The sequence below is a fragment of the Chiloscyllium plagiosum genome, unplaced genomic scaffold (genome assembly GCF_037043375.1).
Source record: "Chiloscyllium plagiosum isolate Xiang-an unplaced genomic scaffold, Cpla_swu_hap1 HiC_scaffold_43, whole genome shotgun sequence".
NCBI classification, from domain to species: domain Eukaryota; kingdom Metazoa; phylum Chordata; class Chondrichthyes; order Orectolobiformes; family Hemiscylliidae; genus Chiloscyllium; species Chiloscyllium plagiosum.
In genome coordinates this window covers 23,888,790-24,010,996 of record NW_028270181.1, presented here as the reverse complement: position 1 = coordinate 24,010,996, position 122,207 = coordinate 23,888,790, and the positions used below count along the sequence as shown (strand labels likewise).

At 44.1% G+C, this 122,207-nt stretch overlaps 1 protein-coding gene across 3 annotated transcripts; it reads right to left on the bottom strand.

The window, feature by feature from the left end:
• Window positions 1-1,526: 1,526 nt before the first annotated feature.
• Window positions 1,527-111,480, bottom strand: LOC122541791 (microsomal triglyceride transfer protein-like). 3 transcript variants are annotated; one of them, XM_043678772.2, is made up of 18 exons: window positions 110,611-111,478; window positions 106,500-106,690; window positions 104,794-104,937; window positions 102,706-102,813; window positions 96,073-96,189; window positions 81,497-81,636; window positions 77,929-78,076; window positions 48,970-49,127; window positions 45,880-46,048; window positions 37,505-37,612; window positions 29,514-29,726; window positions 24,082-24,296; window positions 21,556-21,653; window positions 21,323-21,444; window positions 18,131-18,361; window positions 13,673-13,797; window positions 6,530-6,700; window positions 1,527-4,958 (listed from the first exon to the last, which is right to left on the bottom strand). In XM_043678772.2, exons 1-18 carry the CDS (start codon window positions 110,678-110,680, stop codon window positions 4,811-4,813), a joined length of 2,676 nt encoding a protein of 891 aa, XP_043534707.2. In that variant the 5' UTR covers window positions 110,681-111,478; the 3' UTR covers window positions 1,527-4,810. The 3 variants fall into 3 exon arrangements, with proteins under 3 accessions (XP_043534707.2, XP_087838626.1, XP_043534708.2); XM_087982500.1 differs by lacking the exon at window positions 18,131-18,361 and having other exon boundaries at window positions 110,611-111,480; XM_043678773.2 differs by lacking the exon at window positions 102,706-102,813.
• Window positions 111,481-122,207: the final 10,727 nt, after the last annotated feature.

The window sequence follows — 122,207 nt, the reverse complement described above, 5'->3', positions numbered from 1 at the left end:
TGTTCATGCTAAGTTTAACTTTGTTTAGACTGATCTCCTCTCAGAATGCAGTGACCTCCTCTCCAGCGTTGGCAAGTGAAGAGCTCAGGTTTTTGTTGGGAGAAACGTAATCGATCCAGCACTTCATATTGCAGAATGATAAAGCGCAGGCCATTTGGCCTATATTTACCTGCTGGCACTCCAAATGATTGATTCAGTTCGTCCTACTTTCCCCATTGCCGTGTAAATCTCTCCTTTACAAGATTTACCTGGTTCTCTTTTGAGATTTACTAGTGAATCTGCTTCCACCATCCTTTCGGGCAGTGCATCCCAGACCACAGCAAATCACCATGTCAAAAAACAAATCCTACCTTTGCGCTGGAGCTTTAAATTTATATCCATCACCTACTGACATTGCTATCAATGGAACCAACTCTCAGCTCCCTACATTACCAAATCCTTCTTCATTTTGAACAGAGCTATGGAGTCTACCCTTGACCATCTTTGTCCCAGGGCCAACCATCCCAGTTTCTCTGGTTTCTCCATGGACCTGAAGTCCCACAATTCAGGCATCATTTCAGACTCTTGTCAAGTTTTCATTTTCCTGGATTATGGTGCTCAGAATCGGACTCTTCTAAGCAAAACAAAGAGATTAAAATCAGACACGATTATTGAGGGAACAGTGATTATGGGGCTTCCAAGATTAGCAAACAGAGAAGATCCCATTCTTTCAGTTCAGTTCCAAAGCCAATGCACAACGTTACCTCCTGAGCTACCTTAATATGTTACTTTTGTCTAAAGACTAGCAGTTATCTTTTGGAATTTCTCCTGGGGAATTAATGGATGCCCCAGAGAAACCAAGCCACAATTGGCCAACATTAATGGTAGGTGATTAGAATACCCTAGAGTAATTCAGGAACTCTGTACTTCCCTCATATGAAATGTTTCATTCACACACCCCCTACAGGCACCAAAGGTTTCGTTCACACGTCATAAGTCATTTTGTGGAGGTTATACCACCTTCTAAAACATTGCCGGTGTTCCTCAGGGTGTCTGAGGGAAAGTCACCAGTGTTTTTCCTGACTGCATTGAGTGGCTTTGGACAGCTGATGTTGAAGATTCTGTCTTCAGGGAGAAAGCTGAATGAACCTATTTCCACCTTTATTTGTATGTAAACCCATTGATGGTAACAATCTTCCTGTGCTAACACTTCATATAAACATTGACAACTCTTTAAAACAGAATGTTCACTTTGGTAGGAAACAGGAAAGTTTGTCTTTCAATTTCTCTGCCTCCATGAAGTGTTTGGCAGTAGCCAATGGTCTGAAAGATGACTTGAAAACAAAATAAAGTCCACCCCACACACTTTAGACCAGTCAGCTAGTCACGTGATACCACAACAGAGTTTCTGAATAATTAAAGCAACCAATTGCCCTGCTCAGTTGTTCTGTGCTCGATTACGAGTGCTGACTGAAGCACTGTGATTGATTAGCTAAGCCTGAGGGTAGTCTTCGAGAAAAGTAAATAAAGAACGGAGCCAGAGCAGGTGCATGGAATAGACATTTTATCAACATGTCTACAACAGACCCAAATATAAGGCACAAATAATCCCGAATGAGAAATAATTGTAAGAACTAAAGTACCTCAATCCTCTTAAAAATGCAACATTTACCAACTATGTCACATCTCAGATGAATCATTTAATAAATGACGAAGTAATATTTTCTTGGAGTCCCTGTCATTTCATTGAAATATTTCTAATCATAACTCATTATTTTTGCACATTCCCTTATGCAGCAAATAGCCTGAGGTCAGGTATAAAATAATTTACATATATGGACTTTTTTTAGATTACAGATTAGATTACTTACAATGTGGAAACAGGCCCTTCGGCCCAACAAGTCCACACCGCCCCGCCAAAGCGCAACCCACCCATACCCCTACCCCTACATTTACATTTACCCCTTACCTAACACTACGGGCAATTTAGCATGGCCAATTCACCTGACCCTGCACATCTTTGTGACTGTGGGAGGAAACCGGAGCACCCGGAGGAAACCCACGCAGACACGGGGAGAACGTGCAAACTCCACACAGTCAGTCGCCTGAGGCGGGTATTGAACCCGGGTCTCTGGCGCTGTGAGGCAGCAGTGCTAACCACTGTGCCACCGTGCCGCCTTTAGTGTTATTTAAAAGGGAAAATAATGTCAGGCTTGGCCCATTGGCCTCAATGTCCAAATTTGCAACATGTTCTCCCATCCACCATGTTTAGCACTAAAATCACATAGGACCCCATTTACTTTTGCAACCCCAAACAATGCTCCCACACCCTCAGCTTGTACAATCATTCCCTCCTTATCAAAGGCTTTTTCTTCCCTTCCATTTCTCACACTAGCCCTCTCTTGAGCACGAATGAATGATTTATTGTCGCATCCATCTTGAAGATACAGTATTGCCACAATCCGGCGCCATTTTTAGCTATAGTTAGTTTAAAAAGAAATTACTTAAGTAAAAGTTCATCTTCAGTTCGAATTGGGGTCTCAGGCCCGAGCTTCAGGGCTTCTGCAAGGTGGGCCTCAAAAATTGAGGTACTGGGAACAGCAACGATGATGCTGATTCCCCAGGAGACTCTGGCTCTGCTGCTCCCACCATCGCCACGAGTCCAGGCTTCGGGCCTACTGTTGCCAGGAGTCCAGGCCTACCACCGCCAGGAGTCCAGGCTCCAGGACCACTGCCACTAGGAGTCTAGGCTCCGGGAGTATAGCCACCACAAGTCCAGGTTCTGGGCCAACCACTGCCAGGAGTTCAGGCTCCAGGCCTACCACCATCAGGAGTCCTGACTCGGGCCTACCACCGTCAGGAGTCCAAGCTCTGGGCCATTGCTGCCAGGAGTCCAGGATTCAAGTCCACTCTTGCCAAGACTCCAAGCTCTGGGCCTATTGCCACAAGGAGTTCAGGCTTCGGGCCTATTGTTGCTACGAGTCCAGGTTCTGGGCCTACTGCAGCCAGGAGTCCAGGCTCTGGGCCTAGTGCTCCCAGGAGTCCAGCTCTGGGTCTATTGCTACCATGAGTCCAGCCTCTGGGCCTACTGCTGCCAGGAGTCCAGGCTCCAGGCCCACTGTCCCCAGCAGTCCAGGCTCTAGACCTACCACTAGCAGGAGTCCAGTCTCATCAGATGCTGCCTGATCTGCTGTGGTTTTCTAGCACCACTCAAATCTTGACTCTGATCTCCAGCATCTGCAGTCCTCACTTTCACCTAGAGATACACAGGACCCTGGCGTCCTGCAGGAGGAAGCCCCAGGGCAACCAGAATGAGAAAAAAACGTGACTGTGCTGGAAAGATAGAGCCGTGTGGATGCGGCAGAACCCATTGCAAGAGCCATGAGTGGCTGAGGCCCGTGCTCAGGAGCCAAATGCTGCTGACCCTGCTGCTGCCATCTTGGAAGTCAGTCAGGCTTCCTTGAATGGCCCTCAGTACCAACATACAGAGAGAAGAACTGGCCTGAAAGTTCCACAGGAACTAGATCCAGAAAATCGTTGCCTGCCAACTTTGGTTGGGGAACACAATCACTCCTCACTCCATTGAACTGGCTACAGATACCCACAGCTCAGGGCTCAACACACTTAGAAGGATCACTTGGATAAGTGTTCTAGCAGCCAATCAGCTTCCAGGGAATGCAGCAGAGAGAGAAATAAAACAATAGAATTGTATATAAAGCCCCTTAACAGAGTGAAACATACCAAAGTGAAGCATTTCAAACACATCATATCACTGAGCCTCAGTTAAGAGACATTAAGGTCAAAAGTAATGCTCAGTTAAAAGTGTAGCTTTTGGAGAGTGTCTTAACTGAGGACAGAGCAAGGAACAGAGAGAGAGAGATTCAGAGTCTAGGACTTAGATAGCTAAATGTGTAGCTGTTAATTGAAAGGACTGGAGAATGTATAAGAGGTCAGAGTCGCAGGAACACAGAGTTTGCAGACTGCGATAGGGCTACCGAATCCTGCGGAGAGATGGAGCAAGGCTCTGTGGAGACAAATAATAACTCTGATTGCTCAGAGCGACAGCAAGATTGTTTTTATACCGAAGTGATTTCAACTTTAAACTCTGGCACCTTCTTTCCAAATGAAAAATATGCAAATTTTACTGAAACCCTACGTTCAGGGAGGTCAACTCTCAATGCACTAAATTCAACTTTGTAAATGAGAACCAAATCAATCAATCTTTTTTTGTGTGGATTACATTTTGAAAGTCCAACCCTTCTGTTCCCAGCTGTTTCTCATCTCAGTAAGAGGTGCTTTTAACTTCAACCTCACCACAACTTCCCCAACCTCTAAAAGGCTTGGCAGAAATAGGCAGCTGAGTCAAAGCCCGTTGCTTTGACCTTGTGGTTGATAAAGTGATTGGAAGTGGGAACAGAGAAAAAACTGGGTAAAAGGTGAAACATAAATACCATAGCAGAGCTTAGGGAAATGGGTGATAGCTTTGTACGAAACACTGATGTGTTTGCAACATGGGGTATACTGCAAAATGGACAAGCGGTTTTGAAAACCACAGAGCTGCTCCAAGAGATATGCTGCTATGTACCTATGGCTTTTACTGATTTTTGCAATTTGCTTTATGAATTTTACCACCTCAAGTATTGCATTTGAAAGACACTGGTCAACACTAATTTGCCTGGCAACAGGTATACCAAGGCTGGGAGTTTTTTTCGGAGTGGCCTGTCGATGGGCGTTACGATGCATTTGCAGTGATGTTACAGCCGGGAGCAACTGCGATGAAATTCCCAGTCGTGCTAACAGCATCGAACAAGTTCACCACCCAGGCTGGAACCTATACCTCCTCTGAGAGCATCTTCTTACACATTTCGGAGTTTGCTCGATGCAACGGTAACTCCATGCCTTGAACTCGCAATGTTCTCGCCCTCTTGATGAGAAATGGATCCTCCTTTCGCAAGGACTGATAGATCATAACCGTCTCTCTGAAGTCAGAAAGGAAGAGAGAATTTAGGGCTCAACTTGCTTTACATTCTGTGATGAACAGCAACTTTCAAAATACTTTCTTTGAATTCATTTGGGGGTTCTGGGCATCGCTGGCTTGACCAGCATTGATTATCCAACCTTAATTGCCCTTGAGAAGGTGGTGGTGAGCTGCCTTCTTGAACTGCTGCAGTCCATGTGCTGTAGGTTGACTCACAATGCCAATAGAGAGGGAATTCCAGGATTTTGACCCAGTGACAGTCAAGGAATACCAATATATTTACAAGTCAAGATGGTGAGTGGCTTGGAGGGGAACTGTTGGTGTTCCCATGTATCTGCTGCCCTGTCCTTCTAGATGGAAGTGTCCGTCTGTTTGGAAGGTGCAGTCTCAGGATCTTTGGAGAATTTCTGCATCCAGTTCTTGTCACCACACTTCAGAGCACATGGGAACACCGAGAGAGTGCAGAGAGGATTTGCCAGAACATTTCCGAGAATGTTAAGTTGGAAAACGTGGAATTGTTCTCTTTGGAGTAAAGGGAGTCTGATGGGGGTGTACAAAATTTTAGTTGATACAAGGAGTAAGGCCTCACAGACAGATGGTCCTGGGCAATGCATTATGGGAGACTGTGAAGGAACCTTTTGTTATGAGATGAATGGCCATGATCTGAAATCACTGCCCAGGAGGGGATGGAAACAGAAACAGTTACTGATTTTAAACGGAATTAGATTGACATTTGAAGGAAGTGAACTTACAGGGCTTCAGGAATTCGGGTGGAGGGAAGTGGGATTTGTTAGATTGCTTCACAGTACAGAACCAATGGGTCAAATGGCCTCATACTTAGATATAAATGACTCTATAGATCTAATCTTGCAGGACATTAATCGTGCAGCTATCAGTGAGGCTCCTGTGTCACCTCTCTTTGTGAAGGTTCACCACATTTAGTGGCCTCTCAGGCCTAGGTCTTTCCCCTGCGATCAAGCCGCCCATTGGCAGAAAGCCCACCTGCCAAACTCAGCCAATCAGACACCTTCAGCCCTCTGCAACACCTCTATGGAGGTGGTGGCCACTGCTGGTACTGCACCCAACCAGGCTCCGGGAACGATGGTGGGAGGGCAAGGAGTCAGCTGTAAGAGGGGATAGGGGATGTTAGCTCTCAGCAGATTCCTCCTTTATCAGATCTGGTCCCTCAAGTAGACAGTAAGTGTCTTTGAACACAAGAGGCTGCAGGCAAATATGCCTGAGTTAGCTTGTCACACGCCCAGCTTACAAGCTTCATGTCAACTGCTGGGTTAATAACAATGGCAGATGCATGTGATCTCTGAAGGCCATTAATTACTTGGGGCTACAATTTGCGGTCAGGTGTGGAGGCCCATCTTAACTCAGGTGGGGGAATGAGGAAGGCAGGTTCCCTATGACCCACTCTCCCACCCAATGAAATTCCCCACCCACTTCCCAACGTCAAACCTGGCATGGGAGAGGCCACTAAATTCTGCTCCGTGACTCTAAGAATGCAGCAAGAATAGCAGGTTGCCATTGGATTTGCGATAACTAACATTTATGGTGGTCTTTTACCTGTATGGGAATGGTTTCTTCAGCAACTGTAGGCAGATCAGGATAGGGGATTCCAAAAATTTCACAGTACTGACAAAATCCAAAGAAGCTCCAGCCTCCGAACTGCAGTTCACACCCACTCGCAGAAAGGGAGTATCAACCTTCGTAACTGAATTGAACACCAATGATCCCCTGTCAACCAATGGAAAAGATATTCATTATATCTCTGATGTGGAGAACCCAGTGTTAACACTGGGGTGGACAAAGTCAGAAATAACATAGCACCAGGCTATAGTCCAACAGGTTTATTTATCACTTCACCTGACAAAGGAGCAGCGCTCCGAAAGCTTGTGATTTCAAATAAACCTGTTGCACTATAACCTGGTGTCACGTGACTTCATTATATTGTATGGTGTAGCAGTAATGTCTCAGCTTATGCTCTATGATCATAGGTTTAAATTTCACCATAGCAGATTTAAATTAAATCCAATGTAAAATGCCTGTCTTAAAATGGTGACTATAAAACTACCACAGATTGTTGTAAACTTTCACGTGTTTGACTGATGTCCATTTAGGGAAGGAAATCAGTCTGGTCTCACTCCAGACTCACAGTGGACCCGTAACTATCCTCTGGGATATGCAAGTGGGCCATTCAGTTCAAGGGCAATTCGGGATGAGAATCCCTACACCGTGGAAGCAGGCCATTCAGCCCATTGAGTCCTCACCATCCCTCTGAACAGCATCCCACCCAGACCTACTCCACTACCCTGTAACTCTGTATTTCCCATGGCTAATCCACCCAACCTACACATCCCCTGCACACTATGGGTAAAAACAAACACAACATAGTATGACTACAGCACTGCTCTCTCTCTCTTTCATTACAGAGAGAACTCATGGCAGTTTAACCTGAGTGTTCCCACAACTCAGGCGAAGGGAGAGGTTGAGTAAGAGAGTCCTTCACAGTAACTCTCAGCTGGTGCAGGAAATGAACTGTGCTATTGGAATCACCCTGCATGGTAAACCAGCCACCCAACCAATAAATGCTGGCCTTGCCAGTGACATGCATATCCCGTGGAAAAACAAAGAGAATAAATTCAACTCTCAAATCAGGAATAGACCATCCAGCCGTGTGAGGAGAAAGTGAGGACTGCAGATGCTGGAGATCAGAGTCGAGAGTGTAGTGCTGGAAAAGCGCAGCAGGTCAGGCAGCATCCGAGGAGCAGGAGAATCGATGTTTCGGGCCACAGCCCCTGTGAGCCTGGGTTGAGACTGTAACCTCTGACCCTCATTCCTGTCAACCCCTGATGACCTTTCACCCCTTTGCTTAATAAGAATATTCCAGGACTCTGCTTCCACCAACCTTTTCAGGAAGAGAGTTCTGAAGACTAAAGACCCTCAGAGAGAAATTAAAAGCCACATTTGGGTTAAATAAATGATATGTGATTTTTAAATAGTGACCCCAAGTTTTGGATTCTCCCACAGAAGAGCACATCCCATCCACACCAACTCTGTCAACGTCCCTCACATTCTTCTATGTTTCAATCAGGTCGCTTCTGATTTGTCTAAATTCCAGCAGATGCAAGCCTAACTGTTAACGGTAGGGTCCTTGGTGAATGTTGTTGAGCAGAGACCTAGTGGTGCGGGTACATAGTTCCTTGAAAGTGGCATCACAGGTAGACACTGTATTGAAGAAGGCACTTGGTATGTTTGCCTTCATAGCACCGAATATAAGAGCTGGCACATTATGTTGAGGCTGTACAGAATGTTGGTGAGACCACTTTCAGAGTACTGTGCCTGGTTTTGCAATAGGAAGGAGATTATTAAATTGGAAAGGGCACAGAAAAGATTTACCAGGATGTTACCAGGACTGGAATGAGAGTTTGGATAGGCTGGGACTCTTTTCACTGGAGAATCAGAGGTCAAAGGGTGACCTTATAGGGGTTTACAAAATCAAGAGGGGCTTAGATAAGGCGAATTGTCAAGGTCTTTTTCCCTAGGCTGGGGGAGTTCGAAACTACAGGGCATAATTTTAAGGTGAGAAGAGGAAGATTTAACAGGAACCTGAAGGGCAACCTTTCACACAGAGGGTGGTTGATATGTGGAACGAGCTGCTGAAGGAAGTGGTAGATGCAGGTACAGTGACAACATTTAAAAGACATTTGGGTGGGTACACAAAAAGGAAGGGTTTAGAGGGATATGGGGCAAATGCCAGCATGGGACTAGTTTAGTTTGGGAAACTTGATCAGCATGGACATGTTGGACTGAAGGGGTTGCTTCCATGCTGTGTGACTCTGACTCGATGACCTTTCTTCATAAATCAACTCGCCCATTCCACATGTTGGTCTAGGAAACTTTCTCTGAACTGCTTCCAGTACATTTACACCTTTTCTTACATAAAGAGACCAATACTATGTATCTTACTCCAGATGCTCTCCCACCAGTACCCTGTACAACTGAAGCATAATTTTCCCACTTGTGTATTCTATTCCTCACAATTTATATGTTAACATTCGATGAGCTTTGCTAATTACTTGCTACATCTGTACACTAACTTTTTACAATTCATGCACTAGGACATCCAGATCACAGTGCAACTCAAAGCTCTGCAATCTCTTACTATTTAGATTAATACACTTCTTGGTTATTCTTCTTGCCAAGTACTCCATTTCCTATATCTCTGCCCACTCATTTAACCTATTCTCACAAAGCTAGTCTCTTTCTTTTCTAAAAGCTGTTCCTTGGCTCAAGGAGACTTTTTAAAGTTTGTGAGAAGATTTGTAGCTCGGGTGCTCGTTGTTGTGGTTGTGTTCGCCGAGCTGGGAATTTGTGTTACAGAGGTTTCGTCCCCTGTCTAGGTGACATCCTCAGTGCTTGGGATCCTCCTGTGAAGCGCTTCTGTGGTTTCCTCTGGCATTTATATTCCTCACTATAAATGCCGGAGGAAACATCACAGAAGCGCTTCACAGGAACATTCCAAGCACTGAGGATGTCACCTACACAGGGGGCGAAACGTCTGCAACACAAATTCCCAGCTCGGCGAACACAACCACATCAAGGAGACTCTGTCCTTGATTTTTTTCAGAGGGGTAGTAAACCAGGCCGGGCTCCAATCAGTCTGGTTTGGTACAGAGATGAAAACGATTTTGAGAGGCGTTTGTTTATATGTAAACAGATGAGACTTCAGGCCAAAGTGGTCATGTTTTAGAGGTGACCTGTATAATGAAAGGGGAGTAGTCAGCTCTCTAGCTGAGCAGTTTAGTTCAGTGCTGAACTGGTGGGGAGTTCAATAGTGAGCTGTATGGAAACTCTCTCTCTCTCTCTTTCTGTCCTTCAACTTCAACCTGTGTTCCATTTATACATGTGTTCCGTTTATACTGGTTTTTAAAGGGAATATGCTTATTGAGACTGTTGTGTATATTTGGAACAATATAATTAAGTTTAGTTTGGATAGACTGAGATCTTTAGGGGTTCTTTATTCTGTTTTGTGTGTTTCATTGTGTAATTTTGTGAATAAACTTTTGTCTGCTTTAAAGTCTAGTAGTCAACCTCACTAACGTACTCCGGGTAATTTTCATTGTACACTTACTGAAACAAGTTGCAAAGTTATGATCTGGGCTGCCTGCTTAAGAATGCTTTGAATGGTCTGGCCTAGTCCATAACACTATCTATTTCTTTTTGTAACCTCCTTGTGCCCTCTTTAAGACTTACTTTCCTACCTATCTTTGCATCATCAACAAATTTGGCAATCACACCATCTGTTGCCACTTGTATATTTTGCAAACAGTTGAGGTGCCAACACTGACCCCTGTTGCACAGCACCCATTACACCTTGCCAAACTGAAAATAGATCAATTTCTGCCTAAACTCAGCCAATCTACTAGCTATGCCAATATGGTAGCTCCTAAACTATGCAGTAACTATTCCCCTTTATCACAGTCCAACGTGGGAAGAGTGCGTGGTGGCAGAGGTCTCCTGTTATCTGTGGCAGTGGTGTCAAGAACAGACATCTGAGGTCTCCCAGAGAGTGAGCTAAGTGGAGGACTCATCAAAAGCTGCTGAACTTTTAGCACAATTCCTTTACTTTTCTAGTTTTTATTAAGAAGGATTTGAATGTTAACTATTACCTTATTTCTTTATTTTTCTACTTATTCTATGAAGGTAATGCTTAACATTTTTAACTTTGTTTCTTTTGCTATTTTGTACCTAAGTCTTTGCACCTAGGTACCTCTGAACCTAAGATGGCACTTTTCACTGTACTCCTATACTTCTGTACTAGAGTACACATGACAATAAAATCTAAATCTAAATCTTAAAAAGGCCTTCTGGAAATCCATCCAGGATTTTAACCCAGCAACACTGAAGGAACTGCGATTTATTTCTAAGGCAGGATGGTGAGTGACTTGCATGTGGTGGTGTGCCCATGTATCTATTGCCCTTGTCCTTCTAGATGGAAGTGGTCGTGGGTTTAGAAGGTGCTATCTAAGGAACTTGGTGAATTTCTGCAGTGTATTTCACAGCTAGTACACACTGCTGCGACTCAGCGTCAGTGGGGGAGCTTGTGATTGTGGTGCCAATCAAGCGGGCTGGACGGTGTTAGGCTTCTTTAGTGTTGGTGGAGCTGCCCCCATCCAGGCAAGTGAGAGTATTCCAACACACTCCTCAAATCTGCCTTGTAGATGGTAAATAGGTTTGGTGAGTCAGGATGTGAGTAACCCATTCCTGGCCTCTGATCTGTTCTTGTAGCCACTGTATTTAAATGGTTAGGAAAGTTCACTTTCTGATCAATGCTGAACCTCCAGGATGTTGATCGTGGAGGATTCAGTGATGGTAATGCCTTTGAATGTCACGTGGCAATGGTTAGATCCTCTCTTGTTGGAGATGGTCACTGGCTGGTACACATATATTGTAAATTTTATTTATAACTTGTCAGCCCAAACATTTGCTTGATTAGTTTGAAAACTAAACTCTGGGTTGCAGGGACATGTGATCTGCCTATTCTACACCTCTGATTGTCTTTGCTGTGCCAAAGGCCATTTAGCTATTTTGTCTGAAAATTCTACAATAACCTCTCTAAATCTCTCTGACGTTATGTCTCTCTGCTCCTTTCAATATCTCCTTTAATACTAATCTCTTCGACTATGTTTTTAGTCACCTGTCCTAATAGCTCTTTATGTTGCTCAATGTTGAATTTTGTTTGATAGTGATTGTGAGATGTGTTACTCAGTTAAAGGCTATACTAATGCAAATGATTGTTGTTGCTGTTGTGTGCAGTCCAATCCCCTGAGGGAGCTTCCATGTGGAGCATCAAATGGCATTTGCTGTTAGTGAAAATGTGTATCAGTACATTTCAGTTCAAAGATATAGAAATAAACAATACCACTCAGCCAACATCATTGAAGCTGAAAACCCACTCATTGTTCCGTGTCTGTTTATGGGATCTTGCTGTGTACATGTGGACAGCTTGTTTAAGAATTTGAGGACTATCAGACCATTCAGCCCATCCAACCTTATCTTTTATTCAACACCCATCTGTCTTGACTGCAATATGGTGATAGTGGGCCTTAGTGGGTCAATATCTGGAGGACTGTGTGTAATTTTGGTCTCCCCACCCAAGGAAGGAGGTACAGCAGTGTTTCACAAGACTGATACCAGGGGAGGGGTGTGTGTGTGTGTGCAGCAGGACTATTCCATGGGGAGAGATTGGTTCGACTGGTCTGTATTCAACAGAATTCAGAAGGGTGAGCAGTGATTGGATTGTAATGTTCAGCTTTCTAACCGTGCTGGACAGACCAGATTTGGTTGTGGGGAACATCTAGATCTGGGGGATACATTCTCAGGACACTGGGTAAATCATTTAAATCAAAGATGAGGAAAAATATCTTCACTCAACGGGTGGGCTTTCAATGCAGAATGACAGCAACAGTACAGGTTCAATTCTCACACCTGCTGAGGTTAGGTACAATAAAGGTTTCTCCTTCTTAAACTCTCCCCTCACCTGAGGTGTGGTAACCCTCAGATTAAACCACCGCCAGTCACCTCTCTATTCAATGACAGAGCAGCCTTACAATCTCATTAGACTATGGCGATTTTAGTGAACCTATGGGATTCTCTACCACAGAGGGAAATGGACGCTAAGTCACTGAATATATTCAAGAAAGAGTCAGTAAATGTTTAGATTTTTGAGGGCATCCAGGGGCATGAGAAGAAAATGTGAATATAGCATTGAGACAGGGTGTTGGCCATAGTCATTCTGAATAGCAGAACAGGCTTGAAGGACTGAATAGCTTACTCCTGCTTCAATGACAGCCACTTCATAATCCAGCTCCAGAGCAGCATCTAGTGGCTGGAGTCTGCAACTCCACTGTGACAGTTGACATTGAAGAATTGTAGGTGAAAGTCAGGACTGCAGATGCTGGAGATTAGAGTCGAAAGTGTGGTGCTGGAAAAGCATAGCCAGTCAGGCAGCATCTGAGGAGCAGGAGAATCGACATTTTGGGCTAAAGCCCTTCATCAAGAATTGTAGTCAGTCCTCATGTGGGAGCCCAGTTTGCCGGTAGCTCATTGGCTGTTCAGTAAAGGCAGAAGACTCATAGGTGGGGCAACTAAATCAATGGAATGGAAATGGTGAATTCTGGGAAGGATGGCTAATTGACTGATAGATTAGCAGGTGGCTAAAGATGAAAATCTATTTCTCAATATATAGGCGCAGGAATGAAAATAAGTGTCTGGCTGCCTAAAGCACAAACATTGGGTGAACCTTGCAAAAATCCAATTCTCTCTAATACACCAAACTCTGCCAAGGGGTGTTTAATCAACCAAAATTTGACATTGAGTGACAGAAAGAAAAGCTTTTCAAAACCAGTTATTCTTTGATGGGACGTGGGTGTCACTGATCACTTCTAACTGCCTCTGAACTGAATGGAATCCTGGGCCTTTTACAAGAGTCAAGCACATTTTGCGATATGTAGGCCAGACCCAGTAAGAATGGCAGATTGCCTTCCTAAAAAGGATGTGTTTTGACACCAAAAGCAGTGAATCTAATCAGAGGCAAATTAAACCGGTGCACCTGAGCAGCTTAGTAAAGGCTAAGTTGTTACTTCAATAGAAACTGACAATGAGATTTGGACTTCTTGGCTATCTTTAATATTTTTATTTACGTACCGATTCCTGATGTTAGTTGTCGATTGTTGACTCCACAAGCTGAGTGCGATGGTGCCTGAAATGTCAATCCCAAGCCCTCCTTGGAACTCGGTGCTGGCTTGAATTCCTGACTGTAGTCGGATTGCCTAAGGGCAGAGAGAAAATTGAATACATTGGATTTGTGCAGCAATAATAAGTGTTTTCAATCTGCGTGGAGTGCAATGGGGAGATGCATTTCTATTAAATTCAGTGCAGTTTTAAATTCCCCAAGCTTCCTGAATAGAAAGACACTAATCTGTTATTGCACAGGGAGATAATTGACTTCTACAATTTGTACAGTTTCAAACCTCTTTTAAATTTTCACCTTTGCTCCTTGCTTCCCACGTCTTTTCGATTTCTTCACACCTTGAATTTTCTCAGCAATTTAAAGGCCTATTGCTGTTTGTCACTTGACCGAGGTGATTTTAACATTACTTCATTCATGGTTCCTCCCTGTTTCATACAGGATTCTTTTGATTCTGATCTTATGAACACAGCAGTTCGTCTCTTTTAGCTTTGAATATGGGGCTTGCACCTTACACACAAATCTATCTGTTCTGTCCCAACATACGGACTAACTGAGGTGGTCTTGCCCCCTCAATGGGGAGCATGCTCAGCTCTGGGTTCACGTCCCTTCTCAAGATTCAATGATTGTGGAAACCTGCCGTAAAGCAGCCAAGCCAGGATGATTGTATCTGTGCAGCAATAATAAGTGTTTTTAATCTGCGCGGAGTGCACTGGGGAAATGAACAATTTCTATTAAATTCAGTTCAGTTCTAAACTCCCCAAGCTCATAGAGTCCATACATCCATTGAGTTGTACAGCACGGAAACAGACCCCCTTCGGTCCCAAGCCCTCTTTGTCTGTGCTGACCAGGTATCCGAAATTAATCTAGTCCCATTTGCCAGCATTTGGCCCATATTCCCCTAAATCCTACAAGTCCCCATCCAGCTGCCTTCCAATGGCAGGTGGTAAACGTGGGAGAGTTTCCAGGTCAGTCAGAAGAGGGTGCTATAAAACAACAGCCTCGTTGTGTTAAATTACAGTAGAAACAGTCTTCTGCCATGAGTGAGGGCTCCTTCACTCTAAAGGACCAGCACTCAAACTAACCTATTGTGTCTCTAGAACTTGCTCCTTTTGTTTTTCTATCCAGCCATTTGAATTCTTTGGTACTATGCTGCAAGTAGCTAACAACTGCACATAGTCGAGAGTGTGGTGCTGGAAAAGCACAGCAGGTCAGGCAGCACCCGAGGAGCAGAAGAATTGACGTTTCGGGCATAAGCCCTTCATCAGGAATGACATTAATAGACTCAAGTCTTCACATTCGCCTGACTGTTGCAATGAGGGATTGCTGTATTGTCAGATCTAGGATAGACAGTAGGAGGCTGGAAGATCACAGCAAGCCAGACAGCGTCAAGAGGTGGAGAAGTCAACATTTTGGGTACAACCCTTCTTCAGGACTGTGGGTAGGGGTAAGGGGAGCTGCAGATAAAGGTGGGGTCGGTACGGGGTGGGGGGGAGGTCGGAGATGGTTTTGGGTGGGGAGGGGGTGGAATGGTGAGGTAGTGATAAGTGAGCACAGGTAGAGGGTACAACCTGGTTAGTTGATGGGAGGAATGAATCTGATTGGTAGCAAGGAGGAAGTGGAATGGTAGGGGGTAAGTGGGTCTGGAAAGGAAATTGGGGCATGGAATGGGAAGTTATTTGAAATTAGAGAACTCAATGTTGAGTCCTCCAAGCTGTAGGCTGCCCAGGTGGAAGATGAGGTGTGGTTCCTCCAATTTGCAGTCTGATTCACTGTGGCAATGAAGGAGGCCAAGGATGGTCATGTCAGAAAGGGAGTGAGAAGGGGAATTATAATGGGTGGTGACTGGGAAGTCAAGTCGGCCGCTATGGGGCCAGCTATGATGCTCGGCAAAACGTGCTGTTTGGTCTCATGACATCAAGATTACATTGGGAGCACCGGATACTGTTAACTAGGTTGGAGGATAGGCAGATGAACCTCTGTCTCAACTGGAAGGAGGTGAGGGGATAGTTTGCCAGCAGGTTTTGCATCTTTTCCAGTTGCTGGGTGTGTGAGGGAGTTGGTAGAGAGATTAGTGTGAACCAAGGTTTGGCGAAGGGAACGGTCCTTGCGGAAGGCAGAGAGGGGTGGGGAGGGAAGATGTCCTTGGTGGTGGGGTCTAGTTGGAGTTGGTAGAAGGGTTTAAGGATGATGTTACTACTGTTGGATGCGGTGACTGGTGGGGTGGAAGGTCAGGTCAAGGAGATCTCTGTCTTTACTGTGTTGGTGGGGGCGGGGTGGGTAGGTTAGAGCAGTGGAGGGCTGTCTGGATGACAGAATGAGAAAAAGCACATCATTCAAGATAGGTGGATATCTGAGATGCTTGGGAATGGAATGTCTCCTTGTCCGAGCAAATGCGATGGAGGTGGAGGAATTGGGAAAACGGAATGGAGCTCTTGCAGGATACTGGGTGGGAGGAGGTGTAGTCCAGGTAGTTACTGGAGTCTGTGGGTTTAAAGTAAACGTCCGTCTCGAGACTGTCGCAGGAGACAGAAATGAAGAGGTCAAGAAAGAGGAGGGAGGTGTCCGAGATGGATCAAGTGAATTTGAGGGCGGGGTTGAAGTTGTGGGCAAAGTCGATGAACTACTCCAGTTTAGCCTGGGTGCAAGATGCTGCACTGATGCAGTCATCAATATAATGGTGGAAGAGTTGGGGTACAGGGCCTGTGTAGTTACTGAAGAGGGACTGTTCAACATGTCCAAAGAGGCAGGCATAGATGGGGCCCATCCAAGTGGCAATAGCCACCCCATGGATTTGGAGGAAATTGGAAGAGTTGAAGGAAAAGTTATTGAGGGTGAGGACTAGTTTGGCAAGGCAGAGGAGGGTACTGGTGGAGGGGAACTGGATGGGGTTATTGTAGAGGAAGAAGCGGAGGGCCTGAGGGCCTTCCTTGTGGGGTATGGACGTTTATAAGGACTGCACATCCATAGTGAAGATAAAGCACAAGTTTATGAATTGCAAGTTACTGAAGAGATGGAGGGCATGGTTAGTGTCATGGATGTAGGTGGAAAGGAGAACCAAGGGGAAGAGGATGGAGTTGAGATAGGAAGAAATACGTTGGGTGAGACCGGAACATTCAGAGTCGATGGGTTGTCCAGGGTAGTTGTGTTTGTGGATCTTGGGCAGGTAGAAGTGGGCAGTCAGGGGCTGGGGGACTATGAGGTTGGAATCATTGGAGGGGAGATCACTGGAGGGCAAAGAGGGCACAGACAGTGAGAGTGGTTTTGGCTTGATGGGCCATGGTGGGGTCATGGTCAAGCTTTAGTATTGTCAGGTATGCCAAAACTCAAGTCGGATATAAATTTGCCTCCCCAGGGATACGTATAAGATTCTCCAAACTGCTGGAAAAGAAGTAAAGAATTGTTCCCTAAGTTAATGCCTCTGAAACTACTCGTCGATTTGATATTGTTGTATATACAAATTGGCTCCCATATTTATCTTCTGAAATTTATTAAAATACAGTTCTGAGATGTAAAGAAATTCTGGGAACTAAAATGTATCATAGATAATTGTTCTTCCTTTTCACAATCTTAAATTGGTTCTCCTTGGAATTTTAAAAGATGATGATTATTTAAAACAGGGAACTAAAGTTAAACCAGAATAAGGAATCTTTCAGAAAGGTATGTCACAAGATCAAAACTAAACTGGAATAATAATCTTATTTTGGATGTCAATTATGTTTTACATATTTGGCATTTACAAAAGCTATATTTCAATTTGATTTTATTTATGATCGTCACATGTGCCAAAGTATAGTGAAACATTTTGTTTTACTCGCAGTAAAACATGCCTTTAAAAAAAAGCAATTTTTTTGGCCAAGGTTTTGTTATTGTCTTGGCTTAATTCAGTTTTGTAACACACCGTTCCTACATTAAAATTGTTATAAATGCAAGTTTGTACTGACTAGATAAACAATAATTTTGATTGCAATAATCTTATTTGTCACTCTTGACAACTACAGATCAAAGGAAACATTTATTATGAGTGTGTTTAAAAGAAAAATGTGCAGTGTTTTTAATTACAAGTCTCAAAGCAATTTACATCACTGCAAGATTTTTCTGAAATATAATCATTTGTTAAATTAAGAAGCACCAATTTTCACAAAGAAAGCTCCTATTAACAGTAATGATCAGATAATTTCTTTTTTGGAATGTTGACTGAAATATAACTATTAGCTACAATAATCAGGATATCACCCCTACTCTTCTGTGAAAGGATGTCACAGGATTCATCCAAGCAGACATCTCAATACTGCAGCATTCTCAGAGGAGAACCTTTTGACTCAAGGGTAACAGTTTTACCATGTAAGCCAAAACTCACTGTGGTTTATAGCACTTTAGTTTGTAATAAGAAGGTTACAATTGGGCTTTGATACCTGTAGATGGTCAATAAGTAAGATGGATCCTTTGATTATGCTTGTGGGTTCTTCAGTGATGGACCAGAGCTTTTCCATTAAGTCACTATATCCTTGGAAAAACACAACAGGAGGGAGCTGGACATCAAAGAGGATCACTGACATACCGGCCATGGCTTCACCATCGTCACCCTCAACTTCCTTCGAGCTTTCTTTAAAAAATGAGTCGAGACCTTGTGCTACGATTGATACCTGTTCCAAGTGTGAAGAGATGTATGTAGTAATTGAGAGTGCCAATTTAAACAGAGTAGCTGCATCTTCTCAAATCTGGGATCAACTGAAAATAACAAATGCTGGAGATCACAGTGGGTCAGACAGCCTCCATTGAAAGACAGTAAACTAACATTTCGAGTCTCGATGACTCTTCGTTCAACATTTTTTGTTTTGAGTACAGATTCTAGCATCAGCAGTAATTTGCTCTTACTATGAAGTCAGATCAAGTTTCTGGAAAGCCAAACATGATATATGTTTGTTTAAGGAAAAACATGCTGAACACAATATGAAGCTGTTGTCTGTATGTACTAAGTGAAATTGTTACTATTCAAGGCTTGTACACATTCAGTATGACAGAAAGAGAGTGTAATATCACATTCTTGAGTACTGTGTCTAGCTCTGGTCGCCCAGTTATAGGTAGGATATTATGAAGCTGGAGAGGGTTCAGAAGAGACTTACCAGGATGTTGCTGGGAATGGAAGGTTTGAGTTTTGAGGGAAGGCTGGGACGTTTTTCACTGGAGCCGAGAAGGTTGAGAGGTGACCTGATATAAGTTTATAAAATAAAAACAGGTAGAGGTAGAAATAGAGTTGATGATAGTTGTCGTGTCCCTAAGATGGGGGTTTCAAGACTAGGGGGCATATTTTTAAGGTGAGAGAAGAGAGATTTAAAAGAGACATGAGGTAATTTTTTTTATACAGAGATGGCTCATATGTGGAAAGAACTTCCTGAGGAAGTGGTGGACGTGCCTACAATTACAACATTTAAAAGACATTTGGATAAGTACATGAATGGGAAAGGTTTGGAGGGTTATGAGTCAGGAGCAGGCAGGTGGGACTAGTTTGGTTTGGGATTATATTTGGCGTGGTCTGGTTAGACCAAAGGGTCTGTTTTCATGCTGTATGACTCTGAGATAAGTAGGATGTTTATGTTGTGCGTAGTTGCTCTAGACGTTGTGAGCGCAGTGATGAGTGTGCTGTTTGAGCAGGGTCATTGCCACAATGATGTAGGTAATGGAGCATTAATTCCTGTGGCATTCCCCCAGTTGTCCTACAAAAGTACCGCAGGCAGGATTTGTGTGATTGTTGGCCAAAGACGAAGGGTTATAGTTACGCACTGGATGGGTAAATTCTGACTGACAGTTATCTTTATCAAATACATGTTGCCTTGCAGAAAAACTCGAACAGAAACTTGTAAAATTGGTTAATATACATATGACATAAAAGAAATAATTTGACAGGAATACTGGCTCAGTTACTCCATTATGAGGTTATTCTGAAACTGTCAAAATCTGCTCAATAGGTGGGCTGACTGTATTACAATAACGGCTGTGTAAAACACCAAGATTTATCCACGCAGTCATTACAAACCTAATAGTGAGAAACATTAGATAATTGACAGAATAAAGCACTATCATCATCAATCAAGTGTTTGGTATGCTTGCCTGTTTTGGTCAGTGCATTGAGTATAGTAGTTGGCAGCTCATGTTGTGGCTGTACAGGACATTGGTTAGGCCACTTCTGGAAACAGTGTGCGCAACTCTGGTCTCCCTGCTATAGGAAGGGCGTTGTGAAACTTGAAAGGGTTCAGAGAAGATTTACAAGGATGTTGCCAGGGTTGGAGGATTTGAGCTACAGGGAGAGGCTGAATAGACTGGGGCTGTTTTCCCTGGAGCGTCAAAGGCTGAGGGGTGACCTCATAGAGGTTTATAAAATCATGAGGGGCATAGATAGGATAAATAGACAAGTTCTTTTCCCCACCCTGGGGAAGTCCAAAACTAGAGGGCACAGGCTTAAGGTGAGACTGGAAAGATTTAAACTGGACCAAAGGGGCAACGTTTTCACACAGAGGGTGGTGTGTGTACAGAATGAGCTGCCAGGCGAAGTGGTGGAGGCTGGTACAATTACAACATTTAAAAGGTATGGGCATATGAATAGGAAGGGGGATGTGGGCCAAATGCTGGCAAATGGGACTAGATTAATTTAGAATATCTGGTCGGGATGGACTCAATGGTCTGTTTCCGTGCTGTACATCTCTAAGACTCAACAACATGTTCTCTTTTATACTTCTTATCACATCTACTGACAGGCATTTTATTGACTCAAATTTCAACTCCTTTTTCTTTAAGCTCATGGATGTGCATAAAAATAAGGTTGATGCCAAAAAGCTGTATTACAATCTGCAGGCTCCCTGGTACAAGAGGTAGAGGATTCGTGCCAAATAAACACGCACTTGTGCATTGGCAATATGATTCAGAGACTGGAGGCTACCCTCAATGCACTCATCAGTGTCAGAAAGTTTATTAAACATTTACAAGCTCTAAAGCAAAAAAAAAACCTGTCCTTTTTACTCAAGTGAACATTTTGGTTATGAGTTTTATAAAACAATATTAGAACAATCAGACCGTAAACAGACACCATCAGAAGTCACATGACACTAGGCTAGAGTACAACAGGTTTATTTGAAATCACAAGCTTTTGGAGCACACCATAGTATCCCTACAGTGTGGAAACAAGCCCTTCAGCCCAACAAGTTCACACTGACTCTCCAAAGAGTAACCTACCCAGACCCATTCCCCTGTTACTCCATATTTCCCCCGAATGATGCACCTAGCCTACATATCCATCAACACTATTGTCAATTTAGCATGGCCAATCCACCCTAACCTGCTCATCTTTGGACTCTAGGGGAAACCAGTGCACCTGGAGGAAACCAATGCAGACACGGGGAGAATGTGCAAACTCCACACAGACAGTCACCAGTGGCTGGAGTCGAACCCGGGTCCCTGGTGCTGTGAGGCAGCAGTGCTAACCACTGAGCCACCGTACCGCCCTTAACCTGCTGTCGTGTGACTTCTGACTTTGTCCAGCCCAGTCCAACACTGGCATTTCCACATCACGGTTAAACTGACACCAACTTGGGATAAGCAAGTGAACATACCTGGCTTGCATGAAGTTTATTTTTCCCCGTAGACACAAAGAAATCAGAGTAACTCTGCTGTAAGATACCACTGTCTCCAAAGAGTAAATCCATGTTGTATGAGGTCACCATATCTTTAGTAACTTATAAAGAAAGAAATTACATGGAAATAGGGTTCTTAGAACAACTATGTTGCATACAGAAAAAATGGAATCGAATACATCCACTTTATATGTTAATTGCCATCCTTTTACCTGCTAAATATCCTGAGGAGGATGACGAACTCCCAGTTCTGGATAGTCGGTGGTAATTATGTATCATTGGATCTTTCAGGGCTTTGCGAATTAATTTGCTACAAAAAGCAAAAGAGTTTCATCAAGGTCAAAGTTTCAGGAATGTATACAGAATATAGAACTGCATCCAATTGGAAAAGTAACACAGAAAAATGGAACTATGAGATTCTATCATTGTATAACAGTAATGAAATGGAATTATCTTTCTTTATGGTCTTAAGTGGCAGTCTAAGTACAACTCATGTGTGAAAATCTCCAGACAGTACACTTGACAGGTTTGATTAGAAGTCACAAGGAGAGCTCAAGTGGAAAGTAGAAAGTTCAAATTGTTTCAAACATTTTTCTTCCAGAGTTTGACTCTGTGACTACATGTCGAGGCCAAGTAGTGAAGACATTTTAGCTTCTGAATTCTGATAGATAAGTTTTACACATTCGAGAGCAAGGGGAAAAGGACTGACATCACTATGCCAACCCTGGCCAAAGACCTTTTTGTAGATACTGCTGGGATACTAAATCCTGTTTCCTGACCATCAAAAAGCAGCTATTCGAATGAATTCCCCTTGTGTTATGAGGTGAATTCAGTTGTCCAGGGTCATGAGGAGGAAATCACGTCTATTTTGCCTTAAGCAAAAGGAATTGTTTGGAATTCCATGAGAAGCAGATAGTTTACCATATGGTTTGCCTCTGCAATAAGGCAAAGATCTTTAGCACCTTCCAAACCCACGACCATTTCCATCGAGAAGGACAAGGACAGCAGTTACACAGGAACACCACCACCTGCAAGTTCCCCTCCAAGCCATTCACCATCTTGACTTGGAAATATATCGAATTCCCTCCCTCAGGGCATTGCGAGTTAACCTACAGCGCACGTACTACAGCGGTTCAAGAAGGCAGCTCACCACCACCTTCTCAGGGGCAACTAGAGACAGGGAATAAATGCTGGGCCCAGCCAGCGACACCCACATCCCACAAGTGAATCTCCTGAATCACCTCCATTTTCCAAGTCAGAGGAGCATGTAACCATAGTGCAGCTGTAGACAGAGAAGGTCAATGTGTGCCTGGACTGTCTCACCAACAGTCTCACTGTCTGCTGGGTGCCTTTTGACTGCACCCAGTCTATAGTGCAATCATGAGATATTAATGCCTTGAAAATATCAATCTGAAATTAGTGGCAGTCCAATAATAAAGATTAATTCTTAATGCTTATCAAGGACCCTATGATCTCAACCTCTGAATGGTGCCCTAAAACAATGGGTGGAACCTTATAGTGGTCTGAGTGATGTGGGTGACAGTGGGCTGCCGAGTAATAATCTCACCACGCTGCTTGTAAAAGCATAAAAGATGGCATGAGTTTCTCTTGGTGTAGATGGACCTCTCCACACTTGTCACACATTACTCAGGGTCCTATGAGATTCCACCCATAGCTACTTTAGTGAAGGGATAAAAGGGAATATTTCACAAAGGTGATAGCAGCTGGGCCACACGATGAGATGTTTAAAAAATATGGGATTTGAGCGGATAGTTTGCTGGGGGGAGGTAAAGCGTTCCAAACATTGGGACCCTAAATACAAGGATAGTCACCAAAAATCCAATTGAAAATTCAGGAGAAATGTCTGTTCCCCAGAGTGGGGCAAGACTTCGGAACTGGCTGCCACGTGATGTGGTTGAGGTGCTAAGGGTAAACTTGGTGATGATGCGGGGAAGAATATTCCATGGGGTGAGATAAACCTGGGTTTATGTGGGGCACAGTCATTATCAAGGGTTGGCTGATTGGCCCTGTTCTTACATCAATGAGATGTTCAACTGGGTCCCACATTCTGCTCACCTGGCGCAGTAGGTTGCGTCCTTACCTCTGAGCCAAAAGCTTGGGGTTCATACCCCACTCCAGCCCTGGATGGGCGACAATGATGCCAACATACCATGGCCAAGTGGGTTGGTTGACTGTAAATCTTTCCAATACATGGGAAGGATTCCCGGTCAGCCATGGGATAGGAAAATAACTGAAGCCTTTGACCACCCATAGATCCAGGCTACATGTAAAGGTGTACATTGCCATAGTAACTCAGATTCGCTGTTTGGCTTGACAGCAATGTGAGTCAGTTTGCATGGGTTGGATCCCTATTCCAAATGGGTTGGATTTGGGATCTGCCTCCTTCCCCTACCCAGTCGCAGTGCCAAGGCTCAATCCTGCAGCGATCACAAGAGAAAGAAAATGTCGCCTCTGAACGGTTTCAGCACAGCCCTACCCATCAATGAGCAGACAGTTTGTTGGGGGAAGGTCGGGCATTCCAAACATCAGGACCCTAAATCTAAGGAGAGTCACCAATAATCGAATTGGAAATTCAGGAGAAACATGCTGGGGAGGCAGTTCCAACACTTTAGCTGCCAGTGTGTGTACAGCCACTGGGGAGCCTGCTCCTAAAAGCTCTTAGCTTCTGACTGTGAGAGGAACAGGAATTTCCATAGGACTGTCCACCCAGCTCTTACCTTGCTGGATGATGGTCAGAGCGCAGAATATTCTGCAGTTTTGCTACGATAAACTTAGACAGTTCCGATTCAATTTCTCCGACGGACAGCAAGATATTTTTCATCTCCATGGCTGAGGGATGGTTATTGAGAATCACGTCAAACGCAGCCAGTCGCACAGGTACCCCATACTGATTCACGCTCTGGTGAAAAATCATGTTCATCTGTTTCTTCACCTAATTGTAAATATAAGTCAAATCTTTATTCATCCAACAGGTCATCAGCAGCAAGCCACCAACTTTCCCAGACGATTGTTAAGTGCTGACACTGAGCAATGCTGAGTCTAGCCCCTGCCCTTCCTTCCATGATCCTCTCCATCCATCCTCCCATTTCCTGCTCCTGCTTTATTCTTTTCTGATGGTTTTGGTCTGAGGTTTGGCAGGGCCTGTTCATTAGCATTCTTATCTGAATGGCTGATACAGTCCAAATCAGCTTTGGTTTGTCAATACGTAAACATTGCAAAGGTGCAAATGAATGGAGAGTGAATGTAATGTTTAGAGGCATCAGCGTATGAGCGGGCACTCCCAGAGGGGAGCACATGGCACAGGATCAGGTTGGCACACTTATTTCACCTGGTTGGTAGAGATTCTGCTGCACCTTCTTGAATTTCCCTGTGGGTGACCATCCCTATGGGTGACACTCCCAGTGGGTGACCTTTCCTCTGGGTGACCCTTCCTCTGGGTGACCCTCTCTGTGGGTGGCCCTCCCTGTGGGTGGCCCTCCCTGTGGGTGGCCCTTCCTCTGGGTGACCTTTCCTCTGGGTGACCCTCCCTGTGGGTGACCTTTCCTCTGGGTGACCCTTCCTCTGGGTGGCTCTCCCTGTGGGTGACCCTCTCTGTGGGTGGCCCTCCCTGTGGGTGGCCCTCCCTGTGGGTGGCCATTCCTCTGGGTGACCTTTCCTCTGGGTGACCCTTCCTCTGGGTGACCCTTCCTCTGGGTGACCCTCCCTCTGGGTGACCCTCCCTCTGGGTGGCCCTCCCTCTGGGTGGCCCTCCCTGTGGGTGGCCCTCCCTCTGGATGATCCTCTCTGTGGGTGACTCTCCCTGTGGGTGACCCTCTCTGTGGGTGGCCCTCCCTCTGGATGATCCTCTCTGTGGGTGGCTCTCCCTGTGGGTGACCCTCTCTGTGGTTTGACACTTTTTATATAGAATGAGGAATTTACTTTTTATATGCGGTCCTCAAAACATCAATTGAATGAACACCAGTTTCTATTCACATTGCATGCACCCTCCCATTAGACGCCCAATCCCAGAGTCACTGGGTGGCCACCATCACAGAAACAACAACTTGCACTTCTGCAGCACCTTTAACCCAGTAAAGTTAGACAAAGGCACACTGGAGTTCTTTCTAAAAAGCCCAAAGGGATATTAGAACAAGTAACAGAAGATTGGCCAAAGAAACAGAATTAATGACTGGTTTGAGACAGGAGAAATGTAGAGAGGTGGAAAGAATGAGGGGTTTGAGTGTATTCCAGAGCTTAGGGCTTATACAGATGGAGACATAGGTGTCAAATTGGAGAAATCCCCAGAGGGGGCAGAACTGGAGAAAGGCAGGCTTCCCAGAAGGGTGAAGGGCTTGAAACATGAATGAGAAGGTCGAGGGATTTGAGGAAAAAAGATGTGAATTTTTAAACTGGGATGAGCAGCGAGGGTGAAAAGGACTTGGTATTTGTTAGGATACAAGGTGAAGCTTACAGAGGGTGAAGGGTAGTGCTCGGAATCATAATACTAGTTATAATATCCATTTTCACTACATTAGATCTAATTGACATCCCATTTATTTGCTGAGAGGCTGGGAATAGCTTTATTACTATAGACCTGGGGAATTAAATAGAAACTTGTGCTATCAATGGCCTTTAATCTTTCTCTGCCTGAAAACCCATTCATCCTTTGCAAGCTTTCTCAGGATAATATAACAACATTTAATACGTACTATTAATGTTATAAAATTGAGAATTGTGGTAGTAATTAAGAATAGATCGTATCGAGAGCGGGGATGAGTATGAATCAAAGGCAGACAATGCCAGACGTGAATACGAGAGTAAAATACTGCAGAGACTAGAATTCTGAAATAAAACAGAAAGTGCTGGAAATGCTGATGACTGTTAAGAGTTGATCGTATTGATAAGATTCTGAGAGGGGGAAAGCTGAAAGGATTTTGCACCTGGTGGGAAAGTCCAGAACTAAGGGATAGAGAAGGGGTTATCCCAGATATGGAGTGGCAGAGATTTGTGGGAACTTAAGAACAGGGGTACATCACCCTTGAGTAGCACTGTGAATCTCTGGAACTCACTTCCCAGAGTCACAGCATATTTTTCCAGGAATGGTAGACAGGTTCTTAACTAACACGGGAGTCAAAGCTTATCAAGGAGAGGTCGGTGTTATGTATATAGTTGAGTGTGTATGGCCCCTTTAAGAGAGAGGGTCAGGTGACTTAGGTTGAGAGTTAGGGGAGGCAGTCTAAAACTGACAGTTGACCTGAGAGGATGCACAATAAAGCATTCTCTGTTCAAGTTACTATCCATCTACCTCGTGTTGTATTTATGATTCTAGCGAAATACTAATACAATAGGCAGTAACTTGTGAATTGAGGTCAGGGTGAGATTAGCCATGATCATACTGACTGGCGGAGCAGACTCAAGGGGCTGAATGGCCTCCTGCTGTTCTGTATACACATTCATGTGAAACCCTATTATTAAAGGAAATGTTATTAAGTTCCTCAACAATGTCATAGAACACACGTGACTGTGAATTATCAGGACCTAGCTTCTCGAATGATCTCATTTGATTTATTTTACAGTTTTTGCACATGGAATTAAAAAAACACTTGATGGAAAGCCAGGAAAATGTTTTCACTTCCGAGAAATGATATAACTGGGACAAGCACTTTTTTTTTTAGGTCACTGAGTTGCTTAGAAACCAGCCTTGCAGATTCTTCACTGATTGTGTAGCAATACATTCAGACAGTTTGAGAGATTTGTCAGGGGATATCCCATGCTTCCATGTTTCTTGACACAAATTTAAAAATTAAAATACAATTACATTAAATCAAAATACAATTAAATCATTTGTGTTCATTTAACAAAAGGGCTAATCACCATTTTTGAGCCTTTGGGTTCGTTGTTGTCTACTATTAATAATCTCCAAATGAAGTTGACTGCCCTGTTGCTATTAGTGATGATAATCTGTTGCCATCTTGAATGGACCCGACTATCAGATATCCAGAATGTCAGAGTTTCTGACTTGCTCTTAATAAGGAACCCTGGGTCCTCTAATGTAGATAACGTGGCCATTTTATGCGAGACTTCACACCCAGTAGTTCTTCTGGTGATGCTGGCAAGATGAACAACTGTTGGGGAATACACTAAAGGGCACAATGTTGACACTGGGGGCTGATGGTGCTGCTAAACCTGTCAAAGAAACAGAATGTAGGAGCAGGAATAGGCCTTTCAGCCCCTCGAGCCTGCGCCACCATTCATTATGGTCACGGTTGATCATTGAGCTGAATACCCTAACCCTGCCCTCCACCATATCCCTTGATCCTCAAGAGCTATATCTACCTCCTTCTTGAAAACCTCAACCACTTTCTGTGGTTGTGAATTCCACAGGCTCAATATTCTCTCGGTGAAGACCCTTCTCCTCATCTTAGTCCTCCAAGTTTTACCCATCATCCTTAAAACCATGACCCCTGGTTCTGGACTCCCCCACCATTGGAAACATCCTTCCTGCACCTAACCTGCATAGCCCTATTAGAATTTTCTAGGTTTCTATGAGATTTCCCCCTCATTATTCTAAACTCCAGTGAATATAATCCTAACCGACTCAATCTCTCCTCATACGTCAGGCATCTGTAAAACCAGACAATCAAAAAATAGGGGACATGGCCCAGCCTGGGATGTGGGAAAACTGCTGCAAGTATGTGAAAGCCCTGGAAAATCCAAGCGGAATGTTTCTTCCAGCTCCACTCCAAGAATGTGGACCCCTGCTGTCCTCGGGCCTTCATCTACTGCCCCCACCTCCAAAGGGTTAACCTTACCTGGGGTAAAACAGCCCAATATGAAGTTTCAACAATAACAACTTTGTATTTATGTAGCATCTACAATGCATTAATACATCCTACGACCCTTCATGGGAGGGTGAGACTAAACAAAATTTGACATCAAGCCAGATTATAGGATTATCCCAAGAGATATTAGGATAGTTTTTTTTTCATTCATTCACAGGACGAAGGTGTCACTGGATAGGCCAAAATTTATTGCTTACCCCTGATGGCCCAGAGGGCAGTTGTGAGTCACATGTATGCCAGATCAGGTAAGGACAACTGTTTCCTTCTATAAAAGGACATTGTTGAACCAGATGGGTTTTCCCCCCAGCAATCGACTATCATCATTAGAATCTTAATTCCAGATTTTTACTGAATTCAAATTCCACCATCTGCTGCGCTAGGATTCAAAGCTGGGTCCCCAGAACGTTGCTGGGTCTCTGGTTTAATCATTTAGTGATAATGCCACTAGGCCATCACCTCCCCCAAAGTGACCAAAAGCTTGACTAAAGACGTAGAATTTAAGGAACACCTTATAATGGTTACTCATTAACCATTCAGACAAATAGACATCAAAGACAAAGGCCTTTTTGGAAGTGGACCAAATGGATGACGATTTCGGGCCCTTTGGAATAAGTCTTTACTTGGCTGAACAGATGCAAACCTAAAAGTGATGAGTTTTTTTCCCCAGAATTCAGCATGTTTGCAAGTCTGTTCAGAGCCCACTGGTTAACGAACTTTGTTTTTAGGTCCACTTGAGTTCAGTTAAGTTATTTTCCAGAGGGCCTGTACGGACTATAGTGGATCCACAAACAGAAAATATCATTCACCTGAAAACCAGTTGGTCCCAAGGATTTCAGATAAAGGATTCCCAGCCTATAGTAGGAGAGAGATACAGGAAAGTGGAGAGCTTTTAGGGAGACAATTACAGAGCTTAGTGTGTGGACATTAGAGATCAAGTGATTAAAATTTGGTGAAACCAAAGCTCAGTTTGAGCAGAAATTAGGGAGAGTGATGGGCCCAGAGGAAGCTTTGGAGATGAAGGAGCAAGGGTGAGAATTTTTTAATTGAGACAGGAACCAATGTGGGTCACGAAGCACAGTGGGTAATGGGGGAATGGGACTTGGTGCAAGGCAGCAGCATTTGTTTTGGATCACCTCCAGTTCATGGAGGGCAGCATGTGGAAATGTTAATCACATTGGAACAGTCAAGTCTGAAAGTGAACAAGGCATGGACAAGGACTTCAGCAGTGGATGAGCTGAGGCAGGACAGGAAGTGGGTTCGATCTGGCAAGCTGCATCGAGAGGCTGACAATTAGTTACCCAAAAGTGAAGGAAGATGTGTAACTTTACCTCCTGGGTGATATAGATGTTTGGAAATCTCTGCAGTACAGTCACAGCGATAGCTGCCACTGAGCTCGTCTTCCACTCTGTATATTTTAACAGGAGTGGGATTGTTTCTGGAAGGAGTGCATTCTTAAGGGCCAGGAGGTACATCTTTACATCCGCCTCTTCTGTGGCTGCGTTCAGCCCCTCCAAGATCGCTTTCTTTCCAGTCTCAACTTCCTGTGAACAAAGAGCAACAGCGAGGGAGTTATGGAGCGGTCTAACACTGTAACTGCTTAGCTTCATACTCTTACTACTTCCACCTCGCTCTCCCCCTGCCAGCTCCCACTCCAATATAAGCCAGTTCCCTGAGGGGTGCCACCCTCCAGGGCCTTTACATGTGATCACTCTGCCTGGGTGAACCTGGACTGGGAATGTTGGCAGATTAGTTGAATGTTGCAGCATTACGGCTGAGGTGTGAATCTTTGATGCTTCAAGTCGCTATCTCCCAGCAGAAGTTACTTGATAGTGTTCAGGAATAGGATTATTATATTTTAACAGGAGTTAAAATATAACTTCGATGTTGTGGCTATTACGGAGACATGGATAGAACAGGGATAGAGGGGCAGCCGGGACCCGGAAGCAGATAGAGCGTAAGCTTACCTGGGTAAGTTTTTTTTCCCTTTAAAAGCACGCAGGAGAAGAACCCGAGGCACTACAGAGGTAGTGTCTCCCACCCGCCCTCCTCCTCTAACCTAAATAATAAGACCCGTTGTGGTAAGTAGGTAAGTGGTGCAATTTGCTTGTTGTATTCTTTAGACCAGTTTTTTTTTAAAAAGGTTACTTTCAGAGGGATGGCAGTGAAGGCAGTGCAATGTTCCTCTTGCAACATGTTTGAGGTGAGGGATGTCATGGTCGTCCCTGCTGATTACACTTGCAGGAAGTGCACCCATCTCCAGCTCCTCCAAGACCGTGATAGGGAACTGGAGCTGGAGTTAGATGAACTTAGGATCATTCAGGAGGCAGAGGGGGTCATAGATCGGAGCTTTAGGGAAGTAGTAACTCCAAAGATGGCAGATAGATGGGTGACAGTGAGGGGGACTGGGAGGAAGCAGCCAGTGCAGGGACCCCCTGCGGCCGTTCCCCTCAAGAACAAGTATACCGTTTTGGATACTTGTGGGGGGGACGACATACCAGGGGTAAGTAACGGGGCTCAGGCCTCTGGCACGGAGCCTGTCCCTGTTACTCAGAAGGGAAGGGTGGAGAAGAGCAGAGCAATAGTTATTGGGGACTCGATAGTTCGGGGCACAGATAGGCGGTTTTGTGGGAACGAGAGAGACTCACGTTTGGTATGTTGCCTCCCAGTTGCAAGGGTACGTGACGTCTCTGATCGTGTTTTCCGGGTCCTTAAGGGGGAGGGAGAGCAGCCCGAAGTCGTGGTCCACGTTGGCACCAATGACATAGGTAGGAGGAGGGTTGAGGATGTTAGGCAGGCTTTCAGGGAGCTAGGTTGGAAGCTCAGAGTTAGAGCGAACAGAGTTGTTGTCTCTGGTTTGTTACTGGTGCCACGTGATAGAGAGTCGAGGAATAGGGAGAGACAACAGTTAAATGCGTGGCTACAGGGATGGTGCAGGAGGGAGGGATTCCGGTATTTGGATAACTGGGGTTCTTTCTGGGGAAGGTGGGACCTCTATAAATAGGATGGTCTGCACCTGAACCTGAGGGGCACCAGTATCCTTGGTGGGAGGTTTGCTAGTGCTCTTGGGGGGGGGGGTTTAAACTAACTCTGCAGGGGCATGGGAACCGAGACTGTAGCTTTAGGGTGCAGGTCCTGGAGTGTAGGGAGGTTAGGAATATGGCATCAATTTCAAAGGAGGGTGCCTGTAAACAGGAAAGAGGCTTGTAGTGTGTATACTTCAATGAAAGAAGTATACGAAATAAGGTAGGTGAATTTGCAGCGTGGGTTGGTACCTGGGACTTTGATGTTGTGGCTATTACGGAGACATGGGTAGAATAGGGACAGGATTGGCTGTTGCAGGTCCCAGGGTTTAAATGTTTTAGTAGGGTCAGAGGTGGGGGTAAAAGAGGGGGAGGTGTGGCATTGCTTGTCAAAGATAGTATTACATGGTGGAAAGGACGATGGATGAAGATTCGCCATCTGAGGTAGTTTGGGCTGAGGTTAGGAATAGGAAAGGTGAGCTCACCCTGTTAGTCTTTTACAGGCCTCCTAATAGTCCAAGAATCGTAGAAGAAAGGATTGCGAGGATGATTCAAAAGAAGAGTGAAAGTAATACGGTGTTTGTTATGGGGGACTTTAACTTTCCTGATATTGATTGGTAAAGCTATAGCTCAAGTTCGTTAGATGGGTCAGTGTTTGTCCAATGTGTGCAGGAGGGTTTCCTGACACAATATGTAGACAGGCCAACAAGAGGTGAGGCCATACTGGATTTGGTTCTGGGTAACGAACCAGGCCAGGTGTTAGAATTAGAGGTAGGTGAGCACTTTGGGGACAGTGACCACAATTCGGTGACTTTTACTCTAGTGATGGAGAGGGATAAGTGTGCACTACAGGGCAAGAGTTATAGCTGGGGTCAGAGAAATTATGATGCAGTGAGGCATGACTTAGGATGTGTGGCTTGGAAAAGTAAGCTTCAAGGCAAGGGCGTAATTGATATGTGGAGCTTGTTCAAGGAGCAACTATTGAGTTTCCTTGATAAGTATGTACCCGTCAGGCAGGGAGGAAAGGGTCGTGTGAGGGAGCCGTGGTTTAATAAGGAATTGGAATCCCTTGTTAAAGGGAAGAGGGCGGCCTATGTAAAGATGAGGCGTGAAGGTTCAATTGGGGCGATTGAGAGTTATAAGGTAGCCAGGAAGGACCTGAAGAGAGAGCTAAGAGCAGCAAGGAGGGGACATGAAAGGTCCTTAGTTGGTAGGATTAGGGAAAACCCTAAGGCTTTCTATAGGTATGTCAGGGATAAAAGAATGACTAGGGTAGGAATAGGTCCAGTCAAGGATCGTAGTGGGAAGTTGCATGTGGAGGCTGAAGAGATTGGGGAGACACTGAATGAATACATTTCGTCAGTATTCACTCAGGAACAGGACATTGTTGTCGATGTGAATATTGAGTCACAATTAATTAGAATGGACTGCTTTGAGGTATGTAGGGAAGAGGTGTTGGAAATTCTGGAAAGGGTGAAAATAGATAGGTCCCCTGGGCCTGATGGCATTTATCCTAGGATTCTCTGGGAAGCAAGGAGATTGCAGAGCCATTGGCCTTGATTTTTATGTCCTCGTTATCTACAGGAGTAGTGCCAGAAGATTGGAGGATAGCAAATGTGGTTCCCTTGTTCAAGAAGGGGAGTAGGGATAACCCTAGTAACTATAGGCCGGTGAGTCTCACTTCTGTTGTGGGCAAAGTCTTAGAGAGAATTGTAAGGGATAGGATTTATGAACATCTGGATAGGAATAATGTGATCAAGGATAGTCAGCATGGTTTTGTGAAGGGCAGGTCGTGCCTCACAAACCTTATTGAATTCTTTGAGAAGGTGACTAAGGAGGTGGACGAGGTGAAAGCGGTAGATGTGGTGTATATGGATTTTAGTAAGGCGTTTGATAAGGTTCCCCATGGTAGACTACTGCAAAAAATACAGAGGTATGGCATTGAGGGTGAGTTGGAGGTTTGGATTAGGAGTTGGCTGGCTGGAAGAAGACAGAGGGCAGTAGTTGATGGTAAAGGTTCATCTTGGAGTGCCGTCACTAGCGGTGTTCCGCAAGGATCTGTTTTGGGACCATTGCTGTTTGTCATTTTTATAAATGACCTGGAGGAGGGGCTAGAAGGTTGGGTGAGCAAGTTTGCGGATGATACGAAAGTCGGAGGAGCTGTAGACAGTGAGGAAGGATGTGGGAGGTTACAGCGGGATATAGATAAATTGCAGAGCTGGGCATAAAGGTGGCAAATGGAGTTCAATGTAGCTAAGTGTGAGGTGATTCACTTTGGTAAGAGTAACAAAAAGATGGGGTACTGGGCTAATGGTCGGATACTTGGTAGTGTGGATGAGCAGAGGGATCTTGGTTTCCATGTACACAAATCTTTGAAAGTTGCCACCCAGGTAAATAGTGCAGTGAAGAAGGCATATGGCGTACTGGCTTTTATTGGTAGAGGAATTGAGTTCCGGAGTCCTGAGGTCATGTTGCAGTTGTATAAGACTCTGGTGCGGCCGCATCTGGAGTATTGGTGTGCAGTTTTGGTCGCCATACTATAGGAAGGATGTGGAGGCACTGGAACGGGTGCAGAGGAGATTTACCAGGATGTTGCCTGGTATGGTTGGAAGATCGTATGAGGAAAGGCTGAGGCACTTGGGGTTGTTTTCATTGGAGAAAAGAAGGTTTAGGGGTGACTTGATAGAGGTGTACAAGATGATTCGGGGTTTAGATAGGGTTGACAGTGAGAATCTTTTTCCACGTATGGAGTCAGCTATTACAAGGGGGCATAGCTTTAAATTAAGGGGGGGTAGGTATAGGACAGATGTTAGAGGTAGGTTCTTTACTCAGCGAGTCGTTGAGTTCATGGAATGCCCTGCCAGTAGCAGTGGTGGACTCTCCCTCATTATGGGCATTTAAGCAGGCATTGGATAGGTATATGGAGGATAGTGGGCTAGTATAGGTTAGGTGGGCTTAGATCAACGCAACATCGAGGGCCGAAGGGCCTGTACTGTGCTGTATTCTTCTATGTTCTATATTATCATTACAGAGTATATTTTAGTGTTACTTTCATTCTCTCTCTTTTCCCACCGCCTCCTACCTAACTATGATCGGGAATTCAGTAAGATCAGGTTTCGACTTTGGGGAGATCTAATGTTTTGAGAAATCCATACTTTGAAATGTCTTAAATAAGTTCATTACATTCAGTATTTTGTTGAAAAATGTATTCTCCTTTTACAACCAACAAACAGCTAATTAGTTACTAATTATACCGAAAGACAAAAAGCTTCATGTTTATATTAACAATTTCTTGGAAGTGCAGAAACTGAATTTTGCTGAAAAGAGTTGGAATTTTGGCTGTTTTGTACTCATCAGGACAAATGCAAGAATGCCAAATTTCAAACGATCGCCTCAATTTATACCTCAGAGAAATGGGCACTAATTGCTTGGCACGTTCTTTCTGATTGGTTGAGGCATTGATATGGAGAAGACAATAGACTCCCCAAGGTCCACTGAATATCTTGTACCTTCAAAACATCCCTTTGACTCTGGGATCCTCATGCACAATTTAGCTGGGCTGTGGCCCTTTCACTAGACTTACTAGTTCCATTAAGATGTCACACTGTTTACAAATTGTTTTTAGGTCCTTGGATCTTGGCAAATCCCTGTGAACAACTGAAACATCTCAACCAATTTCAAAGCATTTTCCCAGATGTTCTGAGACAAATTGGCTCCTCCACATAGATCCAATTAAAATCCTGAATGTGCATATCTTTTATCACCAGCCTCGCAATATGATAAAACTTCCCCTTTGAAATGTAATTATCCCAGATCCATCTGACTTGTACTTACCTCAGGCTTGTTTACCAGTGTTCAAAATCAGGTGCTTCAAAGTATCTTATTTTTTTGAAACTTTGAGTTGAATTGAATTAGATTTATTGCCACATGTACTCAAATGAGTACAGCAAATAGTTTACAGTTACCGTATGTAGCACCATCTTACATACAAAGGCACCTCGGTACAGATACTTAAGATCAAATTCTGAGGTAACAAAGTGAAATTAGAAAAGTGAAGAAATGGCATTATAGGTCATAGGAATAAATTTGGGAAATAATATATTTTGATCCCAACCTAAAAGTTTTACTCTTACAACATACGAATAATGAAATGAAAGATTTCTATCATATTCATAATATGAATGCAAGAAAAGACTCTAAGACACATCAGATGGTGAGTTATCACACTGTTAGTCATGAGACCTGACTATACACAAATCAGCAATTATATATTTCTCTATGTTCAACACTGACTACATTTCAAAAAAACACTTCATTAGCTTCAAAGCCCTTTGGTGTATCCTGTTGCGTCATAAATACCAGGCCTGCTTTCATTTCAATGTGTGCTGTTCTCCTGTTATACCTGGTCAGACCATGCTAGCTTGTCAGCTTCCCCAAGCTTTGGGCTGGATTTTCTGAGGAGTGGCAGCCACATGTGAATTGTTTTACTGAGATGTTAAAAAAAAACAGCTCTGCATTTCTGACTGGAGATTCTGAATAGGGGCTCCTTCAGAAATGCAAAGTCATATTTCCATTTTGACAAGTCCCTCCTAGCACAGAGCGATTGGGAGAAGGTAAATTACACCCTATTTTCGTTCACAATGAGCAGTCGATCTATTGTTTAATTTAAAGGTTCAGCATCACACAGAATCACTTTGATAACAGCTGTCATTAGGCAAGTACATATGGGAAGGGTGAGGATGGCGTGCCAGTGAAGGTAGGAGGCACGATAAGTAGTGCCAGGTGGGTAAAGTGCCAGGGCAAGGAGGGCAAGGGAAGTGATGCAGTGATAGTGTAGGTGGGAGGGTGGGCTGGAGATGTGCTGAATAGCAGGGAGGAGTAATATCAGTTCTTGGGGGCAGGAGGGCGGGGTGCTGGGTCCAAAGCAGATGGAGGGAAGTGTTGGCTGCTGGGAGGTGGTGGGTCAGGTTCAGAGGGGTTGGATCCTGGGAGGTGATGGTGGGGGGTGAGGGGGATTGTGTCTATTGGTGGGATTTGGTCCTGGGAGGTGATGGTGGAATCTGGGGGGGGGGTAGGTCTATTGGTGGGATTGGGTCATGGGAGATGATGGTGGAGGGTCAGGGGGTGTTTGTGTCTACTGGTGTCAGGGAGGGGTGTTGTGTCAGACTGAAAGGGGGGTCTGCTCTGGCAGTAGGAGGGGCAGGGTGTCAGGTCCAGAGTTAGAGAAGTGGTATTGGGTCCTGGAGTCAGAGAGACAGCAGTGAGATAGGAGGTACTGACTATCAATGGAAGGGTGGCATTGTGCCCGATGGTGGGTGTTTTCAGGTCATGGGGGAGTGGGGATGAAGGGGCCATCATTCCCAGATCCAGAGGGACTGTATCTGCTCCGGGTGGGGGAGGTGGGTGTCACCTTCCGGTCTTGGGGTGGTGGGAGGGGATCATGTGTGAGGTAAGTTACAGGGTCAGTTAAGTAGTTACTCAGGAGCTAGATTAAATATTTAAGAGACTTAACTTCCTGAGTAACTAATACTTAAATTCAGTGGAACTCTCTAAATTCTCCAATATAAGTGGATACTTTTGGAGAATTCTTGGTGGAGGGGAATTGCTGAGCTGTACTTTCAATTTCCTAGACAATTCCTTTGCAGTGTGCCATGATGAGGGTGTTCGTCAGTTTTTGCTCAGCACCAGAAGAGTCCTCACCAAGAAACCTCAGCTGCACTGGGCAAATAATTTTAGTAATTATCTCTATTTGGCCAACATTTGTTCCTCAGCATCACTCCAAGCAGATGATCTGGTTACTATGGCATTGTCCTCCTGGGATCGTGCTGTGTATATGTTAGCTACTGCGTTTACTACACTTCACCAAGTATGTCATTGGCTGTTAAGAGCACTGGATCATAAAAAAATTATTAAGTAAAGCACAGTGGTTCAGTGGTTAGCACTGCCACCTCACAGGGGACCGAGGGCCCCGGTTCAATTCCAGCTTTGGGTGACTGTCTGTGTGGAATTTGTACATTCTCCCTGTGTCTGTGTGGGTTTGCTCCAGTTTGCTTCCACAGTCCAAAGATGTGCAGGCTAGGTGGGTTTGTTATGGTGGATATGAGTCTGGGTGGGATGCTCTTTGTGGGGTTGGTGCATATTGAATAGGCTGAGTGGCCTCTTTCTACACAGTTGGGCTTCTATGAAATGCCAGCCTTTTGACTAATTTATTTTTTTGACATTTGCTAGGTGGAATAAAGCTTGATTATGAATTATAAGTCTACCAATCAGCAACTGGTCAACAATATTAGACTACTAACCTGGAGTTTACACAGGTTCCTCTGGCACATCTTGCCGATCACTGCTCCAATCACTAAGACAATGGTCTCTTGGATTTCTCTGCTTGGTACCTTATTCTGAAGCTTAGCCTGTAAGGGAAGTGCACCAATCAAATTAATGTTTCCAGCGCTGATTAAATAATGCCTTACTGAGGAACTACACATCATTCCCCTTGGTTCACCAATTACTTTCAGCTGAATGTCACTTGAGAGATAACTCGAGATTTCCGAGAAGTTGTGATCATTCAGTTAGCACCTAACGGAAGCCAAACTTCAGCAAGTTCATGGCAAACTTTTGGATTTTCTCCAACACATTTTTTTTAAATTGAAAGCTAATCTTCCATCATAAGCCAACCTACTCTGTCAGGTATTATCCCAATAAACTTCTGAAATGCCTCCAATGCTTTTACATCCTGCCTTAAAGGAGGAGACCAAAACTGCATTGTATTTGAGAGGTGACCTTAACGAAAGGGAAGTTGATGGTTATATGGTTTTCATGACAAAGCTATTTGGTGGAAAGTTTGGGGTGGGGAGGTCACTCAATTGGCGTGGTGGTGTTTCATCCACACCCCCAAAAGATTGCATTCTGGGTAGGCTAAGTACATGAATAGGAAAGGTTTGGAGAGATAGGTGGACTATTTGGACTGAAGGGTCTGTTTCCATTCTGTATGACCTCTAGGAAGACCCATCGTTGATCTTTCTGATTGACCACCTACTGAGGCCCTTGACAAACAATTTAAGAGCAAACTTAGACCATTTGGTCCCTTGAGCCTGCTCCACCAATCAATAACATCATAATATCTGTTGGTGTTTCAAAACCTTCCATCCACCCTCCATTCCCCTGCCTAACAAATATCTATTTACCTCTGCCTCAAAAATATCTTTCTGAGGCAGGGACTTCCAAAGCCATGCAATCCTCTGTGAGAGAAAAAAGATCCTCTTATATCTCCGAAGAGGGTGTTAACTACTTTGAAAACAGTGCTCTGTAGCCCTGGACTCCCCCAAAGGAGAAAACATCCTTTTCATGTCCTTTTCCTTTGTCAAAACCATTCAGCATCATACACACTTTAATCATGTCACCCCCTCACCATTCTATGCCCAGTCTGTCTAACATTTCCCCATAAAACAACCCATTCTGTCAGGTATTATCCCAATAAACCTCTGAAATGCCTCCAATGCTTTTACATCCTGCCTTAAAAGAGGAGACCAAAACTGCATTGTATTTGAGAGGTGGCTTCAATGAAAGAAAGAATTCCATTTGCCCTCTCCTTCACTTTCTGTATGAACAATTCTGTATCCTCCACCCCCTCAGAATTCTGCGGTCACTATGTTAAAATGATACACTGCTTCCTTATTCTTCCTGCTAAAGTCAACAATTTCATATCTTCCCACATTATACTCCATATTTGAACCCACTCAGTCAACCTATTTCTACCAATCTATGGCTCAGAGGTTAACCCAGGAGCTGAGACAAAACAGTCTGTGGGTTATGAAAGCTCAGTGTAGCCATCATTACGAAGTTAGATTAGATTCCGTACAGTGCGGAAACGGGCCCTTCGGCCCAACAAGTCCACACCGACCCTCCGGGTAACCCACCCAGACCCATTTTCCCTCTGATTAATGCACCTAACACTATGGGCAATTTAACATGGCCAATTCACCTAACCTGCACATCTTTGTGGGATTGTGGGAGGAAACCGGAGCACCCGGAGGAAACCCACGCAGACACGGGGAGAATGTGCAAACTCCACACAGACAGTCGCCTGAGGCTGGAATCGAACCTGGGTCCCTGGTACTATGAGGCAGCAGTGCTACTGTGCCGCCCAGGTAGCTGGTCTCGTCATTTAGCTGAAGTCACATGATATATTGGAAATGCTATTTTGACTCAATACTAAAAAAATGAGTTTCTGATCCTTTAAAAAAGCCACTTCCACAGAATGAGAACATTCCACAAAACCTCTACCTTAGAACACCAGTTCCCAAATAACAAGATATCAATTGAATTACAACAGTCAGTACGCTTCAGAAATATTTTAATTTGTTGTGAAGCACTCTGATATGTCCCTATGTTGTGTAAAGTTCAATGGAATAAATGCAAGGATTTCTTCATATTTCCACTAAATGCCAACAGTCAGGGTTCAATTCCCGCAATGACTGAGATTATCAGGAGAGATTTTCCTTCTCAACCTCTCCTCTCATCTGATCCTCTCATCAGATTTAACCATCACTAGTCTTCTCTTTCAAATGAACATTCCTGAGACCCACCAGGACTACGGCAACTTGTATTACTGGTTTAATTCTAAAACAAACACTGGGGCCCATAATATTCTATTGTTGTTTTATGAGGTATGGAAACCAATGGCTTTGAACAAATCACAATGCGCTAGCCAGCAAGAAATGTCACTGTCACCCTGTTGGCAAATCATCCAACATCAATTTATAAGTTAACATACAAAATAACTGGAGATGTTTCCACTTGTATCAGTATAAGATAGCCATCAATAAATCCAATAAGGATTCCAGGATGACTCAGCAAGATGGTGTTGATGCAGTAGAACTGCCATGGATGGCTCTGCCTAGCAGCCAAGGCATTTTGGTGTTTTTTTTTGCCATCCCTGGCTAACTCCTGTGAGAGAGTTATTCACTTAAAGCTTTGAGAACACATATTCATTAACATTTAGGAGTGGGAAGGATGATAAAGGGAAAGGGAGCGAACAAACAGCAGCAGGGAGGACACTCCCCTGCAGCACCGGACACACTAGAGGCCACAACAGTGGCCTCTCCTGAACGCCCGGGGGACTTAACGGACTCACAGGAATTGGCAGTGGTGATGGTGAGATTTACCCCGAAGGTTGAGGCTGCGATCGAGGAGATCCATGCCCAGATCAACCCATCACGTCCATGCACGGATGGAGGGGGTGGAGGGTCGAACCACAGTCTCGGAAGTGACGATCGAGTCTCGGTCCGAACAGATAAAGGGCCTGGAACGGCAAGTGTAGGCCTTGCGAGATCAGGTCGATGACCTCCAAAATCAAGATCGGAGGACAAATCTATGGATTGTTGGGCTCCCGGAGGGTGAAGAAGGTGGGCAGTCAGTCAACTTCTTTGAACACTGACTTTAACAGTTCGTGGGCCTTCAAATCGAGTCCGGCCGGCTGCACATTGAAAGGGCCTATCGGGTGGCGGTGTGCAGGTCTGGGCCGATACAGCGCCCCCACCTGGTCCTAGTGCACTTTCACACATACAGGGACAAGCAAAGAAGCTTCCAGATCACTGGGGAAAGATCCACAGGCACTGCTGCACAAGGGGTCAAAAATCATGTTCTTTCAAGATTTCTCGGCAGCTGTAATTCGAAAGAGGAAGTCCTTCGATGAAGTTATGAAGAGGCTGAGGAACCTGAGCATCCAGTACTCCATGAGGTACCCCGCGGTGCTCCGTTTCAGCCACAAGGATTCAGTTTATACGTTTGACTTGACGGATAAAGCCAAGAACTTTGTGGACACTTTAAAATAGTCCGACTGCTCTGAAGAATATGGTTAATGTTTGTCCTCTTTTCCTTCTTTCCCTGTGGTTTCCCTTTTCCCTTTATTCTCTCTTCCTAATAATTTTCCTTTTGTAAAATAAAATCTTGGAATATGTTGTTCCTATTATATTTTTATAACAGGATTTCATTATGGGAAAGTTTATGGGTGTTGTTTTCCTTTTTTTTTTGTTCTTTTTCTCTTTTCGTCATACTCGGGGCTGACATGGAACCAGGGATGGGCGGAGTGCTTATCCTGACTTTGTCTTCTCTTGTTGATTTAAGGATCATCTCCTTGTTTACGTATTTATTTTTGATTAAGACTGTGACACAGCCAGGCCTGAAACAGCTTTGAAGGGAGGGATGGGTCGGGTGAGTGCCCCCTATGGACAGGGTTTTGCAGTGGTTTTTTTTGTAGTTTTTTGGTAGCAATAGTCGTTTGTATTACGTTAGAGTAGTTTTTGTATACACAATTTTACGATTCTATAACTCTCCATTTACTTGTGCTTGGCGCATTGCAAGCAGGGTGCTCCCTTCCAGGGGTTCAAGGGGCCCTGAAAGGGATATGGCTATGTGTCTTTTTAAATGGTGCACCTGAAACATCAAGGGAAGTCATTCGCCTGTTAGAAGGAAAAGCATGCTTTCCAGCATTAACAGGGAAAGTGTTGATATTGCCCTGTTGCAGGAAACCCATCTTGATGATGGGGAACACCTGAATTTACAACGGGGTTTTATGACCGGGTATTCTTTTCATCCTTTACTACTAAAAGTAGGGGAGTGGCTATACTTATTCAGAAAAATCTTCCGTTCACATTATTAGAGCAGGTGAAAGATGAGCAAGGTTTGTGATATTTAAGGTCCTGATACTTAGGGAGGAATATGGCACCTTAAATGTCTACTGTCCCCCTGCAGATCCCCTCAAATTTTTGATTAGTGGCTTCTCTAAGCTGAGTGTCTTTTAAACACGATACATTATTATAGGGGGGATTTCAATGCCTTTTGGATCTGACAGTGGACAGCTTGCCTAGTGGGTCCCCAACTATTTCTTCGCAGGCCAAGCAGGTGACCCACGTATGTGAGGAGTTGGGGCTCGTGGACATTTGGAGATGTCTTCACCCTACCGGCAGGGATTTCACCTTTTTTTCAAACCTGCATAAATGTCACATGAGGATTGATCTTTTTCTGGCTCCCAGGACCCTTCTGGATTCGATTATGGGTTGCAAAATTGGGAAAATAGGTATTTCTGATCACGCAGCAGTATATTTGGAGGTTAAGGCCAAGAGTGAGGGGTCAGGTTCACGGCACTGGCGCCTGGATCTTTTCTCCTCAAAGATTCCAAATTGGTGGAATATGTTTTGAGGGAGTTTCAGGAGTTTTTGACTATCAACTCAGGCACGGCTAGTAGTCCGTCCATGCTATGGGAGACCACAAAGGCCTTTGCTAGGGGATTAGCTATTTCCTACTCGGCTAGCCGGAAACAACAGAAGGAGGAACAGCAGTGTCTACTTGAGACACGGCTGAAAGTTGCTGGGGCGGCACATTTTGTGAGGCCTTCGGTGACCAAGTTATAGCGGATCACGGCCCTCCGGGCTGCCCTGAGTTCTGTACTTACACAAACCGCAAATAAAGAACTCGCTTTTGCTAAACAAAGATTGTTCAAGTATGGGGATAGGCCAGGGAAGTATTTAGTGTATCTGACTAGGAAAAAGTGTGATCTCCAATCCATTACTGCAGTTAGAGACAGCGCTGGGGTCCTTACATACAATGCCAAAAGGATTAACAAGGCTTTTCAGAGTTTTTACTCTGAATACTATTTGTCTGAAGTTTGCAGGGATGGGTGGGCCAAGATAGAATCCTTTTTTAAGAGCCTGGACCTTCCGGGGGTAATCTTGGAACAGGCCTCTCTCCTCAATGCCCCCGACAGTTCAGAAAATACAGGAGGCAGCTAGGCAACTTCAGAGTGGGAAAATGCCTGGCCCTGATGGTCTCCTAGGTGAGTTTTATAAGGAGAATATAGGGATTCTGTCATGGCCGATGCTGCAAATGTACAATCACTCCTATATGCATGAATGCCTACCACCATCTTTGAGAGAAGCTAATATTTCCTTAATTCTTAAGAAGGAGAAGGTTTCTAAGGATTGTGCCTCATACAGGCCCATCTCTCTATTAAATTCAGATTTTAAGATTCAGTGTAAGATTTTGGCGCTGAGATTGGAGAAGGTGTTGCCCTATATTGTCAAACAGGACCAGACAGGTTTTATAATGGGCCGTAGGTTCTCTAATAATATTAGAAGCTTGCTGACTATGGTCCAAGTTTGTCAGCAACGACCGATTCAGGGGTTGGTGATTTCTTTAGATGCAGAGAAAGCATCTGACCGGGTGGAATGGCCGTATCTTTTTTATGTCTTAGAACAGTTTGGGTTGGGTGGGGTTTTTGCTAGGTGGGTGGAGCTTTTATATCACCACCCTCTGGCTGCGGTCAGCACCAACGGGGTGAAGTCTGGGAATTTTAGGATTGGTATGGGTAGTCGGCAAGGCTGCCCCCTCTCACCGTTGTTGTTTATGTTGGTGATAGAGCCGCCGGCAGTGGCCATTCATCAGAACATCCACATAACGGCTCCACAAGTGGGGTCGAGGGCACGCAACATTACACTATATCCTTGTGACGTCCTTCGGTTATTAACCTGTTGCTCATGGATAAGATGAGAATAGTTATGGACCACTGCCAGAACCCCATTGTTATTCGTATTCGTATGGTCAAGGCATGGAGAGCGATGCATCAGAATGAGGGTTGTTTATGCAAGACTTCACAACTTACGCCCATAGCTGGTATGCCAGGGTTCCGACTAGGGATGATGGACTCAGGGTTCAACTACGGGGCACAAAAGGAGTTTCCAGTTTGGGAGACTTGTTTGACGTTATGATGTCTTTTGAGCAACTGAGCTGCAAATATGGGCTGCCCGTTTTTTTTTCAGGTTAGGGATTTCATCCAGAAGAAGACTACGCTTCTTACTAAGCCCTATAAGCCCCATAAAGAGAGGTTGTTGCTACGTTCCACAAGCACCCTTTTGGTTAATACCCTTTACTGCTTGCTGGATGGCAGGGCCCGGCAGGTTATGAGAGGTTTGGGAGCAAGAATTAGGAGTGGAGATCTCTTCTGAAACATGGGAGGACATGGGAGAACAGGTGAAAGGTCTCAATCTATCATAGGAAATATGCTATGTAGTTAAAGGTTCTGCACAGGGTTCATTTTGCACCGGACTGTCTGGTGAAGTTTAAAAAAAAGAGGCATCTCCAATGTGCCCCAAATGTAAAATAAGTGTAGCCACTGCTTCTGGACATGCCACAGGCTCAGTGTTTACTGGAATGGTGTGGCGGGAGAGACAGGAAGGGTATTGAGGACTGAAGTTAAATTAGACCTGATATCTCTCCTCCTAGATCTACCGAATTTATCATCTTTAGACTGGCATGGGAAGAAACTATTTAATATTCTGACTTAATGTGCACGGAAGAATATTCTAATCAATTGGGTCTCTGTGATCCCACCGGGCTTGTTGGGATGGTGGAAATTAATTATGGAACACATTCCCTTGGATTTTTTCACAAATATGGTGCACCACACACCAGAGCATTTCTATAAGGCAAGGCAGCCCTTTTTGAGTCGTTTGGACACAGATTTGTCTGCTATCTTAACTAGGACATTCGTTTAACCAGGATGGTTAAGTTTGCTGAGCCCTGGGCCTTGAAGGGCGGACTGCTGAGTTAATAAGGATTTATACACAACGCTCCCATTTTTGGTTTTGGGAGCTCTGTGCCGAATATTGTTACTTTGTTTATTTTGTGTTCTTGCATTTGTTTGTTTGTTTATTTGTTCTTTTATAGAGTTATAGAGATGTACAGCATGGAAACAGACCCACTTACTTATTTATTGGTGTTATTTTGCACAGTGTTTGGTTTTGCTTTGTTTTATAGGGTAGGTTAGTAGTTAGTAAAAGGTTGTTGTATTGTAATTTGCATTCTTTTTCATTATACTGGTATTTGTTATATTTTCCATAACTTCATACTTTTGTAAAAGGTTTTTTTTTGCTCACAAAGATATTTACAAACAAAAAGGTTCTAGGATATCTACTTTATCCAAAGAGTGTTAGAATTGGAACTTGCATTTAGGTGAAATGGAGGCAAATTACGATCTGCAGCAGTTTAAGGAGGCAGCTTACCCCGATCTTCTCAAGGGCAATTAGGGATATGCTCACATCCCATGATTAAATAAAAAAACCCATGTAAATTGCTGCTAAATAAGCATGTATGGGAGAAAGGGATAGAAGGACATGCTGATTAGATGGAAAGAAGAGGGGTGAGTGAAGGTTTATGTGTTGTACAAGTTCTGGCATGGAACCATTGGTCCGAATGGCCTGTTTAATTGTGAATACTTTACTGTACAGGGCCTGAGGATGCACTCCACTATAATTAATAAAATCTTCTGGACTTCAGACCTCCTGTTCAAGATAAACTGGTGGCTCTTTACCGGCAGAAAGCAGTCGCTTGTTGGCTGCTGCCCACCTCTCCCTAAGCCTGGTGGGTCCTGAGTGATGGAAAATACACCAATCTCATATCATTAGATAAAGTCAGCCATCTTGTGCTCAGGCTCACCATCCAAGTACCATCTACAGAGCAGCACTGTGCCAGCATTGACTAATGCTGAAACATTTCGTATGTAGTGATGATCTTGGTTCAAGTCCCACCTCAGAATGTGACAGTCACAGAGGGATGTTATAACGTGTCCGAATATTGACAGGTAAAAGAAAATTAAACATTGTACTGCATAGCTCATACATACCAGCAAGATGCGTAAAAGTTCTTTTGAGGGGTGTGAGGTGAAGGCACTGGCATACAAGAAAGTCCGCAATTGAGGAATTTGGGCTTCCTTGGTGAAATCCAGGTACTCGGAGAGGGCGCTCAGTGATGACTCTGTCTGCGCTGCCGTAGCCGAGTCTATCAGGAAGGAGCTAGAACAGGACACAGACAGGATGAAGCCTTCAGTATGATCCCCAGTCTCAACAGGACTACGATCGACTATTAAACCTGCAAATTATCCAGAAGTCATTTCCAAAAGAGATGTATTGAGAAAGAACTGAACGCATCATGTTTACAAAAAGGCAAACAAGGAACAAGAATACATCACCATTCAATAAGGTCATGGCTGATCTGATTTTAACCTCAACTTTATATTTTTGCATTTCCCTGATAATCCTTCGTCCTCTAGGTCCTCAAGAATCTGCCTACCTCTGCCTTCAAAATACTTAAAGCTTCTGAAACAAAAACAGAAATTGCTAGAAAAGCTCAGCAGGTCTGGCAGCATCTGTGGAGAGAAATCAGAGTTAACACTTCAGGTCGAGTGACCCATCCTCAGAATTAAAAGATTCAGTATTTGTTGCTTTTTGAGGGAGACAATTCCAAAGACATTTAACCCTCAGAGAGAAAAAAGGAGATTTTCTCATCTCAGTTTTAAATAGTCACCCCCTTATTTTTAATCTATGACCACTTCTAGATTCTCCCACAGAGGAAACATGCTCTCAATATCCACCCAGTCAAGTCCCCTCAGGGTCGAATGTTTCAATTAAATCACTTCAAATTTTTCTAAACTTCAGAGGATTCAGGCTTAGTCTGTCTAGTCTTTCCTCATAAGGCAATCTGCCCATTCCAGATACTGGTCTAGTAAACCCTCTCTAAACTGCTTCCAAAGTATTAACATCCTTCTGTAAGTACAGTGACCAATACTCTACACAGTACTCAAAATGCAGTCTCACAAACGTGCCGCATAACTGAAGCATAATCCCTACCATTGCATTCAATTCCCCTTGCAATAAATCATAACATTCTATTAGTTTTCCTGATTACTTGCTGTATCTGCCATCAAAGCTTCTGTGATAAATGCACAAGAACACCCAGACGTCTCTGCATTTCAGAGTTCTGCATCCTCTCATTATTTAGGTGATATGCTGCTTTTCTATTCTTTCTGCCAAGATGGACAATTTCCCACTTTCCCAAACTGTATTCCATTTGCCAGATCTTTACCCACTCACTTAACCTATCTACATCTCATCCACTTCACAATCCACTTTCCTCCCTGCCTTTATCAAATCTAGCGACCATACCTTTGATCCCTTCATCTGGTTCCCCTTCATATCTAGCTCAAGTTATTTCTTCAAAGAACTCTAATAAATTAGTTAACATACTATCCCTTTGATAAGACCATATTGGCTATGCCTGATTACCTTGAATAATCCAAATGTCCTGTTATGACATCTTTAATAATAGCTGCTAATATTTTCTAAAAAACTGACATTAAGCTAACTGGCCTGCAGTTTTAAATAAAGAAATTAAAGCTATTTTCCAATCTAAAGGAACCTTCCCTGAATCTAATGACTTTAAAAACCAATGTATCAACTATTCCACCAGCTACTTCTTTTAAGACCCTAGGATGAAATCTGTCAGGCTCTGAGGACTTTTCAACTCACATTTCCAACAATTTACTTAGTATGACTTCCCTGTGAAATAACTCGACAGAGGCTGATATCCAGTCCGGACCGGGGAAGAACGACAGTTTCCTTCCTTGAAAGGCATTACTGAACCAGATGGCTTTTTTCTGACAATCGACTCTTGGTGATCATCTGACTCTTAATTCCAGATTTTTATTGAATTCAAATTCCACCATCTGCCATGAGGGGATTCGAACCCAGATGTTCAGAACATTACCTGGGTCTCCGGATTAACATTCCAGCGATATTACCATTAGATTATTACCCCTCCTCCCATTTTGTCTCCATACATTTCCCCATATCATCACCATAGTGTATCACATTTGTTATCAGAGCACTCCTCTCTCCCGCCTGACACATTCTCTTTGCTTTATTCTGATCGTAAGTCCCTGGCTTTTGACTTTCTGATGCAAGGTCATTGATGAGGAGTGTTTGAGTTTCTTTCTGTACACATTCCTGCCTGGTCTTTTGGGTCCTCCCAGCATTTCAGGGTTTGCAACTTCTACAGGAACATGCTTCATTCAGGGACTAGCAAGTTGCACCCCCCCCCCCCCCCCCTCCTCCAGCTGCCACTGACTGTTCTGCAGTGTCTCCAAGATTTTAGTTTGATTGTCACCTTGTCCTTATTTCCCCCTGGGATGACAGTGTCAATGGCCAACCAACATTCATTACCCATCCCGAACTGAGTGGTTTACTGAGCCATTTCAGACATCAGTTAAGAGTGGTATGGGAGTCAGTGATTGGCACTGCTGCCTCACTGTGCCAGGACCCGGGCTCATTTCCAGCCCTGGGCAACTGTATGGAGTTTGCACAATTTTCTCTGAGTGCTCCGGTTTCCTCCCACGGACCAAAGATGTGCAGGTTAGGTGGATTGGCCATGCTGAACTGCCACTAGTGTCCAGGGATGTGTAGGCTAGGTGCGTTAGCCAGGATAAAGATGGGGTGGGTCTGGGTGGGATGCTGTTCGGAGGATCAGTATGGACTCAATGGGCCAAATGGGCCACACTGTAGGGATTCTGTGATTCTAAGAGTCATTACATTGCTGTCGACCTGGTGTCACATGCAAGCCAGGTCAGGTGAAGACCGCAGATTTCCTTCATGCAGGGGATTAATGAGTTGGATGTGTTTTTACAACGTTTGTGACTTTCATGATCACCATTAAGACCAGAATTAAATTGTCAAATTTTTTAAAAGAATATTAAATAATTAGCAATTTTAAAGAATGCAAACTCCCGTGCTGCAGTGGTGGGGTTTGAACACATTTTCCCAGCATTCACCTCAGCATTACTCAAGTGCTACTAACACTGCAACACTACCTCCCTCTGCCAAGAGATTCCTAAGTGTGTGTTCATTTATAACGATGAATGGAAGACAGACCATTAACTCACATTTCAGTGTTTCCTGCTTTCTTTAGCAAGTTCAGAATATCAATCTTCTTTGCTTCTCTCAGTAGTTGAACAAAAGCCAGGAACGTCCTTGTTGTGGATATTTTATAAAGATCTTGCAGAGCAGTCTTTTTATTGAGGCTTTTCAAATAATCACTTGCCTTAAAGAGAAACAGAGTAAATCTCTCATCATAGGGTTCCGACTGCTGGATCTTATCAGTTCAACTTGAAGGAACTCAGATGTGTTTATGTGGTCGTGGCACTTGCTCAGATGCAGCTGCAGCTGCAGACATGGGGAGGCTGTTAACACCGCAGCCACCACACCATTTAAGAAGCATAGAATCCCTCCAGTGTGAGAGCAGGCCATTCAGCCCATTGAGTCTACACTGACCCTCCGAAGAGCATCCCATCCAGACCCACTCCATTCCTGTAACCCTGCATTTCCCATGGACAATCCACCTAACCTGCACATCTTTCGACTGTGGGAGGAACCCAAAAAGCCCAAGCACGCACAAAGAGAATGTGCAAATTCACACAGACTGTTTTCCAAGGCTGGAATCGAACCCAGATCCCTGGCGCTGTGAAGCAGCAGTGTTAACCATTGCTAGTTTCTCACTCTTACCACTGCCCAGAGGTTCATTACAAGGATTTACAGATTGATCATCAAACTGTTTGACCATGTTATAGCTCACCTTTGTGAAGTGCCCAGTCCTGAGGTAAGACTTGAACCCACGATTTCTATCCCAGAGCATAGACACTACCACCACACACCATAGCATCTCCACTTTAGCAATAGCCACCAATGCAAAAGGTGACTGTTAAAGGCATGTAAAATTATACCAATAACCCTCTCCAGTCTGGACAAAACAAGGCCTCAGAGGAAATTGTGACACTGAAGAATATTTATCCCTCAATCAGTATCACAAAAAAAATGACCTGGACATTTCTGTTTATGGGATCTTGCTGTGTATGAATAAGCTGCTTTCTTTTTTACAGTGAAAGACTTCTGGGGTGCTTCATTGGCTGAATAGCTTTGTGGGATGCCCTTTGATCATAAAGATTTCCCCAGAAATGTAACTCTTTACTTATCTTTTATGTGACCATGAGTCTTAACGTCCATTTTGGTCAATCTCCCAGTGGCATTTGTACAGTTATAGCCTTCAGATGAATTACATTTAAAATGTGAGAGGAATAAGCAGGTCATGAGTTTGGCCATTTTAAAGTCAAAACGTTTTGTTCCTATTTTTCTAATGTACTTTGATTTGATATTACTATTCATGGTTAAATTGCAAAATTTAATGCAACTTGGAAGTTGTTAGGAACAGAGCTTAAAAATGTGTTGCTGGAAAAGCGCAGCAGGTCAGGCAGCATCAAAGGAACAGGAGAATCAACATTTCGGGCATAAGCCCTTCTTCAGGAATCATTCTCCCATTCCTTTGATGCTGCCTGACCTGCTGCGCTTTTCCAGCAACACATTTTTAAGCTCTGATCTCCAGCATCTGCAGTCCTCACTTTCTCCTAGTTGTTAGGTTAAAGCACAGCAGCACCACCATTGGTGGGAAGATGTAATTACAGCAAGCCCCATTCAAGTCTTTGCCACTTCTCAACTTGACAGTTTCAATGCACTGAACGGACGCCCATTTTCCACCTTCGATAAACTAAAGCTCATCCAAAACTCTCTGGGCCTGTTCCTCCACCACTTCCATGCTTACTGGCCCTACACAGGGTTCACATGAGCAATGATGAAAGTTTACAATTCTCAAATTTGTTTTCAAATCTCCCCAAGGCTTCACACCTTCTGTCTCTATGTAACCTCCTCCAGGTTATAATCTTCCAATATACTCGACTTCTTTTAATCTGTCCACTGCTTCCCATCTGCCCTAGGCCCAAAATGCTGGAATTCCTCCAAAAAAAAATCCATATCTCCTTTAAGATAGTCCTTAAAGCCTTCCTCTTTGATCAAGCTTCTGGCAATTTTTCACATAACTGGCAGTGTAAAATTCTGTTCTTCAAGTACTTTTACTACTAAAGATGCCACATAAATGGAAATGGTTGTGCCAGGTTGACAAAGTAAGATTCCAGTATAACAATGTTAATATTTGAACATATGCATGGGTAGGCCCCTCAATCTCTTCAGCCTGCTCTCCCATTCATTAAGATCATAGCTGAACTGATTAGTCTTCATTCAGACAACACGGATAACCTTTTACCCTGCTGCTTATCAAGGATTTTTCATAGAATTTCAGAATTGTGATGCAGGAGGCTATTTGGCCCATTGTGTAAACATGAGCTCTCTGATTGAGCTTTACGACTTCAAGCCATTCTTGGGCTCCACCCCTCCCCCACATATCCCAGCACATTGTTTCTGAGCAAATAACCTGATGCTTCCCTCTCCAAAGTCTCGACTGAAGTTGTCTCCACTACACATTGAGGTTGCGCCTTCCAGGCTCCAACTACTCACCGTATCAAGTTTTCACAGTTACTGTACCAGCTTCTGTCAACTATTGTAAATTTGTAACAAACCCAGAAATTGCTGGAAAAACTCAGCAGGTCTGGCAGCACCTGTGGAGAGAAATCACATTTAAAGTTTCACCTCTGCTGGATCTTCCTCAGTTCTAAGGGAAGGTTATTGGACCCGAAACATTAACCCTGATTTCTCTCCACAAATCCTGCCAACCTGCTGAGCTTTTCCAGCAATTACTATTTTGGTTTCTGATTTCTAACATCTGCATTTCTATAGGTTTTACTTTAAATTTGTGCTCCTCCCACTTCATTCTTAATCATTTAGTGAGTGGGAACTGTTTTTCCCAATCCAATCTGTCCATACCCTTTGTGATTTTGAAAACATCTATCAAATCTCCTCTTAGCCTTATCCAGTCCAGGAAGAGGCCATTCATCCCATCGACTCTGCAGGACCCTCCAAAGGGTGTCCCATCCAGCTGTTGACTTTAACTCCATATTTCTCATGGCTAACGCACCCGGCCAGCACATCCCTGTTTACTATGGGGCAATTTAGCATGGCCAATCCACTTAAGCTAATCTTTGGACTATGGGAGGAAACCAGAGCACCCAGAGGAGCCCCCTCCCTCAGATGTGTGAACTCCACACAGACAGGTGTCCGACAGTGGAATTGAACCTGGGTCCCTGGTGCTGTGAGACAGCAGTGTTAACCACTGAGCCACTGTGCCATCCATAACTGAAGTAGTTCTTATCTCTGGAACTATTCTTGCAAACCTCTTCTGCCCTTTATCCAATATTCTCCCTGAAGTATGGAGCCCACAATTATAGATAATATACCTTACAAATAGTAAGGTTGTGGAATGTCCTGCCTGCAACAGCAGTGGGCTCACCAACATTAAGGGCATTTAAATGGTCTTTGGATAATAATGGAATAGTATAGATTAGATGGGTTTTAGATTGGTTTCACAGGTTGGCACAACATCGAGGGCTGAAAGGCCTATACTGCACTGTACTGTTCTATGTTTTATGTCTATGTTCTTTGTTCAAATGAGGTGTAATGAGCATCTTACGCAGGTCCAACATAAGTTCTTTGTTCTTCTAATCTATGTACTGACCAATAAGCTGATAAAGCATATTCTTTATTAACTACTTTCCCCGCATTTAATAGAATATGTAATTATACACCCAGGATCCTGCACACTTTTTAGATTGCTACGTTTCATTTGATATTACAGCTTTAAAACAGCGATGATCAAGAATTATTTTTCTTAAGAGGCCCCAGAATGCAGTAGACACCTGGATACTGAATCAAGGAGGAGATAGATAGCTTTTTAATTAGAAATGGGTTGAAAGATTATGGGGAATGGGCAGAAAAGTGGTCATGGTGAGATCAGCGATGAACACAGTAAATGGTGGAGCTGAAAATGTGTTGCTGGAAAAGCACAGCTGGTCAGGCAGCATCCAAGGAGCAGGAGAATCGACGTTTCGGGCATAAGCCCTTCTTCAGGAAGTAAATGGTGGAGCAGAGTTTAACTGCTTCTAGTTCTGATGTTCTTAAAATTCAGCTTCCCCTGTGTTTTCAGGAAGGTCATTCCAAAGATTCATGAACCTTTGGAGGAAAATGATTTCTCCTCATCTCTGCTTTAAATGGGTAAGCACTTATTTTGAAATCGAGACCCCTACTTTTAGATTTTCCCATCCTTTCCGCATGTACTCAATGAAGATCCCTCAGGACATTTAACAATAAATTTACAATGGAAACATATACATCATTCTATCCCTGTACTTTAATCCGTGTCATATTTTATTTCTCCCCCGCAGTCATGTCTCCAACTCAATCTTTGTGACTCCCAAGCCTGGAATATTTTGGAAGGTTTCAGTGCAATTACAGTGTTAGAGTGCAATTTATTTTCTTCAACTGATCCATAGTGCATGGGATAAATCTGGATCAGTTCCACAGAAATCTCTTTTGTCTATTCAATTTCACCACACCCCACATCAACCATCTCTTGAATTCTGCATTTATATGGAGCCCACTTCCATTACTTCATGGCAATTGTGTTTATCAGTTCATTTATTTCTCTGCCCTGAGCCCTGTGTTATATCAGCTATCTTCACCATTTTTAATGTGACATCTGAATCTGTTACATTGAAAAGTGAAAAGCTTCCACTGTTGGACCTTATTAAGTATGCAGTGCTTACTGTGCATAAATGATGAATTGAGGGCTTCAAAGATTAGTTTTCATAACGTCCATACCATAGAGAGAATTAAAAATGAGTTAGGTTTAATTCTTATGTATCTAGGTTGGTCTTGTTTCCACTGGAGTTTAGGAAAGGGAGGGCTGACCTTTTTTTGAAGTGTATCAGATCCTGAATGGTCCTGACATGGTGGACATAGAATGGAGGTTTCCTCTTCAGGATGAGTCCAGAAATAAGAGGCACCATTTTAAAATTAGGGTGCAGATATGGACCCCGTTGGACAAACACTCTTTTAGGTCAGATAGGTAGAACATTTTGTCTTTGATGTTTGTGCAACTTTGGAACCCTGTGATTCAGAATACTTTTAAGACGTAGGTAGACATGTTCCTGTTAGAAGAAAATGGTGACCAGGTGGTGGGGAGGGGGAGAATTCAAGCACAAACAGAACAGCCATCACCTTACTGTATGGTGAAGTAATCTCGAGGGCCTGAATGGCCTATTTTGTATATTCAAGTATTTGGTTTCCAGTTTAACAGTTTCTTATGCACCAGGGTATCTTAATAACTGTTGGTAAATTTGCATACAAGTTCCAACTGGCAGGATTGATGTGGAGATTTGTGCAACATTAATATAATTTCTACACTCCATTTGGAACATTCTGATTTCCTGTATTTGTCCATTTTTCCATCCTTGTTATTCTCTATCTCCTCTCTGTCCATCAATCTCTCTGTCCCTGACCCTTCCCTTTAAAAAAAAATCAAACTCCATCCACTACCAAAATTGCACTTTACTGTTAATCAGGATTCTTTTTTTTCCCCATATTACATTTGATAGACTTTTAAGTACAGCTATATCTTAACTCATGACAAGGTCACGTCCCACTGCACTCTGTTTGGAACCAAATAACAGGCAGAGCTTAAAAGCTTGAAATCGCAAGTGAAAACAGTCAATGCTAGAAACATGAAGTAGCTCAGTCAGCATCTGAGAAAAGTAGAGTCTAAGTTTTAGGTGTATTCACTTAGGAAGGGTCTGGATCTAGAATGTAATGGTCTCTGTTCCCTACCCAGTTGCTGACTGACAGTCTGTGTACTTTCACAGTTCCCCATTATGTAAATTTATTTGAGGTTTTTATTAAATATCTGTTCATGGGATGTGAGCTGTGCATTTATTGCCCATTCCTACACATAGACAGCCTTACTGATGTTAAGGGGTCCTACTCTCTCCTTAGTTACTCCTCAGTTCTGTCCTTTTGGATTCTCCTTAACCTTATCTGCCAAAGCTATCTCATGTTCTCTTTTTTGCTCTCCTGACTTCCCTCAAGTATATTCCTACTGATCCTACACTCCTGTAGGGATTCACTCGATAGCAGGGATTAATTAATTTCGGATATCTGGTTGGCATGGACAAGTTGGACCCAAAGAGTCTGTTTCTATGCTGTCCATGTCTTTGACTCTATGTCTCTAAGTTGGTGGTGAACTGCTGCAGTCCTTGGGCTGTCAGTACATTCACAGAACTGCAGGACTTTCACTTTTCAAAATAAGACCTAACGATGGTGAAAAATGAATGTAAAACACAAACCGCATACTGAAGTCTCATGTAATAAAGATGAATTTATTCTAGTTAGTTACTCTGAAGCAGTGACCTTGACTATAATCCAATTTTTCAACCAAGAGCCATGTCTTTTTTATCAGTTGATAGATTTTCTTTTGTGCTTCAAAGTGTATTGTCTCAATGAAACAACTCAGCATAGGTCGTTAATCCATCACCAAGTCACTCTTTATTTCCATGTACACAGTACCTGTACATGGACTCTCGAAACGTTGACCCTCCTGCTTCTTAGATGCTGCCTCACCAGCTGTGCTTTTCCAGCATCACACTTTTCGACTCTGGCCAGCTAGCTCAGAGCCAGTCCGTGGAGTGAAAAGAATCTGAGACTCTTGTTTATGTCCATCAGCCAGGACTCCCTGATTGGCCAAGATTAACAGCCCCAGTCGGGGATCTCATACTCAATGAGATCCACCTGATCCTCATTCCAATCACTACACTCCAGTTTTGTACAGTAGCATGTTTGTATTATTAATTATTTGCAAAATGCAGTGCCTGTTGCTATAGGGATAAACATGGTGGCCACTTTGCAACAGCCAATAGCAATGCGCTGAACTACCGGTTCAGAATATTGGAAGAGGAGGCGGTTATATCGCCCATTAACCTGGTTCACAATTCATTGCAACCAGGTTGAACTCTGAAGAAATTCCATTGTTCAGCATTTGCCTTAAAGACTTAGTTGCCAAATGCAAATTCTAAATTTGCACATGACACAGATTTGGGGCGGGGCGGGGAGACAGAACTATAGTCAATTCTGAAGAGGACTACAACAAATTACAGGAAGCCATTAATCAACTTGCTGAACAGGCAAATACAGTTCAACGCCGATAAACATGAGCTCACACATTTCGAAAGGAAGAAAGGTCATTGCTCAGAATATGCAAGGGTACATAGGGTGGAGGAGCAAGGATATCTTTTGAGTTTTTAAAATTAATTCACAGGGTGTGGATGTGGCAGGCTAGGCCAGTGTTGAAGCTCTCCAATCTATGGGATGGAAGTACGCACACACAATGCTAAAATAAAACTACAATCTTATTCTTCAGTTCGCCGCCCAAAGATAGCTCTGATCCACAGCAGCACCATTCCCACCACAGCTAAGGCAATATGGCAGCTCCCAAATCCACTGCAGATGGGATGGAGATCAAATCCTATGCTGTTAGCATCAATCTAATCCTCATCAACAATCCAGCCAGCTCCTCCTTTTCTCTAATATATGTTCCATATTGAGCTTCATCCATTGCCCATCTATTTATTCCAATGATGTTCTTCAAAAGCTCTGCATCAAATTCCTCGGAGTTTACAATGCTCCCAAGTCTCGTATCATCCATAACTTTTGTAACTGAACCCTGCACCCTCAGGGCTAGGTCATTAAGATACATCAGAAAGAGCAGGGGTTCTAACACCAAGCCTTGGGGAACTCTCTCCAGTCCAAACGTCATCCACCAGTCACAAAGTTCTGTTTCCTGTCTCTCCGTCAGCTCAGTATCTGTGTTGCTACCCTGCATTATTCCTCAAGCTATAACTTTGCTCACAAGTCTGCTTGTGTAGCACTGACTAAACACCTTCTGGAAGTCCGTGTACAGCTCATCAACAATATTATACACATAAACCCTCTTCAGAAAACTTCTGATTTGTTGTTTCACAAAGTTATGCCACAAAAGGAATCAAAACAAGCATGTAGATTTTGAAAGGAAAGCAATAGGGTCACAGTATCAATTCAAAGTTTTATATAAAATAAGGAAATGATATAGGATTTGAAAATGGAGACTTTTTTGTATTCTGGTCCAATTAATTCCCAACTTTTAACCTGTAAACTAAAGATATTGACTTTGTCTTTGCAGTACCAAAGGAGATAGTTAAATTCATATGTGCACATGTATGTGTTGTGCGTGTGGTTCATGTGTGTATGTGTGCGAGTATACGTGGGTATGTATGTGTGCACGTGTGCGCGCACATATGTATGCGTGTGAGAGTGTACGTGTGTATGTGCGTACGTATGTGTATGTGTGTGTGCACATATATATGTGTGTGTGTGCATGGCCCTGTCCAGGCATAATAGACAAACTTCCTGAATAATATTAATCATACAGTCAAAGAATAACATGTGGATTTCTGGGTCTTAAATTTTATAAATGAAATTCAAAACTCTCACGTAAACATTTTCTTGGAAACAAATTCAGCAAATATCAATCTGCAAAACAGTCAAGTGGAAAATGCAGCAAAGGTCAGTACATCTCAAAGGCAAAACCAAAACAAGGAAAGCATTGTAAAATATTTTTTTGCAATGCTTTAAAGAAAAGGATGACTTGTACTGATATAATACCTTTCATATCCATCGATATCCCAAAGTCTTTTACCTTTTGCTGTGTAATCAATGTTGTAATGTGGGAAATCCTGCAGCCAATTTATAAACAGAAAGTTCCCAAAGTAACAAGGTGATCAGTTTCATGTTGCTGACTGAGGGATAATTATTGGTTAAGACACCATGAAAATCTCTCCTTCTCTTCAGTGAATAGGGCCATGGGCTCTTTTACATTCACCTGAGTTCAGCTTCTATCAGAAAGAGGACACTGAACATACAGGCGTGAAATCAGGGTGAATTGTGTGGTCAAACCTCTGCAGTGCCCAGTGAACCTTTTGACTCAGGCATAGGTGCACCTGAGTGAGCCACAGCGGGCGCCATACCTAAACATGCCAAGTCAGACCATTCATTGTCAAACCTGACCATAATAGTTTCACAGTAATATAGTGAAAGTTTTGCAGAGATCCCGAGAAAGTCAGTGTTCTGAAAAGTAGGCAAGAAATTATTCACACGGTATTTGCATGATGTGATATCAGACATTATCAGCATCATGAAAGGCTAATGCTTTGAATATCTTTAAGACTTAGTGCGTCGGAGTATTACTGCAGGGCTTTGTTTGGTTTCCTTTTGCACATTTGCTCAGGTCAAAGTTTTGGGAATGCATTTCAATTCCAATTTTGTTTTGGCTTTATGTTGTGTGTTTGCATTGGGTTTGTAGTTAAAGTCTAGAATTTTGTTTAATATTTTGAAGAGAGCTTCTTTATCCTTTTTAGAGGCAAGGCTGGAGCCTTGACTGTGTGACTAATTTCCCTTACTTTGAAGCTATTCATTAAATAATAAAAATAAGGCTGGGGATCTTAGGTGCATGGGAATACCATCACCTCCAAGTCACATACCATCCTGACGTTGACCCTTACTTCCATTTAGCACCAATGCAAGCCCTGGCACTGGGGCAAGTGCCATCATCTCATGGGTAGTCAAGAGGAAGACTAACCACTGTTTTCTCATGGGCAATGGGGGATGGTCAATAAATGACATCTATACCAGTGAGACCCACATACTAATCTTTCAGAATTTATATTTGTTGAGGATCTTACCCAATGTGTGTAACACAATTTCATCCAATCACAGCTCAACCAGTCATCAGGAGGTGAAAAAAAAAATCAATCAGGTAACGGTCCAAAGAATCTCAGACCAGAGCCCCAGCAAGCATCTAGAAGGACAAGGGCAGCAGATTCATGGCAACACCTCCAAGTTCCCCTCCAAGCTGACACCACATCCACTCTGTCCAGCACCGCCACTCAGTAGTTAACAGTGTGACTAACTACAAGATGCACTGCTGAAATTCACCGCTGTGCCTTAGACAGCGCCTTCCTAACTCATGACCACTTCCATCTAGAAGTGGCAGACAAAACCGCCACTTGCAAGTTCCCCGCCCAGCCACTCATCCTTCTGACTTGTACACATATCGCCGTGTCTTCAGTGTCATTGGGTCAAAATCCTGGAACTCTCCCCAACAGTTCTATGGGTCCACCTACACAAATGGACTGCTGTATACCCCATCATCACCTTCTGAGAGACAGCTCGAGGGGGACAATAAATGCCGGCCCAGGCAATGACGCCCAGATCCTATAACTAAAGAAGATGATGATACTGTCCCTATCTCTGGATATCAGCTCTAGCTCCAGGATCGACGTCAGGATTTGAATTTGACTCATTTATTGTCACGTGTATTTAATACAACATACAGTGAAAAGTTTAAACTGTCGTCATGCATCGGCACCATTTTGACTAACTTAAAAATAAATAAAGATAATAAAAGAAAATTTTTTTTAAAAGATAACTTAAATAGAGTCCACATTTCCAACACTGTTGATAGCTGCCTCCTCACTGCAGCCACCAGAGATCTGCTCCAGCTTTCACCGGCCACCACTACATCACTGCCATAATCCCATGATGGCCACAGAAGAATTATAGACTGTGAACAATCCAGAAATCCTTCAGCTTTGGTGGTGGTGGTCAGTAAGAGTGGGAGAGTATCCTGCCCAGCCAGAACTGTGCAGCAGCTGTGATACCGTGATCTCCCCACATGAACACATAGCATGAGCAAATGTTAACAACATTCTGAAGGTAAAAGTAAAGTCTCCAAGTGACGCTTGGGAAGGCAATAGACAGACAGAGGGAATGGTTCATGAGAATGGTTTCAAGGATGAGGAACCTCCATTATAAAGATAGATCAGAGAAGTTCAAACTTGCTTTCCTTGAAGAGAGAGGAGATCAGATCGAGTGATTAAAAATCCAGAAGGCTCTGAACAGAGTAGATAGGAAGAAACTGTTCTGAGTGCTGAAAGGATCAAGAGTGAGAGGACACAGATTTAAAATAATTAGAAGAGAAGCAAAGTGATAGAAGAAGAAAAATTTTCACTTAGTGAATGGTTAAGGTCTGGCCTGCGATTGTGGTAAAGCCAAGTTCAATTGAAACATTCAACAGATAATTTGACGGTTATTTAGATAGAACGTGCAGGGTTACAGTCACTCCCTTCTAATGAGTCCTGCTCTCAAATGATGTGCCTGTGCAAGGCCTGGTGATGTTTTGCAATACTTTTACAAAGTGTCATGTAAATGAAAACAGTTGTTGTTTAATAAACAAACTCTCCAGCTCCCCAAACCTCTAAATGAGGACATTTCTCCTCACCTCAGTCGTAAATGGCCAGCCCCTTATCCTGAGATCATATGCACAACTTCTTGATTCTCTGTCTGGTTAATCAGCCTCTCAGCATTCACCATGTCAATCCTCGAATAATTATTCTGTATTCCAATTACCTTACTGCTCATTCTTCAGAACTTCAGTGAATATAGTCTTTTTCCGTTCAATATCTCTTCATCAAACAATATTTTCATCCTTGGGATTAATCCAGTGAACCTTTGTTCTAAGGAAAGTGTACCCTTTGAATAAGGAGACCAAAACTGAACATACATAGTCTCTTTAATTACAGCAAAATTCCTTTATACTAACTCCCTTGCAGAAAGGCTAATGTACCATTTACCTTCCTAATTGCTTGTTATACTGGAATGTTAACTATCTATGAGTCATGTGCATAGGCAGCCAGGAATGAAATTCTGGTTTGCTACATTTTTCCAGCACTGTGGTTAATAAATTGCATATTTCCCACAATACATTCCATTTGCTACTAAATTGCGCACTCACCTAACCATCCCATACTCCTTTGCAGCCTCCTTTTCACTTTTACTTTAGCAATTCACAGTGGCTCAGTGGTTAGCACTGCTACCTCACAGCACCAGGGTCCCAGGTTTGACTCCAGCCTCGGGTGACTGTCTGTGTGGAGTTTGCACATTCTCCCCGTGTTTGTGTGGGTTTCCTCTGGGTGCTCTGGTTTCCTCCCACAATCCAAAGATGTGCAGGCCAGGTGAATTGGCCATGCTAAATTGCCCATAGTGCTAGGTGCATTAGTCAGAGTGAGGCTTGGTGTGGACTTGTTGGGCTGAAGGGCCTGTTTCCGCACTGTAGGGAATCTAATCTAATTCACTCCTGGATACATTACATCCAATACTCTTATCTATTCAATGATAGGGATTATAAATAGCTGAGGCCCCAACATTGATCCCTTTGACATCATACTTGTTCCAATTTACCAATCTGAAAAACATCTTTTCATTCATCAAGTGGAATTTTCCAAGCCTACCAAAGGTTTTGGAGTTTGGGAAGGTTTTGAAAATGAGGTGGCTTATTCTCTGGAATGATAGCCTTCCTCTCTCAACTCCACCTAAGACCTCCTGTTATAATGACAGATGGAGGAGATTTAGAAGACTGAGAGGACTTGACAGGGCAGATTTTGAGAAACTGTATTGGGCAGTGCACTCCTGATTCTAACCACTCCAAAAAAAGGCAAAAATTATTCTCACATCACCTATATTTCTTTTGCCAGACACATTAAATGCTGAATACTTTTACCTACAGGCTGTTCCTTAGCCAAATGCCTTATGGTTTTTTCCTAAGCTAGTAATCTCCTCTTCTCTACTGGCAAAACAAACAATTTCAGGAATCTCTGCAAAGGTACGCTTAATAAAAGCTGCTGGCAATGAAAGATTAGGGAAAAAAACAAATCAAGCAGTAGTTGCAGGTACCTCAGGAATGTTGAACTTACTTAACCCTGTAGAAAAATGTTATTATCAGGAAGGCCAGAGCTGTAAGAATTTATGTGTTTCATTTGTATTGAAGCTTTTATGAGAAAGCAATACGGCTACAAACAGACAGAACAACTTTTCTGCTGTTTATTTTACAATTTGTGGAGATTGTAACTCTGAAGAGATTCCATAAATTACATATTAGTCAACTTAAATCACAACGTGACGTTTTCATTTGCAGCAAAGTTAGCTGTTTATCATAAAGTCATTAGCAATGTGGAAAATGGAAGTTCACCCAGTCTGTGAAAGCTGAATGCTTGCTCCTCACTGATCCAATTATTTTGTAAATAACTGTACAGAGACTACAACTGGGTGTACTGTTCAGTGATTAACTTGACACCACGTTGATTCCAAACATAGCATCACCAAAATTGTTATGGTGCAGGGAAAACCATTGAGCTCATCATGCCTCTATTACCAATCTCCTGCCTTTTCTCCATATCCCTGCTCACCATTTCTATTCAAATAACCATTGAATGCCCCTCAATGGAACCTGCCTCCGCCATATTTCCAGGCAGTGTATTCCAGACCTTCACTCGTTAGTGAGTGAGTCATAGAGCTGTACAGCATGGAAACAGACCCTTCGGTCCAACTCGTCCATGCTGACCAGATATTCTAAATCATTCTAGCCCCATTTCTCAGCATTTGGCCCATATCCCTCTAAACCTTTCCTACTCATATACACATCCTTTGAAATGTTGTAACTGTACCAGCCTCCACCACTTTCCCTGGCAGCTCATTCCATACACGCACCACCCACTGCATGAAAACCTTGCCCCTTAGATCCCTTTTAAATCTTTCCTTTTGCACCTTAAACCTATGACCTCTAGTTCTGGAATCCCCCACCCCGGAAAAAACACTTTGTCTATTTGTCCTATCTATGCCCCTCATGATTTTATAAACCTCTAAAATGTCACCTCTCAGCCTCCCATGCTCAAGGGGTAACAGCCCCAGCCTATCCAGCCTCTCCCTATAGCTCAAACCTTCCAATCCTGACAATATTCTTGTAAATCTTTTCTGAACCATTTCAAAGTTCACAACATTCTTCCAATAGGAGGGAGACCAGAATTCCACACAGAATTCCAAAAGCAGCCTAACCAATGTCCTGCACAGCTGCAATATGACCTCCCAACTCCTATACTCAATGGACTGATGAATAAAGGCAAACATATCTTCTTGACTAGAAAGGAGAAAGTGAGGTCTGCAGATGCTGGAGATCAGAGCTGGAAATGTGTTGCTGGAAAAGCGCAGCAGGTCAGGCAGCATCCAGGGAATAGGAGAGTCGACGTTTCGGGCATAAGCCCTTCTTCAGGAATGAGGCTTCCTGAAGAAGGGCTTATGCCCGAAACGTCGACTCCCCCAATCCCTGGATGCTGCCTGACCTGCTGCGCTTTTCCAGCAACACATTTCCATATCTTCTTGACTACCCTGTCTACCAGTGACTCCACTTACAAGGAACTACAAACTTGCACTCCAAGGTGAGAAAGTATTTTCTCACATCAACCTTGCTTCATTTGCACATCACCTTAATCTATGCCCCCTTGTTCTTGTTCCTTTTATGAGTGGGAACAGCTTCTCCCTATCTACTCTATCCAGCCCTCTCATCATTTTGAAAACCTCCATCAAATTTCAGCTCAATCTTTTTTCTCTCCAAGGAGAACAGTCCCAGCTTCATCAAACGATCCACATCACTGAAGTTTCTCATCCCTGGAACCCTTCTTGTGAATCATCTCTGCACTCTCTCTCCAATGCATTTACATCTTTCCAAAAACGTAGCGCCCACAACTGTACACATTACTCCAACTAAGATCTAAAAAGTGCCTTGTACCAGTCTTATACAATCATAGAATTGTGGAATTTGGAAGCAGGCCATTCAGCCCTTCGAGTCGACATCAACACCCTGAACAGCATCCCACGCATACCCACCCCACACCCTATAAACCTGCATTTCCCATGGCTAATCCTTCTAACCTACAACATTCCTGCACAAAATGGGCAATTTAGCACGGCCTATCCACCTAACCTGCACATCTTTGGACTGTCGGTGGAAACCGGAGCACCTGGAGGAAACCCACACAGACGGGGGAAAAACATGCAAACTCCACACAGACAGTCGCCTGAGAGTGGAATCAAAACTGGGTCCCTGGTGCTGTGAGGCAACAGTGCTAACTACTGAGCCGTGCCACCCAATCCTGTACAATGTTACCATCTTGCAACTGTACTCTACATTTTTTCCACCAACATGGCTAATAAATTTCAGATTTTCCTACATTATATTTTATTTCCTACCAACCTATGCACTTACCCCTTTGCTGTTCACTGTTAGGATGGCAGCCAGTGACTGGTGGAGTTCAGCAGGGTCAGTGTTGGGATCACAACTATTCACATCACACATTAACAATCTGGACAGAGGAACTTAGGGTATTGTTGCTAAGTTAGCAGATGACACAAAGATAGTTGGAGGGACAGGAAGTGTTGAGGTTGCAGAAGGACTTGGACAGGCTAGGAGAGTAGGCAAAGAACTGGCAGATGGAATACAATATGGGAAAGCCTGAGGTTATGTGCTTTAGTCAGAAGATTAAAGTTGTTGACTATTTTCTAAATGGGGAAAAGCATCAGAAGTCTGAAGCACAAAGGAACTTGGGAGTCCTAGTTATGGATTCTCTTCATGTTAACATGCAGGTTCAGCTGGTTGTTAGGAAGGCAAACGCAATGTTAGTATTCATCTCTAGACGGCTAGAACACAAGAGCAGGGATGCATGCTGAGGCTGTGTAAGGCTCTGGTCAGACCTCATTTGGAATATTGTGAGCAGCTTTGGGCTCCATTTCTAAGGAAGGATATGTTGGTGTTGGAGAGATTCTAAAGGAGGTTCCAAGAATGATCCCGGAGAGGAAGGGGAGGGCTTGTCACATAAGGAATGGTTGAGGACTCTGGGTCTGTATTCAATGGAGTTTGAAAGAATGAGCAGTTCATTTCATTAAAACTCACATGATACTGAGAGGCCTGGATAAAGTGGACATGGAGAAGGTGTTTCCAACAATAGGAGAGACTAGGACCCGACGGCACAGCCTCAGAGTGAAGGGACAACCCTTAAGAACTGAGATGAGGCGGAATTTCTTCAGCTCGAGGGTGGTGAATCTGTGGAACTCATTGCCACAAAAGGCTGTGGGGGCCAGGTCATTGAATGTCTTGAAGACAGAGATAAATAGGTTCTTGATTAGTAAGGTGCACAAGGGTTACATGGAGAAAGCAAGAGAATGAGATTGAAAAACCTTCTGGCCATGATCGAAAGGCAGAGCAGGCTTGATGGGCTGAATGGCCTAGTTCTGCTCCTACATCTTGTGCATTTACAGTCTGACACTCCTCTGGACCCACACATGAATAGTCCACCAATTTTTCAATTCTCTAATCTTCTTCTGCCAAACCCTGGGGCCAAGCTCCACTTTGCTCCTGAATTCCGAGACGGAAGCTTGTGCTTGGCTACGTATCAGAACCGGAAAAGGAAACAAAGGGGTGCAGAAGAGCATCGACAAAGGGAGAGCGGAGAGAAAAGATAAGGAACTGGAAGAGGAACAAGCTGTATGGAATCCTTGGGCCTTTCAAAATGTCCACAGCTGATCGTCTGCCTCTATTCCACTTTCCCGCCAATTCGTCACATCACAGTGGGGCATCTAAAATCTGTCTTAAGTCTATTCGAGAACGTGACTCTCTGGGCAAGAAAATTTCAAAGATAACTCTCTCAGGGAAGACACCTTTTCTCATCTCATCCTTAATGATTAGTCCCTTATCACGAGACATTTCCCCCATCTTCTAGATTTCCCAGTTTGGAAACATTCTCTCAGACTCTACCCAGTCAAACCAATTCACTGATTCGCTCATTCTTTCAAACCCCAGAGATTGTAGGCCTGATATAGTCAGCCTCTCATTAGTTTCTGGGTGAAAGGTCAGAGTTCAACCTGTTAAACAGTTGCTGAACTGTCTGAAAAGCAAGTTGGGTGTGAGCAGGCCATTTGGCCCATTGAATCCACACCGATCCTCTGAAGATCAACCCATCCTATCCCTGTAACCCTGCATTTCCCATGGCCAGTCCACCTGACCTGCACATCCGTCGACTGTGGGAGGAAACTGGAGCGCCTGGAGGAAACCCATACAGACACGAGGAGAATATGCAAACTCCACACAGATAATCACCTGAGGCTGGAATCAAACCCGGGTCCCTGGCGCTATGTGGCAGCATGCTAACACTGAGCCACCTCAGATAGCAAAGCTTGAATGTTACACATTTCTGTGGAGTTTGTGCTTATAGGTTTTTTTTGGGGGGGGGGGGGGGGTGCACAGGGGGGCTGGTTGGAGTGGAAGCACGTGAACTCGCCCTAGCAAGCCACTCAAATGGGCAATTCAGGATGGGCAATAAATGTTGGTCCAACCAAGGAATATAAGGTATAGGAGCCGAATTAGGCCATTCAGCCCAACTAGTCAGCTCTGCCATTCGATTATGGCTGAAATGTTTCCCAACCCCATTCTCTTGCTTTCTCCCTGGAATAGGTGATCCCCTTACTAATCCAGAACCTAAATATCTTGGTCTTAAATATACTCGATGACTTGGGTCTCCACACCATTCTGTAAAGATCTCATGAATGAAGGATAAAAAAGGTAAAATAAAAACATCTCTGACCCATCCCCCACGCTGAATCAAATAGTGTGTGTGTGTGAGTGAGTGTGAGTGAGTGAGTGTGAGTGAGTGTGAGTGTGAGTGAGTGAGAGAGAATGAGAGAGAAAGAGAGAGAGAGAGAGAGAGAGAGAGAGAGAGAGAGAGTGAGTGAGTGTGTGTGTGTGTGTGTGTGTGTGTGTGTGAGAGAGAGAGTGTGTGTGTGTGTGCGTTAGAGTGAGTGAGTGTGTGTGTGTGTTTGTGAGTATGTGTGTGTTGGGGGGATCGTCCTGAATTCAGCAGCCTAGTCTACGTGTGTAAATAAATAATGAAGAGTTTATTATTAAACTTGAGAGCAAATGGCAACTAAAACAGCAAAACAACTCATGTTGAGTGCCTCAACGGAAATAGGCAAGAGTTGTTTCTTCATAAAAACAAGTGAGACGGTGATAAAATGGCGGAGAGTTAGTCGCCTCCAGGTAATCAGAAACCAAATGGGTTCTCCACCCCAACTGTTGCCATGGCAGCAAATATAGTCTGAAAGAGAACCCACTCTCAATCCCAGTGCATTTAATGTCACAAAAATCAGCCATCTTCCCAAAATTCATGCCAAGTTCCTGACTTTTGGTGGAAGACATTCAACCATAAGACATAGGAAAAGAGCTCTTTAGTCCCACTGAGTCTACCCCATCCATTCAATGAGAGTGTGCCTGATCTGATCAACCTCATGCTCCTCTCATGCCTTTTTGCCATAACTCTACATTTCCTCACTTATTAAAAATTTGTCTTCCTTGAAAACATTGAATGATATGTCCTCAAGAACCCTCTGTGGTAAAGCATTTCTAAAAATCTGTATTGCTTTCCAAGTGCTGCCAAAACTCCAGCCTTTCTAATTGGCTGGCAAACTTTCCAATTGCAAATGCAATTCAAATGAAACAGCACTCAGTATATATAATCATGAAACCAGTATCTGCTGAAGCAAGAATTTCAGGATAATCACTGCCGATAACAGCTGCTGTTCGAGGTTAAGTAATGTCACATTAATGAGCTGATTTTTTTTGATAACTGAACTGACCGTTTTTAACAGGAAAATAAAGCCAAATCTGAACTTTTACAGATACCAGCTATTCACCTCAACATCACAATCTAATCTCAAGGTTCAGATGAAAATTGTAAAAACAAACATTTAACATCTCATGTCATACAATGTCCTTGATCAGATTACTGCTTGAAATCTCTCCCAATGTTTCACATTTGGCGAATAACTCGTGAGTTCGATCCCCAACTTCAACAGCACCATCTTCTCGTGTGATCTCATTAAATACCGATCCACTGAGACTATTCTAGAGCATCAGGGAATTTTGGAAAATCATAACTAGTGACCTCCTCTCTCTACAGCTATGGATTTTAGTGTCCAAGTTTGAGAGCCATCAGATCCTGCATTCAGTGCTCAGCTTCTTCATAGAAACACAGAATCACTACCGTGCAAAAAGAGGCCATGCGGCCCATTGAGTCTGCACTGGCTCTCCGAAGAGCAATCCCACTCGGACTTCACCCAGCCTTCCCCCACCCTAACCCTGTATCCCTGCCCATCCCATGGCTAATCCACTTAGCCTGCACATCCCTTGACACCACAGGCAGTTTAGCATGGTCAATCCACCTAACGTGCACATCTTTGGACTGTGGGAGGAAACCAGAGCTCCCACAGAAAACCCACGCAGACACGGGGAGAATGTGCAAACTCCACACAGACAATCGCCCAAGGCTGGGTTCAAAACCCGGGTCCTGCCACTGTGAGGCTAAATCACTAGTTGGCTCAGTTATTAATTATTTAATGTTTCTTGCCCTTATTTAACCCCTTTGTTACTTTCTACCATGAAATTTGCATAATCTGCTGAGAACACAACACAACCTATTTGTTCAACATCTCTGCTTTTTCTTCATTTCTAATTCCCTCCGTTCTCTAAGGGACCAATGCTCTCTTTAGCTCCCCACTTGTTTTTTACATACTTGGTAAAAATTTATCTCTTAAAATTTGGCTTTAATGTTTCTTGGTGGTTCATATTCTATACTCACATTCTATTTCAAGGAATATTTTGGTAGCCCTTTGCTGGTTTCTAACAGCCAATCCTCAATGTTGCTGCTAGTTTTGAAATTTTACAAGACTCTTAATATAACATGATGAATATCTTCCCACAAAACCATAATCGGTACTTCCTCACAGTTCTCATTTTTCAATGGAACATATTTTAGTTAAACACTTTGATTTGTTTCGTTACATGTTCTCTCCATCTATTAACCATTATTTCCCCATTTGGTAGAGGGTTGACAATGGTGATCCTAACCTCAGAACAGGTCAATGAGGAGTCACAATTCAAAGCCTTCTTGGCCTCACTGAGAATAAGTAGGAAAGGGACTGCAATTTGAAATTGCTTTTTGCCAAAAATACCAGGGTTTTGTCTTTCCTGAGCCCATTCCTGCCTCCAATCAGATAAAGAACCAATCCTGACCTGGTTTAGTTCAAAGCCCTTTCCACATCTCTGGCTATACTGATTGCAAACTGCTCTTGCGGAGTCCATCTCAACAAAACAGCTCCCTCTTTCCCCATTTTTGGCTTCAGGACTCAAATTCCCCTTCATCTCACATTACATTTAGTTCCATACAGTTATCTCCTTACCTTGCTTGAATTTATGCCACTTGGCTGGTGGTTTATGGGAACAACTTGTTAGTATTACCTCAGAGGTGCTGTATTCCAAACTGGACTGTAACCTCTCAAACTCTTGCAGTGAAACGTCTTGCCTGGTTCTCCAAATGTAGTTGGTTCCTGGGTAGACCAAGATATCGAGATCCTCCCTTTCCCATTCCGCATGAGTCTTCCAGTGTGAGGTAGTGTTTTTAGCCCCGACTCCAAGCCGCCACACAATCGTTGGAACTCATAATTACAGCTACAAAGAACAGTATGCATTCTCTCGATTGTAATGGTCCCTTTCACTATCACATTCCTTTCCACTACTCACCCACTTGAGCAAATTCCTGCACCAATACAGTCAAGTGACTCATTGCTCGGTATTCCTTGTTTTTGTCCATGCAGGTATCAAGTTGTCCATACCTGTTGGTCAAAGCCAGGCAGCTCTGGGAATCCAGGATGTACAGATAGAGGAATGTCAGGCCGCATGAGGACCAATTCCAATACCAAACAACCCAGGTGGCCTCCTTCTTCAAAGACCGCAATTTCCCCTTAGACGTGGTTGAAGATGCTCTCCACCGCATCTCCTCCACTTCCCGCTCCTCCGCCCTTGAACCCCGCTCCTCCAATCGCCACCAGGACAGAACCCCACTGGTCCTCACCTACCACCCCACCAACCTCCAGATACATTGGATCATCCTTCATCATTTCCGCCACCTCCAAACGGACCCCACCACCAAGGATATATTTCCCTCCCCACCCCTATCAGCATTCCGGAAAGACCACTCCCTCCGCGACTCCCTTGTCAGATCCACACCCCCCACCAACTCAACCTCCACTCCCGGCACCTTCCCCTGCAACTGCAAAAAATGCAAAACTTGCGCCCACACCTCCCCCCTCACTTCCCTCCAAGGCCCCAGGGGATCCTTCAATATCCATCAGAAATTCACCTGCACCTCCACACACATCATTTACTGCATCCGCTGCACCCGATGTGGCCTCCTATACATTGGGGAGACAGGCCGCCTACTTGCGGAATGTTTCAGAGAACACCTCTGGGACACCCGCACCAACCAACCCAACCGCCCCGAGGCTGAACACTTTAATTCCTCCTCCCACTCCACCAAGGACATGCAGGTCCTTGGCCTCCTCCATCGCCAGACCATGGCAGCACGACGCCTGGAGGAAGAGCGACTCATCTTCTGCCTAGGAACCCTCCAACCACAAGGGATGAAGGCAGATTTCTCCATCTTCCTCATTTCCCCTCCCCCCACCTTTTCTCAGTCCCAACCCTCAGACTCAGCACCGCCTTTTTGACCTGCAATCTTCTTCCTGACCTCTCCGCCCCCACCCCCACTCTGGCCTATCACCCTCACCTTAACATCCTTCCACCTAATGCATTCCCAACGACCCTCCCCCAAGTCCCTCCTGCCTACCTTTTATCTTAGCCTGCTTGGCACACCCTCCTCATTCCTGAAGAAGGGCTTATGCCCGAAACGTCGATTCTCCTTCTCCTTTGATGCTGCCTGACCTGCTGTGCTTTTCCAGCAACACATTTTTAACCCCACAGTGACCCACAGGCGTGAGGTATGTACTACATGTTAACTAGCTAAGACTATTGCCTTGAGATTCCTTATTTCAATTTGGATCGTGACTCTCAAACGCTCCTGTCTTTGGCCAACCTGTCCAGGTAATACTCCTAGTTCCCAATATCTGCAGCTCAGACCCCAGCTTGAGGACTCTGAGCCAATGTTTCTCAACCTGCAGCCCCTTCTTGTGGCTTTCACAGCAATGGGACAATATGGAAGGAGACCATTTGGCCCATCTTGCCTGCACACAATTTCTGTCGAACTGACCATCCACTGCCCCTCTTGAATGCCTCAGTTGAACCGGCCTCCTCTACATTTCCAGGCAGTGCATTCCAGACCCTAACTACTTGCTGTATGACAATGTTTTTTTCCCTCACATCACCCTTGCTTCGTTTGCGCATCACTTTAAATCTACGTCCCCTTGTTTCTTTTTCCCTTTTGAGCAGGAACAGCTTCTCACCATCTACTCTTATTCATTTGCCATTTTGACAATCTCTATCAAGTCTCCTTCTCAGCCTTCTTCTCTCCAAAGGTAACAGTCCCTCCTTTTCCAATCCATCCCCATCACTGAAGTTTCTCAAACCTGGGACCACTCTTGTAAATCGCTTCTGCTCTCTCTCCAATACATTGACGCTTTTCCTATAATGTGGCACCCGCAACTGTACTCAATACTCCAGCTGAGGTCTAAGAAGAGTCTTGTATAGGTTCAACATCACCATCCTGCTCTATGCTTCTATTTATAACGCTGGGAATACTGTGTGCTTTATTAATTGCTCTCTCTACCTATTCTGCCATCTATGGTGTTCTGTGGTTGTTTTCTGAGATTCAATGCTTTTTATAAACTCTCAATACTGAATGCTCTCGCATATCTATTTAACCCTCTTAACTATTTGACTCGTCAATTAACTGGTTATTACTTTCATAAAGTAATAGTAAGTTACAGAACCCAATCTTAAAACAAAAAAGGCAAACAATGAAAAATAAACAAAAGGAAAATAAGCAATAGCTAGTACAAGTAAGACAAAGAGAATTTAAAAATTAGCTGAGGAGATTAAATAATGGAGAAAAACAGGGAATGAGTTAAATAAACTGGAATGGAGGGGATTCAAAAGTGAAGGATGGGAAGAGATACAGAAGGCAAGAAGGGGAAAAAGACTAGCCAACAATTTAGTCATGATGCTTGTTTGTAGAGCTATCACAAGTATAATTGGACAAATGGCCTCTTGATGCATTGTAACAGCTGTGTGACTCAGTGGCCAGAAAGCAAGCCTGATGGAGGGAGAGGGGAGGAGAGAGAGGGGTAGAGCGAGGCAGGGAGAAAGAGAGATGGAGAGGTGAGCGAAGTGAGAGAGGGAGATGTGGGGGGAGAGAGGGGAGAGGGAAAGGGGAAGAGAAAGGGAGGGAGGAGAGGGAGGGAAACAGAAAGAGAGAAATAGGCAGAAATAAAACATTTCACTTTCACTGCTGGCATGTCTTTTTAAAGTTATGAAGTCAATTTTCTACTGATATCCTGGAATTAATTACAAGTTCATGGGTTTTTGGTGAGGCAACAGCCAATCAATGGCCACAGTCCAAGTGCAGGTCAAAGGAAGACAGCACGGCCTTGAGCTCCTTTGTCAGTGGAATTGGCAAAATATGATGGATGCTTTCAAAATGCTCATAACATGTACAATTAGAGAAAACACGAGAAATATATTATTTCTTATGCAACAAATTAACTACTGATGTATCCACTGGTGAAGGACATTCAAGGCAAATCAAAGCAAGCAACAGAATTAATTAAAAGTTTTGTTATTGATCATTAACAAAGGAACATAAACTAAATTGTACTTTTGCAGGTACCATCCACTAACTTCAAGGCTATAATCTAATCTCAAGGTTCAGATGGAAATTGTAAAATAAAAGATCTTTTAAACTTTGCTCTTGCATTTCATGCCATTGAATTTCCTCGGGGATAACCCTTCTTCAGGATAGGGGAGGGGATAGGGAGAGCTACAGATAAGGGGCGTGGGGGGGGTGAAGGTTTATGGGTGGGGAGAGGGTCCAAAGGGATTGGAAAGGGAGTTGCCACAGTGAATCACACCACACATTGGAGGAGCAACACGTCATCTTCCGCCTGGGCGGCCTACAGCCTGGAAGATTCAACATTGGTTTCTCCAATTTCAAATAACCTCCCCCCCCATTCACCAACTCCCTTTCCAATCTCATCTCCTCGCTTCCATCCCCCTGACTGACCCTTCCTTCCAGCTACCAACCGGATTCATTCCTCCCATCGACTAACCAGGTCACACCTACCACCTGTATTCACCTATCACTAACTCACCACTCCGTCCCTCTCCCTACCCATTATCCTTCCCACTTCCCATCCCCCGTCTCCATCCGCAAGTCCCCAACTCCCACAGCCAGTCTTGAGGAAGGGTTATAAATGTCGAGTTCTCCACCTCCTGATGCTGCTTGGCTTGCTGTGCTCTTTCAACCTCCTGCTGGTCTACTTTAGATTCCAGCATCTGCAGTATTTTTGTCTCTAACTGAATGTCCTTGGCAATAATTGCTTCTTGAAATCTTTCTCGCTGTTTTACATTCAGCGAATAACACATAGGCCATAGCCAAGGGAAGATAAAGCAGGAAGGAAAGACCCTTCTCACATTTTTGGAGGAGATGAAAAGCAAGTCGATTCTTCCACTTCCTAAGAACCGATGGCTTGGCTCAGTGTTGGTTTCTTTGCCAAAATTTGCTGATTCAGGAACGCTGCTGATTTTAGACAATGCTTAATAGGTTGAATACGCCAACTCTATTCTTGTTCAAATTGAAATGAGAGATGTCCCAGGGTGGAGCTGGTTGCGGGGGCGCGAGGGGGGGGGGGGGCGGGGGGAGCAATATTCCCTCTGAACTCCTCAAGAATTCTGGTAGGACCAACATGCACTCAGGACAGGTTGTATTTAGCTTCAAGTGGGATGGTCTACAGCTCTCTCCTTTCCTGGACAATGGCCTTGAACTATATACTCAACTTGCTGGCTCCATATTAAACTGTCCTTCTGATCAGCCCCTTCAGAAGCAGGAAACCTGAGCCAGGTTTTTGACATGGGTTAACAGAAGTTAGTTATAGAATAGTCAGTCTATCCACAAATACTCCCATATACAGTAGAACGGCTTACTTTATAGATTCATAAACTCGCTACAGTGTGGAAGCAGGCCATTTGGCCCATCAAGTCTGCAGCAACCCTCCAAAAAGCATCCCACCCAGACCCACCAGCCTACCTATCCCTATAACTCTGCATTCCCCATGACTAATCCAAATAGCCTGCACACCCCTGGACACTGTGGTGTAATTTAGCATGGTTGAAGAGTGTGGTGCTGGAAAAGCACGGCCAGTTAGGCAGCATCCGAGGAGTAGGAGAATCAATGTTTCAAGCCTGAGCTCTTCCTGATGAAGGGCTTTTGCTGGAAACATTGACTCTTATGCTCCTCGGATGCTGCCTGACCTGCTGTGCTTTTCCAGCACCATACTCTCGACTCTGATCTCCAGCATCTACAGTGCTCACTTTCTCCCTATAATTTAGCATGGCCAATCCACCTAGGCAGTACACCTTTGGACTGTGGGAGGAAACCCATGCAGACATGGGGAGAATGTGCAAACTCTACACAGACAGTCACCTGAGGCTGGAACCGAACCCAGGTCCCTATCGCTGTGAGGCAGCAGTGCTAACCACTGAGCTGCCCAAAATTATTTATTTATTTAGCCAATTTAATGTCACAAAATTTCCCAACACTGATCTGCATTTGGAAAATTTGTTAGAAACAATGAGGCAAAAGGTTTGTCAGTGGCTCTATACACTTTCTTACTAGCAGAGGGGGGAATATAAATGCCAGACTGTTGGATGGAGCTAGCTGAAGATATTTTAGATTCCCTATAGTGTAGAAACATGCCCTTCAGCCCAACCATCCACACCAGCCATCCGAAGAGTAACCTACCCAGACCCATTTCCCTCTGACTAATGCACTTAACACTATGGATAATTTAGCATGGCCAATTCACCTGACCTGCACACCTCTAGACTGTGGGAGGAAACTAGAGCACCCGGAGGAAACTTATGCAGACACGGGGAGAATGTGCAAACTCCACAGAGACAATCACCCAAGGCTGGAATCGAACCTGGGACCCTGGTGCTGTGAGGCAGCAGTGCTATCCACTGAGCCACTGTGCCACCCCAGTGCCTCATTGATGAAATTCCAGGATGCACAAGGTCCTAGAGAGGTGTACAGTTAGGGGAGATGAAAGGGATAGCGGGAAGGCAAGAGTAATTTCAACACAGGGATAAGAATTTTAAACTCAACGAGCCGATGTCAGAATGGGAGCTGATGCACAGGATGTGAGTGTAAGGGTGATAGTTGACAGCAGATTGAACGTGAACCACAGTAATCCCTGCCTGGTGATTCTGTTCAAGTCAACTGCCAAGGAATGGAATGCAACATATTAAGCAAGATCTGAGAGCTGACTCGGTGAGGGGTTAGTCAGCTGTACATGTGGTGGAGCAAAATATGATAGCATAAAGTTCTGGTTGGGACTCAAATACTTAGAAGCCTTAGAATCATGGAGATGTGCAGCACAGAAACAGACTCTTTGGTCCAACTCATCCATGCCGACTAGATGTCACAAATTAATCATTTGCCAGCATTTGGCCCATATCCCTCTAAACCCTTCCTAATCATGTACCCATCGAGATTCCTTTTGAAATGTTATATTGACTGAACGGTTTTTAAACAATATGATATTAATCTGAATGAGAACAAAGAATTGAAGATGTATGTTCTGAATTAACTCAAATTACAGCTGACTAAATAGAATGGACCTGGCACAAATACAATGAGAAGAAAACCAAGGGCAGTGCAGACCAGGATAATTTTGATTCTGAGCTCTCCTATTTCTAATGAACTCATAAACATTCATCCTTGGAAAGAAAGCAGATGCACTGCTAACTACACACTGATTATATATTGTGGATAAATGACATTTTCAAATAACTGCACTTGTGTGCTCAGATGATTCTGCCTGCCATAAACTGGGCCATAAAATATGTAATAAATGGATTTAATCTTCATTCGACTAATACACTCTGCTTGCCTTGTTAGTGTCGCTGACACATGATACAAAAATCAGCTTTCCGCAGCTTCATACTGCTCTGAAAATTCACAAAATGCCACCGCAATTGATGTGGTTACCACAGGGGAATGTAGAGAAAGGCAGATGGAGATTCACTCATGTAATACTGGTGGAAGTGATGCCATAGTACTCACTGGGCCAGTAGTCCAGAGGCCCAGGTTAATGCTGCGGAGGGGGGGGGGGGCGGGGGCTCTGGCTTCAAATCCCACCGCAGCAACTGGTAGAATGTAAATTAAATTAACAACATCCAGGATTGAAAGTTACGCTCAGAAACCCAGATTGACAATACCAGTTACCATAAAAACCCGTCTGGTTTACTCTTCATTCCTTAGTTTGAGCCATTCAGTTGTGGCAAAGTCTCCGAGGAATCAAACCAATTTGGATTACCACAGCTTGAATTCTGGCAGTGGAAAACACAGCTCTGTCAACTCTGCAAGCTCCGCCTTTCCAACATCTCGGGTCTTGTTCCAAAATTGGGACAGCTGTCCCCAAGCCCCATCAAAGAGTGGCTTGAAACACACTGAATTACACCTTACAGGCAACGCTCAGGCACAACCCTCACCATCTTTGGGTATGTCTTGTCTCATCAAAAGTCTCAAGACATTATGTTAAAAAAGAGCAAGGAAACTTCCTGCTGATTTCTCTGCATCAAAACCCTCTCAACTGAGAATCAGTGCTCCTTCATGTTGAGTACCAACTGGATGCAGCATTGAGGGTGGTTAGGGCACAGAATGCACTCTGGCTGGGGGTCATCAATGTCCATCACCATCAATGGCTCAGCAGCAGCACTACTGATTCAAGCTGGTCAGATCTCAAAGGAAATAATTGCTAGACTGGGTGTGTGGCAGGAGATGAGGGAACCAACAAAAAAGGGAAAACATACTAGATGACCAGGGGTGATCATACTGAATGGCAGAACAGGCTCAAAGGGATTGAATGTCCTGCTCCTGCCTCCATTTGCAAGGTTTCTATATCCTTGCATGTGATTCGGAACAGCATCATGAGTGTGAACTTGATTCCTGTTCAGGTTGAGGTGGTCTTGGGACCTGCCTTCTCAGCCTTCCCCCTAAGAGTGGAAGGCAATGGTGGACTATCATGGATAAATAACTGCCAAGGAAACAGCTCAGAGTAAAGCATCAGCAGCCAAAGAGTTTGGAGCACTATCTACAAGATGCACTGAAGCAATTTACCAAAGATCCTTAAGACAGCCAACTTCCAACTCACAATCACTACCACCTAACAGGTCAAAGGGCAGCAAATCTATGGGAGCACCACCACCCACAAGTTCCCCTCCAAGCCACTCACAACTCTGAGTTGGAAATATATCACTGTTCCTTCGGTGTCACTGGGACAAAATCTTAGAATTCCCTCTATACAGACATTGTGGGTTTACCCATAGCACAGAGGGACTGCAGTGGATCAAGAAGCTAAAAATCACACAACACCAGGTTATAGTCCAACAGGTTTATTTGGAAGCACTAGCTTTCGGAGCACTGCTCCTTCATCAGGTACCTGAAAGAACAGTGCTCTGAAAGCCAGTGCTCCCAAATAAGCCTGTTGGATATAACCTGGTGTTGTGTGATCTTTAGCTTTGTCCACCCCAGTCCAACACCAGCATTTCCACATCACGGATCAAGAAGGCAACTCACCACCACTTTCTCAAGGGCAACCAGGGAAATAAATACTGACCCAGCCAGCAACGCCCATGTCCCAAGAGTGAATTTTAAAAAGTACTTGGCTGAATTGTCAGCCTGAACATTGAGCTGTACCTGTTGGTGTGGGAAATGACATAGTTGAAAGTATCAGAGGTGGCATCTCATTATGTGGTGCTGTTTAAATGCTGGATATTACCACTCACGCAAAATCCCTTGTGATGTCTTAATGTGTTGAAGTCTTAATATGTACAAATCTTAGTAATTTGGTGAATGATCAAGTGGATAATAATTCCATCCTACACCACTCAGTGAGACATAGCTAACATGGCTCATAAAAGCTGATTGTACGAAAGGTAAACTGACCTTTTTTGAATTGAAGTTGGAGGCAAACAAACAGCAAATTATATTGAGTCACTAAACTTGTGATGGGAGAACAGTGTGGATACTTACAGATGTACACACTTTGCAGGGTACTTTTTCTGGAGTACCAGTCAGAGCTAAAGGTGTATCAATCCCAAGGTTGTGCAATGTTTCCTGAAGACTTTTCCCATAATATTCTTCAGGCCTATGTTCTGAACTCAAGTAATGAAGCTGCTGCCTGTTGTGAGAAATAATAGTTTCAATTAACTAAGTCAAAGATGTTCAATCTGTTTCGTAGGTGGTGAATTAAAACACTTTTGGAATGCTAGAGAAGAAGGAGCAAATGAAACAAATACGATCAGATGTTCTGGTGGTGCACTGGTTAATGTACTTGACTCTGGGCCAAAAACTCTGGACTGAGACAAGTGATGCAGATGGGATTACAGGAGAGCCCAAGGTCAGTTGGAAAACTGAGCTGGCAAGAGACTTAAATGCAGAATTGAAAGAGGATTGCCAAGAGGAGATGAAGAAGGTTGAGACAGCTAATATTGTAGTGATACAGAGGAGGAAAGAGAAGTAAAGAACCACTAGCACTGGGAAATGAATCATGGAATCCTTACAGTGTGGAAAGAGGCCATTCCACCCATTGAGCCCACACTAACCCTCCAAACAGCATCACACCCAGACCCACCCCACTACCTTATCCCTGTAATCCTACATTTCCCATGGCTAACCCAGCTAGCCTGCACATCCCGGGACACTATGGGAAATTTAGCATGGCCAATCCATCTAAGCTGCACAGCTTAGAAACTGGAACACTGGGAAGAAACCCATGCAAACACAGGGAGATTGTGCAAACTCCACGCAGGCATGGAATTGAACCTGGGTCCCTAATGCTGTGAGGCAGCAGTGTTAACCACTGAGCCACCATGCTGCCCTGAATGTACTGAAGTAAACAAAATCAGTTGGACCAATAGAATTAGAATTAGGTTGCATTGTCACATGTACTTAAGTACAGGGATACAGTGAAAAATTTACAATGTCCCCCTTCCCGGTGCCAACTTAGCTACAAGTTACCTAGGTACAAAATCTTAGGTAAAAGTAGAAAAATAAAGAAATAAGTTAAGTTAAGAAAAGTTAAACATTACAGTTCTTGTCACTATTAAGTAATAGATAAGAAATAAGCATTCAACAATTTTACTGATTTCTCCTTCTCAGCCTAAACCTCAAGTAAAATGGGAGAAGGAAGGAGAAGAAGATGGAAAAAGAGAGAAAGTGAGGAGGAAGGAGAGAGAAAAAAATAAAATTAGCCAGCTTCCCCGCTTAACTGCTAGATGAGTGCCTCCTGCTGGAACATGTTTGGTCACTCTGAGCACTGTTACAACTGCTGCCCAATATAGTCCTGCACCTTCAGGAGAAAGGGGTGAAAATCCATTGGGAAAGAAAATCCGATGTGCTCACGCTGGGCATGCTGCCACTGAGGCTGCTCAGTGTACAGTGCTGGTCTCCATTTGCAACTTTCTCATGAATAACCAGAGCAGGTAAATATCCTGGTTGAGGATTTTCAAGGAAGATCTCCCTGCTGGAAATTCGGGAGTGTCTGAGAAATACAGAACAGGCCTTGTACCCCATTTAGGCCTCCTCTCATTCAGTTATAGTGACTGGAGGAGGCCGTTCAGCTTGTGCCAAGAAATTATGGTCCTATCCCTACTGGAAATTTCAGATGCATGTTGAAGTATTTCCACTGTCCCTAGTTGAAAGAGGTGCATTTAGAAGTGGCTAAACATCCTCTTCTAACATTCTGGATTCATGGTTCAACATTAAGTGAAGAAAGATCGGCAAGATTTAGTAAACACAACTGGGTTCAAATCTTTGAATGGGCCGTTTTCTTGACTCTTGAGTGCCCCTACTTTGGTGTTTACTCAAAGGAGCACTGACTTCACATTAAAGGAAACATGACCCAGTCTATAATATGGTAGGATCTAAGGACAGAGGAGATGCAGCATCATTTCTGTTTCCATGACGTTGTGCAGAAGGCTAGTCTTTGACATTGTGTATTTGGTATAACACCAATTCAATTTTAGCAACATCTCCAGATGACCTTATAGAAGTCATGAGGGGCATAGGTGAATGATAGGTGTCGTTTCTCTAGGGTGAGGGATTTCAAGACTCGGAGGCATATTTTAAGGCGAGAGGAGAGAGATTTTGAAAAGATGTGGGGGCAATTGTTTTTACACAGAGAGTGGTTTATGGAAATGAACTTCCAGAAGTAGTGGGTGAAGATATAGTTACGACATTTGAAAGACATCTAGATAAGTACATGTATAAGAAATGTTTGGAGGGATATGGGCCAAGCTCAGGCAGGTGGGACGAGTTTAGTTTGAGATTTATGTTCGGCATGGATTGGCTACGGGGAGAGGCTGAAGAGGCTGGGGCTATATTCCCTGGAGCATCGGAGGCTGAGGGATGATCTTCTAGAGGTTTATAAAATCATGAGGGAACTGGCCTCCGGCAAGAGAGCACAAGGGCGACCACATCTTCGTTTCAAAGAGTGTCTGCAAGAGAGACATGAAGTGACTGAACACAAATGTCAAGAGGTGGGAGGACATTGCAAATGATCACCCTCGTTGGAGGCTGGAATTATGCAGAGCTGTAAAAAGAGAAGAGAAGCTGAAGCCTGCTACTGAAGAAAAGCCCACCCACTGATCAAACAGCACCAAGACAAACCCGGAGGACTGTGCCTTCAAGTACAGTCACTGCAGCCGAGACTGCCACTCTCGTGTGGACCTCTACAGACACAACAGACGCTGCTCTACCAATAAAGATTGAAGCAAGACTTCCTGGGCGCAGATCCATGGGCGCAGACTAACGAATGCCACCAGAGAGGGGCATGGATATGGTAAATAGGCAAGATCTTTTCCCCAGGGTGGGGGAGTCCAAAACCAGAGGGCATAAGTTTAAGTGAGAAGGGAAAGATATATAAGGGACCTAAGGGGTAACTTTTTCACACAGAGGGTGGTATCTGTATGGAATGAACTACCAGAGGAAGTGGTGGAAGCTGGTACAATTACAACATTTAAAAGGCATCTGGATGGGTATATGAATAGGAAAGGTTTAGAGGGATATGGGCAAATATTGGCAAATGGGACTAGATTTATACAGGATATCTGTTCAGCATGGTTGAGTTGGACCGAAGGGTCTATTTCCTTGCTGTATGACTCTATAACTCAATAATTTGATTTGTAACCTGCTGGCAAACAGAATATTGATTTCTGAAATCTGGCCCTGTTTAAAGAAAGAACTTGCATTCATGATAGAGCTATTCATGATGACGCAATGCCCTTCAGCCAATAAAGTGCTTTTAAAATGTTGGAATACGGGGTAACCCGGCGGTCATTTTGCACACACTAAGCTGCTGCAAACAGAGATTGTGGACCAGCTGCTCATTTTTCCTTCAGTCCTGTTTGCCGTGGGATAAACAGTGGCCTGGAAACCAGGAGTACTCCCCTAATCACGGAACTATGCCACCTGATCGTTCATGCCTTGCCAAGTGTGCAGATGAGTTTTGGGTTGGGAACTGCACACAAATACTGCATTTTTGCCTTATCCTTCCATTCCAGAGCCATGCACAAGAACAAGTTTAAAAAAACTGGCAAACCTTGAGCTGATCTTGGCACCAATTGTTGATTGGAGATTGAGGCTGATCACGTGACCCTCTTCACTGACAGCTGTTTTGATAACACCGTTCTCCAAAGAATAAAGACCTTTACAGGTGGGCTGCCACTGAACTCCCAGAACCTTGAATTAAAAGCCAATATTTTTATCAAACATCTGCTTTAAACCAACGGCAAATTGAAGGACTTCTAATCTTCTGAAGTGAATAGTACTTACTGATAGCCTTATGAATTAAGACCATTGGGTGGGGGAAAAAGGTGACTGTGGTCAACTAAGAATGCAACAAGCAAAAGAAAAATGAACAGTCCGTTCGGTCCCTTGAGACTGGTGTACCATTTAATAAGGGGCTGATCTCAGTTTCAAATTTATGTTACTGCATGTCTCCCATGACCTTCAAACTCTCAACACAGACGTGAAGATATCCAGTGATTTAGCCCCCCATAGATTAGATGCTCTACAGTGTGGAAACAGGCCCTTCAGCCCAACAAGTCCACACCGACCCTCCAAAGAGAAACCCACCCAGACGCACTTTCCCCTGACTGATGCACCTAACACTGTGGGCAATTTAGCATGGCCAATTCACCTGGCCTGCACACCTTTGGACTGTGGGAGGAAACCCAGGCAGGCACAGGGAGAATGTGCAAACTCCACACAGACAGTCGCCCAAGGCTGTAATCGAACCTGAGACGCTGGTGCTGTGAGAGAGCAGTTCTAACCACTGAGCCACCGTGCACCCTTAGCTCACGGCTGTAGAGAATCTCAAAGACAAATAACCCTCTGAGCAACAAAATTCCCTTTCATCTCAGTCTTCAGTAGGAGACCCCTATTTTGAACCTGTGTCCCCTGCCCCAGGCAATTTTTAAAAACTCATTCATGGTACTTGGGCACTGCTGGCTGGGCCAGCATTTATTGCCCGTCCCAAGTTGTCCCTTGAGAAGATGGTGGTGAGCTGCCATCTTGAACTGCTGCAGTCCATGTGCAGTGGCTCGACCCACAATGCTCTTAGGAAGGGAATTCCAGGATTTTGACTGTGACAGTGTGGGAATGGTGATATGTTTCCAAGTCAGGACGGTAAGTGGCTCAGAGGGAAACCTGCAGCTGGTGGTGTTCCCATGTATCTGCTGCCCTTGTCCTTCCAGGTGGAAATGGTCGTGGATTTGGAAGGAGTTGTCTGAAGGCCTACGGTGAATTTCTGCAGTGCATCTTGTAGATGGTACACACTCCTGCCACTGACCCGCCCGAGGTAGTAGAAGTGGATGCTTGTGGATTTGGTGCCAATCAAGAGGGCTGCTCTGTTTTAAAGGAAATGACCTGATCGTATTAATTGCTAGACTATTAATCCATGAACTATCAATCCCAGAAGGCACATGGTGAAATGGGAACTGAACTTAAAAGAAAATCTGGAATTATGAGTCGACTGATAACCTTCAAACCACTGTCGCTTGTCATCTGGTTCACTAATGTCTTTTCACGAAGGAAATCTGCCATCCTTTCCTGGTCTGGCCTACATGTCACTCCACACCCACAGCAATATGGTTGACTCTCAACTGCCCTCTGAATGGCCGAGAGAGACAATCACTTGTATCAATCTCCTCAGCATTTGCCCTGCCAATCCCCCTCAAAATCCTCAATATTTCATAACATCACCTCTCATTCTTCTAAGCTCCAATGAATATGGGCATAATTTGCTCAATTTATCCATTTGGAACATAACATTTCCTTCAGTGATCTTGACCATGAGAACTTTCACCAATTGTTAAAAAAAACCCATCTGGCTCCTTCAGGGGAAGGAAATCTGTCATCCTTATCTGGTCCAGCCTGCATGTGACTCCAGGAGAAAGTGAGGACTGCAGATGCTGGAGATCAGAGCTGAAAATGTGTTGCTGGAAAAGCGCAACAGGACAGGCAGCATCCAAGGAGCAGGAGAATCGATGCTTCGGGCATGAGCCCTTCTTCAGGAAGAAGGGCTCATGCCCGAAATGTCGATTCTCCTGCTCCTTGGATGCTGCCTGACCTGCTGCGCTTTTCCAGCAACACATTTTCAGCTCTACATGTGACTCCAGCCCACAGCAACGTGATTGATTCTTAACTGCCCTCTGAAACGGCCAGAGTAAGCCACTTATTCCATCCCATGAAAATACAGAGAAAAAGAAAATCTTCCTCAAAAGGAAAAGTTTTATCCCATGAATCAAATGAGTGAACCTTTACTGCCTCTCATCCAGTAAATAAGTAAGCAAAACAAACCTGTACATGGTACTCTAAAGATGATCTACAACTTTAGTAAAACTTCCCTACTTTTATACTTCCTACTTCTTCTATCAATGGCCAAAATTCAATTTGCTTTTACTAATTATAGAGGAAGTTCATTATAATGGGTGTGTTAGGGTCCAAACAGTGAGACAATGATGTAGTTGGGTGAGGTTATTAAGAAAATACCGACTTCTCTTCATTATTAACAAGAAAAATTAAGACGTAAATAAAGATTTAACTCATTCAGGAAGAATGGGACCCTGTAGCTGAATTCGAAGTATATTGAATGGTGTTATGATGGACCTCTGCACTTGCTGTTCAAAACCAAGGCTCACATTTAAAAGGATATGGGGTAGGCCATTCACCCAACAATGGGGAAACTGTGGAATTCTCTGCCATAGAAACTGGTTGACGTCAAAACATTGAATATTGTCAACAAGGAGTTAGATATAACTTTTAAGGATAAAGGAATCAAAGGAAACAGGGGACTGAGTTGGATGATCAGCTGTGAATGTACTGAATGGGAGAACAGGCTAAAATGGCTAAAGCCCCTATTTCCTTAGTATCTGTATTCCTGCGGGTGATTCAGAAGAACATAAAGAGAGTGGGTTCGATTCTTGCTCAGGTTGAGGTGGTCCCGGGGCCTGCTTTCCCGACCTGCCCCCTGAGATTGGAAGGCAATGGTGAACCATCATGGATAAACAACTGCCAAGGAATTAGCTCAGGGTGAAGCATCAGTGAGGAGTTAAGCACAGGGTTTTGGAGCTCAGCACACAAGACCCAAAGCTGCTAAGGTTGTGTCTCTCACTAATTAGAGAATGTGCTTTGACCTGGGTCCAGAGAGAGCACCGATCGATATTGTGCCTGCGGTCTGAACACGATTCATTGCGGATGTGTTACTCCAGCGCATGTGGACCCTGGCACAGTAACCATGGCAATCTCAGTCTGGAGGGACACTCAGCGAATGATTAGTCCAGGAGCTGGAATAAAACGAACTGGTGTGACAGATGTGCTACACTATTAATATATAGCACCTTTCAAGCTCTTAGGGTAGCTGATGAAAATTGTTTTGTAGATTTGTCATGATGGGCCCAGCGCAGACTGGAGGCTAGGTACCAGTGCGGATTGGATCGGAAGGGCTGTTGGTCTGAACTTTAGTATAGGAGAAAGTGAGGACTGCAGATGCTGGAGATCAGAGCTGAAAATGTGTTGCTGGAAAAGTGCAGCAGGTCAGGCAGCATCCAAGGAACAGGAGAATCGACGTTTCAGAAATCGACGATTCCTGAAGAAGGGCTTATGCCTGAAACGTCGATTCTCCTGTTCCTTGGATGCTGCCTGACCTGCTGCACTTTTCCAGCAACACATTTTCAGCTCTGAACTTTAGTATAGCACAGTACAGGCCCTTCGGCCCTCGATGTTGTGCCAACTTTTTAGCTGATTTTAAGGTTGACTAACCTACATTCCCTATATTTTACTATCATCTATGTGCCTATCCAACAGTTGCTTAAATGTCTCTAATGTATCTGACTCTACTACCACTGCTGGCAGTGCACTACACATACCCACCACTCTCTGTAAATAACCTACATCTCCCCTAAACCCGCCTCCAATTACTTTAAAATTGTGCCCCCTCATCATAGTCATTTCGACCCTGGGAAAAAGTCTCTGACGATCCACTCTATCTAGGTTCTCATCACCTTGCATATCTCTACTAAGTCACCTCTCATCCTTCTTCACTCCAATGAGAAAAGCCCTAGCTCCCTCAACCTTTCTTCATGAAGACATCTCCTCCAGTCCAGGCAGCATTCTGGTAAATCTCCTCTGCATCCTCTCTAAAGTTTTTACATCATTCCTATGATGAGGTGACCAGAACTGAACACAATATTCCAAGTGTGGTCTAACCAGCGCTCTATAGAGCTGCAGGATAGCCTTGTGGCTCTTAAACTCAAACCCCCTGCTAAAGAAAGCCAAGACACCATATGCCACCTTAACAAACCCATCAAATTGGGTGTCAATTTTGAGGCATCTATGGACGTGAACCCCAAGATCCCTCTGTTCCTCTACACTACCAAGATTCCTGCCTTTAACCCTGTAATCTGCATTCAAATTTGACCTTCCAAAATGAATCACTTCACATTTTTCCATGTTGAACTCCATCTGCCACTTACCAGCCCAGCTCTGCATCCCGTTGCAACCTATGACAGACTCCACACTATCCACAACTCCACCAACCTTCGTGTCATTGGCAAACTTAGTGACCCACTCTTCCACTTTCTCATCCCTCAAGTCATTTATAAAAATCACAAAGAGCAGAGATCCCAGAACCGATCCATGCCGAACACACTGGTCACCAAGCTCCAGGATGGGTACTTCCCATCTACTACCACCCTCTGTCTTCTATGGGCCAGCCAATTCTGTATCCAGACAGCCAGATTTCCCTGTATCCCATGCCTCCTTACTTTCTGAATGAGCCTCCCATGGGGAACCTATCAAACACCTTGATAAAATCCATTTACACCACATCTACTGCTGTACATTCATCAATGTGTTTTGTCACATCCTCAAAGAGTTCAATATTTTCTGATTTATTCCTACAATGTGTAATGCTGGACTTTTTATTTCTTTATTATTTTCCCTTAGAACTTGCATTTGGGACATAAGTGGCGACTCATGTGAGCAAGTGACAATAAAGCTAATTCAATTTTTAAAAAATGCAGCTCCCTTCAAGATCACTGATATTACTATCTTTTGGTAAACGTTATGCATATGCACAAGAAAATAAAGCTTTCAGAGATTTACTTTACATTCATCAGTTCTCATTGGCTCGTCCAACATTAAGTTCTGCTTCACAAGTTGTTTTTAATGTTCCTCTGAAGCTACATGTCACTTGTACATAGATTTCCATTCTGCTGTTCCCTGTGAGTGTGCACTGCAGCAAACACCTTCCCTGATGCAATAAATATATGAATCCCCTTGAATTTCTTTGCCATTTCACACAACACTATTCAAGGAAAACCAGAGGAGTTCATCCATGTGTCATTCAACATTTACTCTTCAACCAACATGACAAAACATCATTATGCTTTGTACTTAATGGCTGCTGTGTTGGTCTAGATTATGTGGAGATGCCGGTGTTGGACTGGGGTGGACAAGTCAGAAGTCACATGACAACAGGCAATAGTCCAACAGGTTATTTTAAATCACAAGCTTTCAGACCGCTGCTCCTTCATCAGGCGAAGGGTCTGAAACCTGTTGGGCTATAACCAGATGGAGAAAGTGAGGACTGCAGGTGCTGGAGATTAGAGTCGAGGAAGTCCTGATGAAGATCTTATGCCCGAATCGTCGATTCTCCTGCTCCTCGGATGCTGCCTGACCTGCTGTACTTCTCCAACACCACACTGACTTCTGACAGTGTACATTACAATAGTATCGACAATTCCTAAGCAATTTGAATGCTCTTGGACCATCCCAAGGTTGTGAATGATGCTACAGAAATGTAAATCTCTTGTTGCTATGGGACATTTCACAAGTGGGGCTGTGATTGTCAAAGGCCAGTATTAATGGCAGAAATATCACGGCTCAAAATGAGGCCATTCTGTCCCGTGGGTCTGCACAGCTCTCTGAATGAACAAAGGATCTGGGATCACTCACCCGCCTTCCCCCTGCACCGCCCATTTGAGATTTCCAACCCATTCTCTCTTGAAAGCCTTGATTGAGGCTGCTTCCATCGCACTCTCAGACGGTATATTCCAGACCCTAACACTGTGTTACATGATGAGATTTCTTCCCCTGTCTCCATTGCTTCTGTGGCCAATGATCTTAAACCTGCGCCTTTCAGTCCTTGATCCTCGCACTGATGGGAACAGTTTTTCTCCCTCTCTAAGGTGCATAGACCCCTCATGATTTTGAATATACCTATCAAATCTCCTCACTGTCCAGGAAGAATATTCTATGCACTCCATGGCCCTAGCTCTATCCAAAGGATGGCACAGTGGCTCAGCAGGTAGCACTGCTGCCTCACAGCACCAGGGACTTGGGTTCAATTCCAGCCTTGGGTGACTGTCTGTGTGGAGTTTGCTCATTCTCCCCGTGTCTGTGTGGGTTTCTTCCAGGTGCTCCGCTCTCCTCCCACAATCCAAAGATATGCAGGTTAGGTGAACTGACCATGCTAAATTCCCCCAGAGGATTCAAGGATGTGTAGGTTAGGTGCATTAGTCAGGGGCAACTACGGGGTAGGAGGAATGTGTCTGGGTGGGTTAACTCTTCGGAGAGTCGGTGCGGACTTGTTAGGCCGAAAGGCCTGTTTCCACACTGTAGGGAGTTTATGAACAATTTCTACGCACAAATCACTTCAGAAACAATGAAGTACAATGTAGGAAGGTGAAAGGTCAATGATGACAACAATTCTGGTGTCAAGCGTAGATTCTCATGCGGATACCAGAATTAATGGTGCATCAATAGGAGGGGAAGCCATTGGAGATGATTCGTAGAATCTGTCGAGTATGGAAAGAGGCCATTTGGCCCATCAAGTCTGCATAAACATTCCAAAGAACATCCCAACCCCCCCCAATCTATCCCATAAACCCCACATCTACCCTAGCTATCCCACTTAACCTGCACATTCCCTGGAAAGTACAGACAATTTCCCACGCTCAATGTACCTACCTAAAGATCCCTGAACACTATGGGTAATTTATTATGGCCAATCCAACTAACCTGCACATCATTGTGATTGTGGGAGGAAACCGGAGCACCCAGAGGAAACCCACACAGACATTTGCCCAAGACGGGAATCGAACCCAGGTCCCTGGCGCTGTGACGCAGCAGTGCTAACTGCTAAGCCAGTAGGACAGTATGTAACCATGAGAAAGGGACAGGCAATGTGAAAACGAAACAGATATACTGCTACAAATTGGCAGCAATACACTACAGGAGCACACACAGATTAAATAGGACCTTCTGTGTCAAACTGATATCTGAAAAACATCTGGAAGACCATGACCCTCTGGTTAGCCATGAACCTTTTTCTCTGAGGCATGAGTTTGAAAGAAAGCTGTTGTAATAGTCCCTGTGCACAGGAATGACTCTGTATAGAACAGTGACCTGGCACTGACAGGGAAAAGCCACCAGGGAGCTCCTGATTACTACCCCTCTTGTCCTATCCACACAAAATGGGAAATGCTGAATAGTTTATAATCTCACTTGTACTTTGCAGGGATAGACTGCTAGAACTCTGTAACTTATTTCACAGACACAGAAAAAGCCCAGCTACCCCTCGTCATACTCTGTCAGATGCTTAACGGCTATAACTAATAGAATCCTTACACTGTAGAACCAGGCCATTCGGCCCATCGTGTCCACACCAAACCTCCGAAGATCATCCCACCCAGACCCGCCTCCCTACCCTATCCCCATAACTCTGCATTTTCCATGGCCAATCCACCTAATCTGCACATCTTTGGACTGTGGGAGGAAACTGCAGCACTCAGACAAGACCCACGCAACACTGGGAGAACCTGCACACTCCACATGGACAGTCTCCCAAGGCTGGAAGCAAACCTGGGTCCCTAGCGCTGTGAGGTAACAGCGCTAACCACCATACTCCTCCCCCCACTGGCTTATCCAACCAACCTCTCTCAGGGTGACCAGCACAAATCAATAGGGGTGGCATGGTAGCTCAGTGGTTAGCACTGCTGCCTCACAGCACCAGGGACCCGGGTCCGATCCCAGCCTTAAGCGACTGTCTGTGTGCAGTTTGCACATTCTCCCCGTATCTGTTTGGGTTTCCTCCAGCTGCTCCGGTTTCCTCCCACGGTCCAAAGATTGGTTAGGCCACTGTTGGAATATGGCGTGCAATTCTGGTCTCCTTCCTAACGGAAAGATGTTGTGAAACTTGAAAGGGTTCAGAAAAGATTTAAAAGGATGTTGCCAGGGTTGGAGGATCTGAGCCATAGGGAGAGGCTGAATAGGCTGGGGCTGTTTTCCCTGGAGTGTCGGAGGCTGAGGGAAACCTTATAGAGGTTTACAAAATTATGAGGGGCATGGATAGGATAAATAGACAAAGTCTTTTCCCTGGGGTGGGGGAGTCCAGAACTAGGGGGCATAGGTTTAGGGTGAGAGGGGAAAGATATAAAAGAGACCTAAGGGGAAGCTTTTTCACGCACAGGGTGGTACATGTATGGAATGAGCTGCCAGAGGATGAGATGGAGGCTGGTACAATTGCAACATCTAAGAGGCATTTGGATGGGTATATGAATAGGAAGAGTTTGGAGGGTGCTGGCAGGTGGGACCAGATTGGGTTGGGATATCTGGTCGGCATGGACAGGTTGGACCGAAGGGTCTGTTTCCATGCTGTACATCTCTATGACTCTATGTGCATGTCAGGTGGATTGGCTGTGCTAAACTGCCTGTAGTGACAAGGGATGTGGAGGTTAGGTACATTAGTCAGGGGATAGGCAGTGAAATAGGGTAGGGAATGGGTCTGGGTGGGTTACTCTTCGGAGCTCGGTGTGGACTTGTTGGGCCAAATAGCCTGTTTCCCTGCTGTAGGGATTCTATGCTGAGGTCAGGTATATTAGTCAGGGGAAATGTAGAGTAATAGGTTTCGGATTGGGTCTAGGTGGGATACGCTTTGGAGGGTCAGTGTGGACTTGTTGGGCCAAATGGCCGGTTTCCACACTGTATAGATTCTATGAGTTGGTTGTGTGGGGAGGAAGGGTCAGCAGTCATCTCAGTGCAACTCAAACGTGTCCTCCCCATTACCCACACTTCCTGTGGCCCTCACTAAACCATGAAAAGCAGGAACCCCCTCCCCCACTGCTCAAAATGCCTACTCTTAAATAGCTCATTCTGAGAGGGGTTATATCAGATTTGAAACTCTGTCTCTGTCTTTCTCCACAGATGCTGCCAGACCTGCTGAGCTTCTCCAGCATTTTCTGTTTTTTTTATTTCTGAATCTCCAGAATTGGCAGGATTTTATGTTTCAATAATTTGACCATCAGGCTGGAGATCTGAAACTTTGGCCGGATCAATGTAAGACTGACAGAAGGAAGCAGGTAATATTGCCCTGCACTCGGCGTTACAAGATGATCTTTTTAAAATTAAAATTGGAAGAATAATTTTCAAAACACCTCTTTTAATTTTCTACCACAAAAACACAATGGTCACCTTTAAATGTTATGATGTACATGAAGGAACCTAAGAGTTGGCAAGGAGGGAAAAGCAAATGAATAATACTTGGACATGAAGGCATTGGAGCACTGTTCTGGCGGGAGACAAGACTCTTTGGATCAATGGGTGTCATTTTCCTTTTGGGATCTGGTGAGGGACATTGACAAAGGAAATATTTCTATGTCATGTTACTCCACCTGCTGTTCACTTGGAGAACTGCAGTTACCCTTCTGCCACGGTGGACACAGATGTGAAAATGTGTTGCCGGAAAAGCGCAGCAGGTCAGGCAGCATCCAAGGAACAGGAGAATCAACGTTTCGGGCATAAGCCCTTCTTCAGGAATGAGGAAAGTGTGTCCAGCAGGCTAAGATAAAAGGTAGGGAGGAGGGACTTGGGGGAGGGGCGTTGGAATTGCGATAGGTGGAGAGAGGTCAAGGTGAGGGTGATAGGCCGGAGAGGGGTGGGGGCGGAGAGGTCAGGAAGAAGATTGCAGGTTAGGAAGGCGGTGCTGAGTACAAGGGATTTGACTGAGACAAGGTGGGGGGAGGGGAAATGAGGAAACTGGAGAAATCTGAGTTCATCCCTTGTGGTTGGAGGGTTCCCAGGCAGAAGATGAGGCGTCATGTTGCCATGGTCTGGCGATGGAGGAGTCCAAGGACCTGCATGTCCTTGGTGGAGTGGGAGGGGGAGTTAAAGTGTTGGGTGGTTGGGTTGGTTGGTGCGGGTGTCCCAGAGGTGTTCTCTGAAACGTTCCACAAGTAGGCGGCCTGTCTCCCCAATATAGGGGAGGCCACATCGGGTGCAGCGGATGCAATAGATGATGTGTGTGGAGGTGCAGGTGAATTTGTGGCGGATATGGAAGTGTCCCTTGGGGCCTTGGAGGGAAGTAAGGGGGGAGGTGTGGGCGCAAGTTTTGCATTTCTTGCGGTTGCAGGGGAAGGTACCGGGAGTGGAGGTTGGGTTGGTGGGGGGTGTGGACCTGACGAGGGAGTCACGGAGGGAGTGGTCTTTTCGGAACGCTGATAGGGGAGAGGAGTGAAATATATCCTTGGTGGTGGGGTCCGTTTGGAGGTGGCGGAAATGACGGCGGATGATACGTTGTACATGGAGGTTGGTGGGGTGGTAGGTGAGGACCAGTGGGGTTCTGTCCTGGTGGCGGTTGGAGGGGCAGGGCTCAAGGGCGGAGGAGCGGGAAGTGGAAGAGATGCGGTGGAGGGCATCGTCAACTACGTCTGGCGGGAAATTGCGGTCCTTGAAGAAGGAGGCCATCTGGGTTGTACGTTTTTGGAACTGGTCCTCCTGGGAGCAGATGCGGCGGAGACGAAGGAATTGGGAATATGGGATGACGTTTTTACAGGGGGCAGGGTGGGAGGAGGTGTAGTCTAGGTAGCTGTGGGAGTCGGTCGGTTTATAGTAAATGTCCGTGTTGATTCGGTCACCCAAGATAGAAATAGAAAGGTCTAGGAATGGGAGGAAGGAGTCTGAGACGGTCCAGGTGAATTTGAGGTCGGGGTGGAAGGTGTTGGTAAAGTGGATGAACTGTTCAACCTCCTCGTGGGAGCACGAGGCAGCGCCGATACAGTCATCGATGTAGCGGAGGAAAAGGTGGGGTGTGGTGCCAGTGTAGCTGCAGAAGATGGACTGTTCCACATATCCTACGAAGAGGCAGGCATAGCTGGGATCCATGCGGGTGCCCATGGCTACTCCTTTGGTTTGGAGGAAGTGGGAGGATTGGAAAGAGAAGTTGTTCAGGGTGAGGACCAGTTCAGTCAGTCGAAGGAGGGTGTCGGTGGAAAGGTACTGGTTGGTACGGCGGGAAAGGAAGAAGCGGAGGGACACAGATGTCACTATGTGCCCAGATGAATATTTGAAGATTTCAGCTCTAATGACCATCACGCCAACAGTATGTGTTCGACGGCCACATTGGCTGAGATCACTATGAAGGTCCCACCTTCTCGATCTCCCCTGAGGCCTGCTGACCCTCAGGTTAAACCACCACAAGTCATCCCTCTCTAATAAGAGAACAGCCTGATGGTCCTCTCGGACCACAGTAACTTTATATTTTGTTCCTCAGGCACCCTGCCATTGGTTCAAACTGGTTTCTCATTTTCCATTGTGCAAGGCAATGCAAAAACGAATAGACCCTTTGTTACCCAACAGGATAATTCTTACAGAAATTGTCAAATACTTTATGTTTCCGTTGAACAATTTTATGGCTAACGGCGGTGTACTGGCAATTTAGATCAAATGGTTGACACAGAGTGATCAGTTAACATTGTATTTGCTGAATTTTAGATGAATGAGAGGGAACTCTCATAGGACCCTGCAAAAATCCAACAGGGCTGTTCAGTGTATACAAAGAACTGTATGATGCTAATAGCATGGGTTCAATTTCCACACTGCCTGAGGTTACTCTCTTTCTCAGTCTTTCCCCTTACCTGAGACATGGTGACCCTCAGGTTAAACCTCCACTCGTTCCCTCTCTCAATAAGAGAACAGCCCTATGCTCTGGTCAGACTTTGGTGTCAAGGTCAATAGTCTAGTAAACCCAAAGATCCAGGCTAATACTCTGGCGACATGAGTTCAAACCTCAACATGCACGTTGGAGCAATTTAAATCCAGTTAATTATTTTCTTATAAAAATCTGAATTTGAAAACTTAGCTCATTAATGGTGACCATGGAATAATCAATTTTGTCGGTCAGCTTGCTCACTGATGTCCTTTCGTTCTGGTCTGGGTGTGAAGCCAGATCCACAGTAACGTGGTTCATTGCCTTCAGAGGTCGCCCAGAAAAACACTCGGTTCTAAATGAAACATTCCAAGTTTGGAATACAATGGCCATTAGTGAGTGGGGGCAGCCAGTGGTCAGACCATGTGGAGACCCCCTGTGCTGATCTGCTGACCCTCAGGTTGAGAGACCTTGAAGAGAGACTGTGATGTTTGTCTTTTTAAACTTTGCTTCTTCTTTTTCATACATGGCTGTAATGGAACATTTTTTCTTCATTTCCCTATTCTGTAGCTAAGAATTGTACCTGGGTACTTTATACCTAAGATGGCACTGTAAGTGGCAACTTGTAAACTTTTCCCTTTAAGTATTGGAGTACGTGTGACAATAAAACTAATTCAACTTAATTCAATAAAGCTAATTTAACTTATACTCAGATATTGTTTACAGTTGTTGAGAAATCTAGAATTCGGGGATAATCATTTAGGACTGAGATAAGGAGAAATACCTTCTCTCAGAAGGCTGTGGAATTCTCTACCCCAGAGGGTTATGGATGTCCCACCTTCGAATAAGTTTAAGGTTGAGACAGACAGATTTTTAGACTCTGCGGGAATCACGTGAAATAGGGAGGAGGGAGAGTGGATTTGAGACATGAAGAACAACTGGGATCAGACTGACGTTCAGTGTGTCATGTGATATATTCCTGGCCTACTTTAATGTTCCTATGTTGGGAAGTGCTGTACATATTGAAACTGCGGTTCGCATTCGCACTGATGATGATAACATTAAACAGTTACCTGTGAATGTCCACCTTGTATACTCTAGATCCTGTGCAAGACTCTGCTGAGTGATTGGGTGGGGGAAGGAGGGTTGGAGAGAGGGGTTGTTGAGTGTGTGAGAGTTAGTGAGCGAGTGAGGGAGGAGGATTCAGAAGAGGGATTGCTGAGTGAGTGAGAATGAGTGAGTAAAGTTCAGAAGAGGAGTTGCTGAGTGAGCAACTGCATGAGAGAGTAGGGTTGGGAATGGGGATTGCTGAGTAAGTGAGAATGACTGAGTAAAGTTAGGAAGAGTGGTTGCTGAGTGAATAGGGTTGGGAAGAGGGATTGCTGAGTGAGGGAGTCAACGGGGGAGAGAGAGTCTGTGTGAACTAGTGAATAAGTGATCGAGTGAGGGAGGGAGGAGGGTTCAGAAGAGGGAATGCTTAGTGACTCAGTCAATGAGTGAATGTGAAGTCAATGAGTGAGTAGGGGATGGGAGTTGGGTGAAGAGTTGCTGAGTGTGGAGGAGAATTTGGCTCCCCAGAATTAGCAACCATTTTGTCACATACTCTGGTCTTACAGGACAAAGCTAGAACTGCCGACTTGCCCACTCAGAGAAGTTTTTTAAAGATAACATTGTGACTACTTGAGATTCATTGTATTCCCCAAACCCCAGTCTAGCTCTGATTGCATAATGATACATGGCTCATTGTATCGCTTATCTTCCCGATTTTGATGCTAATGTCGTTTATCTTCCTGATTCTTACAGACCTGGTGCAAACGCTGAGTGTCTGCTACCCCTCCAGCCCTGCTTGATAAGGAAACAGCCGTGACCACAACCTGTGCTGACCGGTGATATCACCGAACCCATGACTTTCTGACTAACAGTCAGCCCCTGCTTAAGATACTATAGAAACTGTAACATTTTGAATTAGTTCAGATTATGCCTGTCTCTCGCTGTGAGGCATGACGTTTTCCCCATGGCCATGTAATAAAGTCTGTTAATGCTGAAGCACTGACTCCTGAGATTTTCTACAACACTGAGTGAGTGTTCCTGTAGAAAGGGGCGGGTGAGGGGAGTCATTAATATATCTATTAGTGAGAAAACATTTTCACAATATGTTAAAACACATTTTGTAACTGGCTTCTCTACTGTACAGATTTAAAAAAAACCAAGAGTGTTTAGGCTTTCAAACGTAACAACAAGCGTACAGCAAAGGCAGGAAAATTAATGCCCACTGTTTGCATCCAATGATCACACAACATGGCGCCAAATCTGTTCGTGTACTTTCTGGTTGTAACATTTCCAGAATGTGTGGTTGATTGTGGGGTAGTTAAAAATAAAGAGCAGTGCCTGTAAGATTGGTAAATCTGTAAGATTAATAAATATGGTGAATCCTCATGTCAGATCCTGGTTGGAACAAATCCAAGTCAAGGAAATATCTATTATCCTGACTTGTCTTCTGCTGTCGAACCAATCTCCCAGTCAGGTCAATCTTTGCCTTCAGTATCCTGAGCACTAATTTTAGCTCACACTAATCACAGTGTTTCAGGAAACTGCAGCAGGGACTGAGACAAAATCAGATTGCTGTTAGTAGAACAGTCATGTTACTTTATCTAGCATTACCCACGGCCAATCGGTGAAATGAAATGTACCTGATTGGATGATCCAAATCCAGACTCTGGCCTTTCACAGCTACGGAGGTCCTTGATCTTTGTCACCTGGTTATTGGCAGTTTCATAGGTGACTCTGCAGTTGCCAGATACATCAATCTAATAAAAGGAAAGTGGAATTGATAAACATTTGAGAACGAGAGGTCATTGTTTAAACACAAAGGGTTACCCATTTAAAACAGAGAAGAGGAAACATATTTCCTCTCAGAAGTTTGTGAACCTTTGGAATTCTCTTCCTCAAAAGACAGTAGATGCAGAAACTTTAAATATTTTTAAGGCAGAAGTTAATAGATTTTCGATTACCAAGGGGATGAAAGATTATTGGCAATCTGAAGCAACATGGAATTTAGGTTAAAATCAGGTCAGTCAAAATCTTATGAACTGCAGAGTGGGCTCAAAGGGGGAGAATGGCCTAGTCTCGTTCGTATCTTCATTATTGATCTGCCCTTGATGACTTAAAAGCAAAACACTAGAAATCTGAAATGGGGGACAGAAAACGGCAGAAATATTCAGCAGTTCAGGTCAGTCTCCGAGGAGAAAGGCAGAGTTAGCATTTCGGATTGGTGGCCTTTCATCACACATTAGGAAAGAAGACCAGAGCTTTCCCAGTTTGGACATGAGGCCTCCGGGTCTACAGCAAGCCTGGAGGAACTGGGCCCCTGCTCCTTACAGTAGAGAAAGTGAAGGAGAAATTAGATGGAGGTTTTACAAATCATAAACAATTTACAATGGAGAGAAAGCACTTCCAGCAGGAGGAAGAGTTGATCACTAAAAGACTCAGATTGTAGATGATTGGCAAAAGTATGAGAGGTGAGACGAGAAATCTTTTTACTGGCACTTTGAGTTATTGTCAGCTTGGAACACACCGTCTGACAGGATGGTGGATACAGAACCAACTGTCATGATCATAAAGCAATTGGATAAATTCTTGAAGTGAAAAAAGACTCCAGGGCTAAGTGGAAGGAGTAGGGAAATGGGATTAAGTGGTAGCTCTATCAAGGCATTATGCATCTATTAAGCTTCTTCTGCACTGTACCATTCGATGTTTTGAACAGCATTGCGTATGACATGATAGCTCAAGTTATACAGAGAGTAGATGTATGGAGAATTTGGAATGCAGGTTCCGAGCTTCTTGAAAGTAGAGTCGCAGGTAGATAGGATAGTGAAGGCAGTGTTTGGTATGCTTTCCTTTATTGGTCAGAGTATTGAGCACAGGAGTTGGGAGGTCATGTTGCAGCTGTACAGGACATTGGTTAGGCCACTGTTGGAATATTGCGTACAATTCTGGTCTCCTTCCTATTGGAAAGATGTTGTGAAACTTGAAAGGGCTCAGAAAAGATGTACAAGGATGTTGTCAGGGTTGGAGGATTTGAGCTACAGGGAGAGGCTGAATAGGCTGGGGCTGTTTTCCCTGGAGCATTGGAGGCTGAGGGGGTGACCTTATAGAGGTTTAGGAAATCATGACGGGTATGGATAGGGTAAATAGACAAGGCCTTTTCCCTGGGGTGAGGGAGTCCAGAACTAGAGGGCATAGGCTCAGGGCGAGAGGGGAAAGATATAAAAGGGGCAACTTTTTCACACAGAGGGTGGTGCGTGTATGGAATGAGCTGCCAGAGGAAGTGGTGGAGGCTGGTACAATTGCAACAGTTAAAAGGCATCTGGATAGGTATATCGATTACCAAGGGGATGAAAAATTATTGGCAATATGAAGCAACATGGAATTTAGGTTAAACTCAGGTCAGCCATAATCTTATGAACTGGGTTTGGAGGGATATGGGCCGGGTGCTGGCAGGTGGGACTAGATTGGGTTGGGATATCTGGTCGGCATGGACGGGTTGGACTGAAGGGTCTGTTTCCGTGCTGTACATCTCTATGACTCTATGCATGGAGGCTGGTTCCTAAACACGTACTGTTTGTGGTTCTCTTTTCGTCAATATTTTCATTTGATTTGATTTATTATTGCCACATGTACCTGGGTACAGTGAAGAGTTTTGTTTTGTGTGCAGTACAGGCAGATCATACCATACAAAGATCACAGGGTGGTTGAACAGAGTTACGGCTGCAAAGACAGTGCCCAAAAAGCAAAATCAACATTAGATTTGAAATTTGAGAGGTCCATTTAGAAGTCTGATTACAGTGGGGAAGAAGCTGTTCTTAAATCTGTTAGTCTGTGTGTTTAAGCTTTTGTATCTTCTGCCTGACAGAAGGGGTTGGAAGAGATTTATAACGAGCGTGGGAAGGGGTCTTTGATTATGTTGGCAACCTCTCCAAGACAATGAGAAGTGAAGACGGAGTCGATGGATGGAAGGTTGGCTTGTGTGACTAGGCTGTGTTTCTAACTCTCTGTAGAGAGAAGCAAATAGGAAATTGATAATCAGAAGGAAATTCATATAGTCGGCAGCAGTATTCATCTTGTAAAACGATGGTATGTGCTCTGATCGTCATCTCTGTGCTGGGCATTATCCGGGAGCCCCACTCAGACACATAGGGTCTGGGACAGAGGCCCAATAAATATAGCCCAAGGGTCCCAGGAAGGGAGAGGGGTTGTGCTCCTGATAAATGCAATCAGTCTTTGCAGACGTCATTGGCTTAGGATTGGATGCAGGCTGATGGTACAAGCAAGAACCTCTGAGTTGGTGATCTGTCGAGCTGTCCTGCAATAATGTACCTGATATTTCAAACACAATGGGCCTAGGTGCACACAAAAGTACATGGATGCTGGAAATCTGAAATAAAGTGAGAAAATGCTGCAGCATCTGTGAAGAGAGAAAGAAAGTCAATATTTCAAGTCCAATATGACTCTTCTTTGGATTTGAAAGAGGTGAGAAAATGATGGGTTTTATTTTGCTGATAAACAAGTGACTGGAACTAATGAGGAAGCTGTCCACAGCAAATGAATGAATCATTTATTTACTGAGACCTCAATCTTGAGGATACAGTGAAAAGAGCTTTGTCGCCACAATCCGGTGCCATTACGAGGTACAATAAGGATAAAAAGAAATTATTTAATTAAGAGTTCAGATTCTTTTCAAATTGGGGGCTCAAGCCCAGGCTTCGGGGGTTCTGCAAAGTCTTTGCAAGGTGCTCCAGTCCTCAAGGTTCCTTTGGCAATAGCAACTAATGCTCTGGCTCTGGGCCTACCGCCAAGAATCCAGGCTCCAGGCCTAATCCCGCTCAGAGTCTAGGTTCCGAGCCCACTGCCATCAACAGTCCTGGCTCTGGGCCTACCGCTGCCAGGAGTCCAGGTTCCGGGTCTACTCCCACCAAGAGTCTAGGTTTCGGGTCTACTGCCGCCAAGAGTCTACACTCTGGGTCTACTACCGCCAAGAGTCGAGGCTCCCGACCTACTGCCATCAAAAGTCCAGGCTCCGGGCCTACCGCTGCCACAAATACAGGCTCCAGGTCTATTGCTGCCAGGAGTTCAGGTTCTGTGTCGAGTCCCACCAAGAGTCCAGGCTCCGGGCCTACCATCACCAGGAGTCCAGGCTGCAGGCCTACCGCCGCCAGGAGTCCAGGCTCCGGGCCTACCGCCGCCAGGAGTCCAGGCCCCGAGCCAATGCTGCTGCGAGTCCAGGCTCCGAGCCAATGCTGCTGCGAGTCCAGGCTCCGGGCCTACCGCCGCCAGGAGTCCAGGCCCCGGGCCAATGCTGCTGCGAGTCCAGGCTCCGAGCCAATGCTGCTGCGAGTCCAGGCTCCGGGCCTACCGCCGCCAGGAGTCCAGGCCCCGAGCCAATGCTGCTGCGAGTCCAGGCCCCGAGCCAATGCTGCTGCGAGTCCAGGCCCCGAGCCAATGCTGCTGCGAGTCCAGGCCCCGAGCCAATGCCGCTGCGAGTCCAGGCTCCGGGCCTACCGCTGCCGGGAGTCCAGGCTGCAGGCCTACCGCCGCCAGGAGTCCAGGCCCCGGGCCAATGCTGCTGCGAGTCCAGGCCCCGAGCCAATGCCGCTGCGAGTCCAGGCTCCGGGCCTACCGCTGCCGGGAGTCCAGGCTGCAGGCCTACCGCAGCCAGGAGTCCAGGCTGCAGGCCTACCGCTGCCGGGAGTCCAGGCTGCAGGCCTACCGCCGCTAGGAGTCCAGGCCCCGGGCCAATGCTGCTGCGAGTCCAGGCCCCGAGCCAATGCCGCTGCGAGTCCAGGCTCCGGGCCTACCGCTGCCGGGAGTCCAGGCTGCAGGCCTACCGCAGCCAGGAGTCCAGGCTGCAGGCCTACCGCCGCCAGGAGTCCAGGCCCCGAGCCAATGCTGCTGCGAGTCCAGGCCCCGAGCCAATGCCGCTGCGAGTCCAGGCTCCGGGCCTACCGCTGCCGGGAGTCCAGGCTGCAGGCCTACCGCCGCCAGGAGTCCGGGCTCCAGGCCAATGCTGCTGCGAGTCCGGGCCCCGAGCCAATGCCGCTGCGAGTCCAGGCTGCAGGCCGACCGCCGCCGGGAGTCCGGGCTCCGGGCCAATGCTGCTGCGAGTCCAGGCCCCGAGCCAATGCCGCCGCGAGTCCGGGCTCCGGGCCGACCGGCGCCGGGAGTCCGGGCTCCGGGCCGACCGGCGCCGGGAGTCCGGGCTCCGGGCCGACCGGCGCCGGGAGTCCGGGCTCCGGGCCGACCGGCGCCGGGAGTCCGGGCTCCGGGCCGACCGGCGCCGGGAGTCCGGGCCGACCGGCGCCGGGAGTCCGGGCCGACCGGCGCCGGGAGTCCGGGCCGACCGGCGCCGGGAGTCCGGGCCGACCGGCGCCGGGAGTCCGGGCCGACCGGCGCCGGGAGTCCGGGCCGACCGGCGCCGGGAGTCCGGGCCGACCGGCGCCGGGAGTCCGGGCCGACCGGCGCCGGGAGTCCGGGCCGACCGGCGCCGGGAGTCCGGGCCGACCGGCGCCGGGAGTCCGGGCCGACCGGCGCCGGGAGTCCGGGCCGACCGGCGCCGGGAGTCCGGGCCGACCGGCGCCGGGAGTCCGGGCTCCGGGCCGACCGGCGCCGGGAGTCCAGGCTCCGGGCCTACCGCCGCCGGGAGTCCAGGCTCCGGGCCGACCGCCGCCGGGAGTCCAGGCTCCGGGCCGACCGCCGCCGGGAGTCCAGGCTCCGGGCCGACCGCCGCCGGGAGTCCAGGCTCCGCTCCCTACCGCTGCCGGGAGTCCAGGCTCCGGGCCTACCGCTGCCGGGAGTCCAGGCTCCGGGCCTACCGCTGCCGGGGGTGCAGGCTCCGGGCCTACCGCTGCCGGGGGTGCAGGCTCCGGGCCTACCGCTGCCGGCGGTCCAGGCCTCTGGGCCTACCATTACTGGGAATCTCAGTCCACAGCACCATCACTGCAGCCACTGCCTGTCGACCTTCTCCGGCCTCAAAGATGAATAAAAGGAAAAAGATGAAAAGTGCATCGAAGAAACGATGCCACCAGCCTGGAGCATAGAGGCTGTGACTAGTTCCTACCATGCCGGCCTCAACTTGAAAGAGCAAAAGACAAAGGCGGCACTAGGGGAGGCAAAGGAGAAATAGAGAAGAGAAACAGATATTAATGATGGGCATAAACAGGAGAAAATGGGTGTGCTGCACTGCAGACAAAGCCAACAAGATGAATACAAGACAGGGGGTGGTAGAGTGAGATGCTGGGGTGGGGGGCGTGGAATTGTGTAATCAAAGTAGATGATCAGAAACAATGGCATGCCCTGAAGTTATTGAACCCTGAATGCTCTTAAGGGCTGAAGCTGAAAATGAGATACTGTTTCACCAGCATGTGTTGAGCCTTGCTGGAGCACTGTAGCAGTATGGTGAATTGGTCACTGGGTCACAAGATCCACGGGAAAGATGTGAAGGTGGTGGCGGTCATTGTCCATGATGAAGGATGTGGGACGATGGTAATCTCTGGAGGCTGACTGTTTGGAAAGGTATTGGAAGAGGATGGAAATGTTCGTGTGAGGGCATGAGGGTTTATTAAAATGGCAAGCAATTGGAAGGTTAGAGTCATGCTTACAGACAGAACAGAGGTGTTCAGGAAAGCAGTCATCCAGTCTGCATTTGTTCTTGCCAATGTAAAGGAGGCGTAGATACATGCAGATTCAGTAGCAACAGCAGTAATTATCTAACTACCTTGAACCTAATCAAAAATATTGTGATAAATTAAAACAATACTTTTGATGCCAATAGCTTACGACCCGAAGAACATGACAACAATGTATTTCTGAGATTGGTTTCCTCGCATGTCAATCCTGATAAGTGCAACTGGTACAGGTTTGATTTTCACCTCCCTTACAGAAATTTTTTTAAATTAGATTTGCTACAGCATGGAAACAGGCCCCAACAAGACACACCGACCCAGACGCATTTCCCTACATTTACCCATGACTGTTGTACTATGGGCAATTTAGCATGGCCAAACCTGCACATCTTTTGGAATGTGGGAGGAAACCGGAGCACCCGGAGGAAACCCACACAGACACAAGAAGAATGTGCAAACTCCGCACAGACAGTCACCCGAGGCTGGAATCGAACCTGGGTCCCTAGTGCTGTGAGGCAGCAGCGCTAACCACTGAGCCACCTTGCCGCCCCAGTTATAGTGGTTATGATGTACACAACCAGGTTTCATTAGAAGAGAAAGTGAGGGTGGAAACCAAAATTTGTTCAACTGAAATGAGTAGGTTACCTCAGTGACGGTACCCGAATTCAGCTGGAGCTGGAAAAGGCTGACCAGGCCTTGCTTCAGGCTTAAAATGAATCCTGTTTCATCAACAGAGCCATACAAAGCTTTTATCTGAAAGGAATATGGAACAGGTTATCGCTGGAAGACTCCACATTTCATCCAGTATCACTCCAAACAAACAATTAGAAACACAGTTCGGGAAAGCTCACAAATTAACACACCGGTAGCCATCAAAAATCATAACAATTTTTAAAAGTTCAATAGTACAGAAGAATGGGAATGAATATGTTAATGGTGAATTATAATGATGACAATGTAGCTCAGACATCTATGAGTATACAAGGGTTATGCTGATAACTGGGGATTAATTGGTTAATCTGAGGAAATATAAACAGGAGGACAGTGAGGGCTCTTGTGGCACAGTGGTAGTGCCTCTACTTCTAAGGCAGGAGGCCCAGGTTCAAGTCATATCTGCTCCAGAGATGTGTGATCTCTGAACAGACTGATTAAAAAATTCTAAAGGACCACTTGGTTGTGAGGGGTTGACATGAGCTGTGTGACTGAGAAGTCAATAAACTCCATCCACAAGGAAAAACTGGTCTGAGTTCCATTTCTCTAACAGCCTTAACTTCAAATTGACAAAAACAATAATCACATTACTGAAAAACAGGAATTTTACTTGGGAGCTTTAACTCTAATTTCGTGTAATAGAATGTAAGTAAAGAGTTTATTGGAAGTCCTGAGTGCCAGGCAATAGTCACTTTGAGTTAAGTCAGAGTTAGAGATGCAGCAGACTCAGAGGAACGACAGTCCAGCTAAGTAAAGCAGCCTCATGAATTCATTTCAGGCTGATCCCCTGGCAGGCAGAACTCATGAGGTTACAGTCCATGGAGACACAAGTCACATCATTGGCAATTCTTGTTAAATTTATATTAAATAAAAATCAGTTTAGATCTCATAAACATACAAATGGTAAGGAACAGAAATGATAGTACCTCATTTAACACTTGAACCTGTTCCTCCTTAGCTACTTTCCTGCACTATGCCTATATCCCTTATCAAAATATATATCCAAATGTCCAAGATGGTTTCAGAGTAGGATGCTCCAAGTGGAGCTCATCCACAACCGTCCATTTCTTTTCTTTTTTTCCCCTCTTGTATTTTTTTTCTCTCTTCTGTCTTCCTCCTGTTCAGCCAATGACCTGGATCAGAGCATGGACTGCTCCCAGCGGCCTGGAGCAAAAATGGCTACTATTGGGAATCAGTGGAGCCCCAGTCAGAGCATGTGGAAGCTCTTGTAGAAAGGCTGTAATGTCTATCTCTTTAGCTTTATTTCTTATTTTCCTAACTTATACTATGCATATCTGTAATGTAGTGTAACGTCTTTTATTTATTCTCTCTATTTTTACGTATCTACATTTTGTACCTGGGTACTTTGTACCTAAGATGGTGCCACGTGTTGGTGACATTGTAGACTTTTCACTGCACTCCTGTACTTTAGTAACATAAATACACGTGACAATAAACCTAATTCTAAAGTAATAGTCAGAAACCTATCCATCAGATACCCACAGTGCCTTACCATCCCTGCTGTGGAGAATCTGAAAGATGTGCAGCCCTTAAGAGTGAAGAGTTTCTCCTTATTTCAGTGTTGAATATTCTGAGACAGATTCTGAGTTCCAGACTATTCAGCCAGAGACAACATTCTCCCACAGTCAACCAGGTCAAGCCCCTAAAGAATTCTGCGTGATTCAATTAATCAGACTATTTCTTTTTCTTCAAAATTGTAGGAACGGAGGCAGAGTCTACTTAAAGCATCAATTGTTATTACGCTAAGAACTAATTATTAGGGTGATCTTGGAACAACAGTGAAAAAGCATGATTGTTAAAAAAGGGATGGAAAATCAGGCTGAAGGAAAAAGAATGGATTCTGGATTTCCTCTTCTCCATTTCCTGTCATTGTCCAAGTTAAATTTCATACCAAATCTGTTTTTTTATTTGAGGTTTTCTTAGTCAGAAAATGTTTGTCAAGTCACCAGATGCAATCCATACCCCTAATTTTGAAAATGGAGCAAATTGAGAGATAATTACCTTTCCATTATTCCAGTGAAAGATTACAGGTCCTTTCAATCCTGTCATTGCGGTAGGCCCCAGCAAAGACTCAGCAGGAATATTTTTAAAGATGCTTTGACTGTCCATTCGTTCTGATACATTTAACAATTGCACTTCTTGTATCTATTGAACAAGGTAGAGGGAGACACAATGGAAAATGATGCTTGTAATCAAAATCTTAAAGCATTTAACTCCTGCTGATTTGTTAAGAGTACTGCACACCCAAAAGACTTCTTCTAAAATTACAGCTCATTACTTCCTAAACAGACACTAATTGCATAGAACCATTGGGTTATAAAGCTTAGAAGGAAGCCACTTAGCCTCTTGTACTTGAGCTGGTTTTTTTGTGAAATCAATCCAATTAGTTACACTCTCCTGCTCTTTGTCATTTTTAAAGTTATTACTGAATCTGTTTCCAATACTTCCACTGTAATTGAGGATAACTTGCAGCATCTTTTACTCCGTCAAATTCCTTCTGGTTGTTACTTTAAATATCCATGTGCTATGCTTAACACTTGTGTTCACTAGAAACTGCGTCTCCACACTTGCACTTTTATAATACTGCCGAGAGTGTGGTGCTTCATATAAGCCCTTCATATGCCTGAAACGTCGATTCTCCTGCTTCTTGGCTGCTGCCTGACCTGCTGTGCTTTTCCAGCACCACATTCTCGACTCTGATCTCCAGCATCTACAGTTCTCACTTTCTCCTAGTTTTATAATACTGCATTCAGTTCTGGTCTCCCTGCTCTCGGAAGGCTGTTGTGAAACTTGAAAGGGTTCAGAAATGATTTTCAAGGACGTTGCCAGGGTCAGACTGTGTGACCTATCGGGAGATGCTGAATCAGCTGGGGGTGTTTTCCCTGGAGCATCAGAGGTTGAGGGGTGACCTCATAGACGTTTATAAGATCATGAGGGGCATGGATAGGGTGAATAGTCAAGGTCTTTTCCCCTGGGTGGGGGAATCTAAAATGAGATGGCATAGGTTTAAGGTGAGAAATAAAAGATTTAAAAGGGACCTAAGGGGCAAGCTTTTCATGCAGAGGGTGGTGTGTGTATCAGAGGAAGTGGTGGAGGCTGGTACAATTACAGCATTTAAAAGGCATCTGGATGGGTATATGAATAGGAAGGGTTGAGAGGGATATGGACCAAACGCTGGCAAATGGGACTAGATTAATTTAGGATATCTGATTGGCATGGAGGAGTTGGACTGAAGGGGCTGTTTCCATGCTGTACAGCTTTATGACTCCCTCATGAGTTTGAATCTCCCTTTCATCTTCTCTCTGCTCAAAGGAAACGCATCCCAGTTTCCCCCTCTATCTGATTAAGTGGATGACCATTGAAGTGTCTGGCAGTCATTGCAAAGCACCTCCAAACTGAAGTTAAATCTGCAACGTACTAATATTTCTGCACTATCAGTAGCACTTGTACATTCATCAAATAAAACATTAACATCATTAATTTATTTGTGAGACTGGGAATTCCAAAATTTGAAGATTGGAATCTGAGAATGCAGCTGTTAATGTTGGAGCAATGAAAATCTCAGAAATTGAGAAAGTCTGAATTGGGATAAAGTGGAGATCTTAAACGTTTGTTGTGCCAGAGGGTGTTAGAGACGCTGGGAGGGAGTGAGACCATGGAGGAATTTAAGGCAAACTCCAGGCATGAAAATGGAAAAATGTACGTACTTGCAACTGAACAAGCTGCTCATGTTGGTTGCTGCTGTTTTCCCAAACCACATGAAGGCCAACGATAGCTTCGATCCTGAATCCTGATCCTGGCAATGTTTCTGGACTGGATAATGTCTCCAGTAACAAATCCACATTGTACTTATACGTAAACAATGTACCAGATTTGTATGCAAGATCTACAGCTCGTGCTGAGGGGGAAAAAGTACAAAGTGATTATATTTTGTCTAAACAAGCATTTGTGGCAAAAATATCCATTCACTTGCTTAAATGAGCTCATAGAATAGATTTTAACCAAGAGTATTATTTGTCTTAAACATATTTGAAGTTCTCATTTTTTCTCACATCTATTCAGGATTTGAAAACCCCTTCTCGGTGTTGGTGTAAGGTCCCAGGTCTATTGAGTTGTAAGTCACACGACACCAGGTCATAGTCCAACAGATTTATTTAAAATTTCACACTTTCAGAGCACTGCTCCTTCGTCTGTTGGACTATAGCCTGGTGTCATGTGACTTTTGACTTAGTCCACCCTAGTTCAACACCGGCATCTACACATCATGTTCTATTGATACGTATGATGTCAACAAAATCATTAATAATTCTTTAGACGTTTGTATCAGTCTCTCAGACAGGTCCCAGAAACCTGTTGTCACCACATAACCAACTTTGGGATTCTGTGGTGCGGTGGTAGTGTCCATACGTTTGTGCCAGGAGGTTCATGACTCACCTGTTCCAAAGGTATGTAATAACATCTCTGAACAGGCTGATTAAAATAATTTTAACCAACCTGGTCCAGAGGGGCAGTTACATTAGAGGCAGCTTATATAGTTGAGGGAACGTGAGAGTCTTTTTTTAAGTTCAGTCTCAGGATGTGAGTGTTGCTGCCTTGGTCAGCATTTATTGTTGAGAGTGTGGTGCTGGAAAAGTACAACAGGTCAGGGAGCATCCGAGGAGCAGGAGAATCCTGATGAAGGGCTCAGGCCCAAAATGTCAATTCTCCTACTCCTCGGACAGTGCCTGACCCGCTGTACTTTTCCAGCACCACACTCTCGATTCTGATCTCTGGCATCTGCAGTCCTCACTTTCTCCCAGCATTTACTGTCCATCCCTAATTGCCCAGAAGGCAGTTAAGAGTCACTCACATTGCTATGGGTCTGGAGTCACTAGCCAGCTTAAGTAAAGATGGCAGTTTCCTTGCCTAAAGGGCATTAGTGAACAAGATGGATTTTTCCTGACAATTCACAATGGTTTCTTGGTCATTGTTGGATCCCAAATTCCAAATGTGTTTCCAAATTGAATTTGAATTCATCCATCTGCTACAACAGAACATGACCGGGGTTTCTGGTAAATTGTGGGGCAATAGCACCACTCGGCCATCGGCATGCACTCCTGCAAATTGCTGAGAGACTGGAGAGATAACTGTGGGATTAGGAATGCCAACTGTTGTGGATGTTCTGGCTATGATTCAATAGTTAGAAGCAGAACCAAATAAGAGCAGTCACCCCGAGCTGCACAGTGAAGGATGGAGGTAGGGAAGAAGATGGAGTCAAGGGCTGAAAAGTGATGAAGCGTTAAATGCTACCACGGTTACAGCCACAGAATACCCTTCATGAGCTTGGCGGGAAGCACTTTGTTGCTGTGGAAGGGGTGGAACGCTAAAAGAAGAGATGCAAATGGATGCTCTGAAGAGAAATATGCACTGATCTGGGAAATAGTAATGTGTTTGAAGTTATTTGGAGATGTAAAGAAGGATGGAGATGGGATAACAGTGCATCTGATCCAAAAGAGGGATTAAGGCATGTGGAAACGTGATGATGAGAGCTTGGAAAGAGTTGAAAATCGTTCATTTGCTCCATGAGTATTGGACATTCAATGGTTGCAAAATAGTAGGTGAAGGGGATCAGTGGTTTGGGATGGTGAGGTATGCAGTTGGAGTTGGGCTTGTCACCGGTCAAGGTCATAGGAGTAGACAGTTGATGGTTAAAGGTTTGAATGGATGGCTGGGAAATTGGGTCAAAGAGTTTATAATATGAGAACTAACACGAGCGTAGAATGAAGGACAATGTCCCAACTGAATGAAACCAAGAGCAACATTTTTACTGAATTATTAAAGACACACACAGTTACTTGACAGCAGAGAGGAAAGTCTAAAAATTTAATTTGAAACTAAATAATTCAATTCAAGATTCTTTCACATTTCCTCCTTATCTCTACACAAGATGTTTACGCTTCCTGTAACCTACAGCAGTGGAAAAATTATATCCTTAAGCAAATGAACATTGTGCTCTCTGTATTAGAGAAAATTATATATTATAGTTGGGTTATGAACTCAATATTCTCAATTAGCTTCATCCATTTACTTACTCAATCATAGAGTAACAGTGATTATTAATCATTAATTCAATTTCATCTCTGACTGTAGTTTCATGTATTATCCATTTTCATTCTAAATATGCTAACAACATAACACCTCTTAACAATAAATCTCTGCCGTCACATCCTCATTACCCTGTCAGGTTCAGCTTACTGAGTAATACTTCAAGTACAAACTACAGGAAGAAAAAGGAACATTTCTCATTTAATTATAAACTTTTCTACTTTGCACTAAGTTTAAGGATGAAAAATCTCCAAAACATCAGCTCTGATTGTATTCATGTGAACTGTTGGTGTTCCGAACTCCACATTCCCTTTGATTCCCTTGCCTATCCAGCTCTGCCTTAAAAATATTCAATGACTCTAACTTCATCACCTCTGAGGCAGAGAGTTCCAAAGTTACTCAACTCACACTCTAGAGAGAAACAAAATTCCTCATCTCTGCTTTAAAAGGCTGGTCATTAATTTTAAAACAGTATTGCCTAGTTCTGGACTCACCCACAAAAGGAAACTTCCTTTCCACTTTATTATCCAATATTATCTCCCCATTCTCCACCTCCAGAGGACCAACACTCACTTTACTGTTAGGAACCTATAGAAATTCTTACTATTTGTTTTTATATTTCTAGTTAGCTTCCGGTCATGTTCAAAGTTACTTGGCCTGATAACCTTTTAGTCATTTCAGTTGTTCATTATGTTCTGACCAGCCATTCATCTTTTTATAATTATATGATTTTCCTTACGTTTGACGCTTTTCTTAACTTGTTTAGTCATACAACATAGAAGCAGACCCTTCGGCCCAACTTGTCCATGCCAACCAAGTGTCCCGAACTAAACTAGGCCCATTTGCTTGCATTTGGTCCATATTCTTCCTTTAGAACTCCTTTATAATAGAACATATTCGTTCTGAGTATTCTAAAATATCACCTAAATCTCTGCCACAGCTTCTTCACTGATCCATCTCCTAGCCTCATATTCCAGTTCACTTCAGCTAGCACATGTCCACGTGCTTGCTCTTATTTAAGTTTAAAGGTTTTAAGTTTTTGACCCATTCTGCTCCCTTTCAAATTGATATTATGATCACTGCTACCCAAAGGTACCTATGCTCTCAGGTCATTAATTAATCTTATCACATTACATAATAACAAAGTTAGTGTAACCTGCTCTCTGGTAATATGTTTCTCTGACAAATTATATTCTATGAAATCCTCACTTTTGCCAATAAGATTTTTCAAGGGTGCTTAGATGAGAAAAACGAAGACTTACGTTTAAACTGTTTCATAACCTGAAAATCTCTATTAGTTACTTACAACCAATTAAGAACTATAGAATGCAGTCATTGTTATAATCATGAATATGCATCAAAATATTGCTAGCATACGTGAATGCACTTGCATAAATATTTCACATAGAGATATGAAATTATAGATTTTTGGGTTTACAGAGTAAAGGTGGATGATTAAACTGCAAACAAAAATTCTGCCACATGCTAATATTTTCTTAAGTGCACCTGAAGGATTAATGCTGGATTATTGTGAAGCTGTGAATTATCAGCTCCCTGTCCCTGCACCTCAAGCTTCCCCACAGTTATCCACACTGTGCTTCTGAAGCTCAGGTTGCTTCCCGGGATATTACTGGATGGGACAGAGTTTGCAATCCAGGCATTGGAAAGACATCAGTAGAACGTTAAAGGGTATTTGTTTGCGCTCACTCGAACTCAGCGAGGATAGATTCTCACCTTCAACAGACCGTAGTGTGAAGATCGCGAACAACATTATCCACTCCCTCAAGGCTTTCGGAGACGCCATGCTCTGCTTCCAGAAGAGACTCACTTTGACACTTGAGCTGAAAACGGCACGGGGTTTAGCTACATGGAAGAGGAGGGCTAGAACAGGCAGGGCAGCAAAGGGCTAGAATGTACAGTCTGCCGAACTGGCAGAGAAATTTTTTTGTTTCAAAAAAAATACTTGCGAAACTTGCCGGAACTTGCAAAACTTGTTGAAGTTTTGTAATTGACCAGGAGGTCAGTGACTGTATAAGGGCGGCAGTCTGTGGGTGTGTGCGTGTCTCTGTGCTAATTGCTTGTGGGAACGTATCTGCAGCTATACACCAGGAATTATATCTGTGGATTATCTCTTAGTGTTTGGAAATCTATATGCTTTTCAGAAAGTTTTTTTTGTGTGGTAACACATATCTTCCTTACGATCTATTTGGGTGTCTGTGTCGCTGACTTCTGCTGTTTCCTTAGATGAACAAAGACTGAAAACAGCATTACAAACTGGTGCAACACTTTCAAACTCCCCAGGAAACAACCTCAGGCAGCTTAGTCTGATAGAGTATTTGGTTTGGAAAGAGAACTGAGACAGCTAGGGAGGAGAAACACAAGTTGGTAATTAAAAAAAAATAACCTGAGTTAGAACAGTATGAGATAGAGATTGGGTAAGAAGGCACTGAATATATTATAGTTTTGGTTAGAAAGAAAACAGATTGTTAAAAAAAAGATCAAAACTCAGATCAACTATTCAAGGAAATGTGAACAATGAATTTATTTATATATGCATATTATGAAAATTGGCGGATGCTGGAGATCTGAAATAAAAAATAGTAAATGCTGGAGAAACTCAGGAGGTTTGACATCATCTATTGAGAGAGAAATTGAGTTATTATTTCAAGTAAAGTGTGACTTCTTAAAGAAATTCCTAATGGTTTTGAGGAAGAGAGTTTGGATTTGAAACATTAACTCTGTTTTCCCCTCTACTAATGATCCCAAGCATGCTGAATTTCTCCAGCACTTTCTGATATAGTTAGGTATGTACATAGCAATATGTAGGAGGTTGCTTGTAATTCCTCACAATTGTTTTTAAAGTATCTATATTGTATATAAAATGGGTCCAATTGCTGATGATTACACCAGATTCTCCCACACTGTTGCAGGTTGAGGCTGCACATACAGAGAATGTCTCCTGTCTAACATCTCAAATGATAATTGGTCAATTGGGAGAAACAAAGGGCAGGAACTTTGCACATGGTGAGTCTCTGTTAGAGCAGCCCATATTTGAGAGACACAAAATGGCTGACAGCCAAGCTGTCCCTCGAGCCCTGCAGAAAATGGCTGGCAAGTGGTTCTACAGAATTAAAACCTTGATCCGGCATTTAAGTGAGATCATGAGTTGATAGAATGGTACCTTTGGACAGGGGTTATTCCAAGGTGAAAGAGAGCCTTACATGAAACAAGAGCTGCAAAAGGTGTGTTAGAGACAGTTTGAGAAGAAACATCCAAGCTTAAAGAGTTGTAACAAACATTGAAGGGAAAAGCAAGCTCCCACAGTAACAAACATCAATGAACTGATGGGATTATGGCTGATAAAATTCTGGAGATCAAACAAGTTTGTTAAACTACAACAATGATTAACTCCAGTCTCATTAATGAAAGGATGTTGTCCCATTAGGTAAAAAGAGTTAGTTATGACAAGGGGCATAAATCTCATCCCAGAAGACAGTATGTGGTCAGGCTAGGTCCTGGAATGGCTATGAAAACAACAAAATGGCATTTTGCAGTAATTAGTTGTTTCTTCAAAATCAATCATAATATTAAGAAGTAGGTTCTAGTTAAAGATTCTTCAGATAATCTTTAGAGACAGATTTCAATGTAATTATACATACACCTATATAACAACAGTACAAAGATCACTAAATGCATTGGGTAAACGCTTCAAATATAGATGTAAAAGTTAACTAGTCTCCGAAAGCTTTCCCTTTATCATTAAAGGAATGCCTAGTGCACACTGTGAGAAACAAACTGCTCACATTTCATTAGCTAAAGAATACTAACAGTAGGGGTAGATATAAAAACTTTACATATAACTAACTTGATAGTAGAATTAATAGTATGAATCTTACAGCAGTTAGGAAGAACCAATTGTCTTTTGCATCTTTTATAATTAGAACAGTGGGGAATATAAGATGAGTAACAGAATTTGATAGAGATAACAAATTAATACAATGAATAACAGGATTCAAGCAAATCCTTAGAAATAAGCAAGTCTGGGACATGTCCGAAGGAGTATAGCCAGTAACTTTGAAATGCAAATTAATAGAATGCATTAAAACAACCTAAGACCTGGTGATTACAATGTTTGTTAAATATCATGAGATCAAGGGGAACCTAGGGCTGTGCATAGGAGTGTCCATCATTGATTAGGCATTTCACAGGACTGGATGTATAGAATAAGGGGGAAGACACAGTGACCACATTGTAAGTGATTATTGTAGCATAAAATATCTAAAAATACTATACCATATTGTGAAAGTCAGAGAGTCATTGACGTCTCTTCTGATCTGAGCCAAAGATAAGGGGATAGTTATGCCGTCACGTCGAAGCCAGATTCAGAGGTGGTCTTTAGCCTTCTCCCTACATGATCTGGTGACTGCCCGAATAAAAACCACCATGTGCCTGAATTCCACCTGCCCCCTGAATCTTGTCCCTAGTTGGCGGTTTCACTTTTACAATCTCAGTATGAGTTGGTATCTCCAGAAGAAAAGGACAAAAGCAGAGAGAAAAATGAAGATACGAAACTCTTCTGTATTTGCAATATGGACAGCGCACATCTTTTCTGCTTCACCAAAAACTACACTTTGCTAAAGGACTTTTTGATCACTAAAATTGAGACCATTAGATTGGCTGCTTCCACTGGGTCCCTCCTTTCTCCATTTCCAAGTCAAACCTCTGCCCGTTCCCAAAGTTTCCACCTGCTCCTAACCCTGGACCCAATATCTTTCTGTAGTATCTCACCATCTTGCCTTCTCCCAAGTTCCTCTTGTACATGGACTTTACTGTTATAACCTTACTCCCATTAAACTGATGTCTCTCATTTCACTTCCTGTCTTCCATCGCCGGCTGATATTATAAAAGAATCCCTCACGTCAGGTTCTCTCCTCCTCATTAAATCCATCTCAGGAAACCCCACCCGTGGCTCTCTGTTCCAGCAAACTTCTGCACCATTTTACTGCCCTTTTCTCATCAAAGTCCTTGAACATAACTCTTCCCAAAACTATATCTATTTGTTTATGATTGGGCCTCTCCTATAGGGATTTTCCCTTTGCTGTGGCGTACAGAGAGACAGTGATATATCTTTTGACTGTGATCATTATCCAACCTCATCCATTTCTGCCAGCCTGCAGCCTTTTACACAATCAACCACATACTTATTCACTCTTTAATCATAGCCAGAGAACCTCCTGCAGTGACTTATATTTACCAACTATATGTGGCTGTTTGGTATCATCATTTGAAGACATGGTGTCAGGTCCCATTGTGTGCCCACAATGTTCACCTTAACATTACTGCCTCCTCGCTCAACCTCCACTGCAGAGGTGTTGTGTTGCACATGTTGTTAAGTTGCTTTTCCAAAATCCAAGCTTGAATTTCCATTACCTAAGCATTGGGAAGGTCAAAGATACAAGCAGGAAATTTCTTCTTTCATCAAGAATTCCATTTCCCTCTACATTTCCAGCTGGGACAGTACTGCTACCTCATAGCACCAGAGACCCAGGTTCTATTCCATCTTCAGGCAACTGTCTGTGTGGAGTTTGCATGTTCTCCCCGGGTCTGTGTGGGTTTCCTCTGTGTGCTCCAGTTTCCTCCCACAGTCCAAAGATGTGCAGATTAAGTAGATTGGCCATGCTGAATTGTCGATAGTGTCCAGCGATGTGAAAGCTAGGTTGATTAGCCATGGGAAAGGTCATGAGGATAGGGTGAGAGTGGGGTTAGGTTTGGGTGGTATGCTCTTCAGAGGGTTGGTGCAGACTCTGAGCTAAATAACTTTTTTTCACATTGCAAGGATTCTCTGATTCTAACCTCTGATTCAGGCTGGGCCAAGCTGCAACTCCTATTTGATCCTGAACTGAAATTCCAACCCCATAACGCTTGCATCACAAAGACAGCTTCTACAATTGGTGTATTCTTATCCATCTACACCTCTTCCTTAGGCAATCAGCTGCTGAAAACTTTATCCAGTGTTTGTTGCCTCCAGACCTGACTATTCCCAGATCTGTTGAGATTCTCCAGCTCTATCCTTCCACTTTCCACAGACTTGAGCTCATCCTGAACCCTATCCTTGCTCTCACTAAATCCCATTTGCCTGTCTTCCTTGTGCTCAATAACCTGTATTTGCTCCTGGACCAGTAACACCTAAATTATACAATTCTCACCTTTGTGACAAAATCTCTCCTGGGCCTCAGTCCTCCCTATGTTGGGAGCTCCTCCTGTCCTACAACATTGCATTTTTGCAACTTGGGTCTTTGGTACACCCTCATTCACATTGGCAGCTGTCTGGACCCTAAACCCTTGAATTCCCTCTCCAAAAAGTTCCATTTTCCCCTCTCTCTCTCTCTCCCTTTAGGAAATTACTTGAAGGGTATTTTTCACATCTATCATCTTGTCTCCATGTCTGAGTGTGAATCCTCTGACTGTCCTCAATATCTTTATGGGGCAAGATGAGGAAAGAGGACCCATGAGCTACCTCCATCAGCATGTGGACTAACTTTAAACAGAAATTGCTGGAGAACCTCACCAGACCTGAGAGCATCTGTGGAGAGAAAGTAGAGTAAATGTTTTGGTTCCAGTGACCCTTCAAGGGACCCAGAGATTTGGGATTTTGATCCTGCAGCGGTGAAGGAGTGGCAATATATTTCTAAGTCAAGGTGGTTAGTGGTTTGATGGGGAACTTGCAAGAGATGGTGTTACCACATATCTACTTGTTCCTTGTTCTTGTAGATGTGGCTGTGGGTTTAGAAGATGCTGTCTGAATGCTTTAGTGAATTTTTTGTAAACGCTGAGCATCAGTGATGGCGGGAGTGAATGTTTGTGGATGTGATGCTGATCAAATGTGGAAAGTGAAAGTAAACATTTTAGGAGAGGAGCAGTTATTGTGCGTGTTTACTGTTCACACATCTATTGAAGAAAGGTGGAAAATCTTTAATCAATTTCAGGATTAAAGACAGGATTCTTGGCAGTGTGGAGGAACAGAGGGATCTTGGTGTGCAGGTACATAGATCCCTTAAAATTGCCACCCAAGTGGACAGGGTTGTTAAGAAAGCATATGGTGTTTTGGCTTTCATTAACAGGGGATTGAGTTTAAGAGCAGTGAGATCTTGTTGCACCTCTATAAAACTTTGGTTAGACCGCACTTGGAATACTGTGTCCAGTTCTGGTCGCCCTATTATAGGAAAGATGTGAATGCTTTGGACAGGGTTCAGAGGAGGTTTACCAGGATGCTGCCTGGAATGGAGGGCTTATCTTACGAAGAGAGGTTGACTGAGCTCGAACTTTTTTCATTGGAAAAAAGAAGGAAGAGAGGGGACTTAATTGAGGTGTACAGGATAATGAGAGACATAGATAGAGTTGATAGCCAGATACTTTTTCCCAGGGCAGAAATTGTTAACACGAGGGGTCATAGTTTTAAGCTGTTTGGCGGAAAGTATAGAGGGGATGTCAGAGGCGGGTTCTTTACGAAGAGAGTTGTGAGAGCATGGAATGCGTTACCAGCAGCAGTTGTGGAAGCGAGGTCATTGGGGATAGTTAAGAGACTGCTGGACATGCATATGGTCACAGAAATGTGAGGGTTTGTACATTAGGTTTACCTTACATGAGGATCAATGGTCAGCACATCATCATGGGCTGAAGGGCCTGTTCTGTGCTGTACTGTTCTATATTCTAAGTGGGCTACTTTATCCTGGACAGTTTCTTGAATGTTGTTGGAGCTGCATTCATCCAGGCAATGGGGAGTATTCCATCACACTCCTGACTTGTGCCTTGCTGCTGGTGGACAGGTTTTGAGGAGTCAAGAGGTGAGTTACTCACCAAAGAACTTCCACCCTCTGACCTGCAGTACTTATATATTATTTTATTCATTCAGGGCATTGCTGGCTAGGTCAGAGGGCAGTTAAGAGTCAACCACTTGACTGTGGGTCTGGAGTCACATATTGGCCAGACCAGGTCAGAATGGCAAATTCCATCACTAAAGGACATTAGTGAACCAGATGGGGTAGGTCCAGTTCAGTTTCCACTTAATGGCATCAGCCAAAATGTCGGTGGTGGGAAACTCAGCAGTGGCTATGTCGTCGAACGTTGAGGGGAGATTGTTAGATCCTCTCTTGTTAAAGATGTTCATTGCCTGATACTTTCTGACATAAATGTTGCTCGCCACTTATCAGCTGAGTGTTGTCCAAGTCATGCTGTTTGTGGGAGTATTTTCTGAAGAGTTACAAATAGGACTAAAGACTGCAATTACTGCAATGTTAACCTTACAATGAAGGGAAGGTCACTTAATGTATCAGCAGAATGATGACTCCGGTGACAGTGTCAGACTCCCTCTATACAGCAGTGAAGGGCCACCTAGATGATATACTCGAGTTATGTCAGATATTCTAGAGAGTTGTGTGTTTGAACGTCTTGGTGAGTTAAAGGATAACAATTGATTTTCCTTATGTTATGGAAGAGGGGAATTTACACTTCTGATCTCTGTTCAATTCTAGTGGTGTCTTGTATTGTGAATTTTCATCCTTATCCGTTAATTGTGGAAAAGGGTTGCTAGAAATATAAAATATACATATCTAGATGCGAACTGCAGTCTGTGCTATGCATTTATTTGGAAAGTTAAGCTCAATCTCATCCACACATTTTATATTAAAGGGAGAGTGATGCATTTTCTCTTTCTGATCTGAGAAACAAGTAACATTTTATCTAATATAGTAAAAATAGTATAATACTGAAAAGCATTGTTTCCTTCCATATCATTTTATACATACAAAGGAATAAATTAGCTCCTCTAGCCTCTTCCACTATTCAATGAGTTCCTAGTTGATCTGATTGTTACTAAAATCCACATTCCCCCTACCTCTGCTAACACTTCATTCCTTGCTTAACAAATACCTCTCCACCTCTACCTTATAAATATTCAAAGACACTGCTTCCACACCTTTTCAAGAAGAAAGTTCCAAAGACTCTTAATCCTCTGAAGAACAAAAGTCGAATCTCTGTTTTAAACTGGGAATTCTGATGGGCTGCATGGTGGCTCAGTGGTTAGCACTGCTGCCTCACAGCACCAGGGACCCAGGTTTGATTTCACCCTTAGGCGACTGTCTGTGTGGTGTTTGCATATTCTCCCCATCTCTGTGTGGGTCTCCTCCCACAGTCCAAAGATGTGCAGGTTAGGTGGATTGGCCATGGGAAATGCAGGGTTAAAGGGATGAGATAGGTTTGGGTGGAATGCTCAGTAAAAAGTGCCTCTCTGCAGGCTTGCCCCTTGGTGATTCCATGTCCCTCAATCCGGCAATGACTGACTTTGAGCAAGGGCAACCCAGCCTTGGGACCCTGTTCGCTTTTTGAGCTTCCCTTGTGGGGACTGTCCCATTCTCTGCTGGCTGATTGTCCAAAACGGTGGGGTGACTGTTCTTTAACAGATGCAATGCAGAAATTCACAAAAAACCTTAGAAAGCACCTTCCAAGCATGCAAGTACTACCATCTAGAGAGACAAGGGCAGCAGATACATGGGGACACCACCATGTGAAAGTTCCCCTCCAAACCACTAACCATCCTGACTTGGAAATGCAGTTACCTTTTGTCGCTGGGTCAAAATCCTGGAAATTGCTCCCTCAGGGCATTGTAAGTCTACACACATCAAATGGACTGCAGCAGTTCAAGAAGGCAGCTCTCCACCACCTTCTCGAGGGCAATCAGGGACAGGCATTAAATGCCAGCTCAGCCAGCGATGCCCATGTCCCACGAGCAAATTAAAAGAGACTGCCCAATGAAGAGCTTCAATTAACATCATGAATAGGACGGCCTCCCAAACTACTCCCTTCAACTGCATTCACATGCAGCCCAAACCTATTGAGGCTGGGAGATAATGTAAAATGTGGTGCATAAATAAGATCGGCACAAGCAAAAACTTGTCCAAAATGTCAATTATTGCTCTACTTCAAGGAGAGCTGAGAACTGCATTCTGGTGAGCTGGTTTACCATGGTGACGGTGAGCAGTGCAAGATTTCAATTCCAACATGGCTGAAGGCCAACCAGCCCCATTGCTTGTGACAACTAGATCAAATCTAATTAAGGAGGAAACGATCCGGATACAAAAAGCATGATTTAATTGCAGAGTTAGATTGACAACTAACTACTGCACATACAGCACGGTTGGAGGTCTTTTCTCATTGTCTGGAGTTTGAAGGCTCAAATTCCAAATCCATTTCTTTATACAGGTTAATTACAAACAACGGCAATGGTTTCCAGGCCACGTATTGAATGCAGTATTTTTCCTTTTCATGCACTTTTGAAAGATGTCGTGACAGTGCTGGCGATATATAACAATGATGTGCCAGTTACCAGCACCTGCCAAGAGTATTCTGACCCAGCAAAGGCAAATAAAACCCTTGAGCTTCGTTCAACTTCCCAAGGACGAGGTTTCCCAAAGCATAGTCAGCATGTTTACTGCATACTGGTCTTAAATTTCATACTCTTTGGCTACCAACTAACAGCAATTGCCAGCTTCATTAATAGTGGAAACTACTGGCTTTCTGGTCAATGGAGGATCTGCCATTGTGTGGTCCAATAGTGACATTGACCCAAAGGAGGTTGTTCATTTCAAACCATTATCATTTCCACAAGACAGAGTATTCCAATACAGAAATAACCAGATGCCTGTTTGTACTGAGTATTATTCTATCATGGGATAGCCCTTGATACTTTCTTGAAACACCACTGTGCTGGGGTGTAGGTACACTCACAATGTTGTTAGGATGGGAGATCCAGGAATTTGACCCAACAGCAGTGAAGGAATATTGTCTGAGTTCAATGTCAAGGAAGTGTGTGATTCGGGGTGGGGATGGGAGTTCACAAGGTTGGGTTGCCCATGTTTTTCTATGTGACAGGGGAACTGGAAGATTCTGTATAAGTAGCTCGTAAGTGCATCTTGTGAATGGTGGATGCTGCTGCCACAGTGTGTTAGTGGTCAAAGGAGTGAATATTTAAGGTGGTCGATGAGATGCTGATCAAGCAGGCTACATTGTTCTGGATGATGCCAAACTTCCTTGAATGCTTGCCATTATAGATACGAAGGCAGCATGGTGGCTCAGTGGTTAGCACTGCTTCCTCACAGGGCCAGGGACCCGGGTTCGATTCCAGCCTTGGGTGACAGTCTGTGTGGAGTTTACGCATTCTCCCCATGTCTGCGTGGGTTTCCTCCCACAGTCCATGTGCAGGCTAGGTGGATTGGCCATGCTAAAATGTCCGTGGTATCTAGGAATGTGCAGGCTAGGTGGATTAGCCATGAGAAATGCAGGGTGATGGGGTGGGTCTGGGTACGATGCCCTTCGGAGGATTGGTGTGTACTCAATGTGCCGATGGCCTGCTCCCACACTGCGGAGATGCTACGAGTCTATAATGTTGTTCATACTGAAACAAAGTCCTAAGACTGGACCGACTATAATTAAAGGAATGAATCACCTAGAGAAAGAACCTGAAATTAAAGTCAATTAAAAGATCTGTTTCAAAATGAGAGTTTTCTGAGTAACTTGAGCTTTTTGATTACCTGCCTCATTCGTGATGAGGTTGCTTAATCCGAAATGAATCGATTGATTCTGAGGCAATCTCTGAGCAAAAGCCACAAACCTTCAACACTAAACCGTCAGAATTTGTTGGTTATTGGTATTCTTAGAACACCAGAAAGTACACAAATTAGATTAAGTAGTTGATGTCACTTTCGGCATATTTTCTCTGGAGTTGACTGGGATTTGAAAAGTTCTTTAATTGTTTTCCTTTCAGGTTTGATCTTTCAACAAATGTTTTATTGAGACGTTTGGGTTTCATAGCATGCTTGACGTTGGGTTAGTGGATTTCGATCTGTGAAATGACCATTAATCAAGCCCTGCAAAAGTTGCTTAGAGCCTTTCTGAGGGAGGACTTAAATCAGATTCTGATGCCACTTTGGATTTTGTAATAGAAACCATCTATCTAGTACTGAATCTTAGACAAAATCGCTTCAGGATTTTCCAGTAAACCACAACTTTATAACTCTGGCATACTCAGAACAAAATGTATTAAAGAAAAGCAACTTGATTGGTATTGTTTTATCTTGTACTTTGAGGCAATGCTGTTACCTGCGCGTTGACACACTGACCCAGAGTACCTTGGCTGTCTGCACATACACTATTCCTGAGGCTGATTGCTTTTGTCATTCCATATAAGGCTTATTAACTAGTTATTTACTGTAATGCTCTTTTATTTATATCTGTACATAGGTAAAGTCACTGTAGTCCCAGAGGACCATAGGGCTTCTCTTTCATCAGTGAGAGAGTTAAAAATCACACAACATCAGGTGATAGTCCAACAGGTTTATTTGGAAGTACTAGCTTTCGGAGTGCTGCTCCATCATCAGGGAGCTGTAATTTAGCTCAATATTTTATGCATTCCTGAGTAAATTGAGATAGTGCTTGTGGTATAGGATTGATTTCAATTCTGATTACACTACTCTCATGTCAATAAGAGAGAAGACACCAATCCAGATTGTACATGTGAAGACAGAAGTCTTAGTCACTACACTCGAGAGCTGTATTTGAAAATCTATATACAGCTAGTGCTTTCTGTTGGACTATAACCTGGTGTTGTGTGATTTTTAGCTTTGTTCACCCCAGTCCAACACCGGCACTTCCATATCAGTGAGAGACAACTGGTGATGAGTTTAGCCTAAAGGTCGCTTTGCCTTAGTCAAAGGGTGAGATTAAGAAGGTGGGATTTTCATGTTAACCACAGACAGTGCAGGAATTGAACCCATTTTGTTGATGTCACTCTGCATCACAAACCAGTCAAGTAGCCAACTGAGCTCATCAACCCCCTACATCTGTGTTTCGAAGATTATCAAATCCAACCCTCGAGGATAGTGACTGAGAGTTGTCTATTCACATGCACAATCTAGATTGGTGTCCTCTCTCTCTCTTATTGACATGAGAGTAGTGTAATCAGAATTGACATCAATCCTATACCACTATCTCAATTTACTTCATGAAGTTTAAAGTTGATAGGTTGCCCACAACTGACATGAAACAAACTGGTCCATGATTGAACAAATTCCTACTCAGTCTTGACCATCTTACTAATGCAAAAGTTCGAAAGGTGCTGGTGATACTCTTTTGTTACTAGAATTAAGAATATGATTGTGCGTCAAGATTCTTTAACAGGCTGTGGCTCCCTATGTTTCTTCAGCCCATTAGGGAATGTACGCATGTGGTATATCTTCATTCAATGACCCATGACTGCTGGAACCAATTATGATTTAATG

What these genes read in the sequence shown, in the direction of transcription:
- LOC122541791 (XM_043678772.2), bottom strand. Translation starts at nt 110,680, where the DNA reads ATGGCGTCTCCGAAAGCCTTGAGGGAGTGGATAATGTTGTTCGCGATC. An exon ending in AACTTTTACGCATCTTGCTG is followed by an intron (nt 37,613 to 45,879) that starts GTATGTATGAGC and finishes CTTCCCTTACAG; the next exon opens with GCTAAGCTTCAGAATAAGGT. An exon ending in GGAACCTGTGTAAACTCCAG is followed by an intron (nt 29,727 to 37,504) that starts GTTAGTAGTCTA and finishes CTTTGTTCACAG; the next exon opens with GAAGTTGAGACTGGAAAGAA.